This window comes from Lampris incognitus, chromosome 4 (assembly GCF_029633865.1).
Source record: "Lampris incognitus isolate fLamInc1 chromosome 4, fLamInc1.hap2, whole genome shotgun sequence".
NCBI lineage: Eukaryota > Metazoa > Chordata > Actinopteri > Lampriformes > Lampridae > Lampris > Lampris incognitus.
This window is the reverse complement of record NC_079214.1, coordinates 27198357-27331723: the sequence shown is the minus strand read 5'-3', so window position 1 is coordinate 27331723 and position 133367 is coordinate 27198357. Positions and strand designations below refer to the sequence as shown.

The following is a 133367-nucleotide window of genomic DNA, read 5'->3' as shown; positions in this document are numbered from 1 at the left end:
TCCAAATTAGAAGAAGTAATTACGGTCCTCTCAATGGGGAAGGGACAACCAGTTAACACGTTAGTTGGAGACCCTTCATTAACTAGTCATCTTGCAGACCCCAATAACCCTCGGATAACTAGCTCCCTAAAGAATGAAATAATTAAAAAGAACCAACTGAAGGGCAGGACTGAAATGTTAAAATGGTTTGCCTATGACACGAACTTCATGCCCAGTAAATATGACACAAGGTTAGACATTGGACTGGAAATGGTCTTACTGGGTATTGCGCACTCTTAAATCAAGGTATGGTTTTGAGCTTTCAGGACCTTAAGGAAAACTTTAATCTGCAGAATCAGGATCACTTTAGGAATTTACAAAGTAGAGATTTTGTTGGCAAGGAATTTCCAAAAGCAACACCACAATGGGAAAATAAATCCTGGATATCTTTCAAAATGCCTATAAAGATGCTATTCACCAAAAACTAATGTCTAAATTAAATCTGCTCTTCACAATTTAAAAAGAGACCATACTCAGAATATTAAACAAGATGGGGAGCAGAGGGTAATTTTGCAATAACACTGGAAGAATGGGATAGGATCTGCAGACACCAATCGTTAATGACAAGCATTCTTGTGTACTCCAGTGCAAAAGACTAACTACTCTAATCAGACTGCCTGCTGGAGGTCCTGTGGAAGCACAGTGGCAAACCACTTTCACATTTTCTGGAATTGTCCCTCTGCGGCTCCTTTTGGAGAAGTATTCACGGTGTCCTGGAGAGTCTTTAAGATGAAAATCCATTTTAATTTTAAAATCATGTGATCTAGAAGAGTTTCCCTGCGCAAAGTGAGATACTTGTTGAGGGTGCCGTTAGTGGCATGCAAAAAGACTTTGACCAGAAAATAGCTTAAGATATACGTAACTGGATCAATATAGTCTACAATAAATCTTCGGCAGTCCATCGAAAATGATGATTACTGTGATGCAGTTTAAGCTTGGCAAGCATGCCTGTGGGCCATCAGGCCCACATTTGAGCGACAATATTGTCCACATTTGTCAAAGACAAATGTTGTTTGAGTTGGTCTGTTATAAGCTGTCCTCACAAGTGCTTTTCCCATCAAGCTCGCCTCACATCACGCCTTGCACAGTAGTTAAGACAGCCGGTGTCGTGCCCCCACCGAACAGTATCTCTGGACCTCAGAACCCATTCCTAAATGATACACCGTAGTGCAACGGGCTCAGTAGATAAAGAGGTTGCCCCGCAGTGACAGCTTACTTGTCAAGTGATGCCATCCATTGACCAACAGAGTGGTTCTTCTGCATGCCATCTGATGTTTGTGCCATTGGTCCGATAGGGCTCATGATCCTATTGGGCTCTTCTGCCGCAAATGCCATCGACCGCCCTGCTGCCAGCACCTTCTTGGATTCAAATTTGGAGTTACCTTCCCCTAGCCTTTGCCTAAAGAGGCAAATCTACAAGCCAGTAGAAACAATAATTTATAGTATATACACAATGGAGAGAATTACCTTTAAACTAAGTCGAATTGATGTCGTTGATGAAAATTGGTCAAAATGGCTTACCCATGTATCAACTACAAGGACTGATTTTATATAGCTGTAATATATTATGTTCAGGGCATAGCTTCCAGTTTAAAATAAGTTTTTTCTCTTCCAACGGCAGAATCATTATGGGTTGATATGAATATATACGTACATGGATATGCATGTGTGTGTGTGTTGTGTGCGTGCGTGCGCACGCGCGCGTATACACGCACAACTTCGTTAAACGAAACACTGAAAAAAAATTTTTTCTTTTAATGTAGACACCTCCCCCTTCCTCACTGGACATTGTGCACGTGATGTTCATGATGAGGCAGTTAATATGTTATGTTCTTTCCCGTGTAGCTTTATTGACAGCTGATGATTGTTTATGGCATGAAACAGGCTTGTACTGTCCATTAAAGAACTTACTTGAATCACTGGATAACTTTGTTAAAAAAAAGCACTCAACGGTAGGAAAAGTGCTCAACAAATAAGGAGCAAAATAATCCAGTGATTCAAGTAAATTCTTTGAGACAATTACATATCTGTCTCATAAAGTGTTTACTTGAATCACTGGATTTTATAAATATATATTTAAATATTTTTTAAAAAGAAAACAGTAGGGAAAGTGTTCAACAAATAAGGAGCAAAATAATCCAGTGAGTCAAGAAAATACTTAATGAGACAGTACAAGCCTGTTTCATGCCATAAGCAATCATCAGTTGATGAATGCTGATGATTGCTTATGCCATATGATTGCTGATGATTGCTTATGCTTGTATTGTCTCATAAAGACATTGCCATAAGCAATCATCAGCTGATGATTGCTTATGGCAATGTCTGGCATGAAACAGGCTTGTACTGTCTCATAAATAATTTACTTGACTCACTGGATATATATATATATATATATATGTGTGTGTGTGTGTGTGTGTGTGTGTGTATGTATGTATGTATGTATGTATATAGCATTTTTTTCAGGAAACCATCAATGGTGTTGGTAAGAGTGCTCAACAAATGAGGAGGGGAATATTAAGATTATTAAGATAATCTTAATATACTATATATCTTAAGATCTTGATATATATGTTGTCGAGCGGTGGAAAGAACACTGAGGAGCTCCTGAACCCGACTAACACGTCCTCAGTGGAGGAGATAGAGTCTCAGGGGAAGCCCCATCCATATCCCTGGCAGAGGTCTCTGAGGTAGTTAAAAAGCTCCTCAGTGGCAAGGCGCAGGGTGTGGATGAGATTCACCCTGAGATGCTGAAGGCTGTGGACATTCTTGGGCTGTCTTGGTTGACACGCCTCTTCAGCGTTGCATGGAGGTCGGGGACAGTACCTGTGGATTGGCAGACTGGGGTGGTGGTTCCCATATTCAAAAAGGGGGACCGGAGGGTGTGGTCCAATTATTGGGGCATCATATTGCTCAGCCTCACTGGGAAAGTCTACTCTAGGGTGCTCGAAAGGAGGCTTCGACCGATTGTTGAACCTTCGATTCAGGACGAACAGTGCAGATTTCGTCCTGGCCGTGGAACAGCGAACCAACTCTTTACCCTTGTGGAAGTGCTGAGGGGGGCATGGGATTTTGACCAGCCAGTCTACGTGTGTTTTGTGGACTTGGAGAAGGCTTACGACTGTGTAACCCGGGGCAGTTCTGCGGGAGTATGGGGTACCAGGGCAGTTGCTACAAGCCATCTAGTCCTTGTATAACCAAAGTGAGAGCTGTGTCAGCATTCTCGGCACAAAGTCAAACACGTTTTCGGTGGGTGTTGGACTCAGCCAAGGTTGTCCCTTGTCTCCGATTCTGTTTGTGATATTCATGGACAGGATCTCAAGGTGCAGCCAAGGTGAGGAGTGTGTCCGTTTTGGGAACCTCAGAAGTGCATCTCTGCTCTTCGCAGATGATGTGGCTTTTACTGGCTTCATCAGAACGTGACCTCCGGTGTGCACTGGGGCGGTTTGCACCTGAGTGTGAAATGACCAGGATGAGAGTCAGCACCTCCAAGTCTGAGGCCATGGTTCTCTACCGGAAAATGGTGAATTACTTCCACCGGGTTGGGGATGAGTTGTTACCTCAAGTGAAGGAGTTCAAGTATCTCGGGGTCTTGTTCACGAGTGAGGGTAGGATGGAGCAGGAGATTGACAGGCAGATTGGTGCAGCATCAGCTGTAATGCAGACGTTGTACTGGACTGTTGTGGCAAAGAAGGAGCTGAGCCGGAAGGCAAAGCTCTTAATTTACCAGTCAGTCTTCGTTCCAACCCTCACCTATGGTCATGAGCTTTGGGTAGTGACCGAAAGGGTGAGATCGCGGATACAAGCGGCTGAAATAAGTTTCTTCCGTATGGTGTCTTGGCTCAGCCTTAGAGATAGGGTGAGGAGCTCGGACATCCGGAGGGAGCTCGTAGTAGAGCCACTGCTCCTTCGCATCGAAAGGAGCCAGTTGAGATGGTTCGGGCATCTGATTAGGATGCCTCCTGGGTGCCTTCCTTTGGAGTTTTACCGGGCACGGCCAACTAGGAAGAGACCCTGGGATAGACCCAGAACTTGCTGGAGGGACTACATGTCCAATCTGGCCTGGGAACGCCTTAGAATCCCCCAGGAGGAGCTGGAGGGCGTTGCTGAGGAGAGGGACGTTCTGAAGTGCCCTACTTAGCTTGCTGCCACTGCGACCCAACCCCGGAAAAGCGGCTGAAGATGAGATGAGACGAGATCTTTATGTGTGTGTGTGTGTGTGTGTGTGTGTGTGTGTGTGTGTGTGTGTGTATGTATGTATTTATATGTATGTATGTGTGTGTATATATATATATATATATATATATATATATACACGTGTGTGTGTGTGTATGTATGTGTGTGTGTGTGTGTGTGTGTGTGTGTATATATATATATATATATATATATATATATAATGTACATTTTGTTTATTTAAGAGATGGATCCTCCCCTATTGTGTATTGTCATTTTAACCCTTTTTTTCCCTCCTTAAAGTGTGTGTTTTGTGTCCGGTTGGCATATGTGTATCAGTTTTGGTTATCTGTGTTCTTTAAAAGAAAGCCTAATAAAAAAAGAGGAAAAAAATAAAAGTTCTATAATGACACTTACCCAGAATCAAAAATGGCTGATTTTCAGCCCAAACTGGCCTTAATGGTTATGTTAGCTCTAACAAGGATGGGGCCTGCATGGCCACAGTTTGTTGGCCTTTGCTCATGGCTGACTAAATGCTATTTCAGTCTGCAGGAAATCGTTTTTATTAGTGATTTAAATTCGCTCTGTGTCTCAGTCTCCCTCTTCCTAAGGTGACTGTATCTTCATTTGATGACATTAACATGAGCTATCCAGCCATGTATATGCAGCAGTAGAGAGATAAAGGAGATTGACCACACAATTTCACTAACTATGCAGTAAGACAAGCCGAATCCTTGTCAACCAGCTGAAATATGTTTGAGCAGCAAAACACTTATGAATTGAATAGTTCACATTCACAGGTTTTGGGTGAATATCCAGCCTTACCATTTAATCTGTGATGAAATGGTGCAGCAGCATACAGCGCTCCTATTGGAGACACCTGTCATCATTTAGTAAGTGGGCTTTTTGCTCACTTTTGCAGTTATTTTTCTTGGTTGTTGGAGCAGCATCTAAACCTGGTCTACCGCCACTGAAAGAGAAAATTTGCGATTTTTCACTTGGCTGCACAGAGCTTAAGAGCTACTTGGCTATAATGCAGGCCTTACAGTGTCCCTAAAATGGTGAATAACGGTGTGTCTCTAATGCCGCTTATCATTTGCACTACACTACAATAACATCTTTAGGTCGAGATAATTGTTAAAATCCCCACCAGTGAACAACTCGTGTCAGAAATATTCAAGCATGGCATTTGGCAGCATGTCTGTATATATAGCAGTGGAATTCATAAAGCTTACTGTGAGAAAATATCATTGGCTACTGGACATTGACATATAGGACTTACTGGACAAGGATGGGCCCAATTTTTGAGAGATAACAAAAGGGATTACTTCTTTTAGAAGAGCGTAAGCATTTCAGCAGTCCTTTGCATCAGGTTTATAGTGTTTACAGTCCTCACCATGTATGCTACAAAATGAGATCTGACTGTTAGCAGTGCATTTATAGAGCAAACACAGCCTTCCCGGGGCTCACATGCCACAGGAAGAGACGAGAGTGAATCACCACCTTCTAGAAATGCTCACACTGCTGTGCTCGACCAATTAGAAAAAAAAATGACCATGAGTTATTAGGCATTCACACTGGGATGATGACCCCAGTTCTGGCCAGCCATGAGCTAATGGAGCAAAGCTGCTCCCAGCGACTTCAAAGAGCAGACCAATTATTACTTATCCTGAAGTACTTGGAGCTCACAGTGGTTTTGAAACTATAGTGCAGTTGTCTGGAAACTGTAGAAGGAGCCCTTTTTTTTAAATTACTAATAATAGGTGTGAGTGAGGAGGGAAAAGGAAACACCTCTAGGATGGGCATGTCATCATTAAAGGCATAATCACAGGATGTTCATTCAGAACCTGTTATACAGGTTGATTTTTTTTTTAATTAACACTTTTGTTTTCTTTATCTGCTTTTGTGTTACCTCTGCCTTTTTATCTGGAGCAATGTCTGTTGTAGAATTATGTCATTGAACTGGCAGCTGAATAGGAATGTCTTTCCCAGGAGCTGGAGAACTTGAGGAAGCAGGCAGAGATCATCCCTCAGCTCATGGCCGAGTGTGAGACCATCACTGAAAAACTAAAGGTAAGGTCCAGAGCAGCCCAAAACCCCACAAATATTTCCTAGCAACCCCCCACCGGTTGACCCGTCAGCCTTGACGTCTGACAGAGTACAATGAATCACAGAGAGCTGCATTGCCCTAAAACACATACAAGTATGAATCTGCTGTTGTGTTGACATAGCATGTGTGCTCTGAAGCGTAAGCAATGCCCTCTGATGGAGGTAGAGAATGAGAGTTGCATTCCTCATTATGCCCAAGGGCTGGTAAGGCGACATTCCTGTTGCAAGTCTCTGTCATGCACACATACACTTGTTCAGGTCAGCACACCTATTAATGAAGGTAAACTCTGGTTCTATCAATAAAAAATAGGTGGTAAGTCACGTTTATATTATTCACTTAACGGTTGCATCCTGACATCATAAGTATCCTCCTGCACTTTAGGGTGCAGAAAAATTGCTACTGTATCTCTTTCACAGCTTATTAGGTCTCTGGCGGGTCTTTTCTTGTGTGATTTGACCAAACCGTTTGGCTGATTGTAAAATCACTCTATTATGGTTGAGAGCTTTGCTTAGAGCTCTTAATCAGGCTTTAAGACCCAGGCTTGCAACGTTTCACATCTCAAATCAATGAGCACGCCAATGTGCTCGTGAGGCGACGTCGGGTGGGAAATTCCGTTGTTGACCAAAACCCTGGAATGATATGGAGTCGTGCTCACCACCTCCCATCTACTTGGCGAGAGGGAGCACCTGTTTTTCAAGGCCTGTTTCTTTGTCATCCGACCTTTTGTGAAACCTGAAGTGCCAGGTTTGGAGCATGACAGCATGCCCAGTCGGTATCGACTCTGATGTGAGCTGTATTGATAGTGATGCCGGTCCCCACCCCTGCCCTGGACTGACTCTCGGCAGGATTTCATCATCCAAGCTGTCATGCATACGGTGCCGTTTATGCTGGGCAGGGAGGAGGGAAGGAAAAAAAGAACAAAAAACAATGGCATACCTAACGCTGTGATGTCTTACTAAGTCTAGTTGCCAGGTTTATTTTTCCATCAACCAACTGTATGAAGGACAATAGCAACAAAAAACTGGCTGAAGCAGAAACCTATTCAACAAACAGGCTATCCAAACTGAGAGGAGAGAGAAAGCCAACAACGGCATTCCTCAAATACCTCTCTATCCACAAGGCTCCAAAGCAAATTGACTCAGCATCCATAGCGGTGGAAGATGATAGATAAAATACAACCACTGGAAATTACTCCCCTGCCGTGGCTAATCACTGACCTGAGCCAATTTGATTTAACTTCCCGAATATTCCTGTTTTTTATGCTATTTAAAAAAAATCTACTTATTTCTACATCCGTGTAGTCCTGGCTTCTCTATAAAAAGACACCCTACATGGAGATCAGGTTTCAGGTGTCAGCTGGAGGATACAGTTATGCAGGCACAGTACCCCCTCAAAGCTCCCAATTTTAAACCCCTCCCCTCAGCGATATCTTTGGCATTAATATGTCACTACTGTTGCCTGCCAGTCTGGAGGATATATTTTAGTCCTTTTAACACAGCCACACAGTATAAAATCTTAACACGGACTACATATAATTTTGATTATATCTAAAAACCATGGTCAATTCTCCTGATGTCCATAACACATGTATACTCAAAGTAAAGAGCCAAATGCACTGGGTATATTAACTCCATCTGTAGTGAACTGCACTGCAAAGTTGTTATTCTTGAACTTATTCTCGATTGAGGGAATTGCTGTGTTGCTATGCTCTCACCCTGTAGTGTGTTTGAATTAAAACTGGAAATTCATAGCTGTTCGGCTCCTTATGAGATATACAATATAGAATGATATATTCAGTTTATCATTTTTCAATTTACAATTGGCTGTCATTTGGGGAGGCTCCTTCCTTGGCTGTGATGTGTATATAGCAGTGCACCCAAGGCACCCATGTTAGCTCTGCTTAGACAAGGACATGCAGCATGACACGACTTCCCCTGACATAACTTCTAACCTAGGTGATAACTTTGATTTCCTTGTATGTCCATCATTTGACTCGCTTGTTGCACTGAAACATTGTCTTGGATCTTCTCCTCTTCATATCTCTATCCGCAGGCTGCAGAGACAAAGAACAAGGACTTGGAGGGAAGGATAGAGATTCTTCAGACTGACATAGAGGAAAATCAGCAAAAGCAGGGCAACATGAAGGGAGAGCTGAAGAAGTTCATGGATATTCTGGACGGAAAGATAGACGAGCTGCACGAGTTCAGGCAGGGGCTATCCAAGCTAGGTGTGGACAACTGAGACGGTGACAAACTGAGAGCTGAAAGGGTCAGAAGTCAGATATGAAAGATTTTGTTTTCCCACTGTATGTCTTCAGGGTAGTGCCAAGTGGCACCCACTTCCCCAGGTGGTGTTCACTCAAACAATCACAAACCATCACGTTGGGAAGAGGGGAAGAGACAGACACTTATTTAAGTCCAGAATGCTCCACCAAATGGCTCAGTTCTTTATGAACCATATCCAGAATCAATATTTTAGGTTTTTTTTTTTTAATTTTTGGTTTGGTTTGGTCTGTTTCTGTTGGGGGGGGGGGGGCATCAAAGCTGGTGGTGGGCTTTTAGTTTCTATCTGTCTTTTACTGAAGGCTGCAGAAGTTCTCTGGATGTCTGGGCTTACAGTGGGAAGTAAAGGGGGCTTCCAAGGGCTAATCGTGAGGAACGCACTAAGAAAATGCTGTTTAGCACCACTAAAGTAATAACTGGTGTTAACTCCTTCTGGCCACCTCAGAGATTTAGCGATGATAAAAAATCTTTTTAAAAGACTGTCCTTGCTTTTGCCTCATGTATATCTCAGGTGTGTTTGAAGACAGTTTGTACTCTTTAGATAATATGCACATGTCAAGTGGCCGTGACACAAAAGTGCCTCCAGGTGGGCCTTCTCCCATCTGGTGAGGAAAACTGGCCAAGCGATGGCCATCACCAGGATAACTACTTCGATATTTTTGTGAAAATCCTGATGACATAAAGTTTTTGTTTTGTTTGTTTTTTGGGGGCGGGGGATGGGGGGGGGCTTACTTCTAAACCTAGATGAAAAAGTACTGGCAAGATGTGCCCATCCTAAAGGATGTGGATGCTTTGTGATGATGGAAAAGGAGAACACAAAGGGGGGGGGGGATGGGCATTTCAAAAACTACTCTTAAGGATGGACAGGGGCAGGGGGCAATTGAATGTTGGGCCATGTTTTCAACACACACTCCTTTAGAATTTAATTTGCATTATAGAAGAAAGGCACCTCTCTCTCGTCTGTAGACTTACAAAAAAAACCACTATAGTCCAAAACTGACATTGGGGGTAAACCGAGTTGCCATGAGTGCAGTGTTCAAAAGGATTTTGCATGTGTGATGGTGTTTATGTCCATTTGTAGAACAAAGAATTATGTCTTCAGACTTGTTATTGCTGTTTGTGCTTCCCACAAACTCTTTTTTTATGGTAGTGGTTTTAGTTTGGTGAGGGGACTTGGTGCTGCTAGTTGGATGAAAAAAAGTTTAGGTGTACGTCACCAAAGATCGATCAAAAAAACCTTTCGAGTTTCATCATTTTCGTTCCTTTATGAAATGTATTTATTTTGGTGCCTATTTGCAACTGGCATTTCTAGAACCTACCCTGTACATTAACAATACCTTAACTTAAAGTTTGTCTCTATAAATATAGTGTACAGTATACGTATACATACCAAATTTTTGGCCCCAGAGCTTTTATAATGTAAGGTTTTGATTGCAGGATAATGTCAAAGTTCTTTATGTTTTGAAAAATGGGAAGTCTGTTTATAGAATACAACAATATGCTGTGTTAAAACATGACGTTAAAATCAAAGGCACATGTTGGAGTGGAATATATGTGGGGAAATACTATCATGTTATAAATGTATATTTTCCATCACTGTTTGGATCTTGTTATCACTAAGGGACTTGTGCTTATTGCCCCCTCTCTTTTTAACCCAACTATTCATAAGTCATCTGAACCTGGATAATACAACATATGATTCTTCCTGTCAAATATATGCCTCCTATCCACTTTTGTGACTCATGTTCAATATTGTACGATAGAACTGACGATTGTTAAAATATAATTTAATTACAGTGCGGAGTCAGTGTCCTCTTTTCGGTACAAATCCCTTTATGAAATGCAACTAGAGTATGACGTGGTGGTTATTATGCACCAGTAGGCTGCATTTCAGCAGCCGTTGTGTAGAGACGATAAAGGAAGCACCTCTATCGATTGCAGGTCGGCATAGAGGAGGGTGGGCAGAAAGTCAGCACACTGTGTAGACTTATGAAGGTAATGCATAGCATTGTGAAGTTCCACATTGCCCGAGCCATGCTTTTCAAAGTTCCTAGGTAAGAAGCTGTTAGAAGGAATGAACCTTGAGCTATGCAACCAGAGATGTATCCTAATGAAGTTTTACTGAAGATGTTGCTCCACCTCACTTCTCCCTCTCTTCACGGTGATGCTGATTTACATGGCACTAAATGCAGCCCTAATTGCAACAGAAGTGCAAAGCATAATTAAAAACGCTGGGATGATGTGGTGCTGTGTATCAATTTCTGTCAGATCAGGACGGATGAAGGGAGGAGGGAAATGATGGTTCTTTGAGGAGTGGAGAACCTGAACTCGAAATTCCCACATCATACCGAGGGGGAAAAACTGCAGCGGTGGATCAGAGGACATGTTGCCTTGGCAACTTAATCCCTCTCGCTCATTTTGTTGTAAATGGTCATGTGAATGATTGACTATGGAATGCATGTGTCCAATCCCGCCTCATAACCACTGATTTAATTGCATCGAAGAGTCAGTTATCCCTCTAAACCAATCAGTCATGGATCTCTGTCCCAGGGAACCTTTTTATTATTGTCTTGACCACAGTCAGATGATTTGGTTGGGTTTTGTGTGGGGATATATTGAACTTTAAAGGAAAAAGAGAATTATTTACCAGTTGAAGGACAAGTCTATCAGTTTGAAATCATCAGTTGATTACCACACTCATGAACACGATTTTTTTTTAAAGCCAACACGGCAACATTTCCTCTACCCATTTTTCTTGCCATCCCTACAACTCTCAGCAAGGCTCATCGTGTGATGAGTGGGCGAGATGGTAAAACATCATGAGAGTATTCTGCACTGTATGTGTGTGAGAGAGAGAAAAGGAGAAGATGGCATTGTGGGGCCACTACTGCTTAGACTTACTGTTGCCATAGTAACAGTGGGTGACAGACTTTCAAGTTAACATGGAATCACAATTGGTGGGGGTTTGCCCAATACCTGTCATGTGTTCTTCATATCACACATGACCCCTCTTTAATTTAAATGCACATGGATCTTAGCATTATGTGCATGCACACACACGATAGATAAAAGCGAGGGGGTACGTGGAAAACAGAATGCTTCTGAAGCACAGTCGTTATTACCCTGCTAGTGGCAGCTCCCTAAGTACATAAAGCTGAATAAACCCAGTCAACTGGCTGGGGACGTCTGGGCGCTCATAGCAGGAACGATAATTCAGGGCAAGGACAACTAGAATGGTTATTGCGATATGACTCATCATGTGGGGTATGTCTCTGTCACAGCACAGTCACTGGGGCTCACCGGCAGATTGCCGAGGCACGTCTTTAATTGGTGCAGCTGATCTGAATAACTATCTTCCATTACGACCCAGTTAGAAGTACCCTGTAAAAACACTGGAATACCCTTTTGCATGTGAGCACGTTAAAGTTAATGAAAAGAAACTGCAAGCCTAATAATCTGTTTGGAAATCTTTTAATAATGCACAGTATAGCATCCAATGTCCTAATCCTCAAGGCATTTGAACACGACTGTTTTTCTTATAACTCCAATGGAAAACGAAGAAAAAGGAAAAAAAAGGGATCAGTGCTTCATTGCTCTCTTAGCTGTTATAGCATCATCTCTTTGAGAGGTAAGAAAAAAAAATCAAGTGCTGCGACTCTGGTTCAAAGGTCAAAAGCATTACGTTGGGCCCTGACCATCAAGAATCTCTTATCAACTTGCTCATCAAAGATTTTGCTCGGGATATGTGAGTAAGCAGAGCATGTTAAACTGGAATGCAAATATATTTATGCATCACCCATGTGTCGTGTTTAATGAAAAACTGTTGGTTACAAAAGGCAAAACAGTTCAACATTCAAGCTCCATTTGTTATGGCATCATGGAGGAAGACATAAGATCATGTAATGAATGTCTTAGCTAAGCTTATACCTCATATTTTAAAATATTAGGCAAACGTTTAAAAAGTTCTCATTTCAAGAGACAAGACGGGGACACTACATGTGGCAGTCTCCAACATTAATAATGGCATTAAAATGTAGATTGCAATTAACTGTACTGCACTACAAGACTTCATGATCAATTGTTCAGTTTTTTAAGACAATAAACTGTAAAAGCTATGCAACCTATGATTTTCTGCAGCTCTCACAAAGTATCTAAGCAACAAAAAAAAGTGCTTTACAGACTATTGTCTAAACTCATAGATGTCAGCTGCTGAGTGCAGTCAGCAAAGAGATAAATGTGTATTCAAGGACAGTGGAGTTCCAGTTGTTTCAAACGGTTTCCCAGTCTTCTTTGCCTCACAGGGTGTTCTGTTCTACTTCCCCCGTTTGTGTGAGTTTTTTTTCCTCCTTTGTCAGTGTCAGTGTCACAAAAGGCTCACAGAGACATGGCTCCATCCATTGCATACTACTACTTGGCTGTTCTAGATCAGCTTGGGATTTCTGTAAACCAACAACCCTGAAAAAAGACAAACCTCTTGCTTAAACTCTAGCTCAACTATTTTGATTTAAAACACTTTTGGTGGTATATCTAACACCTCCGGGTTATGTTGACGTGGCAAATATGACCAGCAGATTTTAATCAGTGCAAAAGATGGAAACCAGGCAACATGTGTGTTGTTGCCCAGGAAAGTAAAGAAATGCAGAAAAAACGTGCGATTTTTCTACACTGCATTGTCATAAATGCATTTCCCATCTTATCTCAGGCACGGTGACTGTAATTGCTCCACACTTATGCACAGGGGAGGATAATTAAGTTCATTTTTTTAAAACAATCAAAGTCAGAATAACCGACTTCAGGGAATCTCTTCACTAGTGTTTTTGTGTGTGTGTGTGTGTATATATATGCATATTCTCAACTGTCCCATTCTGAAGACTGTGTCTGATCATCTCCGTCCTCGTCATCAGAGTTGGCTGACACCTTCTTCATCCTCTGCATGGCAGCTTTGATGCTGCGCTCCAGCTCGTTGTCACCGCTGTGCTGGGCTTCGGCACGCACAGGGATCACCTACAGCATCGAATGTTTCGTTTCAGTTTAATTTCAGACTTCATCATTCTGCAAGGGATGTGGGTTTCCACATAAGGCTTGCAGAGGGAACATAAAGTAAAAGCCAGCAAAAATCACAACAATGATTATGAAAATGCATAAAACACCATAAACCAACATCAGTAGAGAAGAACCTGCAATGAACATATATATATATATTTTTTTTTCCCTCCCATTTTCTCCTCAATTGTATCTGGCCAATTACCCCACTCTTCCGAGCTGTCCCGGTCGCTGCTCCACCCCCTCTGCCAATCTTGGGAGGGCTGCAGACTACCACATGCCTCCTCCGATACATGTGGAGTCACCAACTGCTTCTTTTCACCTGACAGTGAGGAGTTTCACCAGGGGGACGCAGTGCGTGGGAGGATCACGCTGCCCCCCCAGTTCCCCCTTCCCCCCAAACAGGCGCCCCAACTGACCAGAGGAGGCGCTAGTGCAGCAACCAGGACACATACCCACATCCGGCTGCCCACCCGCAGACACGGCCAATTGTGTCTGTAGGGATGCCTGACCAAGCCGGAGGTAACACGGTGATGCGATCCAGTGAGCCCCGTGTTGGTAGGCAACATAATAAACTGCTACGCTACCCGGACGCCCCCCTGAATATTTTACATATTTTGATGAATGTTTTTAAATAACTCTTTATTAATTTGGAATATCCAATTCCCTTCACACATAAGATCCCACCATTGCACAGCCTCTACAGTTTTTGCTGACCACTACTTTTCACCTGGCTACAGCAGGTTTCTCTGGGGGAATATAATATGTGTTGAGGCTCATATTATTTTGCAAATTAAGAGCGGTCTTTTTGGCGGCTCATGGTCGTTTTAGGTAGATCTTATCATAACTTTTTTTTATGGGCAATTGATCTAAAACTAATTTTAATGCAATCATATGCAATTTAGATGCATTCACGGAGCGACAGGTCTGTATCTTTTTTTTCGTTCTAGTGTTAACCACGTTGACCTGGGACTAAACTAAATTTTGCTACAACAACCTGAACATTTTTCTCATTTGTCTGTTTTTCATATATATAACTTTGGAGAAAAATAGCGTAAAATAACTGAAAATCACACCCTCATGTCTTGGAATCATGAAAATGAGTTGATTCATTCACGAGCCGGTGAGCCATCATTCAAACTATCACCAGCATAATCAGCCTGTATACACACTATCTCTCAACCAAAGAGTGCTGCAAGTATGTGCACAGCATATTTTTTATTCTCTACTATGTCTAACCTTCTTCAGGGTAACTCCCTGTCGGATCGCCAACATCAGGTTGTTCCTCAAGTCCCCTGCAGATGGCGCTCTCGCAGGGGAACGGGGGCTTGGAGCCTTCCGAAGCTGGATTTGCCCACGCTGCAATGAGGCCAGCACCTCGTCCATCGTTCCTAGGACAAAGAGGGGGCAGGCTGAAACATGTTAGAACAGTGGTTTTCAATCAGGTCCTCAGGTACCACTAGTACTGCTTATTTTTTATTCTGCCTGGTAGTTCATTACATTCAGATCAGGCATCTTTGGTTAAGAAAGATGGATTAAATTGGGAATAAAATAAGAAACCAGGTTAAAAGAAGTTGTCAGCAATTGTGCAGCTCATCAGTAGTTTATCTGAACTGCAGACTCCCTTAAACAGCAGTTTACAGAACCAATGTAAAAGCACCCCTCCCAAACACACACACACACACACACATACACATACAACAGATCTAAATTTTATATATACCTTAATTTTCACCACTGATCCATGCAGATAAATGGATCAGTCCATGCTATGTCCAAATAAGGATGGACATAGCATGGACACAGAATTCCCATGTGCAAGTATTTGCAAAGTTTATACTCTGAATAAGCATCGGTACAGAGATTCAAATGAGCTACATGATCTATAAATGTCATTCTCACAAACTACCTCTGTTTTCTGAAGGTTTGAGTAAATGAACTTGTCATGGATTGAACACCCTCCCTAAGGCTGAGTACGCATATACTGGGCAACAACAGAGTTAAGTGCCTTCCCTGGGTTGCCATTGACAGGGGAAGATGGGGATTAAGGACAGAATACCAAACAGGCACATGTGCACAAACACACGCACGCACACACATGTGTATTCTGTCCTGTACATGTGTGTGTGTGTGCACAGGGATGCTTTTTCTGTTGATTAAACTAACAACCCTCCCTGTGGTTGAAAGGAAAACTTTCACACATCCATTTCCTTCCAGTCTGAACTCTGAATTAAAGACTGGCCTCCAGGACTGAGCCAATGTATGTTCAGCCTTACTGGATCTGCTACCGTTGACATAGTTGATAATGGATCTGTAAATGCAGACTGCATTGCAAATGGGACAACACAACCAGTGACCAATATAAACATTTGGAAAAAAAGACAACCTGTGTGTCGAAGTGACCATCAGCACCATTTTGTTACAGAGATAGGCAAGGAGCTAATGGAGTCATATGTACCATTCTCACCTATGTTGTCTTTGAGGGTGTTCCTGGCAGGGAAAGGGGCAGTCTCCTTCTCACTGAGTGGCACTGGTGTGTCCTGGGAGGGAGGGGGGGCAGTCAAAGGTGAAGGAGGGGAAGTCAGAGGTGGTAATGGTGGGGGTGGGGGTGGGGGTGGGGGAGGCAGTGCTGTGGTTGCAAGAGGGTTTGCTGTTGATGATGATGGTGGTGGTGGTGGGGTGTAGATTTGGACAGGGATGTCTTTGGGTTTGGGGGACTGTTGTTTCTTGGGTGTTCTCCTTTTGGTGGGTGCAGAAAATCCACAGGTGGAAGGGGGATCAAGGCTGATAATGGAAAGTGGCTGAGAGGGGTCAGAACATGCCAGCTCCATTGGTGCAGATATCTTGGGCTGAGGAGTCTTCAGGACATACTGGCCCTGTCGCTTCTTGGTAAATTAAAGGGACGGAAGGAAGTGGCAGGCAAAAAAAAAAGAAAAAGAAAGAAGAGGAAACGAATTTAGGTATGACAGGGAAACAAAAAGAGAAGATTCCACCCTCACATTAGTCTAAAGCTTTTGGCTTTAAATAGGGCTCACCAGTCAGTGACATTTATTGTCTCATCAGTGACTGAGATGCTTTGGAGACAGTGCCCATAGGCACAAACATGCACATTCATGCATGGACACATAGCTAAGATGCTGCTGCATAAAGAAAATGATAAATAGGGAAAAAGCTAGACAGTATGGAGCAGGGACTTCTGGGACTTTATTAAAAGAAGAAAGACACTACAGAGGAAGAGAACAGAGTAAGAGAGCCTGACCTCTCTGAAGGATCGTAGTCGACTGAGGGTCTTCTCTCTCTCCTGGTCCACCCACTCCTTCCTCCTCTGCTCCTCTTCTTTCTTCATTTCTCGCCTCTGTAGACAAGCGAGGTAGACAGAAGAGGGAGAACACCAACAGTGAGAGAGACAATGATTTAATTTCATTTGCAACCTATGTCCTGTACGGACAATTCCGTAGGTGCATTCACCTTGTTGCCATGGTGACTCACCAGGTGGACTTGATGGTGCTGTTTGAAATGTATGGAGCTTTCCTCAGCTGTATGCTGCTTCTGCTCATGGGCCTCCATGCACTGATCCTACAGGCACATAAAGTGATACATTCTGCCTCTTGAGTTCCAATAAATCATGCATATACATTTTATATATATATATATTATAGTGTATATGTCTACATGTATCCATCCATCCATCCATCCATTATCGAAACTGCTTATCCTACTCTCAGGGTTGCGGGGATGCAGGAGCCTGTCCCAGCAATCATTGGGCACACATGACTGCTATGTATGTACACATCTGTACATGTACATACACATATGTATGTATATACTAAATTAATATGTAGGTGCAAGTTCACAGGTGCAACAGTATTGCCCACACACCCTTACCTTCTTGTTGCGGAGGTAAGCTCGCCTGGCACAGATGTTGCCTCTCTTGGTCTCTAGTGTCTGTAGGCGTCTTCTCAGCTGATTGACATCGGTAGAGCCTAGCTGCTGTATGCCTGTGTGGACCAGGCTCCTTAACTCCTCTGGATCCTCGCACACGTCATAATACACCACTTCCTCCTTCAATTCTAAAATCAGGAACGACTCTTGTCACTCTAAAGGGTAAGCTACATTTACATGTTACTGGCCATTCACTTCCTGGCATGTGCACCAAAATCAAAATCAACATCAACATCAGACCCTCCTCCGAGAAGCATGTATATAACACTAACAGTGCTGACTTACAGCACAGTGTTTATGGACAAACACATCTTCAGCCTAAATATGAATCAAAACCTACCTTGTTGCGTTGCTACATTTTAATTCATTGTTTTTAGTAGGAACTACTATGAGGGGCTGCATGGCCTAGTGATAACCTCCTTTCACCGCCCCCCCCACACACACACACACACACACAACTGCATGAAAGCAAACATCTCAAACCTCAGGAGCAGCAATTAGGGAGAATTCACACAAAATGTTTCCCAAAAGTAAACAAACTTTGTACGATATTACATTATTATTTAAAATTTGAGCAGAACATACTGAAAGCTTCTGCTAGTGGTACAGATTGTAGTGTTTGCTAAAACATATGTTTACACTCTCAGACAAGCTTAATATCTCCCCTTTTCTTTCCCTCTTCTTTTTGCACTCTGCTTTCTGTGCTTGGCTTCGTTTTGTACTCTGAACTTTTAGGCATAATGAACTGACATCTGGAGTCGGTTTGGTGGACCTATGAATGACAGTTTTTTTGGTTGGTACACAGTCATTAATTCCAATGGTATAACTTACCAGTTCGACATTGTGACTCACACACTGCTCAGGTAGGAGGTATGATAAATTCCTCTTCACCCTCACCCCATGAAACAGAATGACTAGTATCTACTCTTAGTCTCGCCACTGAGCCACAAGCCATTTTGTCTTTCATACATACATAATGTAACACCCTCTAGCCCATCAAAGCTATAGAGTACCTCTAATCTGCCTTCGCAGGGTGTCTATCTGGGCCACCAGCAGCTGCTCCTCGTTTTTCAGGATCTCGAATTTGGTGTCGTAGAGTTCCAACTGGGCCTCATAAAACTGCAGCTCTAGCTGGTCCACGGTCTTCTGCTGCTGGCCGCTACTAGATGCAGACCCAGACAGTGGTCCACAGTCCTTGCCAAGACCTTCCAACTATGCCACAACAAAGGAGAAAGGCTAAGGCCATTTCCTGGATGCTGAGGTTGTGCCAAATACAAAGCACACACACACTGAATATGAAACTGTTGCTGGACAGTGAAGTGGTGAGAAAACTTTAAAAAAACAAAAACAAAAAAAAAACAAATACAAAACAAAAAACAACAACAGACAAAACCGGCGGCCTTTTTAGCCTTTTCCAAACAGACATACACTCGTAAAACACATTCCCACTATGATAAGCACAGGCAGACATGCACACATGAGGGTGCCCCTGAGTTCTGCTGGTGCCAGTACTTCACGGATAGCATTTGCGTAGGTGTAGCTCACTGATCTCATTATACAGATTCACACACAGCTGTCTCTGTCAAGGTTCATGTGGATTTCACAGTGGTAACTGAAACCAACATTCTCAAACCTGATTTTTAAGGAGCTTAATCGGATGAATGATGTTGCTGCATGAGGTTGAAAGTGTTAAAATTGTTGCCCGGCAAACCTTGAAATGCACAACATGCTATCTATCCTAAACCACTACACTGCTTGAGATGCTTTTTCATAGACTGTGATGCATACAAAATGTCTAAGCAAATCAGAAAAGCAATACACTTTTTTCACAGACAAATATACAGTTTGTATCGTCACACACACACACAAACACACACACACACACACACACAAACACACACACACACACACACACACACACACACACACACACACACACACAGGTTGTGGGGATGTATCAGGGGATTTTCTGTTTTTCTAGTCAGACTTTATAAATAGATCAAAGGCCTGTGGCAGCCAGAGATTCAGATCAGTCTGGAATACCAAGCAAGATGTATACTAGAGCAAGTAGGCACTGCCACATCTCTCTGGTACAGACACTCAAACAGTGTTAGAGCATCACACAAGGTAAAAAAAAACTTGATCAACCACAACACTGCTGAGTGAAATTTGAAGAGATAGCTAAAGCCCTGTCAATACAGAAAGCGTTGGGTATGCCAACTTGGAATCTACTGACAAATTGCAAAATTAGAGATCCTACATGAAATGTCATGCTGTAGCTTTTGTTAATCAAAACATAGTAAGACACATACTCTTTCTCTGATGCTGTCTTTTTTGCGGTTGAGGCACATCTCTGTGGCTCTCATATGCTGCAGGGTTTCTTTGGCCAATAGGAAGCGCAGTTTCTCGAGTCTAGGAGTGGCTGATGCCCAAGCAGCAGGTCCAAAACGACACTTATCCTCTTCCATCTGCTTTAACATACCTGAACATGAACACAATAATTGATAACACTGAAGATTGTAAATGGCTACACAAGTACATGTAATTTTAAAATAGGGATGTAGCAAACTAATAGGTTTATGAACTGGCATACATGCAAAACTAATGATTTAAGTCAGGTATACACATCATGGTCCAACCTATATGTACCAGTGTGCTTCCTCAGTGCCTGCAATCATATGTACATACAGTCGCAAATGTAACAACCAAACCAATTAAAAGCACAGAGTACCAGCCAGGGCCTTTGAGGTCTGTACAAAATAGCTAACGGTGATGTCCTGAATTGAGGAGACTGCGTCCTCTGCTCGTCTCCTCCATTCTTCCGCCTCCTTCTCCAGAGTTGCAATTCTCTTAGGACCCAACTCCTCAAAATCCAATGACTTCTGCGGAGGACAACAGTAAACAGAATAGTTGGCTGCTTGGCACTCAGGGATTCAATATAATTTTTTTTCTTTACAATTACCTCGCACACACATATTTGACTTTTAGTCATTTAATTATTAAAATGCTTCTACTCTGTATGTGTGTGTGTGTGTGTGTATATATATATATATATACGAAAGTGTAATAAGAAAATGGATATTTATAGTCATTTCCATCTCTGATAGGGATTTCCCCATTACACCAGATGGACTCCTACGTGCTGTTCAAATACACCATGAAGTAGTTGGAATACCAACACCCCCCGTTAATGGCCAATCATGAATAACAAATTATAAAATTAACAACCTGGAACAGCATGGTTATATATTGTAATCAAAGGAATTACACATAGGGATTTTTTTTTGGCATTTTTCACCTTTATTTGATAGTGGTATTAGAGAGAGACAAAGGAGACAGGAAAGGCAGGGGAGAGAATGACATGCAGCAAAGGGCCCGGGCCAGATTCAAACCCACGCCACTGTAGTAAGGACTCAGCCTTATGTAGTACATGCTCTACCTGGTGAACCACCGGGGCACCCCATATAGGGATATTTCATATTGAATTGCAACAGAAAAATTAATGTGTTCATTGTTACACACATTTAATTATGTTAATATTAGTGTAGAGGCGCAATCAAAATTGCAGTATGCTTCTGTTGCCACATTAGTACTGCCTTTGATTACATGGGGATTTAGTGTAGATGATATTTTTGCATTCTGAAATTTACTGCCGGAGCTTTGGATAAAAAACACTGGCAATATGTGGCAGATACAAGAATATTACAAGTAATTTAATGCCGTGAATTGTGTGCTAACATTTCATATTTCTCTAAAAATCAGCGTATGACAGGCTTTCTTTGAGTTATGGATTTTAATAGCTCCATAGTTCACTATTAAACAAAAGTTTTCCAGAGTTTTGTGATTGAAACCTTCATTGTAAAACATATCTGGCATATTGAAGCCAACAGCTGTCATGTATGAATCTATATTTACCAGGATCTCCATCTTGTAGAGGCAGGCAAGCTCTCTCATGTCTCTGAATGGCTGGAGTAGGTACTGAAAGAAGGTGGTGGCGACTGTGACCAGCTCGTGGTAGGCCTGGTCCTCTTCCTGGTAGATGCTGAGGAGCAGAACCATTCTGTCAACCTCACTGTGGCGCTGCAGAAGCTGTGGGGAGGGAGTTGGGGTTAGGGATACAAAAACTAGATTATTCTTTGATCTGTAAGATCTTTGCCTTAGACCTAATCTTTTTGTTATACTTGTGATGCGCAGGGAAATGGCACCAAAAAAAAAAAGGAAAAAAAAAACAAGCTTTGCAGCAAGCTGCTATTGATAATTAGTATGCCAAACTCAGAGCTCTCCAACTATAGGCTATAGAACATCAAGATGCTGAAGCTTTGGAAAACCTCTGGTGTTTTTTGTCAATTCGGTTTTATTCTTTAATGTGTAAGGGATGTGATCACAGGATATTTCTAAATGTTTTCTCTTGTTTTGCAAGAAACTTCAATCAATCAATCAATCAATCAATCAATCAATCAAGTTGCATTTCATATAGCGCTTTTCTAGCTGCAACAGCCACTCAAAGCACTTTACATTTCTGATCAAATCTGAATTTCAGACACCTGTTACAAGCCGTTTTCTTACAATCACTTCCTATTTTGTATGCGTAAGGCCACCAAAATGTGATTTACAATGATTTACAACAAAACTTTCTGATGCTCTCTGATGAGTACACCAAATTATGTTTTTTTTAATCATGCATTTCTTTCTCTTTTTTTTCCCCCAACACGGTGTATATCAGTATACGGTTCACAGATACAGTATAGTAAACTAAAGAAATTAGTTGCACACCAACTGATGAGCCCACATCTTGATATAGAGATAATCATACAACTTCCAGGTTCCTGAAAATGACTTCATCCTTGACTTCCCGGAGTAAATAAACAAATTTAACCTGTCAATTCTTCAACTTTGTGTGTATCATTTCTGGGGAAATAATAAATAACTTATATAATGCAACAATAAGAATAATTTCTGGCAGAAATGTAGTGCTCGACATGTAGCAGAAAAAGGATCATTCTCACCCAGATTTCTGGGTTCCACAATCTCCCAGGACTTAAGGTAGGCATCCAACATAGACAATCATCAAAAAGGCCCAGCAGAGGATATACTTTCTCCACCAGCTCAGGAAATTCGACCTGCCTCAGGAACTGCTGATTCAGTTCTACTCTGCAATAACCCAGTCTGTCCTCTACACATCCACCACTGTCTGGTTTGGATCGGCCACCAAACAGGACAGGGACAGACTACAACGGACAGTTAGGTCTGCAGAGAAAATCAGTGGTGCTAACCTGCCCTCCATTCAGGACTTATACACCTCCAGAGTCAGGAAACAGGCAGGCAACATCACTGCAGACCCATCACACCCTGGTCACAACCTGTTCCAACTCCTCCCCTCTGGTAGGTGCTACAAAGCATCGTACACCAAAACAACCAGATATAAAAACAGTTTCTTTCTGCGGGCTGTCATTCAATTGAACACTTAACATTGTCAAATAAATCCAACCACGCTGCATATAATGTACATTGTACATATACTGGTACACTCTGTCATGTCCATCTACCTCAGGCATGTATGTAAGTAACCAGCTTCCAGCATCTCTGAACTATTATCTGCACCAATGCATTTCATTGCCTCTTATTTCGACTGTATATAGTCAATCCTTGTGCATATATCTGAAGATTGTTGTGTTGTTATTCTATGTTAAGTACAGAGAGCCACGCTGCTGGAGTCAAATGGCATGTGTGTGCAAACTTACATGGCCAATAAATCTGATTCTGATCATTATACATTTAAAGGACACATGTAGTAGTAGTAGTAGTAGTAGATACATTTAAGGATATAGCTATCAATATCTGAGATCCTAACTTAACTATACATGTGTTCTACCATTTAATCTACTTACCGAGTAGGTTTTCAGTGTTATTGCGCATGCGCGGTTTAGGGTCGGAGTAGAATTAGTTGTGAGTTCAACTAGGTTGGACATTTCGACAAGGTAGGACAAATCGTCTGAACACTGAATGTATGAATCGGGCATAGTTATGTCGATCCGTTAAAGTGAAACTAGGAGTCCTGTGTTCTAGTGAGTTTTCTCTTACTTGTTGAAATGTCAAAGCGCAAATTCATACTCCCAGCCAGCCCAAATCCAAACTCGCACATTTATAATCACACTTGGTAGGACCACTCGATGGGTTGGATGACATGATGGAACACCTATCTAAACTGGTGGTATTGACCGCAAATGTAAGCAAGCACTGTTCTAACATTGCATCCTACCCAAGTGGGCCTACCAAGCGTCATTGCGCATGCGCATATTCGGTAAAGTCTCCATGGTCATAATTTTCAACGGTCGTAAATTTTGGTTTAATTATTGTGATTAAAAATTTGCGCTAAATGACATGTCGGCAGAACAGGCACACAGTTATACTAAAGCGTCTCACTCTTCGCAGGTGGTCCTTTGCCCTCGACACCTCTTCCTGTAACGTCTTCTTCTTAAACTCCTGTAGATTTTCGAAGTATTCGTCGACATCTCGCTCGTCCTGTGAGAACAACAAGTCGAGCACTATCTTGCGCCCACAGACATCAATAGCCGTGCTGAAATATTTTTCAAGTCTTCGACAGGACATGTCAAAATCCCTTAAACCGTCGTCCAGACTCGATCTCCGACTCGGGAATATCAAGTCCCAAATATTCCCCTCTTCAAACTCGGATAAATCGGGAAAATAAGGTCCTAAGACATCGGCAACGCACGTTAGCTGTTGATGAATATTTCCCAGGTCGTTTACAGAGAACAGTCCAGCCCAGCTCGTCTCTTTGTCACCGACCACGACTTCGTCTTTACGTTTCTGCCGTTGCAGTGTTCTGTTGTGACAGGTGACAGCAAACTTGGACTCGATCACATTCCACTGCACTATAAATCCCAGCTTAAACGTCTCTTTTTCTTCAAACAGGTTACTTTTAATAGCGACCCAGCCCTCCAAGCTATCTAAACGCTCAAACTCGACGTTATTCATCTTAGACATGTTAAAGGTGCAAGGTTTGTGTCTTGATGTCGTTGCCTGTTTACAGCGTCCGCCATTTGTATGACGTCGGTCTGGAGCGGCGTCCAACTTTGACCTTTGAGTCACGTGGGGGAAAAACCCTTTGAGTCACGTGTTCAGGAAATTGCTCTTTTGTAATACTACAGCATTAAGTGATTCTTAGTATAACGGTGACGCCAATGTTACAGTAAAAAAAAAACAACCTCAATGTTATAATGTGTCTATTATAATGTATTTAATTCAATGCATTGCTTACATTACCCTCCAGAAAACATCCTTTTTGATATTTGAGCTGTCTTGGGTTTGTCTATTTTTGTCACAAGTGCTAGGTCCACATTAGGCCACACTGTTGGCTCGACGAACACTCGTAATCGACATTTGAAAGTCATTTAGAAGGGAATGGTTAAGTGATTCTACACCCAGGTAAATACCCATTATGTTCTCATAATTATTTTTTTTTGAATTTGTCTAAGTTAAGAAATATTTCTGCCAGCATGTTAAAACGTTCAAGCATCGACAACGTACTTGGAACAGATCTGTGATGCTGCTGCTACTGCTAACTTTATTCATTATGCATATCCCTGAATAGTCTTAAGGCTATCGTTAATCTGAATGACTGTGAGTAAGAGTAAAGTGATACACTGTTTTCAAAAGCTACCTATTGCAGCATTGTAGCAGTAATTGATTGTAAACATGGAATTTGTCCTCGCACAGTCTTTCAGGTTTCTACTTCCCTTTCCTGTCATGGACCTGTATGAGATCAGAGGAGGCAGCCTGGATGTGATCACAGAGGAAGCCCTCAGCAAAGATGAGACTGAGGAGGTTAGTGTGAGGGGGTCAATAGAGTGTTAACTACCATGTTAATATAAAACACTGTTTGACACATAATGGTATGGTTATAGAGGAATGCCCACAACAAACCATGTTTATTGATTGTGTGTGTGTGTGTGTGTGTGTGTGTGTGTATGACTTTCAACTGTTTTCAGAATGAGATTAGCATTACCCAGAATAAATTGCAAGAGAAGGTTGTGGAGATGGAGAATTTTGCGGGGCATCTGGAGGAAATCTTCCTCACTGTAGAGGTAAATATGTGCCATTTCTCCTCGGGGCCTCAGTTCAATAACTACCCAAACCAGTTCTACGCATTTCTTCCTCTGATGTGTCATCCTCTCCTGGACCCCTTGTGTCTGTGCTGACAATTTAAATAGCAAACAAAATCAGTCTCTCTTCACTGCAGTATTTTAACATGCTACTGTGTGTGCAGGAGAACTTTGGACGTCAGGAGCAGCACTTAGAACAGCACTACAATGACGTGCTACAGACATTGTCTCAGCGGTATGATGAGAGGGCAGCTGAGCTGGAGGAGGAGAAGAAGGGCAAGTTGGAAGCCCTGTACAACCAGCTGCTGGGATGTGGCCGGACACTGGATGCCTCCAAGGAGCTAATTGAGACTGCTCAAGAGATCTACCGCAGCCAGGACAAGAGACTTTTTCTAAGGGTCTGTTGCCTCTTGTTCTTGTGCAGTGTTGGTTGATGCTCTCCAGTTCTCCACGCCAAGTCGAGAGTCATAATACATTTCAGATGCTAGAATGTCTGATGCCAATTTTTGTAATGTAAAACACTGATAATTTTTGCAATGTGAAATATTGAAAAGTATTTATATATTGATTTACTATGTTATTGAACTGCTCTGCTCTAAACTTTGTTGGCAGGCAGTTATGCCCACAGTTAAGAGGTAATACATTATGATGTTGTTCAGAGTGATTAATAAAGCATGTCTGTCACTGGACTAACGCACTCAATCTAATGATACTGGTATTTTAAAAGGCTAAAGATAATGTGTTGGTGACTTACACAAGTTGGTTATACTGTCTTCCACTGCACGTGTTTCTAAAGGAATGTTGTGCGTAGTTTGAAAATTATATTGCACAAATGTAAATGGATAAACTTATCCATCTAATACGGAAGCTATTGAATGGCATGACACCAGGTGATTTACCTTTATGTTAAATCCCCAGTATCTAATGCGTATTTTTATGTATCACCAGAATTGAGGAGTTTGCTAAAGAGAAGATTGACCTCACACTGTCAACATCCCTTGAGTTTAATACACCTCTTGCTGACTTATCAGATGTCAAAACCATGATGGACTCCATCAACATTGTTCCAGGTCTGATGGCTATGCTGCTTTTCTTCCTCAAACATTTAATATGCAATACACGCCAACAGACTGTTTATTTGCACCTATGATGGGTCAAGTTCATAGATAAAAAGCAGTTGATTGTTTTTATCACTTACAGTCCAAGGCAATTTGACTCTTAAATAAACAACCAATTGCTTCTTTAGTTTGAGGCACAAGAGAATAGAAGATTAAACATCTTGAGGGTATTGTGCACTCCATGTGTCCATAATTACAACGTAGCTGTCTGGGGCACAGTGGTTGCCTAGAGACGAGTAACTAGCAATTTACTGCCTTTGTGTGTTTAATTATGGAGTGATCTCCAATGTGTCAATAATTGAGTGGCGCTCTAAATTAAATAACTTGCATACATAACTTGTGGCAAGGTGGCCCAATGGTAAGCACTGTTGCATCACAGCAAGAAGGTCCTGGGTTCGAACCCCAGGCAGTCCCAGGTCCTTTCTGTGTGGAGTTTGCATGTTCTCCCAGTGTCTGCGTGGGTTTCCTCCAGGTGTTCCGGTTTCCTCCCACCATCAAAAAGATATGCACATTAGGGTGAATACTCTTGCCTGTGCTCCTGAGCAAGGCAATAGAAAGAAGAACTGGAGTTGGTGCCTGGGCACTGCAGCTGCCCACTGCTCCTATACAATAGGATGGGTTAAATGCAGAGAACAAATTCCCCACAAGGATTAATCAAGTACACCTCTCATCTCTCTCTCTCTATACATCACTTTTGCCATATGGCTTCTAGAGAAAAATCTTGCTGATAATTGGAGATGACTCATGATTACATATCTCATCTTGAATCACCAACAATTGTCTTGATACATTTGTGATTGTGTATGTGTTTTACATTCCATAGGTTTGATTTACCTCCCAAAAGGACGCATCTGTTATAAAAGAGAATGCATTTTGTAGATATGCATAAAGTAAATATATTACTTATGTGGATGAGAAACATTCACAATTGAAAAGCAGCTTTGCCAAATGAAACCAGCCTTGCTGCTATACTGATATTACAATGAAAGTAATTTTAGATCCCTGTAAGGAGATTCTGATTCTGATTTTCTGCTGATGTCACTCCAGCCCCATCTGCCCCAGTGATCAATCCCCAGATTCCCAATTCTGCCACACAGACATCTTTGCGTGTGTGCTGGAGCCTGTTTTCAGATGATACAGTGGAGTACTACGAACTCTACTACAGGCCCGTGCTGGAGGACACACCAGCAGACAGCATCTGTGGACCGGATGGTATGGAGCAAAAACATTTTAGTTTCACATTGTCTGCTGAGCTGACTCGTTGAGAGTGACTTAGCCTTTTAAATGCAATGTAAAAGTGCTGAAGATTCCTTTTACTGGTTTGTGTGTCCTGTGAAAGACAGCAAAAAACAAATCATATGTTAAATGGTTGCTGTTGACTTCGTCAGTGTCCAAGGTAAAGGCGAAGGAGACCCACTGCACCGTGACAGATCTGCTGCCCAACGCTCAGTATGAGCTCTGGGTGACAGCGACCAACACCACAGGCATCAGCCCAGCGAGTGAGAAGGCCCTATACATGACGGGTAATAAACGCTCCAGCTGTGCCATGACATGATTAGTCATTAAAGTTCGGACGGTTTTAGAAATTGCTCTATTGTCCTGGCGAGACTTCCACTTCAGACTTTGGAGTCATTCCAGACTCACAAGGTTGATGTGATCAGAATAAAACATAAAAACTGCATATTCTTTTTTCCCATAGTGCCCTCACCTCCCATAATAAAGCAGAGGGAGTGCACCAGCTGTCCGGAAGCTGCTCTGATTCGCTGGGAATCTGGAAATACCAATCCTGTCGACTCTTACACAGTGGAGCTCAGTGAGATGGATACAGGTGCTGGACAGAGCAGTATTACCGAGTGAGAACTGTCTTTACCACACACACACACACACACAAACACACACCTACCTCATCACTCATTGTCCGTATCATGCACCCTGTTTACATTTGGCATAAAAATCTGTTGAGTAAATCTGATATCAGATTTAGTCAAACTGCACTAAATTCTAAGTGTAACTATACCAAAGGCACACTGAAGGATTTAAATTCTTGTTCAATGTGTCTCTAGTCTATTTACACACATTTTTATGCTACATGCAAACAGGACTATGGTCCATGAGAAACTGACTCACACTATGCAAGTCTAGTGCCTTTTTTTTTTTCTTAATATGGCTGAATAACCCGTTTTTATGTTGAACAAGAAATATTGCCAGATAGAAGCCCTGATAGGAAATGGCCCATTTGAGCTGCAGAGCTTTGTGTAAGATGTAGTACATGATGTCTTTTCTTTTTACTATGCTGCACATGAATGAAGCTTTTTTTTGTTTCAGCAAATCCATAAACAAGACTCTTTTTGTAATTGCCTGGGACTTTTTAGGTCCCATGGTTTTAGACCTGCTGATTCAAGAGAATATGTCCTTGAAAATTTATTCTTAGCTTTGCCTCTTATGGCACTCAAGACTCAGCTGACATGCAAGTCCCACCATTTGGGGTGATTTTCATTTGATCACTGCAGAAACTAAAATTAAGGAAGACCGACGCTATTGGTATCCCCCCCCCCCCATCAAGCCTTCTAAAGTATGTGCAAAAAGGGTGCCGACAAATGGTCCTCCTTGGCTATCGGAGTTTTCATCTAGCATTTCAGATTTTATTGGATATTGATATTTGGAAGCTTTTCGCTGTTGTAAGAATAGTGCCAACACAAATGTTACCATACTTGTGCCAAATACATTGAAAAGGAACATTATATCCCATTGGTCAATCTCTGCAGGTCCATAGTAGCTGTGCCCACCTGTCAATGTCTGATCCAACTGCAGACAGGAAAACGCTATCTCATCTCTGTCAGAGCAGTCAACATCGGTGGGCCCAGCGACAGGAGTGAAGCCTTTGTAATCTCCACAACAGGTGAGGAGCAATGCAGGTCAGATAAGATGAAATTTAAATGATCCTCGTGGGGAAATTTGATCCTTGCAGTAGCAGATATGCAGCTAAGGGGTAAAAAAGGATATAAATAGAAAAATATCAAAGGGAATATCACAACACAACCCACCTAGCAATACTAGAAATATGTGAGGAAAAGGTTAAGAATATATATAAAGTATTAGCACAGATACAAGGCATGCAAAGCACAGCAGTAAAACCAGCCAACAGCATGAAATGTGTGAATAGGAAGGAATTTAAGTTATATGAATTAAGGAGTATATGTTGGATCCCAACAGCCACAATAAAACCAGTTGTCAATATCCTAGCATCAGAGCCTACCGAGTTAAAAAAAACCAAACTTATGAAATGCTAGACATCTACATGTATGTGTGTGGGGCGGGGGGGACAGGTACATTTTTCCATCTTCTGGAGGATACAGCCCATCCATGCCTGTCTATCTCTGAAGATGGCTTCACCATGTTTTATGGGGATGAGGAGCTGCCGCTAAGTGCTATGGCCTTTGATGACAACACCTTTGCCAGGTTGACTATTCCATTGTTACTAATCTGACAATACAAACTATTATATGAATAACTTTTATATGTATTAACCTTTGAATCAGAATCGCTTTTATTAAAAAAAGTCAGAAAGTTAACACATACAAGGAATCTGACTGGTGTGCTTACAACCCACTAAATGTAACAGCAAAGCTATAGAAAATGTATACATGAAAAAAGTGCAAGTTGACAAGTCAAACAAACTTTAAAACTGCAAGTAAAGAAATGAATACCACTGTGGGGAGCTTTTCAGGGTGCCATGTTGGCTCATATAATCGTGAAATTCACCCATGCACATGCGTGTGTAGATGTGTAGCTGTGCTGGGGGATTTGATACCAGTGCGAGGCAGACATTACTGGGAGGTGGAGGTGGACAATGACACCGAGTTCAGGATCGGAGTTGCATATGAGGACACCCAAAGGAACTCGTATCTTGGAGCAAACACCTCCTCATGGTGCATGAGACACATCCTCACTCCTTCCAGGTACCAGCACGCTAGATATTTGTAGCCTGTTGTAGAATGATCTGATCCTAGTACTGAAAAAATAATCCTGTTTATTGTACTGCCTGAAAAAGGGGAGAATTAATTTCACAGAAATAAACATACTGAGTAAATGCGGTCAATCCATTTCATTTCAGGGTGACTACTATAAAGAAAGTGGGCTAAGACTGTTTTCCATCATTAAACAGCTTCCTAAACAGAATCTGCTGTGCCTTTATGTGCAGATAATTAAGACAATTGGAAGTTGATTCTAATTCATGCAGAGAAGCCCATAGAATATCTATTACCTTATAGCTGTTGCTATAGTAACTATTCTTAGATCAAGGCAGCCGGCAGGACAATTAGACTATCGATTTTTGACAGCTCATTCAAGGCTTATCACACAAACTTTGAGAATGCTTTACATTCTGCATGTCAACATCATCCTATGTGGCTCAGCCTGCACAGAACCTGACAACACGCACTCCTTCGATCCTATTTCACAGGCATGATACCACTCGTTCCGCAACAATTCAGCCATTTACAACACAAATCGCTTTGAGAACATTATTCTGAAACGCATAAGAAGTGGTATTAATTCCAGCAGATGTTTTCGATCTACTCCTGTTTATTTTCACTGCTTGGAGGCTGGGAATTTACTGGACCTGTGAGGCATGTGGTGCGTGTGGCATCATGACTTTCCAACTCTCTCCTTAGGCACAAGTACGAGTTTCTGCATAACGGTTGGAGCCCTGACCTTAGAATCACAGTGAACCCAGTGCGGATTGGAGTGGCACTGGACTATGAGAGGGGGACGCTGTCCTTCTTCAATGTCAATCTACAACAACACCTTTACACCTTCCACTGTCACTTCCAAAATTATGTGCATCCCTGCTTTGCCTTGGACAACCCAGGAGCTCTCACTGTGCACAATGGCATAGAAACTCCAGAGTACATGCTTATCTGACAAGTAATGGTTGTATTCCAGAGTCCTCTACACATAATATGACCCATAGATGGTTTTAAGTGTAATTTAGAACTTTGTATGAAGACCATCACTGAAAAGACAGAAAACTAAAAAATTATTCCAGAAGAAACTGTGTCAAAGACCGTTTATTACAATACAAAAAAAAAAGTTGGTAAAAAATGCAAAAAAGACAAAACAAAACATGAAAATGTATGACAGAGGTCATGATTTTCAATTTTTTTTATTACAGTATTCCATGGGAACAGGCATACACCATTTTCCAAGATAAGAAAAAAGCTCCGCTGAATCTTACAATATGTATATGTATCTATCATCATCAGCAACTGGTGCAAAGCAAGTGATGGAAATCCAAAAGACTGGACTCATTTATGGACAAAATATATTTTGAGAATTGAAATAAAAAAGGGTCTTTAATGAAAATGTGTCAGTTACTTTAGAACTGCAGTCATGTCTGAAGGGGTTCTTGGTTTTGAGAGCTTTGTTGATGTACAAAGATCTAGAATCTGGACTGTGGGTGGCCAATGCAGTGGGAGAGATTTGAGGGAGATTTAGGAGGGGTGGTTATGAGTTAGCGGTCTTACTGCTGCGTGTCCTCTCCTCCTCTTCATCGGAGGAATCTCCTCCGTATGGCACTAGCCCTGACGCATCCTCAAGCACTTTACATTTCTTCTCACACACCTCTTGAACACCTGTGAGGGCACAATAAAATGGACACGGAGAAAAAGAGAAAGAATGGGGGAGATTTAGGAGAGGCAGGGGGACAGGGTGAGAGGAAAAAAAAGAACCAAACAAAAAAAGATAACCCATTGAGGAGCCCCAAAGTTAGCGGTGGTTTTGAGTTGGTTTGATCCACAGCCAGGGGAGGGGGGATATCAAATGAAACGGCAGCAGAGCACACATCCATAACAGGCAGGTCCATGGAAACATGTTGAGAGAGAAAACAAGGGAAAGACAAAGAACATATACAGGAAGAACATGTTAGTGGATTCTACCAGCTGAGGGAATCAAATAGGTCTCCACTATGCTCCCAATCCTCCACGGGGTGGGGGAGAAGCCATTTCACACAACTCCATAGATAAAATGTCTGACTACTTGGGTCGGACAAGGTCAAGTGTGATACATACCCACTGGTGCGGTGTTGCAAGGCATTTTGGCTGGAGGTTCCGGCAAGGCGTCTCTCGGCCGTTTGCGTGCAGCAGAAAGAGGGGCCACAATGGGAGGCGGCGGTGGAGGCATCAGCATACTAAAGAGAGCAAGGGGAGCATCAAATGACAGCTGCCACAACAAACATTCAGGGAGTTTGCCACTCAACGTAGAAGAAATCTTGAGAAGTACCTTTCTTGTCCTTTCTCCTCTGCAACGCTGAAGGTGGGAAGTGGCAACTCCTGAGTAGCAGGGGCTTCAGAGGAGCTGCTGGCAGACTAGAATGGGAAAATGAATTAAGGATTTCCAGAAAAAAAAAAACTAAACTTACCAATCATCATCTCCTCTTTTTTTTTTGGACCCCCCCCCCCCTGTTCTCCCCAATTGTATCCGGCCAATTACCCTACTCTTCCAAGCCATCCCAGTCGCTGCTCAACCCCCTCTGTCGAGGGCTGCAGACTACCATGTCTCCTCCGATACATGTAGAGTCACCAGCTGCTTCTTTTCACCTGACAGTGAAGAGTTTTGCCAGGGGGGCATAGCGCGTGAGAGGATCACGCTATTCCCCCCAGTTCCCCCTCCCCCCGAACAGGCGCCCCGACCGACCAGAGGAAGCGCGAGTGCAGCGACCAGGACACATATCCACATCTGGCTTCCCAACCACAGACACGGCCAATTGTATCTGTAGGACGCCTGACCAAGCCGGAGGTAACACGGCAATCAACTTATCAATCATCTTCTGGAGAGAAGGGTTGGGCCAAAGCATCAAGAAATGTGAATGTGTCTACAATGAGTATGTCACTTTCATTTCACCTGTTCTTTCTCAGCCGCCTCCTGGAAGTGGCGTTTTGGACTTCCTGACTCTGGGGGACTGCTTGAGGATCCTTCAGGTTCCGTTGTGTCACTGCTCCCAGGATCCTTGGGCACAAAAGAAACAAATGGATGTTATGGCAGGCTTTTAAATATAGAAGCTAACCACCGGCTTTTACAGATCTGCCATGTCCACAGAATTTACAAAGCTTGATAAGCCAATATGAGCTAGAATTTAATGTCAACAATCTGTTGTCTTGTCTTTAAGTATTTTAGTTTTTTGGTGTGGAATATACATACCTGGACCATATACGGATGCGGTTTCCTAGGACACACAGGATACTGAACCATTGCCTGAGAAGATTGAGGAGTTGTCGACAGGTTAGAATGACTTGGGGGACCATTTGCATTACTCCAATAACCACTGGCTCCTGGGTACGCTGAATAGCTGCCAGCATACCCATTTGCTGGGTAGTTATACCAGGATCCCTGGCTAGAGTAATTGCTATTAGGTGGAAATCCATGTGCTGCGTATGCTGAAATGAAAGTATAGAACATGGAGTTAATGGCACATATCGCATAGATCGTTAACAGGGTTTTTGAAAACTGACCTACTATTCCAACCTATTGTTGAGCCACTAAAGACATCAGGAGAGGATTAATTACCCCAAGAAGAATGCATTAAAATGGCTAGTAATTGATCATGGGTGAGCCTGATAGAATTTGTTTGTTTAGTTAGGAAAGTAAAGGAATGCTTACGTTGGGTGGAGCCGGTGGCTGTGTAGATGGACATCATGCGGCTGTGTTCAGCTCTCACCTAAGAACCAAAAGTCAACAGCAAATCTCAGTGAGGATATAAAGAAAACTACAGACTATATACAAAAACTACATTCCACAAAGTACAGGAATATGAAACGATTTTTGTTTAACTATTGAGTAACATTGTGGGTAGGTGCAGAGCGCTCAAAATCTATCTCTGGAGATCAGGTGGTTCACGCTACCATGCTTGCTCTTGGAGGTGGGTATCGGTGAGAACTACATGCTTCAATAGTTTCACCTTCTTATACCTCCTATTAGAATGTCAGTTCAGAATTATGTTAAATGTTGTGAAGAAGGTATTAACTTACAGTTTCCAGCAGACTTTCAGTGAGCTTCTTTGCTGCCTCCAAACCAGCTGCATTTGGGTGACTATAAGACGTAAGGGAATGTTGTTAAGCTAGATAAAATGTACTCAAAGAACAACAGAAAATGAGAGTGATTTTAAGATCATTGGTACAAGCTTATGTCAATCAATAGTGCAAGGTGAGTGTAGAGTATCATTTACATTACCTGATGTAGACATAAAGAGGCTCAAAGGACTCTCGTTTTGACGCTTGTTCAATGTAGCCAGATCCCTTTCCCCGGAGGAATACTCTCGCACCCGTCTCTGTCTGGATGTGACCCAGGTAAGACCCACCTGGACCCTCAACTTTCTCATTTACGTTGAATGAGGGCAACGCCTGGTCCAGACCAACAAAGATCTTTGTATGCACAAAACTCTGTAAAGTAGTGGAAAATATGACTTGTTTTAAGTTGTCATAAAGACATAAAAAACACTGTTGTGTCTAGTAAAACAAGTGTTGTAAGCAGATGCAGTAATCAAAGCCTTTTCTCTGTAGGCCATGGTCGTTCTTTCTGCTACTCAATCTGGGAGGTGGGTATCGGTGAAGGCCAAATGGTCTTAACTAGCCTCACCTCAGTTACCTCCATTAGAATTGGGAGATTGGAATCAGCTAAATAAGATTGATGTACTTGAAAATAGCATAGTGCATTCAAGCCTCGGGATAATAGATTTAGGGATGCACAATTAATTGTGTAGGACGATCTCTCTAGATTTTACTCTCCTTGGTTTAAAAAAACAAAATCACATGATGCAGTTATGTAAAGGTATTTATATAGACAGAGAGCGAGAGAGAGATTTGTTTTTGGAAAATAATCCACCCCCTCACTTCTGCCTAAGAGCCTCACAGACATGCAAACTGATTGACAGCAAGTGGGGACCAATGGAGACACCGGCTTGCAAAGAACTCTCCTGATTGGCTGATAAGGAGATGGTACATAGACAATTCTTTGTTTACAGCACCTAGGACGGCCACAGAAACCTTTTTTTTTCTCAGTGCATCTACTTACGTGATAGCTGTTGGAATGTATTAAGGGTCTGCCCAAATACTATAGTGTTCTAAATAAAAATCGCTGATAGCCACTTCATTTTCATTAGGAATACCTTAACTATTAAAACATGTCTTCCAACTTGCTTTATCCAAACAGGCAGTCATGTTTATATTCCTAAGCTTTTCACAATCTGCACTGTAATCTCTTGAACTCAGTGTGTAGTTTATTCATCTTCATGAGCAAACATACAGAAGACAGCTAAGCAGTCTGCTTGCTCATGTGCCACAGAGGAGAAGTAGCCAGGTTCTTAAACTCTGGATAAGAAATAGTCGAGTTAAGAGTCTGAATCAGTCAGTCAGACTGAATGAGTGTTATCTTTAATCAATGATTTAGATGAGTAATGGACAGACCCACTGTTAACAGAGGCAACTTTATTATCAAAATATGAAACTAGAAACCTTAAGAATAATAGCAAAAAAAAAAAAAACCCGATGGCATAAAAAATAACTGCACAAAGTAGAAAATAACTGCACAAAGGGCATCATTATTTATTTCATACATACGTGCACACATACTCAAGACATTCACTCCTCCTTTACCCAAAGCAGGGTTTGCATCTCACAGGGGTCAACCGCATCCACCTCACCCTCCTATAACCTTGGTTCATATCTTGCCCCAACACTGACCACTCACTCACATCCACCCATACATTTATGCAAATGGCCCTTACCCTAAATGGGGCGACCATTCCCCCTTTACATATGCACACACTTATTCCATGAGTATGCCGATCACTCAAATGCTGACTGACTGTTATAGCACCCAGTCCTCTCCCAAATACATAAACATCTATGAAGGAACATTGAAAAGTACATGTTCATCAAACCCCTACAAGCACAGTGAAATCACAGCCGCAATCTCAAGGTAAGGCTCAGTATGTCAAAATCTGTTCCCCACACAAAGGGGTGTAATAATGGTGATTACTAAACATGAACACAGTATTACCTTGAACAAATCAACATTATCAATTAACCTTAAAGTAAACACAATTTAAGAGGAACCTGTACATTCAAAAGACCACCAGTAAGGACAGATGCAAAACATAATTTTGTTACAACCAAGGGAATTGGTTTGTGGAGTAACTGCAGTGATGAGCTGAAAACATGTGGTAATTTATCTGAACTAAAAACATTCCTCAGAAACAAAATATTGAACGTTTATAAGATGGACCAGTGACCAGTTTTATTTTTATTTATTTTATTTTTTTTGTCCAAATGGGTTGATTTGTTTGAGTCGACTGAGATAGATATCACGGACACTGATGGCTTTAAATTGAGCATTCATTTTCTATCATCAATGCATGAATAGTATAAGGGGGTAGGCCTAGCAAAGTTCTCAATATCTTCTTGCCTCTTTTGAACATGATCATTGAGTTGCTTATTTGTCGCTAATGATTTGTTTGTTTGTTTTTATTGCTGATATGTTTTCCTTAACATGTTCAGTAAAGTTGATTGATTGATTAACATGACTATCAGCTTACCCCTGAATGTGGAGCTGCAGGACGATGTCCCTGGGTTGACACTGAATTAGTGTGGGGTGTCCGTGGCACCGATGGTGGAATGACGGCCCGTGGGGGTTGGGGGTAGATTGTGAGAGGGGGTATCACGGGCACCTGCTGTCCTGATGCTGCCGACGCCCTCAACAAATCCTCTGAGATAATCTCTTTTATCCTCATCACAGCCTCTGATTTTGCAGAATAAAAGCAGAGTGTTTGGACACTATCTTCATACTTAATCTATGAGCCAAAAACCAGCACAGTGGGTATGGTAAGAATTAAAAGAAAATTCTAATTTGTTAAGAACTTCCAGTGTCAATGAGCTTTAGACTGTTTCAACACTGCGGTTATGTGATTAATTTAGTCAAAATTTTTTACATGAAACACCAAGAAGAAGGAAAAAAAATACCCACTTTAGACCTGCCAAAGCCAAAGTATTGCAAGGAGTAATGAAAAAAATGCTATACTTATACAACTGTTCCATGCGAAAAAGTAAAAGCATTAGTATCGGCAACTTATATGGAATGAAATTAATAAACAAAAAGCTGGCTATATTACTTTTTATGGCATAACGATGTTTGGCGGTGGCATTTATTTTTTTCCAAACATTACATTGCGATGTGACTTCTTAGTTATTGAACTGTCCATTCAACAGCTTTCATCCAATTTTCTGTATTTTTTTTTTTTTTTACTGCTGTAATTTGCAAATGCAACAAACAAAACACGCAAATTCGCTGACATCAGACTTAAAAGCCTTTGTGGGCTCTGACTAGAACACAATAAAATACTGTTAAATTTTGTTGTACCAAATCCCAAGAATTACCAACCCTATACAAAAGCCTGATACAAAGTAAACAATCACTTACTATCCACCTGCTCCTGGTTTTTTCCCTGTACGTGCAAATACAAAGGCCTCTCTCTAAAATAAAAAAAAAACAGGTTAGGATATGACACGTACAACACAGGTCTTGTGCAGCCCCTTCAGAATGTTGTAGCTTATTCCATCATTACAAAAAAACTTAACTGATTCTTTGGCTTATTTACATATCTGCACTAGCTGCAAAATTATAAGTATTGAATAAAAGGGAAAATTTGTTGGGGCAATGGTGGAAGCTGCTTGATAAATTGATTTGATAATGACCACTGTAATTGCAATGATTTGTTAGAACATTTTTTTGCTACCATTGGTTGAGTTAAATGAAACTGGGCAAAATTTCAAGCATGTAAAAAAAAAATTCAGTGCAAGAATTACAAATGCCAGGATTTCCATTTCTAATATTTTCATAGTAATCGGATTACAACTGAGCAATACATACACTCCTTTTCCCTTCTCAGTTTCCAACATGTAGTGACCTTTTGTTGAGACAGCAGCTCCACTACATCGGCGAATCTGAAAGAGGCAAAACATAAAACGTGATTTTGAAATTGTGGTTTTCAAGAAGAAAATACAACCCCAAAACAAAATTCACCTTTAAGTGTTTTAATTTTTTTGCCATGTCACCTATTTTCATTCTAGCTTTAGTTCCACATCCATATTGCTGGAAAAGAATTCTTTTAAAAATGTTAAAATGCAATGTTCGGAGGAGAATAATTGTCAAGATGACCCATTTCGATTATGATAATAATGGTATAATTTCAGGGGATCTAAGATGATTCAACTGCTACCTCTTGCCCACAGGAAAATTTGTAATTTCTGATAATGTGCTATACAAATAAAATGGACTTTACTTGACTTGCTTTTGAATAACTTCTTGGTTTGAATGGTTTCTTTAAATAGCACCTGCAGTCATCTTGAATTCATTTCAAATGTCTGCCTTGCATCTAAGAAGTCAATAAGTGATTTCCCCCTGCAAAAATTGTCAATAAATATTTTTCTTCATTATTTCCACACAGTCTCAACTTCTCAGTGAAATGTTCAATCTGTCACTGTGGGTGTGCGCTAATTCAAACCAACCTCCCCCGCTTGCCTGTTTTTTTTGGGGGGGGGGTATTGACAGTTTCAGCTTTCATTTCACAGTCAGTGGAGTAAGACAGGAAATAGGGGACAGATGGCAATGCAGGTGACGATAAATCTGAACCTGAGAGGGAAAGACAACACAATAGCATTTCCCCAACAGCTTATAAGCTTAACTTTCATAGTAGTTTACTGAAACATGTAGGAACATTTTAAAGTCATATTTTTCTCTTCTGATGATTTCTGGGAGTTTAAGTAAATGCACGACCACCATCTGCATTTTTTCTGATCAAAAGAATCTAGTAAATTAAGGCAATTAGTTTGCTTGAACAAAAATATAGATACTTTTTTGTGAAAGCAACTTAATATGCGTTTTCTTCTCTAACAATAATCATGGCTTAACATAATGTCATTCATTTTAGCTCATTTTCTCAATAGGTGTTGAAGTTACTCCAAATATGGAGGGGCACAGTCACTCATGTGACAAGATTGAAAATGGTGCTGTACTATGGCGACTCCCTACGAGCTGCTCCCGCTTTGTTGTTTGTTTTCGTGTTGACTATAAATCTAAACCCAGTGTGCCTATCAACACCTCTCCCTCTGTTCCAGATGAGCTTAACAACTATTAAGCCCACTTTGAAGCTCACAACTTGGACCCAGCGACAGCATCACGGTGCCCACCCAATAAAGTCGATCTAGAGGTGACAGAGGCTGATGCGAGTAAAACTTTTAAAAAGGTCAAGGCTCGTAAAACTGCTGGCCCAGACGGCATCCCCTTCCCATGTCCTCAAGGCATGTTTCACTCAGCTATCAGTTTTTTACTGACATTTTTAACCTGCCCCTATCAGTGTGTGCTTCCACTGTGCTTTAAGAAAAAAAAAAACATTGAGCCTGTACCTAAGAAAACATCTGTCTCTTGCCGTAATGATCACTGACCTGTTGCTTTCACCACTATTATTATGACGTGCCTGGAAAGATTGGTTATATCATAAATAAAATGTAACATTCCTGCTACCCTTGACCCATTACAGTTTGCCTAATGTTTCAACAGATCTGTAGATAACACTAGCTCACTTCAGAATCATGTTTATTGGCTATGTAGGTTTGCACATACATGGAATTTGACTCCGGTTTCGTGGCTCTCTCAGGGTACTTAACATAGAATAACAACACGAAAACACAACACTCTTCAGACATATACACAAGGATTGACCTATACAGGTGAAATAAGAGGTAATAAAGTGCAATGGTGCAGAGAATATATCAGAGATGCTGAAATAGATGTTAGCAGGTTACTTACATACATGCCTGAGGTAGATGGACATGACAGAATGTACCAGTATATGTACAGTGTACAGTATATACAAAAAGGTTGGATTTATTTGACAGTGTTAAGCGTTAATTTGAATGACAGCCCGCAGAAAGAAACTGTTTTTAAATCTGGTTGTTTTGGGGTAGAGTGCTCACTTGATCTGCATACTGCTCTAGTACGGCTTGAAAAGAAAAATACCTATGTCACAATGTTGTTTATTGATTACAGTTCTGCTTTTAATACAATTGTACAATCCAAACTGGTGCTGAAACTCTGGGCGGCTCTATCTGTTATTTCCTGACAGGCAGGCCCCAGACTGAAAATAGGTAGAACATACTCATCTACATTAGTTCTTAGAACAGGCATGCCTCAGAGCTGCCGTCTCAGTCCCTTATTGTAGAGTCTGTTTACAGACAACTGTGTTGCCAAATATGTTCAACGACAGCATTTGCAGATGACACCACAGTGATTGGACTAATAAGTGACAGTGATGAGAGGGCCTATATAAGCGAAGTGAAAGATTTAATTATGTGGTGCCATGATAACAACCTCTCTCTAAATGTCAATAAAGACAAAAACCATTGTTGACTTTAGAAATATCAGAGACAATCACATTCTTATTTCCACCAATGGGTCATCTGTTGAAACTGTGGACAGTTTTAGATTTCTCAGTTTACACTTCACAGACACCCTCACATGGTCTCTCAACACCAATTGCACCCTGAAGAAGGCACAGTAGAGACTGTATTTTCTGGAGCAAAAGTTTTGGTATGAGTACCAAAACTTTTATGCTTTGACAGGCTGTATTACAGTGTAGTTAGGCAACATGACTGCAGACTGCTTCAAAGGACTGTGAAGACAGCTGCAAAAATCACTGGCATGGAACTACCACAACTTATAATAGCTACATCACTCGAGCAAAAGGAAAGCCCAAAACATCACTAAGGACACCAGCCACCCCACTCATGCTATTATCGCTCCTTCCATCTAAAAAACATTACCGGAGTAGCAAATCACACACATCCCATCTCAGTAATAGTTTCTTTCCACAGGCAGTCAGGTTGCTGAACAGCTGACGCACCCATATGCACCTAACATTGTTGTGTTATCGTGTGGTACTGTTTTTTGGGGATATTGTGTCCTTTGTTCTTGTGTCCTTTGTGTTAAAGCAGAGAGCACAATAATTTCATTGTATTCTGCACATGACAATAAAGTTGAATTTGAACTCATACAAAGTAAACAATTCTTAAACTACATTTCATTTACCTCCTGCTGTGTTTTGCCTTTCGTAAGCAGGTCCCTACAGTTTATTGGTACATCATTTATGTCCACCTCTGTAACCACCATCTCTTCTGTAGTTGTGGGATCTGGCACATTTGGAGTGGTCTAAATGACAGATATCAAACAACAGAAGAAAAAAAAACATAAGCATATTTAGTATCTACAAACAGGAAATTCAACTGTTACTCACTGTGGATTACTAAAAATTAGCCACCTTTGCAAGTAAAGGTGGGGGAGTCATCAGTTTCCCTTTCGCCATCAACATGGCATTGATTTTCGCAGCCATGGCCGCAGCCATTTCAACTCCTCCCTGAGGTGCTGGCTTTTCCCCTTCAGGTATCACGGACCCAGGAGATGAGTGAGGGGGCTGACCATAAGAAACACCAGTGTTGGAGCCTGTGGTTGTGGCTGATGCTGATGAGACACAATGAGCGACATTTCCATCGCTGCCCTGCTGCCGAACAGCTACAGTCTGTGTAGGTTGGGCGGGCTGATCCCATCGGCTACTTAAGCACCTGAGAAAAATCAGAATCAGTTTATTTGGCCAAGTATGTGAAGAACTACAAATACAGGGAATTTGACTCTGGTTCCTCCATTGCTCTCCATGTACTTATACAGAATAGACAGAGATAAGAAAAAGATAACAGGATAGACATTAGTATTTAACCATTATGAAGAGATATAGATGTATATCGAAAGTATATTATAAAAATGAGAGGGGGAAAAAGTTTTAAAAAGTTTAAACATAATGGCACATTAAATTTTTTGTAAATATATTAGCGTTAAAATACATTGGCGTTAAGTGTAGGCAACACAATTTTCAGACACACGACGATTCATTCAATTTTGAATTTATCACAACATAATTTCGTGTTAAAGCGAAATTTGCAAGGACTTAACTGACATTCTCGGATAGTTCACGTTAGCGCTAACCCAGGTATTTGTCGCCGTTGACGATAACTACTACCGAACCAACCGAAGCAATAAGTCACTTGTATGCGTGATCGTGATAAAAGTACGAAATGAGAGTTGACTTTTACAGCTATCCTCGTTGAATTTCCTTAATTGTCTAAGTTGCTGTCCCGAAGCGAGGCTATAGCAATAGCTGACGCTATCTTACCTTGTTAGTGTCAACAATGAGCAACTGCTTTGCTTAACTTAACATGTACTCACTATTACGAGTTACCAAGTTCGAAATTTAAAAGAATTAATTACATAACTGTGTGAAATAGGTGAGGACACATGGATTACCCTGATACACAAACAGCATCTTAAATGTAATAATGGCTTAGAAGTGCGCTAGCAATACGTCGCCAAGTAGCCACAGTTAGCAGGCCAACGCAACGACAACGTGCATGCTAACGCTAGTAGGGACAGTTACGACAAGGCTAGCGTTAGCTGACGGCTGCTAGCTGACTAGTTAATGATAGTGATGGTGTCGTTTGCTCGCTCGCTTAAGTTACTTAACACCAGTTAATCAAAACAAAACTAGAATAAATTGAAACTCACGGTGTTTGTCCAGTCATTCCTGAAGACATAGCACCACGCTCTCGAGTCTGCAATTGAAAAAAAAATTTTATCAAAAATTAGTTAACACTGTACATCGGCCATCTACACTTTCACCGCCGGCGATGTCTTTTGACGTCGTGTCGCAAAAGTCTGACCAAATTACGGCATCCAGTCGTAAAGCAGTTATGTAACTTGATTTGTGTTTCGCGGCTGTCGGCCGTGGTTAACTCATCCGCTGGGAAATGCGTTTGACTCGTCAATATACACTCTTAATTATGCCGTTTGTTTTCTCAGTGCGTGCTGTGTAGAATTGCGAGAAAAATATCAGTAAATGTGTAAATAGCCACCTACCACTAGAAAACCACGCTAGCTTGTATCTCCACAGACGGCAATGCTTTCAAGCTGATGATTTCTAATATTGTCCTCATGAAGTCGTGTTGATGTTTGAGCTGGCCAAGACGACCACTTTCTAGTTGCGCTTCTCCAAAAGTCATCCAGACCCAGAGAGATTCAAGTGGTTGTCGAGAATCAAAAAGAATCAGTGTTGTGATGTGGCGACTACATGTTCCAAAAATAGGGGATTTATTCAGTTTTAAGATATTTTTGATAAATTAAGCTGTGTAGAGTCAAACAAGGAATCTGGGGCGATGAAGAGTATATATTAAAAAAAACACGGGAAGCAATATTGTAAAGTTTTGAGTACAGCGTCTTTATGCATGCTCAATAATCCAGGTAAGAAAATCAAAGTTGAATCAGTTCATCTGGACACAACGTTTGAGAGAAACGTTTTATCGCTCATCTAACTGACCCCTTCAGTCTAAACTGACTGCAGGCCAGGACTCTGCAGTCTACACCCATCTACAGGCCAGTGGCCACTCTCAAGGATGAGGATGTGCACATCCTTGATAGGTGAGGAACGCTGGTTTGAACGGGGAGTCAGAGGCCATCTAATCTATGTGAAGAGGGAACGACCTGAACCAGGGAGGGGGGCCTAAGAGTACATATGTCGCCATTTTATAATGATGTGATTGCAAACATTCCCAAATCCTCTGAATGGCCACTGAAACTCTAGTTAATGGTCACGGCAATTGCATATGAAACCGATCGTTGGTTTCGGTCGTTATGGAACTGTATTTCTTTATAAGGGCGGGGGTACCTGCAGTCAGTTTACTTTAGACTGAAGAGGTCACTTAGATGAAACGTTTCTTTCAATAAACGTAGTGTCCAGATGAACTGATTCAACTTTCTTTGATTTCAAGTACAGCAATCCAAAATTCGAGAACAGATGTAGAGAGAAAATGAGTGACTTGGAGAAAAGAGAGGATCTTGACTTGGAAATAAGTTGCAAACTCATAATTGGCATTATTTTATTTTCCATTGAATATTTTCCAAATTTTATTTTTTCCGTGCCTTCAGACCAAGTGAATCAGAAGGAATAAACAAATCCCCTGATTGAGTGTACAATTCTGTCATAAGAGAGAAACAGCGACACCATGGTCAATATTAACCATCATTTGCTTAGTTGTTATGGCATTACTATATATACTGTTTAAATAGGAAATATTCTTTATAAGCAACATTCTTTAACATATTAGTATCCTGATCTGAAACCAACATTGTTTAGAAGTTGTTCCCTGGGTCTGTGCATAAGGATCTTGGACAAGTGGCCAAAACAGAATTATGTTCGCCAAAATCAAAGCAAGCTGGCCTCCAGGAGACTGGTTAAAGACAGTGATAGACAATTCTGTAATCCACATCCTTCCTAACCATTTAGTTCTCTGTATACATGCTTACAATGCCTCACAACCATCCATTTCACAGGTATTCAGATAGCTATAATGGTTGATCTCATTTGCTGTAAATCCAGTGTAAAATTCATTGTCTATAAAAATATTGAGATTTACTTGAACATAACTTTTTGAGTATGTTATAATAAAAACTCCAGATATCCGTTGCAGTTGCACAGTGGGATGTACTGTATAAATATTGTATAAAATAAGGCAGTCTTTTCAGTAGGATAAACCAGATACAAAAATTTCTGGGAGGAAAAAAATCTTTCAAGTCCAAAATGTTTTCACATATTTCTGCTGTTGTCAAATGTCAAGCGGTTTACAGCATCAAACCAAGAGTAAGGGATTGCTGCAACGATGAATTCATACATACACACACGCACGCACACACACACACACGCACGCACGCACGCACGCACGCACGCACGCACGCACACACACACACACACACACACACACACACGCACACACACACACCTGAAGATCAATAACGCAGCTTATTCTCCAAAGCAACATCCCATCCCTGGACAAATCACTGAGACATAGATATTTCTAATATTGTTTACAGTGCAATAAAAAGGTGTTCATTCAAACTGGTACTGTACTTTTGATAACAAAATAAAAATGTTCATAATGTCAATGCGTCATATGAATAATTGTGGACAAGACAGAGTTATAGTAATATTCTTCTTAATCAGCTTTGGCTTTTTTCTCTTTAAAGTGTATTTTGTTCTTATTCATCAACTAAATTACGTATGTATTTTTAGTATAGAAAATATGGAACATCTAAGACAAAATTAATATACCAAATCATTTGTAATTAGTTAGCTATGATCAAGATGTTGAGGTTTTTGCCTCTCACCAGTGGCCTAAATAAAATTCCACTCCCTGAACCTGCAAGAAATCCTCCCTACCAACATCTCTTATGACAGCTTCATGTCACCACACATATTCTTGCCAGGAATAGTGGATGAGTTTCTGAAGGACAGACAAAAAATAAAAATAAAAGCTGTGGCATGTTGTTTTACGGTGTAGCCTCCAGGGGCACAAGAGAGTAATCTCGTGTTGCCGTGAAAAGAGGGATGGAAGTACTTGGTGGTCGCGGGTGGTTGGACGTAGACTTGACACCTTCATCATCAGAGCACTCTTCCATCTCATCCTCAAGTTTCTCTAAATGGAATCCAGAACACTGCAATCCCCAGTCAGTGTTTATCGGTCCATCAATGAACAAGCAGTTTTTACTCAGATACAACAGTCACTCTGACAGAAAGGTTGAACCCATGTGATAACTAGGGGGACGGATGCTTTGCCAGGAGGTGTCTAAGGAACCTCTCTCAGTCATATCGCTTGACCAGCTACACCACTAATGCCTAACAGGCACTAACAGTTTGTAAGGATGCTGTATTTCCATTTAGCCATCCATCATTTTGTTGGGTATAGTTCCCATCTGACAGGGTTGTAAGCCAACACCAGATGTGCAGCTGTTAGTCTGTCAGGTAGTCGTGTGTCTTTATAGATGGACGTATGGACGCTCGGTGTGCTACAGAAGCAGGAGAGTGAAGGCTAGGATGCCCTGAATAGCTGCACTGGGCCGACAGGGAGAGAGACAACCCAGCAGGGAGAGGAGAGCAGGGACATTCTTCGCGAACAGAGTCCCAGGGCTGAAGGTACACGTGGCAGTGCCTACTCTGGAGGCGGTCGCAAGCTGTGCAGCTTCCTGTCATCTAGTCCTTTCCAGTACTTGAAGTTGTTGTCCAGATGCTGCATGAGGTTGGGTAGGTCTGCAAAAGCTGGAAACATGGAGCCATTAGGCTGGGTAACTAACATGGTATAATGCATTTTCAGTAAATGTAGCCTAAGTTGTGGATCCAGTCTTACCATCCCACGCATCAAACATGTCTGTGATGAAGTAGTCTATGAAGGAAATCTGGGACTTTGGAATGCTACAGGTGTTTCTGTCAAACACAGGCATGACCACAGGTAGACCCTGTCTCTTCTCCTCGTCCGTCTGTACCAGAGTCAACAACAGAAGGGTCCATCACACACACAATAAGCAAACAGATTACAATTCACAGTGCAGCTGCTGCTAACTACATCTGCCTCCTGCTTACTCCAGCCATGGCTTCACGAGTTCAAGTTACCTGTGCAAAGTACTCTTCAGAGATGCGTCCAGCCCATTCTATACAGAGCTCCTGAGGCCTGCATGGATTGGAGATATCTGCACACTTGATCAGCATTCGTTTGACAAGGATCCGGTTCTCAAGGGCTGTCAAGACACCTTTAACAGATTCCTCATCACTGTTTCCCTAAAAACACATGCAGACATTAGAAGTAGGAACAATACGGTTCTTTTGGATACTAATAGCATCACACCCCCATATTTCACCACAGTTCAGCAACCCTAAATTGAACTTACATAAATTCTGTATTCATAACAGTTGAAAATATAAACACATCATACTGGCAATTGATTTAAAAAAAATCTATATTTTCTTGATATTCAAGACAAAAGTAACACCTGTAGCAGGTAGAAGAGGGACTTATTCTAGGAACTTTCGGACCAAACAGTTTTTTGTTTTTTTTGGATTCCCCCCTCCCCACTTTGTCTCCCCAACTGCACCCGGCCAATTACCCAACAATTCCGAGCCATCCCGGTCGCTGCTCCACCCCCTCTGCTGATCCGGGGCTGCAGACTACCACATGCTTTCTACAATACATGTAGAGTTGCCAGCCACTTCTTTTCACTTGACAGTGAGGAGTTTTGCTAGGGGGACGTAGCGCGTGGGAGGATTACGCTATTCCCCGCAGTTCCCCCTCCCCCCTGAACAGGTGCCCTGACCGATCAGAGGAGGCGCTAGTGCAGTGACCAGGACACATACTCACATCCGGCTTCCCACCCGCAGACACGGCCAATTGTGTCTGTAGGGATGCCCGACTAAGCTGGAGGTAACATGGGGATTCAAAGTGGTGATCCTTGTGTTGGTAGGCAACGGAATAGACCACCACGCCACCTGGACGCCCCTGGACCAAATAGGTCTGGGGACTGTTTTGAAAGGAACTACCTGCTGGGGAGGTTCCCTGAGAACTACGAACCTTCAAGGGTTTTTTCTGTTTGCATTTGCACTGCCAAGAACACTGAAGTGACGTAAGCCGGCAGTTAGTAATCTGCGTCAAACGTGTAGGAATATAAACGTTTACCTCATTCTGCATGTGATACAACAAGATGGAGATATGTGTCGTGGGTTTCATGATAATAACAGAGTTGGAAAGGAGATGTACGAATTTAGACTATGTAGTTCAATATAGGCTATGTGGTTCTATATAGGCTCAATAAAGCCTGGAATTCACTGTTGGTCCATTTGTCCGTGTTTTGTTCCATTTTTAAAGGCTAACGTCAAGAGCTGTTTTGTACATGGATAACCTTTTACACAGGTTTTTAAAAATGCTGGTTGCTGGTGCTGCATTGGCTCATGTGTTTGACCAATCAATGTACACTTAACGTCTTGACCAATCACCGTACCTTTTCACTCAAGGTTCCTCTTGTGTACTCTGGGAGTGTACCTACCCTGAAGTAGGAGTTCAAAAAGTCCCTCAAAATGACACTCTAACAACTATGATCATTCCCAGTTCCTACAGTACAGACACAATAAAAACGGGGTTGGTCCTCTAACAGTTCTTAGCGCTATGAAAAAGTTCCTCCGGTCCGAAAGCGCCTAATGAGTACATTGGTGATGATTAGTAGGAGACTATAAACTCAACTCAGTTTTTACCAGCAAGCGATTAAAGGAAGACAGCACTCAAACACAACACGAGGTTCACTGGCACCCTCTGTCATGTCCATCTACCTCAGGTATGTATGCAAGTAACCTGCTAACACTTATTTCAGCATCTCTGATATATTCTCTGCACCACTGCACTTTATTGACTCTTATTTTGCCAGTATATAGTCAATCCTTGTGTATATAGCTGAAGATTGTTGTGTTGTTAGAAAGATGCTATATAAATAAAATTATTATTATTATTCTATGTTAAGTACACTGTGAGAGCCACAAAATCAGAGTCAAATTCCATGTGAGTGCAAAGTTACATGGCTAATAAAATCTGATTCTGATAACAAGCATGCCATACAATCACATGGGCGATGGTGAAATGCTTGACCAAATGTACTCAGTGCACATAGACTACATTGTTCTCTGTTAGCGCCGCTGAAGAGTAACACGTCAAATGACATCACATACTTGGTAAGTAAAAAAACACTAAGACTACAGGAGCGAGCGAGAGCGAGAGCGAGAGCGAGAGCGAGAGCGAGAGCGAGAGAGAGAGAGAGAGAGAGAGAGAGAGAGAGTGTATGCTGATGTATTAGAAGCATTACGGCTGTCGCAAAATGTCTTTATGCATGCTCAATAATCCAGGTAAGAAAATCAAAGAAAGTTGAATCAGTTCATCTGGACACAACGTTTGAGAGAAATGTTTCATCGTTCATCTAAGTGACCTCATCAGTCTCAACTGACTGCAGGTATCCCCGCCCTTATAAACAATACAGGGGCATAACGACTGAAAACAACAATTGGTTTCATATGCAAATTGCCGTGAGCATTAACTAGAGTTTCTATGGCTATGTGTACTATTCACAGAGGATTTGGTAATGGTTGCAATCATAGCATTGTAAAATGGCAACAGATGTACTCTTAGGCCCCCCAGGACCGACCTCCAAATGACCATCCGTGAACTGAGGGAGGTCATTCCCTCTTCACATAGATGGCCTCTTTGACTCCCCGTTCAGAAAAAAAAAGAGTTCCTCCCTATCAAGGATGTACACATCCTCATCCTTGAAAGAGCGGCCACTGGCCTGGATGGGTGTAGACTGCGGAATCCTAGCCTGACATGTTAGCTCTTTTGTCTTGTGCCATCCTCTTGGCCAAGGTCTGTTCGGTTTCCCAATGTACAAGTCACAGCAATCCTCATGGCACTTAACAGCGTACACAATACTGTTCTGTTTGTGCCGCGAGACCCGATCCTTGGGGTGGACCAATATCTGGCGCAGTGTGTTTTGGGTTTGAAAACAACTGAGATGTGGTGTTTGGAAAAAATGCGTCTCAACTGTTCTGACACTCTCACCACCAATGGAATCACCACTGGTTTACACTTAGGCAGCTGTTGTCTTCCCTTCGATAGGCTGGTGCACTGTTTGGGCAATTTCCTGGCTTTGACAAACGCTCAGTTAGGATAACCACACGTAATCAGGGCCTGTTTAACGGCCTGTTTTCTCAAGGAGCCAACCCCTACCTTTTTGGTAGGGTTTAACAATACAGTGGCATAACGTTTCGGTCGTTATGCCACTCTAGTGTTTATAAGGGTGGGGATACCTGCAGTCAGTTGAGACTGATGAGGTCACTTAGATGAGTGGTGAAACGTTTCTCTCAATAAATGTTGTGTCCAGATGAACTGATTCAACTTTCAGTGATTTCTTTACCTGATTATTGAGCATACATAAAGACATTTCTTTCGACGGTTTACTATTTATTGCTTGGACGTTGACTTGACTCAGACCTGAATTTAAATAGCCACATTAAGACAATTACAAAGTCAGCCTACTATCACCTGAAGACTACGTCAAGAATTAAAGGAGTTATGTCTCAACAGGATTTGGAAAAACTTGTCCATGCATTTATCTTCAGTCGACTACTGTAATGGTGTCTTTACAGATCTTTCTAAACAAATCGATCAAACAACTGCAGCTGAATCAGAACGCTGCTGCTTGAATCCTTACTAAGACGAAAAAAGTGGATCACATCACTCCAGTTCTGAGGCCGCTACACTGACTTCCTGTCTGTCAAAGAATTGATTTAAAAACTCTGCTCTTGGTTTATAAATCACATAATGGTTTAGGGCCAAAATACATTTCTGATCGACTGCTATGCTATGAACTATCCAGACTGTTCAGATGGTCTGGGACAGGTCTGCTTTCTGTCCCCAAAGTCAAAACTAAACATGGAGAGGCAGCTTTCAGTGTTTATGTGCCACATATTTGGAACAAATTCCTGGAAAACTGCAGGTCTGCTGCAACTCTCAGTTCTTTTAAATCAAGGCTGAAGACCTTCCTGTTTGCCGCTGCTTTTTATTAAATAAAACTTGAAGCTGACCTACATGTCTTTGGACTATGGGAGGAAACCGGAGCACCCGGAGGAAACCCACGCAGACATGGGGAGAACATGCAAACTCCACACAGAGGATGACCTGGGAGGACCCCTAAGGTTGGACAACCCCGTGCTTCGAACCCAGGACCTCCTTGCTGTGAGGCAACTGCACTAACCACTGCACCACCGCACCACCATGCCACCTAAAGACATGTACGTCAGGTGAATTGGACTTACTAAATTATCCCTAGGTGTGAATGTGTCTGCCCTGTGATGGACTGGTGACCTGTCCAGGGTATTTCTCCACCTTCCGCCCAATGACTGCTGGGATAGGCTCCAGCATCCCGTGACCCTAATTAGGATAAGCGGCTTGGAAAATGGATGGATGGATGGAAACTTGAAGCTTTTGATTATCATCTTACACTGCACTGTAACTTTACTCTCTAGTTATTTGTTTTTAAATGTCTTTTTATTGCCATATGTTGCTTTTCTTAATGCCTTTCATGTTTTATGTAAAGCACTTTGAATTGCCTTGATGCTGAACTGTGCTATACATATAAATTTGCCATGTCTTGAACACGTTGTTCACATTACAGTGGTTCTGTGCTTTTGTGTATTTCGCTGTTGAAATCTCTTGCTAGGTGGTACAGATTTGGATGCTTGTTTTGGGGGTTTTTTAACTTGACTTTTTGTGTGGGTTGTTTGGGCTGGTGGGGATGTCATTGGTTGTTAAGTTCGGATTATTGATATGGGTTCCTTGTTGTTGAAAACGGATTTTAAATGTAAAAAAAAAAAAACAACAAAAAAATTATTCTATTTAGGAGGAGCAGGCAGTATACCCACTGAGCATTGCTAATTTTTTTGCAATACTAACCAAATGGGAGAGACAACACTATGGGCGCTATCTTACACCCGGCGCAAAGCACAGTGCAAGTGTCATTGCTAGTTTCCAACTGAGGCAGTTGTCATTTTCCTGCCCAGCACCCACGTTGTTTAAATAGCAAACGTACTTGCACCCATGGGTATGTTGGTCTTAATATGAGGTGTGGTCAGGCACATTGCTGGCACATTGCTGTCTTGAGGCATCGGAAAGCAATTGCGCCATTGACCAACAAAAAGCTGGTCTAAAGTCAATTGTGTAGTATTTTCCCACTATTTAAAGCGTGCATTATTCAGACAGTAAGATGCGCCTACATAGGTGGGTACACAACACACGTATACTCTGCTTGTTACACACAAAGGGACACGTAGCAGTGCACAAATATGCAAAGATCACAACTAAAAACATTACAATGTTAAAAATTATTATTCTGTACATCACAACATGTAGAAAAATGTCAAAATGGTTGTAATATTTATCAGAATTGGCTAATTGCTGTGATGAGGTATGAAATTAGCTAAATATTTGGCCAACTGTGGCAGCAGGTATTTAAAATGACCCATCAGTTGAGGGTGTTTGTCAAGACCCATCAAACGAAAGAGCCTATTGAAAACAGATCAGAGACGAATTGACTTTCGTGCAATGTCAATACAAGACAATGTAAGTTGAACAGGGAGTTTTGGTGGATTCCTGCTAGTCCCGTAGATGGTCTGCTTCCACACTCTGTTTCCTCAGCAGAAAACGGTTCCTTTCTCCAACTTGCTGAATCTACCATTTAGATAGCAATGTGCCATGGTGCAAGTGCACCTGGCTTTAGGAATGGGAGATGACACTGATAGGTTTAATGTATGTTACGCCCAAAACAAACATGATTGATTAAGAGACTGTGCAACCCCTTTGTGCTTTGCACCTTACTTTGTGCCCAAATTATGCGCTGTTTAACTAGCGAAAGTGGATTTGGACACACCCTAAATGCACTTGCACCATGCGCTTTACACCATACTCTATAGATCATTTAAATAGGGCCCTATGAGTCATAGAGTTGCTGAGACATAGACCAAGTTTTGGAGCTTATGTTTTTGTGACTAATTTGTAAAGATGGAGAAACAGATCCACTTTTTTTTTTTTTTTTTTTTTACAAGGACAGGTGATACATTTTCCCTCCAAAGCAAAAATTCACCATGACTCTTTCTGCCATTACATGGTAAGAATATGGTGTGGTGGTATAGATACAGGTAGAGTCAAAGAACTATAAGCATTAGCTAGAGCGATTCACATAATCATTGTTACAACATAAAAAAATGTAACCTTCAATACATAATGTGGAAATGTTTTTTTAAGAATAGTAAAATCCCTTTTCTCCCAACATAGTAAATAAATGATTTGAAGTTTGGTTCACTTTTTTTCCCTCTGAATTTCTAACATTCACACCTTAAGAAGGGCTGACATCTTTTAAATGGCTGTGCTGAGCATTCCACGCCAACATGAGAAAGATGGAACCAACCTGTAAAATTCTCTCCCTACAGAGATGTCTGTGCCCAGGCTATGACAGGCAACAAGTCCCCTAAGCTAGTGTTATCATGTTTTGAGGCAACATACTACTGTTGCATTTTAAAGGTTGGATTGAGTATGTTTGTGGGACATGGTCTGGCAGAAGGAGGTTCTTTGGGGGATGTTTTTATTATGATTGTACTGTATTTGCCTGTGAGCTCCTGTTAGTGACTTGACTGCTATGATGCAACATAGATTAGATGGATTTAGATTTAAACACGAATTTAATTTTTACTCCAGCTTACCCCATTCTCCTCCAGAGCAGCCAGTGGCTTATTGATGCTGTTGACAAATTTGTTGACGTGTTCAAAGTGTTTGGTCATCTCAGTTGCTAGCACCATGTCAATGATGGCCTGTCGTAGTGTACGATATTCATTCCTAGACAGAGAGAGAGAGACAGACAAAAATCAGGTTGTGAGGGAAGGGACAGGGAAGAGAAAGGAAAAGAGAAAAAGTGAACAGAACAGAGAGTGACTGACTATACAGTGTTGTAAATAGCATGGAGGCCCATGTAAATAGACCGCAGTGGGAATAGATGGATGCACTATTAATCTTGCCTCGTCTGACGCTATTACATGTGAGGCATTCTACTTTTTGCACTGGAATCATATTACCCCCCTGTCTCCCACACTCACTCACGACATCTCAGGTAATGACAGAATAATAACCGATCTTCCTAAACTTTCAGGAATAATGTCAATAATTAAGGTGATATAGCTGTCTTTTTTTTAAATTTTAAGTTACTGTAAAAAGTTAATAGAACAAATGCATCTATGGACTGTTAATTAAATAAAGGTGGCTTAGTACATCAAATATAGAACCAAAATTTATCTTATTACCATTGAAAGCTCATGGAGGGTATCAACTCAATTAAGGAAATGAAATCCGCTTCCGGTGTGGGAAGATGGTTGCGCAAATTCGCGTTTGCAGCGGCCTCACCTAGTGCCAGAAGATGGTGACGCGAATTCACATTTGCAGCAGCCTCACCCAGTACCGTCCATGCAGTGTCTTTGTCCACGTCAAAGTTTTGTCTTTGTTTGATGACTGGGAGAGCTGGCACTGGATTGGCTGGAAGAGCAGGGCAGCCTAAGCTAACTGCTAGCCCATGCAGACCGGCAGTTCCGATAACACGGAGGGCGGTCTGTCGGCAGCCTCACCTGGCGTTGACTGTGGTGTTTTTGATGTCGTCGTGAGGAGTGCGGGAGGTGTGTCGAGGGTGTCTGGCTAGGAGAGCTGGCACTGGATTGGCTGGAAGAGCTTGGTTTGCTTTGTCCGGTGGGCCCGGGGACCACGGTCCCTGCCTGGAGCTGCACCCGAAGAGGAAACGCTGAGGGCGGTCTGACAGGACGCGGACAGTCATCCTGGCTGACGTTCGTTCCATTGGACAGTGATTTTTTGTTTAGTTTGGATATATGTGTTAGTTTGGATATGTGTGTTCTTGTAGTTTTTGGATGTGTTTTTGTTTTTATGTTGTACTACTGTGGGCTGGGGGAAACGGCATTTCGGCATTTTGTTTCATTTCATGTATGCAAGTGCATGAAGTGAAATGGCAAAGTGTTCCTGATTCCTGATTCCTAAAGTAATCACTCACTAAGTATGCACATACATTGTAAGAACTGCAGGCCTTGTTCACAATGAATTCAAATCCAGTAGAAATCCCTTTTGAAAGGAACTTCCTACCTCTCCATGTTCTTGAAGATGTTGCACTTATCATCTCGTGTGGTGATTTGGAAAGCCAGTGCTGCGTGGTGGCTCTCTAACACGGCTGTGTCATTGTAGAGAATGGCCAGTTCGCTGCCTGCATTGCACAGAAAGCTGTTGGTGCGGCCTGGGTGGTCCACATCGTGGACAGTAGCAGCAATCAGGGCAGCCACCTCATCTATAGGGTCCAAACTTTGCTGTCAGGGGCAAATAAGTGTATAGAACAATGAACATTACCAAAAAGGTAGGATTTGGCTCTTTGAGAAAAATAGCAGTACAAATGATGTAACCGTAAAGATCATTTTAAAATACTGACTTCAGCATTGCAGCATCAGAGTTTCATTACCACTGTTACTGTTTGACTTGCTGTGAGTTATAATATTTTTGATTGCCATGCAGTTGTTATTTCCTTGACCTATGTCAAGAAGCTATAGATGAGAATTAGCCACTGGCATATTTATATTGATTAATATCAATAGTGGATAAAACATTCACATTCTTGCATGATTTTAACCACGCAAATTATTCACATTGTTGCATGATATCAACCATGCAAATTAATCTTTTAATTTTTCTATGTGACAGACCTCTTTTGACTTGTCTAAGACAGAACCTAAGGGATTTCTTTCTTCTTTTTTTTTTGTGCACAAGCCTTGGGTGATCCAACCTCAAAGTCCAGTGGCTAAGCCAATGAGAGATCAATTCCCTGAGGTCATAAATATACAATTTGATAATCAGCTTAGTGGATGGAAACACTTAAACAGTCACTGATCCATTGACACACTTGGGCTAAACCACTTCTTCAAGAGACATATTGCTCAGTCAGGATACCTGACACTCAAGACTTGAGTGAATGAAGTCATGCATGACGGGAGAAAGACCAAATTTTTAGACACATATATCGATCTATTTGTGCGCTGATAAGCATGGCAGATTCAGGTGGGCAAGGATTAGCATGCATCTTTTGGATACAAAACCATGACAACTGTTAATATTGCTTGCTAAAAAATTAGTCCCCAAAGCATAAACACCCATCTTCCTGTGCTGTGTTGACTTTGTTCAACATATTGACATTATAAAGCTGCGTTGTCTCATATCTATTCAGGAACCTCTATGTCTCTCATAGTTTCAGGTTTCCCCCCCCCAAGAATGACACATGTACAGAAAATGAACAGTACTTGGAAGAATTTTCCATTCTGTCAAGCATTGGCTGTTTAGTAATTGAATTAACAATAAACTATTACTGTGGTTTCTTGAATGAGTGGCTGCTACATGGAATGCTCCATGGGAAGACAAAATAAAACACCATATAAGGTAGTGAGCATTTTTTCCACTGAACTGTACCACCGACAGGGATGGGACAGAAACATTGGAGAATCAGGAAAACAGTAATATCCCATTGTAAATAAATGGATAAGTATTAAGTGGGACTGGTGACCAAAAACCTATAGCAAGTCATGACAGAGAGCTGTCACGACACTGTGACCATCCATTCATTGTTGTAGTCTGTCAAAAAAGCACAAAGTAAGCAACTCAAGACTGCTTGCACAAGCCACACAGGCACGCATGAACTATGGGCTAGTGACAGTGTTCTAAAAGCTGAGGCTCAATGAGTAAAGTCACAGTGTTTTTTTCAATGAGACATATTGTGGGCATTTTCCATCATTTTTACTGTCATTTTTACCAATGAGGGTCAATTTACCTTAACCCTGTCCTTGCAAAGGAAATATGCAGTTGCATGCAGGACGTCGGCTGCGTGAGACGAGTTGTGGTAGGAATTACTGGAGTGGTAGTTGGCTTCGATCACTTGTAGCCAGGAGCGCAGGGTGGTCTCAGAGCAGTTCAGGAACTCACAGACCCCAAAACGAGAGAAGATCTTCAGACCCAAGTAGGTCAAAGGCCTGTGAGAGAATTCAGCATGGTGGTTTACAGGGGTGCACTGGGAAGGAAATTCAGCCCTGGACTTATGGGGGGGGGGGGTGATATGTACAGTGTATACGACAGTCAGTTACATTTTTTTATGGGGGAGGGGGGTAATGTAATCACAGGTTCGAGTTCAAGTTTCACTTTATTATCATATACATATGAAAAGTACCATGTACCTTAAAATGCAATGAAATGCATGTGCCCTGGCTCTCTCACGTGTTAAAACTATATATAAGGAAATAATAAATGATAGCAAAAACAATAAATAAGGAATTAGAAATCCCACAAAATAATAAATCACTGATGTTATGTAAGGCGCCTACTGTTCATTATTCTGACCGCCTGGGGGTAAAAACTGTCTTTGAGGTGGCTGGTCCGAGCTCTGATGCTCTGTAAACGTTGTCCTGAGGGAAGGAGTGAGAACAGACCCTGTGCTGGGTGGCTGGTGTCCTCCATGATACGTAGGGGCTTCCTTCTGCAACGGGTGGCGTAAATGTCCTTAAGCTGTGGCAGTGCTATTCCTATGATTTTTTAAGTAATTTTTACTATCCTTCTGCATTGTTTGTGGCCCTGTTCAGTCAAGTTGCCAAATCACACCAGTATGCTTCCAGTAAGGATGCTCTCTATGGTAGTCTGATAGAAATTAGTCAGGATTTTGTGGACATCCTGAATTTTTTAAGACATCTCAGAAAATATAGTCTCTGTTGTGCCTTTGAATGATACAACTGGTGTTTAGAGAAGAAGGGACTCATGTATCAATCGTTACTATGGGCAAATTTGTTCATACACACCCATGGGATTTTTTAGCCCTGAAGTTTGTCTCATAGACCAGTGTAGACCCTGGGTAACCCCTGAATTTAGACACTGATTGGCTAACACTGATGTCTTTGCAGGCCTGGGTGATTGCTCGTTGCAAGAGGTAGACAATGGATGTTAGGAGGAAGGAATTACAAATAACCATCATGCTTTTCTGACTGTCAGATAATCTTGAGGGCTAAAAAATCCCATGGGTGTGTATGAACAAATTTGCCCATAGTCACGTTTGATACATGAGGCCCCAGGAGAGGGAGTCTGAGATCTGAATGCCTAAAAATCTGAAGCTCTTCGCAATTTCTTCAGGAACATCGTTAATGTAAACTGGTGTCTGAACCGTTTTGGACTTCCTAAAATCAACAATTATTTCCTTTGTTTTCTCAACATTTAGGGAGAGGTTGTTATCTTGACACCATATAGATAGGTCCCTCACCTCCCTACTATAGGCATCTTTATTGTTGTCATTTATCAGTTCAATTACTGTGGTGTCATCTGCAAATTTCTCTATGCTGTTATGATATTTGGCAACACAGTCATGTGTGAACAGACTGTAGAGTAAGGGACTAAGGCAACAACCCTGTGATGTTCCTGTATTGAGAACTATGGTAGATGAGTAGCTGATATCTGTTCTCACTGTCTGATGAGGTCTGCCTGTCAGAAAGTAATATAACCACATACAAATGGAATTAAATAGACCAAGGTCCCTAGCCTTAACACCAATTTAGAGGGTACAATGGTATTAAATTCAGAGCTTTAGTCAATAAACAACATTCTGACATAGATGTTTTTTCCTTCAAGGTGTTTTCACACAGTATGCAGAGCCAATGACAGAGCATCTTCCACAGAGCTATTTGACCGATAAGCAACTGTAGCAGATCAAGGTTGGCAGGAATGTTAAGATTTATGTACGTCTTAACTACATAAATGACATGGCATATGGCCCTGTGTGATGGCCTGGCGGCCTGTCCAGGGTGTCGCCCTGCGTGCCGCCCCATGACTGCTGGGATAGGCTCAAGCATCCCTGCGACCCTGAGAGCAGGATAAGCGGTTCGGATAATGGATGGAATAACTAATTTTTCAAAGCATTTCATTATTACTGAGGTCAAAGCAACGGGTCTATAGTCATTTAGACAGGATACAGGTGATTTTTTGGGCATAGGCACAAAAAGTGTTTTCATAAAGGATGTAGGAACCTCATGTAGTGACAATGACAGGCTAGAAATTACTATAAAAACATTTGATAGCTGACTAGAGCAGGTATTAAGGACATGAGATGGGATACAGTCTGGGCCGGCAGCTTTGCGTGCTTTGACAGATTGAAAAACCTTACTCACGTTCAGCCTACATCACTTGATGTGTTACCTCGTTGATTGAGTGCCCAACAAGGTTCTGTGTATTGTCTGGTGGTCCCGAGTTACACTCAAAGCAGCCATAGAACCTGTTCAGGTCATTCAGGAGTGAAGTGGTGGTGTTGGTAAAACCACCTGCCTTGGCTTTGTAGTCCATTATCACTTGCAGTCCCCACCACATGTGTCTGGAGTCCCCGCCATTGTAATGCTGTTCTAGTTTATCCCAATATTGTTTTTTAGCTGACCTAATGGCTTTCCTCAGCGTGTACCTGGCTTCCTTGTAGCGGTCCTTATCCCTGGCTTTAAAAGTGGCAGTCCATTCTTTTAGTCTCAGCTGAATGTCGCTATTAATCCAAGGTTTCTGATTTGGATAGAAGCATATGGAACGAGTGGGAAAACAGATGTCCACAAAGAATTTAACATAGTCAGTAACTGTATCGGCATATTTGTTCAGGTTCAGAGGGTTCCTCAAAACCGACCACCCTAAAGTTTGAGCTCATTTTCCTCTGATCAGCACTGTACTCTCCCTCAAGGTGAGTTTCTCGCTCTTAACTTTCGGCTTGTAAACAGGTAGCAAGAGAATGGATGAATGGTTCAATTTCCCAAAATTAGGCCGTGGAATAGATCTGTAGGCTCCCTTGATAGTGGAGTAGCAGTGATCCAAGATCTCGTCAACCCTGGTTCCACAGCTGACACGCTGGACATATTTAGGTAGCACCGATTTGAGGCTGCAGTGATTGAAGGATATAGGCCACTAGAGTTAGCACCCTAGTCCTTGCTGGTAATGATATAGTCTTTTACTGTTTGCAGGTGATTCAAAGGCTTTTGCAATGAAAAGTAGCACATGTCTATTCCAGGATATATTTCAGTAGGCACAGACTTATATTGTAACACGCCATCAGCATGGCTTAAATAGTAACAAGTAGCCTGTCAGTAGGGTCGTTTTGAAACCACAAATTACAGCAGCTTTAATTGAACATGTAGCCTAGCCTATAATTTAACTTCCATCTTACTGCTTCAGTTTGCTCCTCTTAAATACCATTGCTGGCCACTTGAGGATGCTGATGCCCAAACAGTATGTCAATTTTTTCCCACAGCGCACACAAAACTGCCACCATGTGTCGCAAATTGTGGTCACTCACTCACTCATGGATGACCTGAGAGAGATGTTTAGTAGGACACCCCTGCAACTGATGTATGGACACATGGAGGACAACAAATAACATTACAGAGTTGAAGACATGCCAAAGCGAGCTACCTATATAGTTAGCCTAGTTTTACTCATGACACATTTAGAATATGACTAATCTCTGTAACATAGTCGCTACTTTCTGGTCCCCCACCTTTCTCATTGCACACTGCCTTGCTCCACCTACACGCGCAGCACAGGTGTGCCGTGGGTCTGGATGGATTCATGCTTGTTTACATTTGGAAGCCTGTGCATCCAAAACCTGCTTCATTTTTTTCAATATTATTTTGAGCCCATCCTTTACTTTTTTAAATTTTCTTGTCCATCTCACTGCTGTGCGCTACCTTTGCATAGAATGTTAACGCTCATTAACTAACTTGGTTGTGATTGGCCAGTGAGCCCAGTTAATAATAATACTAATAATACATTTTATTTGTGGGCTCCTTTCAGAGCACGCAAGGACACCTTACAGTACACAGTAAAAAAAAAACAAAAAAAAAAACAAGCAGCACTGTATCGGACAGCATAAAATCAAAACAAAGCAGGGTAGACAATAAAAAGTTAATACAACAGATAAGTATAAAATCATCATCTGCACAAAACTCAATGACGCATGGATCAGACTGAATATGCCAGTTTGAAAAGGTGCGTTTTGAGATGGAATTTGAAGGTTGAAAGAGAGTCAATATTGCAAATTTCTTGTGGGAGAGAGTTCTATAGGCGGGGGGGCAGAATGACTGAAGGCTCTAGTCCCCATGGTAGTCAAGCGGGCCAATAGTGTAGTGAGTTGGAGAGCAGTTCCGGAGCATGCAATCATGTGCACCCCAAATGACAGGCACACAGGACCAGTAAAAACTTTTTGGATTTTTTTGACGGTCCACCAATGTGGTGGCCCACCACAATTTGTCCCGGTATGCCCGATGGCCAGTACACCACTGGTGGTTTAAAACAACCTCCCTTACTGTGTTCATGCTCTCCTTCTATAACCCTGAACCCGAGATACATTTTCTCTAGCGGCAGACTACCGTGTTGTCACCTCACCGTTTCATGGTAGCAGCCTCCAAGTTGAAGATGTCGAAGTCCCAAGAGTCTTCGCTCTCCATGGTCTGGGCGATGCGAGGCGGGATGTCGTTTAACGACAGAGGAGTGGTCAGATGGCTGGGGATATGATGGGGTTCTGTTTGAAAAAGAAATAGAGATGAAATAGAAAAGCACAGACAGAGAAATAGACATGCATTTAAAGAATGTAAAATGGGGTCAGGAGATCACGGTGAAAAAGAGTGAAAGCTCTTCAAATTTGAAAATTTAGAAGTTCCTGGATTACTATTTTCAGATGTTCCAACATAAAGGAAACCTTATTTTAGGTTTCAAATATCTCACAGAAAAAAATAATCTTCAGAATATCAAAAAGTAGCTAAGCGTTTCTTAATGGGCATGCTCATTATCATAACCAGTGTGCTTTTTATTTACTTACGTTTTGTTGAAAAGATGTACTCGTTCCCTGACAGTCTGCGTAAGCCATCCTGTGACAGAGGGGGAAAAAAGAGACAGGGACAGAGATAGTGAGCAAATTAGGAATTGAATGCATAGGTCATCATTTAGATTTGGAAGACATCACCAGCATCAGAATCACTGTTGCCATTAACTAGAGTCAGCCTGAAAAGAACTTGAACTGTGAAGCATCTATTTTAAAAATGTCCTCGTTATAAAATGTTGATGTTTGATTTGAAGTTATCGAGAAGAGAACCTTGCCAACACTCAGTATCTTATACAACTGTCCCTTGTTCTATGTAAGTAGGAGCACTTGTAGAAACCTCAACTTCGTGTTTAAAGCAAAGGACATGGGTGAGCGTTAAAATGCCATTGGGATTTTCAAGTTGGCACATCTCATCAAAAATATTTGGTCACATGACAGTCACAAAACCTTATTGATGAGTATGAGCCGATATTGCAAAAGATCACCTCTACTTTGAAAGAATTTCCAACGCAATAGTAGTGCAGAACTGGGCGTTAGGTTCCTCGATGTATGTGTTACAGAGTGAAGTGTTTACTTCAAGAGTAAGAGAGGAAGAGGAGAGTAGCTCATCTTTGACCCAGAGCATTGTCTTATGTTGGTGCTGCCTCTGTATTTGCAGGCTATTTTAAGATATTTTTCCCAGAAAGATGATAGCTCCTCTCTTTGACGTTCAACAAATCTATTGAGAACACACCCTGTCAAAGAGTTTATCTGCCTCGGCGGAGTCAGCTAGAAATGTACTGCAAAGAGAATAATCAATCAGGCAACTTGTAAGGTTCTACTAAAAAGATTATCTAGACTGGGCAAAACAAAACGCACCCACTCATACTCTCATAGCTCTTGGGGTATCAACAACCATTATCCTACATGGACACAAAAAATGTCCCTGAGAACTTCTACATATAACCTCTTTAGGTACATCTCTCCATCTCTGTGTCTCTTGAGTGCATATCTATAAGTAATGTCATGCTTATTCATCTGATCCAAAGCACAGGATGTTTCCAGGCATGTGGAGCTGAGAGGAAGAGGTTCATGTGAGTGTGTTAGTTGGTGTGTGTGTGTGTGTGTGTGGGGTGGGGGGGTGGGGGACAGAGATACAGAAGGGGGGAGGGCTTTCCTCTCCAGCCTACAGGAGCACAAAGGACAATCTAACACTTCCTCTGGGGTTGTTGCCAAGACTGCCAACTTGGCACTCTTTCTACTTCTCTACTTCAGTGTGGCTGTTAAACTCTCTTTCTCTCTTTCGCAGTCTCTTTCTGTCTCTCTCTCCACGGAAGTGCACAAACATGAATGCACACACACAAGAAACAGGTGCACACACAAACATTCCTGACCTTTTGCTGCTTTCATGAAACACGTGACACATCACATGACATTGTGGGCTTTTGATACCCAACTACATACGGTGTATACCAAATGGAAAATAATGTGGACATGAACGCTTTCTCAACAGAATCTTATGCAAACTTTTTAGCCTGTCTGGATTGTATTCAAATAGATTGGTTATTCAAGCAGATTTCCAGCAATAAGGGCGGACATATATGTTTTTAGATTGGTCTAAGGTCCCTGGTGCCATGTGGTGCTTCCCCTTACAGTCATTAGCCCCCCCACAAGGTCATTTGTGTGGGGATCCTCATCCTTGGTGCCCAGCTGTGGGGAGTAGAGCTCAGTGGTCCTTAGGATCTCCAGCACCCGATCCAAAGCCTCCGCCACAGGCATGGGACTGCTTTCCTGAGCTGCATTGATGATGTTTATCACCTGGATGGAGAAAGGCATAGTAGAATATAGGGAGAAGATCTACTACTAGAGGCTCATATCATTTATTCTTATTACATTCCCAAAACAAGAGGTTAAAACATTGGATTATTGGGGTAGACATCTATGTATTGATAAGGCATACAGATGTTACAAATGTTAGCATATTGTGCAATTGCACATGCAAGAGCAAACTCACTTACTTGCAAATATATGTGCATTCACAAACAAACAAGCAAAGACACACACACACACACACACACACACACACACACACACACACACACACACACACACACACACACACACAAGCAGATCCATCAATAGCTTTATTCCAAGGAGGAAGATGCCTACAGGGACTGACAGCATAGTCAAATGATACAGCAGAGGAACTGCAGTGTGTCATATGACCCATCCCTGGGGACTTCCTCCATTTCCAACCAGCTAGACAGTAGTCTATATAATTCACTGAAAAAAGCAAGGCATTCTCATCCCACATGTTTTTCTGCCTTGTACATGATATATGACTTTTTATCAGTCAATCTGTTGTCGGCATGGTATGCATGGCCTCTAGATGTAAGATTTGAATGGTACAAGAAATGCTCATGGCCGCTTTGGTAGCTTTATGATTCGAACGCTCAGTCATGTGATGGTGATGGGAGCATCAGTGCAAACTGATAATCATATGATGGAGACTGTTAGGAAGGAGAAGATGCACCTTGGTGATGGGAGCTTCGATGGTCATGGAGTGGATTCGGGCCATGGAGGAGTGCCTTCGCTGGGAGCTCCCTGGCAGGAAGAAAAAAATTTCATCAATTCATATAAGTTTGACCTCTCTCTTTATCAATAAATTTTAGATGGAAATTCAACTATACAATTAGCATTTGTTTTTCCATTGGTTGGTGTACATGTGTCCAATCAACTCTTGATGAACTTGAAATTAGTAAGTTTTAGAGAGACCACCAGTTTCCATAATTTTTCTCTGTTCTCTCTCTCACCATCACTCCCTCGGGACGTTGTGGATCTGACATCAAGAGAGCCTTTCCTCCGGTCCTTGTGCTTACTGGATTGGATATCTGGGGGGAAAAGGGCAGATTACCACACATAAACACAGATACACAGTGATACCAGTCCAAAGGGAAGAGGGATCTGATGTTGACCCAATTATTTTGGAATGAATTTAAAATGGGCTAACAATATGTAGCATTTAAGTTTTGGTTAAGGGTGCTGTCATCTCTACACTAACCGAATACCAATCACCTTAAATTTACAGCAAAACTAAAATAAGGAGGTGAAGCTGCAAGCAACTGCAATGGTTTTTATGTCCACATGGGTTTTCCAATCATTGTGTCAATATCTTGGACATTGCAGAATTTTGGAATATACTTTTTGCTGTCCAAAAAAAAAAAAAAGTTCTATCAGGCGACAGTACTTAAAAATGTCAATTCTTTTTACCTAATCTCAAAATTTATAATTCTTCCGTAATTAAGATTATAAGATTAGAAAAGCTTTTTTTTGTATTATCTCAGAAAAGATTGAGATTGCACAAAAACTTTCAACAATAGCAGGGACTATGAAATTGGACATATATTACCTGTCTGGGACTCTGCCTGCACACGTTCACTGGATTTATCACTCTGTATGGACAGAGGAAGAGAAACAACTTGGCACATTTGGGTCATAAAACTTTACTCTGTTGTGAAACACAAAAATGAACACACTTCTTACCTTATTATTATCATTTGAAGGCCTGTTGATAGACACATAGTGTCTGATTTTTCTGTGTATGACAAGAGTTAATTAGTATCAGAGGGAGGAAAAATAGAAGTACAATGATTATACACATTCACTAAATTACTGCACGGTGATTTATAATGAAGGATGGTTCAAACTTAGCTACTGAATGAACAAAGCCAAAACATTCAGTCGCTCACCCTCCCTGTCCAATCACAGGTGTGATTTTCACATTTTGTTGAATGCTGTCTCCATTCTTCTTTTTGGCATAATAGATCCCCTGCCACTCCTGAAACACACCAAGCCAGACAAATTCAAGACAGAGGCAGTGAGACTGATGAGCAAAAAAAAAAAAAAAAAAAAAAACACACAGGATGAGAGTATACCCAGAAATAACTCTCAGAAAAACATTCAGAAAAAAAATTGTTGGGAAGATTTATTTGACAAAAAATACTAAAATCGAGGAAGCATATAAAAACAATCATTGGTCAAACAAGTGCAGAAAATCTGGATGTGGGAGTGGAATAAGGGGTTTTTCCGGGGTGGTGCCTGTGAAGGGGAATTAGGGTGTATCAGAGAGCAATAAGTTGATTTAATGGGTAGGTAAAAACCCTCCTGGTGTCCAGTGACTCTGTTTCATGTCCACCCCATCCATGGACTGCTGTGGCAACTTTAAAGGCTTCTCCTGCTGTTAGTCTGTCTGGGACTGACCTTCGCTCTCCATGCAGTAACATCACAGCACAGCCAGTTCCAACTGAACTCATGCACATAAAACAGAGCTGCAGGGTGGCACACGGTGCAGTTCATGCACTGCAATTGTATGTACGTACACTACCGTTCAAAAGTTTGGGATCACATTGAAATGTCCATATTTTTGAAGGAAAAGCACTGTACTGTTCAATGAAGATAACTTTAAACTAGTCTTAACTTTAAAGAAATACACTCTATACATTGCTAATGTGGTAAATGACTATTCTAGCTGCAAATGTCTGGTTTTTGGTGCAATATCTACATAGGTGTATAGAGGCCCATTTCAAGCAACTATCACTCCAGTGTTCTAATGGTACAATGTGTTTGCTCATTGGCTCAGAAGGCTAATTGATGATTAGAAAACCCTTGTGCAATCATGTTCACACATCTAAAAACAGTTTAGCTCGTTACAGAAGCTACAAAACTGACCTTCCTTTGAGCAGATTGAGTTTCTGGAGCATCACATTTGTGGGGTCAATTAAACGCTCAAAATGGCCAGAAAAAGAGAACTTTCATCTGAAACTCGACAGTCTATTCTTGTTCTTAGAAATGAAGGCTATTCCATGCGAGAAATTGCTAAGAAATTGAAGATTTCCTACACCGGTGTGTACTACTCCCTTCAGAGGACAGCACAAACAGGCTCTAACCAGAGTAGAAAAAGAAGTGGGAGGCCGCGTTGCACAACTGAGCAAGAAGATAAGTACATTAGAGTCTCTAGTTTGAGAAACAGACGCCTCACAGGTCCCCAACTGGCATCTTAATTAAATAGTACCCGCAAAACACCAGTGTCAACATCTACAGTGAAGAGGCGGCTGCGGGATTCTGGGCTTCAGGGCAGAGTGGCAAAGAAAAAGCCATATCTGAGACTGACCAATAAAAGAAAAAGATTAAGATGGGCAAAAGAACACAGACATTGGACAGAGGAAGACTGGAAAAAAGTGTTGTGGACGGATGAATCCAAGTTTGAGGTGTTTGGATCACAAAGAAGAACGTTTGTGAGACGCAGAACAAATGAAAAGATGCTGGAAGAATGCCTGACGCCATCTGTTAAGCATGGTGGAGGTAATGTGATGGTCTGGGGTTGCTTTGGTGCTGGTAAGGTGGGAGATTTGTACAGGGTAAAAGGGATTCTGAATAAGGAAGGCTATCACTCCATTTTGCAACGCCATGCCATACCCAGTGGACAGCGCTTGATTGGAGCCAATTTCATCCTACAACAGGACAATGACCCTAAACACACCTCCAAATTGTGCAAGAACTATTTAGAGCAGAAGCAGGCAGCTGGTATTCTATCGGTAATGGAGTGGCCAGCGCAGTCACCAGATCTGAACCCCATTGAGCTGTTGTGGGAGCAGCTTGACCGTATGGTACGCAAGAAGTGCCCATCCAACCAATCCAACTTGTGGGAGCTGCTTCTGGAAGCGTGGGGTGCAATTTCTCCAGATTACCTCAACAAATTAACAGCTAGAATGCCAAAGGTCTGCAATGCTGTAATTGCAGCAAATGGAGGATTCTTTGACGAAAGCAAAGTTTGATGTAAAAAAAATCTTATTTCAAATACAAATCATTATTTCTAACCTTGTCAATGTCTTGACTCTATTTTCTATTCATTTCACAACATATGGTGGTGAATAAGTGTGACTTTTCATGGAAAACACAAAATTGTTTGGGTGATCCCAAACTTTTGAACGGTAGTGTATGCACACACACACACACACACACACACACACACACACACACACACACACACACACACACACACACACACACACACACACACACACACACACACACACAATGGCTGGAGCACACATTTACTTGATGTCACTCTGTCCTTTACCTTAAGGACAGTAGCAGGCAACAGGGGATATCACTAGGATGCACAATGATTACACAATACACCATATGGCAAAACTAAAAAGAACACACAGTGGTTAGCACTGTTGCCTCACAGCAAGAAGGTCCTGGGTTTGAACCCCAGGCTGTCCCAGGTCCTTTCTGTGTGGAGTTTGCACGTTCTCCCCATGTCGGTATGGGTTTCCCCTGGGTGCTCCGGTTTCCTCCCATCATCAAAAAGACATGCATGTTAGGGTTAATACTGTGCCTCTGACCAAGGCAATAGGAAAAAGAACTGGAGTTGGTCCCTGGGTGTTGCACCACAGCTGCCCACTTCTCCTATATGATAGGATGAGTTAAATGCAAAAAACAAATTTCCTTGTAACCGAACAACTGTACAATGAAAAAATAAAGTGGCTTTAGCCCCTCTCCGGCATTCCACAGTTCCAGGTTCTCAGCTCTTGTCTTGTTAAGATGTACTTTATTAATCCCCAAGGGGAAGTTCATCCTCTGCATTTAACCCATTCCAACACACACTGTAACTAGGACCACTAGGGGACCAACTCCAGTTCTTCTTGCCATCCCTCGGTCAGGGGCACAGACAGGAGTATTAACCTATGCATGTCTTTTGTTCCAGTTGTCATGGTTCCTCAACAGCTGATGCGGACCTTGTTGCTCTGGGTGATGTCCGAGCCAATATGACTCTATCTGTGTTTCTCTCACTCATGTCTGGGGTAGTTGGCTTGATAGCATTAGGAGTCTAAGCCACGGACGCCTACTGGATACTGGTCCCCACGGCAGGAAAGCCAGCATTCTTACCTACTCAGCTATCCAGCTGCTCAGTTGGCTTTGTATAGAATTAGGAGTCTAAGCCATGGACTCTTACTGGAGACTCGTCCCAACTGGGGTTTGAACCCAAGTTTCCGGTGGGACCCTCATACTCCCAGGCCTCTGGCAGAGGACCCGAGCTTGAGGAAGACATACACCACCCGAAAAAGGGTGATTTTTATATACTATATATATATGTGTGTGTGTGTGTGTGTGTGTGTGTGTGTGTGTGTGTGTGTGTGTGTGTGTGTGTGTGTGTGTGTGTGTGTGTGTGTGTATGTGTGTGTGTTCTTTTTAGATGTTTTAAGTGGGCCAACAGTTTCTATAGACGTGTAATTGAACCACAGTGTAAGTGTACAGTAGCTATAGTTAACCATTTCTGTAAAGACCAAATCACACAACCAAAGTTCTGTAAATGCATATTACCTTTCCTTTGCGTATGCAGGAGTTTATCGTTTCAAGGAGATCAGGCTTATTCTTTTCACTTTTAGGCACTTCTATCATTTCCTTCCCTATTAGCTCGCCTTGTTGGTAGCCCATGATGGCCTCATAAGCAGGGTTCACGTACTGCAGGAGGAGAGGAGAGACAGAGAGAAATAATTTTCCACCTTTGATGACAATATGGGTTTTTTTAAGAGTAGCACACTAGGCAGAGATAAGTACGGTTTAATGCAGTGGTTGATGCTGAAGTTAGCTGTGATAATGACCTCTGATGTTACATGAGCGTAGCCAGCCAATACAATGCATTTTCAGAGAAGCTTGCACATTTGTCACTTCATGAAACTCATAAAAAGCTTTTTTTATGTGAAAACAGAAAGTGATAACACAGTCTAAAGGGCTTCATAGTCTGGTGAATAAAAGGAACCATTCAGAGAGGGCGAGAACACAACTATCATCCCTGAGATCAGGAATCACAAGACATCAGCAGGCTAGGGTGACCAGATTTTCAAAATCCCAAACCGGGACCCTAAAAAGTGTACTGCATGTTCATGCACGCGCACACGCATATGCAAGCGCTCACAAGCTTGTCTGTCTCACTGGACATGATACATTGAAGGATTTTCATCCCCTCCCACCAAAAAAAGACAGGCTAGTGTAGCCGGGACTTGGGACACCCAGCTTGAAACCGGGACAATCCTGGACAAACTGGGGCATCTGGTCACCCTAGAGCAGGCGCTAAAACAGGACAGAGTGGGAGAGAGTGGGGTAGTGGGGAGGGTTGTGAAAATGCAAAGTGTATCAAAGACCCACCTGAATGACTTGATCGTCAGAAGTGATCTCTATGGCCTCTTGGCTTTGTTCTAGAGCTGTGAAAATAGCATTTCCAGCCCTTGGGCAGGTAGAAAGAGGGGATCAACAATCTCATATCTCACTAAACTCACATTCTCAAATGTATAACAAATGCATTCATTACAAACACTTAATAAAGACAACAGATGAACTACCCAACATGTTGACCCACAGGTCAGAGTGCATATAAAATAGATACCCATTTACTTCCCAGAGATATAGATAAAGGCTAATGACATTGGCAGGAACGATTACATTTATCTGTATCTGGATGAGACAGTCAAACCTCTTTGTGATGCTTTGACCTTAGTGCAGATGGCCTAGATTGGGCATCCTACAACTTCTGCACAACTTAATGCACAGGACAATAGTGAGGTCTGTGCTCTCTATGAAATATCCATTTACTACTCACCTTAGTTTGAACTGTGCCCGCACCTCTCCATGCTCTAGCTGTAGCAGCTCATTGTAGCAGGCCATCATATTGGCATTCTCCACATATCTCTGAGGGTCAGAGGGCAACACAAAGCAGCATGCTTCAAAAAAAGATAGTCAGTATCCAATGCTTCGAATTAATCATATAAAAGAAGTACGTTATGGATGCTGATAATACCAATGCCTTCAGGTAATTCACGCATTCACACTACTTAGTGGGTGTTCATCCTCAGCAAACAAAAACTACTCTCTGGATTCTTGCTTTTGGAAATAAGATTGAATGCTGACACCAATAAAAAAAATAAATAAAATAAAATAAATGCTAACAAAGGTGTACACATAGATACATACACACACAAACACATTTTTACTCACCCTATTAAAGCCAGCATTGATCAGAGGCATCACCGAGGCTTCCTCTCTGTCTGGCCTTCAAAACGAGAACATACGTTAGCACGTATGCACGTACGTTAGCTTTTGTACGACAAAGGCCTGTTGAGAGAATGTCAGAGGGCTGCACCATATGACAGGCTCCCAGCCGCTACACTTTTGCTGAGTAAGGTATTTTGATACTGACCATAATTCTAATCATTAGCTAACTAGCAAGACACAGTGACAAAGAGAGCAAGAAGAGGGAGAAACAGAGAGAAAGGGTCAGCAAGTTGTACGTACCTTTTCACAACGGCAACTATCACAGTGTTTTCTGAGGAGTTGACCGCTCTAATTGACCTGAATGTAAACAGAGGGAGCCATTTAGCCAGCAAGCAGGCTGATGGAAAAGCCCATGGCATCAAATCAATGTAGTTTTCAGTTTTTCATGCTCCGATTCTCCAAGGCAGGGAGAGCCCAGTGGTGCAGGTCTGTGAGCATAGCCTAGGCCTCTGAAAGAATGTAGTATACAGGGCCGCTCATCCGCCTGTGGTTTTCCCTAGCCAGTGGTCATAAAGGCCCTTTAGTTCTCTATTGGGGGCTGTGTGTGTACACCAAACGTATGGACTGGCCAAAATGAATAGGGGTAACATACATGCCGGGCAGGGTAAATGAATGTTTGTAAACGTGTTTTTGGTTTGGACGCATGCTAAAGATAGAGAGCTATGTGGGCAAGCACTGCTCATTTCTCAGGGCCATAACTTCACGAGGCAGCATGTGACTAAAGCTGAGGCCAGAATGAACCAGCCCCCATCTGCCCCACCATCCTCCCACCTACAGCAAGGCAAGGAAACCCACACAAGTTTAAGTGGTGGCCTATTGAGTTTTTAGATTTGGTTTTGATTTTGACACTAGCCTTAACTGGCTAGTGCCAGATGTAGTCAAAATCATTCAGTCTGTATCTTCTGTATTTTTCCTGCAATTATAATGTACTTCATAGTTTTGTTGTGAAGGTAATTAGCCTACCGGCATAGTGCTTCAGCATCAAAGTGTTTGGAATGTCTGTGGTCAATGATGATGAGGTCGTGATGCTTCTCAAGGAAGCATTCAAGAGCCGATTCGGGTGTCCGTGCCACGCTGCACCTGAAGTTGGCCTTCTCACATGCCCAGCAGAAGCTATTACTCTGACTGTCCTCTTTGGCAAATACTAAAAGTACCTGTAAAAAATAAAGAGTAGATTAGTCATAGCAATGTTTGTGCTTCTTTCTCCTTCTCGACCTCATGTGATAAAGAGCTGTGTCAAAGACAAAAAAAGAGGCTGGGAATATCAATGGCTGAGCAAACATAGAGGCAAGTCATACACTGGAGTAGCTGGTGTGAAACCTTTTAATCAGTGATCCATATCTGACCAAACCACAAAGGATCTGCACCCCCCCCCCCCAGAGCTATAGCGTCATTTAAGATAAAGATAGTGCAGAAAATGGTTAAGGGCAAAGAGATTATTGCTCAAGTTTATCTGTTCATTTAGAAATGTGAATTGTGGCGTCCGGGTAGCATAGCGGTCTATTCCGCTACCAACAATGGGGATTGCCTGTTCGAATCTCTGCATTACCTCCGACTTGGTCGGGCATCCCTACAGACACAATTGGTCGTGTCTGCAGGTGGGAAGCCGGATGCGGGTATGTGTCCTGGTCGCTGCATTAGCGGCTCCTTTGGGGGGGAGGGGGAACTGGTGGGAATAGCGTGATCCTCTCACGTGCTACGTCGCCCTGGCGAAACGCCTCACTGTCAGATGAAAAGAAGTGGCTGGCGACTCCACATGTATCGGAGGAGGCACATAGTAGTCTGCAGCCCTCCCTCAATTGGCAGAGGGGTGGAGCAGTGACCGGGACGGCTCGGAGAGTGGAGTGATTGGCCGGATACAATTCGGGAGAAGGGGGGGGGTGACTTGTCCAGAGATCACCTGTTCAAATCCCTGTGTTACCTCTGGCTTGGTCGGGCGTCCCTACAGACACAAGTGGCTGTGTCTGCGGGGGGAAGCTGATGTGGGTATGTGTCTTGGTCGCGGCACTAGCGCCTCCTCTGGTCGGTCAGGGCACCTGTTCAGGGGGGAGGGGAACTGGGGGGATAGCGCGATCCTCCCACGCGCTACGTTGGCCTGGCGAAACTCATCACTGTCAGGTGAAAAGAAGCAGCTGGCAGCTCCACATGTATTGGAGGAAGCATGTGGTAGTCTGCAGCCCTCCCCAGCTCAGCAGAGGGGGTGGAGCAGCAACTCGGACAGCTCAGAAGAGTGGGATAACTGGACGGATGCAATTGGGGAGAAAAAGGGGGGAAATTTAAAAAAAAAAATTCTCAGGCGCATCCATGTGCTCTAACACTGACAGCCTAATCAGCCCATTGTGTTGGCTTGACTGTGACTTCGGGTCTCCAGAAGACAGGCCTTGATCAATCAGACCAGCTCTTACCTGATTGTACCAGTAGTTCTGTTGTCCACTGACATGATCTATGACACTATTGCTTGAGCTGGCCTTGACTAGCTGGTCTCCTCCCACTGGGCTGGCAAGGCTGTGGCAGAGGGTTTATGCTGCTACCATAAGACCTGCCTTTGAAAGCATACTCTTCCAGCCAGCATACTTTCATATAACCCCTTACTTGCGTAAATCCAGGACCAGAGATTTAGGGCCCGCCTCCAAGTGCGAAGCCACACTAAGAGCAGATTCATGAGTCACTCTCTCAAACAGACGTCACTTCCAACTGTTGGCAGGGAAGAGAATGAATGTAAAGAAGGGAAAGTTTGTTCTCTAGTCTTAAGGTTTGCATCACACCTGTAAAATTAAATTAGAGTACAAAGACATGACTCTGTTCAGAAACATTAGCCTCTTGCGCACAATGATCAGGGGATAGAGGATTTGTTGTAGGACAATGACTCTTTTGATTTATTCAAATTATTGGTTTGGCTTTATTTTTAAGGTCTGACTCCATTAAAAGCTGACACCAGCCCTATGTAAGAACCCTTAGAGCTTAGATGCGTTTTGCTAATAGATGCCATACTCCACTCATGAACATTTTCATTACAAGCAGCAATAAGTGTCCATGTCGTAAATCCATCATCATCGAGTCCTTCAGCTATGTTTGCTACACACAGAGAATTAGAACAGAATTCCACATTGGGATGTTGGTAGCAAAGTCAACATTCTGGCAGAGGAACACAGGCCAAAATCGGGTCTTTTCAGGTGCCGTTATCAGGGCTGGACTAGGACAGTATGTTTCACACAGTTCTAACACACCCTGTCTCTATGGACCAAAAAAAAAAAAAAATAAGCAAAGAATCTCATAGTACAGCCATGCTGCTGATAGGGAAACATGTTTGATTTAAGGATGTAATTTATTTGTTTGAAATGGGGACAAAAACACAAAAGAAAACAAAAATTTGAGAGTTAGAAAGAAAAAAACAAAAAGAGTGAGAGGAGAGAAAAAGATAAAGCATGAAAGGCAACTGGTTTCTCAGGGGGTAGCTAGGATTTTGGCAAAGCTCTACTGGTCTGTCTAGAAAACATCATTGTTGAAAACAGAGGGCCTAGCCAGATCCTGTGAGCCAAGAGAAAAGAGGAGGAGAGAAGAGAGGAGGAGGGCATGACAGAATCAGCTGTGAGTGACAAAAACAGGAAGGGGATATCTGTCTGCCTCGTTTTCCTACTGTGGTCACATTGGAGTGCATCAGGCATTGGATGATAATGAAACGGATCTGTGCCTTCATAGTATGTACACGTGCAAACAGATGACCACTAATCCATTTGACTCATCATTCTTTTCTTGCAGTCTAGTCAAATAAGATATATGGCAGGGTAATAATGTCTTGTAGGCACCTTATAATTCCAATTTCAGCAGTTTGTTGCATCGGCCTTCAGAGCAAACTTGAAGACACAAGGGCATTTGGTGCCCACAAAAACGAATTATAGTCGTCCCATTTCAAAACGACTTATTGTTGACTTTCATGAGACTTAAGTTGACTTTTGGAGGACACCACGTTTTTCATCAAACAGTAGTGACACATGCCAAAGGGACAAGCACAGCAGAACACTGCATAATGCCTGGACATCAGAGAATGCCCTACTTGCAGTGGCGACGGCAGTCCAAAGCCCCTCTGTGCAGCTCTCCTGAACATGCATTGTTCATTATAGTATGTTCACGGTCATCAATGTTTTGCCTTGTAGTCTTGACAACCCGAGGGAACACCCACACAACGTTTTTATTTCCTATATCTTCCCTGAATCTTTGAACGGGTGCTTGTTTTCTTCTGAGGTGTGAAATCTTTTTCAAATTGAGGAATATTTCCAAGTGTAAACATACTTTGGTATATTTCTGAAGTAGTCATGCACTAGAAAGATTATGCTGACTTTGAATTGGGAGAGTATAATCCATTCAGTATCTATGAGCTAGCTATCTACTGGTTTTCTACCAAGCCAACATTTGGCAGTGTTTACTATACCTGAAGATGGTCTTTAAATAACTTCATTGGTCCGAATTGCACCTCCGTTAATGTGGTCTGAAAAGTAACAGGACGAATGCAAGTGTTAAAACCAATTTCATTTCATAAACAAATTCTGGACAAAATTAGGATCACTTGAATAGTCTCCATTATCTTAAATTGCTCTACTCAAAGAAAATGCAAAATATGTACTGGATGAATCTAGCAGTATTAAGGTATTTCAAAGTCAAAAGTACACAGATAATATTTACATATTTTAATAATTAACATTATATAAAATATATTATGATATTATATATAAAAGTTAACATTCATAAACCAATTAACTAAGTGGCAAAAAAAACAAACAAACAAACATTATAATTGATTGCAAATAAGTCTATTTAAACTCATGCTTTCCCTTCAGAAGAGTTGTCTTTTCTGTCTGCAAATAATTTAGCTTCCTTCCTGCTAAATGGAACCCGGCGCAGGGGTTAGTAACCATAGCAACCAAGCCCCTCGCGAACCGCCATCCCTCTAGAATTCCTCCTCTCCGTAAACAATCTACACACGTGAGTAGGAACACACAGGGAGGAATTTCAGAGCACGTCAGGCAGCAGCAAATCGCTTCTCACTGACATGTAAGCCTTTCGAAATGAACACAAACAACAAAAGAAAAAAAAAGCTGATTAGTTCTCAGTAGTGGCCTAATTGACGTCATTGCGACACAGGGGCCTTTTTTTTTTGCTGCATTGCCCACAGTTTATGACATTGGGATAACAGTTGATGGGGCTGTGTGATAATTTGATCCTCCGCAAACTCGGGGTGGACCCAGTCACCTGAATAGCTTGTGTGCAGCAGAACTGGTATGGAAGTGTAGTTATGTAGTCCATGTATGTACCAGCGTGGCTATGGAGAGGAATCAAGACATGGAAATGGAGCCAGCTCATGGAAATCCAAGGGGATTGACAGGAAGACACTCAGTGATGCTGCAGTGCTGCTGCTGTCACACTTGATTTTAATTACTTCAGCTGTGTTTGTCAGAACAAATCAACTCAGCCATCGAGTCTATTCACTTTGATTTGAGATTTAACCATATTATTCATTTTGCAGTGAAACTGAAACAAAACACTTTTCCCCCTTTAGACTATGGCAAAGCAAATCCGTGTGAATTTCCCGACTGGCTCGTACACATGCCCATGTGCACATTCACTGAAATGCACACAGGAACACTTGCATATACATGGTGAGTTCTATGTGACAGAAATTGCTAGCGAAGTAGTTCAGGTCAGAGCCTTGACGTACAGAGTTTGGCCACAGGGCCTTTCGCAAGCTGAGGCCTAAGTGGAGCAGAACGCAGTGCTCTGTCTCAGTCCACAGAGACATCCCTCTCTAATTGACACTGACACAACCAATGCAACAGCAGCTGAGGTTGTGTAACTGGAAAAGCCAGCCTGCCACACACACACAGAGCCAAGCCAGTCTGCCAGTCTCCTCGGGCAGCATATTCCTCTTGTACAGTATACACACACACACACACACACACACACACACACACACACACACACACACACACACACACACACACAAAATGAATCACTCACCCCAGCATTTGCATCCCGCAAACATCATGCTGGCACTAAACCAGGGGCAAACAAAGTAGGGAAGTGAGTGAGTATGCAGGCCAGCCGGGCGCTATGGACACGTGTGTGCCTATGTAATTCATGTCCTTCCCTCCTGTTAGACTGTGCTGTGTTGTACCAGTCACAGTCTAGCCAGTGCTCACTCTCTCTCTCTCTCTCTCTCTCTCTCTCTCTCTCTCTCTCTCTCTCTCTCTCTCTCTCTCTCTGTCTCTCACACACACACACACACACACACACACACACACACACACACACACATACATACTCATTCACACACAAGCAGACACACTGCAAAAGGCTTGTGAGCTGTTAATCATAGTTGACAGATTTGTTGAGTTGCAGATACAGTTCTGTTCCATGCAAATGGAACAAAACCTGGAACATAAATGGAAGTCTGTGAGATCAATACACTGCATTCTAGTCTTAGTACTTTATATACACTCATGAACATGTCAGTTAGACAAAAAATGCCACACTGCAACACAAATGCTTGGAATATAAAACAAGCAACAAACTCAATAGCTCTGACACGCACTAAACCTCAGAATCCCATGCTGTCCATTGACACATTCCAGCATGACTGCTCCCAATCATCACGTGGCATATGACAACAGACCTTTCCTCCTTTTTGGGATTTGATCACAACAGAATCAGTGTGGGTCTCCAGTCTTCCCAGACTGCAGTCAGGACAGGCTGCAGGCTGCTGCTCCCATTCTATGCACCTAATGTATTTACATAGCAGAGCTGCCTCTGACCCCATATCCTGCTCCCTGTGCATCCGGCCCTATGGATCTCCCTCTCTCTCCAGCCCACTAGCCAGTCTCTCTCACACTCATATACACACATGCTCACACAAACACACACGCTGCACCATACACACTGGGAGAGTGGCTTTCCACTAAAGTGAAAAACAGGAAATTGGATGACATTGTTCGCTACGCAGACGTCAGCAGTGAGAGATAGAAAGAGTAAACAGCTTCCTCCACCCCAGAGCTGGGACCAGGATGCAGGGAATCTTGGGATGTCTGCCCTACTCGTGCTTCTTAGGAAAACGTGCATGGCTGCCCTGCTGACTAACAATCCCCAAATTCCTCAGGTTGATGGAGCTTTCTTCAGCTGAAACACTCAAGCCCCCTCCCTCTCACTGTCTGTATCCCTCTCTCTCTGACCACTCCTGTCCTTCAATTCCCATGTGGTACTTCTAAGTTTTCCTCCTCACTGAATATTTCGCAGATGTGACTAAGTGAAAAATTTCACCAGAAGTAAATCTGACAAACGAGGATAAGTATGGAAAAATACCACGAGCAGTAACATATACAGTATAGTAAGTCTCCCTCTATATATGAAATTTAGTTGGTGTCGAGCCTACGTCTGATGTGTGCGCATGTTTGTGAGCATGAACGCGTGCCAGCATGTTCCAAAGTCTGTGTGCCGCCCAACAGTCAAGAAGTGTGCACCAAATAGAGATGAATCAATGTTCTTCATTAGGGCTGATTAGGGGGAGCAGTCCCAGTCACAGGTGTAGGACGCACAATATGTACCAGACAGATGCACGCACACACACAAGAATGTGAGCACACAGACACATTCACACGCGGACACACACGCACATGCACACACACACAATGCACGCATGCACACACGCACACACAACTAAATGGCATTGCGTGACACATCAACCCCACCACATGCTGAGCCACTCAGATAGTGGTGCTAGCCATGAATGCTGTGTATTCCCTCAAAGAGAATAATTCACATTGATGTGCGGACACTTAAAATTGCTGCCCTTAGAAGAGTGCTTAAGTAATCAATAACAGGGTTTCAAACCAGCAACCAGTTCCAACTCAGACAAATCAATCCACAGCCGGCACCAGTCATAGTGAGGTCTACTGAGCCAAGACGGAAACACGATCCCCCCCCAATTGTACTTGGCCAATTACCCCACTCTTCCGAGCCATCCAGGTCGCTGCTCCACCCCCTCTGCCGATCCGGGGAGGGCTGCAGACTACCACATGCCTCTTCCAATACATGTGGAGCCACCAGCAGCTTCTTTTCACCTTACAGTGAGGAGTTTCACCAGGGGGACGTAGCGTGTGGGAGGATCACGCTATTCCCCACAGTTCCCCCTCCCCCCCTGAACAGGCGCCCCGACTGACCAGAGGAGGCGCTAATGCAGCGACCAGGACACATACCCACATCCGGCTTCCCACCCGCAGACACAGCCAACTGTGTCTGTAGGGACGTCCGACCAAGCCGGAGGTAACACAGGGATTTGATCCGGCGATCCCCATGTTGGTAGAAAACGGAATAGACTGCTACGCTACGGAAACACACTTTTGAGCCTTCTAAAGTCCTAACATACAGGGAAGACTCAGCATCACACATTTGACTGACTGACTTCCACGGATTACAGTCGTAGACTAGTACAGTGGTTACAACTGCACTCAGAGGTGCATGTTTACAAACAAGCTGATTCCATTCGCAAAAAAATCAAACATCTGATACAATCAGGATGGCCCCGACTGGTCAAAGAATCAACTGGGAGGCGAATCTTGTCCTTTGTGACCTGCCCTATTTTTGCACAGATTGGTGCAAACTCTCCATGATCTTGAAAATCAGCCATCATAGACAAATTGGGGTTATAATCAGCCTTTAAATCATCTAGTGTGTTTCCAGTTAGGGAGCAAAAGTAAAGAGTCCCAGATTCACTGTCCCTACAACCTATATATATATATATATATATATATATATATATATATATAAGTGTCAAACATCTAGAAATGTAATGCATTATCAAAGAAATGTGTGGCAAAATTTGGAAAATGAAACATTTGCATTATAAACAACATTAAAAAATTGGGGTGTTTTCATTTTTATAATGAATTCATCATAATCATGGAGAATAATCATAATCTACTAAACTCATTGTTTTAGGTTAGAACATGCTGTGTGAACCAGATTGAAGTTGTTAACATTTCAACACAGACACACAAATTTACACTTTGTGTGTGTGTTGAAACACTAAAGTGTGGACACGCGTGCGTGCGCACACACGTGCATGCACACACACACGCATGCATGCGCACATGTGGATGCTCTGATCAAATTTCATGGTTTTGCAAAATAAATCTGGTTTAACTGTATTTTGCCTCAGCATTTCATTTTCATCTGTATTTTTGCTGTTTGCTGTAAAGAACTTAATAGCAAGTTTTGTTGCTAAAAGCACTGCAGAAATAATCATGGCTTGATGTAATACCAGTCGTGACACAAAAAACAAAGGTGTTGACGTCAATATTACACTAAAATAAAGGATTTGGACTAAATTTAGAAGGTACACTAATACCGTCATGCCCATATTTCGAGCTTTCCCTTTTGCTTTTTAATACACTGACACCATTCTGCTACAGAGGAGCAAAAAGACTCATTCATGTGAAAGAACTACCCCCACTCCTATTGAAAAAGGACACTTGTCCAGTGCTTTAATGTTATTACTGAAGTTCATCCATTTATAAAAATAACAGCAGCTGTATGTGTATATGTGTGCGTGTACTCTGGACCTGTCCACATGCCTTGTCCATGGTGACCAACCCTGCAGTCAGCCGAGCAGAAGACTTTAGGTGAGTCACTGACATGGCTGAAGAAAACTAGGCCATTGTAGATCTGTAGGTCCCACAACATTCATTCTCTCTCTCTCTCTCTCTCTCGGAAAGATCCAACCCTTTCCTACTGTAAACTGGGTGATCCACATTGCCTATACACTAGGAGGATAAAAAAGGATAAATAGGTTTGTTTTATATCTGGCAAAACTCAGAAAAAAGCAACAACAATCGTCAGTATTAATTTTAATTATCCTTATAATGACCCTGGGCATCTAGCTAACCCACATTCAAAGGAGGGAGGCATGGTTTATGGATAAGCTAAAGAGTAATTTTCCTTTTTTCACAATATTTCCATATTTTGGCCTAAATATAATTTCTTATCAATGGATGCATTCCAACCCATATTTACAAAAACAGTGTTTAGTGTGGTGCCCTGTCCCCGTACATTAAGGGCTGCAAAAATACACACCGACCATTTTCTCTCCTGCCTCACCAGAGAGAAAAGAAACTCAAGCATACTCGGATGCACACTCACAAATATAGGCCTAGACACTCAAAGAGGGATGACACCAAGGAACTCAAGGGAGCCTGAGCTCATTCTTGCCCTGAAATTCAGTCCCAAATGACCTTGAATGACGTCCATGTTTTAAAAATACAGAGTTAGCACAAACTGACCAGGTTACCTTATCCTTGGTGACTTGTCCCCATTCCACACTAGCATACTGAAACTTGTGCAGCATCACCTAGGGGTTGACAGAACCTGCAAAAAGCCATTCCAGTAAAAGCCCCATGTATCTTTTACAAGTGAACATGGAGAAGTGGACAAGGATGAGATTTGATGACGGCAATATGCACAAACCAAAACACATGAACCTGCAGTACACAACCAGACAATCTAAGCGTATCATAGCACAACAAACGCTTCCATCATTTAGCCCACTTCGTTGGTCCCACACACACATGTATGTTTGAAAGAAAGAAAGGGGGTAATGTGTATTCACTTCTTAGTGTACTGTATGAGTGCGTTTGCGTGTACGTTTGACGTCAGAATACAAGCAGTGTTCCCATCCCCACCAACACTGCCAAGATGTGCCTGCATACCCTGTGCCTGTTGTCTGTAATGGGACAACTATGTATGTGATCTGTGAATCAGTGTCCCAAGGGAAAGCCGTCATGCTGCATTTTGTGCACACAGACAACATAAGGGTTGGAGGCTAAAAGATCTTGTTCTCTTGCCCTCTCTCCCACATAAATTTATAGGTAGGCAGTAGGCAGGTAGGGATTATTATCAGATAAGAAGAATAACAATAGCATACGCTTGCATTTTGAGTGAGCTTTTTTTAAGGACAGCTACAGGGGTGGAGGGGTTGGCAATTGGCATCTGATTTAGGCAATCAGATGATAGCACAACAGTTAATTGGCACAAAACTTTAGGCCAGAAATACTGTCATGGTAAATGTCACAACTTACTGTGTTGTGAGAGGACCCAGTAGATAAGAGAAATGTGTACATTTTCTGAGCTAGCGGCAATGGCTAAGCAGCAATGATAGAAAGCTTGAGCACAGCCTTGAGCACTGAGGGTTTGTTGCTAAATCCACTATATAATTTCTAAGTGAAGTAGGAATTCGTGGACGGAACTCGAAACAAGCAGTTAAGGCTGCTGTGAAAGCTACCGAGTTGCTGTGGTTGAGGAAGAGGCAATGCCTGCTTCAATCTAGTGGTCAGCTGTTCCTTTGGCCTTTAGCACAGCCTTGCTGCAGTAAGTATCGGTTGGAAATCAGATTTGATGCAATCTTGATTTTTGATCCACTGAGCCTGCTGTTTTAAGAAAGCAATCACCCTCTCCTATCTCTATTGCTGGCGAATTGGTAGGCTGCAATGTCGCATCGGGTGTTAACTGCAGGCCCATGCACAGGTACAAGGTAGTGTGGAGTATATTCTGTGCAGGCATTAGGTAACAGGCATAGCTTTGTTGAATCTGCTGAGAGTGGCTTTTGAGGGGTCGGCTCCAGGACGCTGGAATGCACTGTTGAACCTTCTTGAAGTGTCTTGTTAACCCCAATAATATCAAACCAAACACAGACTCAATCCTCTAGAAACAGGTTTAGCACATTAAGCAGTGCTATGACAGCACTGCTTGACATTCCCTATGGTATCCACTTACAGGTTAGTACATTGGGTCAGGACATGGATTTATATTTTAGGTTTTTGTCCGAATTGGTCTTCAGTGTGAATGCTCATCACAAGGAGTGTGTAAAAAGGAGAAAAAAATGTATATATATATATATATATATATATATATATATACATGTGTGTGTATATATATACATATATACACACACACACACACACACACACAGGAAAATGAGAGGGATATGAACAAAACATGTTTTCCAGTATATGAAACAACCCACTATATCCTTGGTATATCTGTAGATAATGTTCGTCTACATTTGCACTATATTTCCACATTATTCTTTAAATCTGATTCTACAGATTGGATTTTTGGGGGCAAATTTACCACAGACACTTAAAATGGAAGGAAGGCAGACATAATGGTCATAAGCTCAGCCTCTGGAGAGCAAAACCACCCTGCTTGCTCACACTGCTGTACGTCTATACTGACCTAAAAATGGCTGTTATTTGTCTTCTGTGGCTCCATTTAAATCTGTATTTGCATTACTTTTCCCTGTTCTCCCTCTACACCTGTTACCATTTGTATGCACATAGCAGCTTGATGACATCCAGATTCTGTCGAAGTCTGACCACTATCATATCTGAAAATTTGAACCTTCAATAGGAATTTGGAGGAAAAAAAATAAATATATATATATATATATATTTTTTTTTTGTCATGCACTGCATCCTGGTGTGACTGGACAATAAAAGTAGCAACACAAAAGAGTAACCACAGCCTAGGAGTAAGTCGCTCTGTTTGAGATATGAAAGAGTGCACAAATATGCACACAAATGTGTCTAAAGCTGCGAGGTGTGCAAGACTACAACACCATGAATGCCAGTATGTGCACAGTTAGTTAATGGAAAAACGGATATCTTGTGCTTTCACAAACATGTAAATTAATTAGATGAATGAATCGCAAGTAAACAGATCCATGAGGAGTGGAGGACTTTCTCCAACTGCTCACCTTCAAGGTATTTCTGTCCTTATCCAGATTACCCTTAAAATCTCCCTCTAATACCTGGACAATCCTAAGCCATCCAGGGCCCTGGGGTAGCCCTGCACTAAAACCCCTTTCTCTTTCCCTTTGCCCACAGCAGCCTCCCCATTTGTGCTATGGTTAGGCAGATGTCTACTTTTCCCTCCATACAGCCCCAACAACAACCTGACTTCCTCTCCGATTCTCTGACTTCCTCTTCATCTCATACACACACAGGAATATCTAAAATCAGTTGGTCATGTGACTTATTTTTCTTTTAAAGCATCCCACTTGAATACCAGCACTTAAACTCATTAACTTTGCCAATCCCCATCTGTGCTGACCTCTTCTATGTCACTTTTATAGTGAGCAGGTTTTTTGTTCTTAATCAGACATGAGTAGTCAACATCCATCCTACTCTCAGTGCTCTTTCTAGGTAAGGTCAGAGGCCATTAAGGCAAGGAGACATGCTAAGGGAGTTGGGTAAGTCTAATTGGGACACTGCCTGCTCCAGTGACACTACAGCATAATCTTACCGGGAAGCCTTCCATTCCATTTGGCCCCTCATGCTCTTCAGACCTGCCAAAGACATCATGACAAGCAAGATGGATTGTAGACAAAAAGCTACACATTAAGACAGTTTGGCCCTTAATAAGCAACCAATAGTCAACATTTACATAGAATGTGTCGCTTGTTCCAAGTCTTGTTGAGTAAGCTTAATAAAGGAACGGAATTAGCCATATGATGATTCTGATTGCGCAACCCAAGCTCCGTCCACAGCAGTGGTCCAACTTTCCTCAAACAGCCCAGATCTTTTTGAAAATATCAGGAGTGGGCTCCTGGTGCTTCAGCTTGCTGTGAGACATAGGCTTGGATAATCACTGGACTTCCCCTCCTCTTCACCTGCTAAAAGTGGAGCGCTGATGTCACCGTTGCATGAGGGATCAGTGAATGACACTAGCTGAGCTAGGTTAGTGCTTGGCGCGTGAAAACACACACACTAACACACACACACACACGCACACGCACATGCACGTACGCACACATGCTAAAGCTAAAAGTTTAGCTAACGCTAAAGGTTAGCTATGAGCTTCTCTTTGAGGTTATTAACCAGTGTTCTGCTTGGGTCAAAATGACCTGTTCTGAATAACAACTATTAACCATAAAATTTTATTAATAATCATTAATCATTGAGATGAAGATAAGTTATACTTGGTATTCTTAAATTAATTTTACAATTGTATTGCTATAATATTCAAAAGGTGGCCTGGTTCAATGTGACTGGTGAACAGTACGAGGGTTAATGCAATGCAGGGCAGCTTAGGCAGTACTAAAGTAAATAATCATTTTAAAATTGAAAATTATGACATGTCTACATTTTGACTGTTTGGATATGTTTAAGACACGGATGATCCGCTGTGGCGACCCCTAACGCGAGTAGCCGAAAGTAGTAGAGGATATGCTTAAGACATACATTTGAATGCAACACAATTTCGTTTTTGTTTTAAATGTCTTTTGAGTGAGTATCAGAGTAACAGAGAAACAATGCTGAAGTTCAAATTACTTTATATAAAACAAAAATCGCATGTCTGTAGTGTAACGATACACGTACTCTATTATTATGAAATTCAGCCAGTATTATTGTTTCATAAGGCTAGCAAAAATGGTATCCCAAAAGAGAGTCAAAAGGCATGCCCTGCTAACAGAGGTCATGAAACTTGTGTCATACTGTTTGTGTCCATTCAACACAGGTACTGCAGGCTTGTTGTGGCCTTCAGCACACCAATGAGCCTCACAACTGTTTACCACAACCAACTGGATGCAGGTGTATTCACCTAAATCCAGCGGGCCCCAGTTTAGCTTAGTTTTTCTTTAGGGAAGACAAGAAATAACACCAAGTCAAGGCATTGGGAGTATTTTTAACACTAAAATTCTTACTTAAAGTTAGTTACAAATGAATTTTTATAATGAGCAGTGAATTGCCCGTTGGCTGTATAATTCACTGTTAATTCAACTAATTCTGTGCAGCTAACTTAGCCTTAGCATCTGTGTCCAGCCCCAGTATTAAGCCTTTCAGTATACTGTACTGTACATTCTCCAGTACACCCTGGCTGCATGGACAATAGTGTGATGGAGCGTGAAAACGGCCAAAGTACTTCAGTAACCAGAGGCTGTTGTAAAGGGTTAACATAGTGTGTCACGCGTCATTACAGCAGCTCTCAGTCACAACATGAGGCTCTCTCACAGGGGACAATAAAATGTGCCCATGGAATTTTTGGCAATGTGAAATTATGTAAGAAGTGGATGAGTCTGTAATGAACTCCTCATTTGGTTGAACTATGGCGGTGTGGTGTTTTCATGGCGTAAGGAAACCACTTTTAAAGAATTTAGGGATACAAGTGGATGCAGGGACTGTGATTGTGGTTGCAAATCACCCCAATATTCAGCAAATAACATGACAAGTCTTACAGTCCAAGACTTATAGGCAAGCCTCTGACAAAGTCTGATTTCCACCAGCAGTCACACAAATCAGAATCAACTCCATAGCCACTAGGGCATTTCTTTCTATAATGACGCACAACACTCTGTGCCTTGCCCAATCAAAGAAAGAAAAGAGAAAAAAAACATTCAAGGTGAGCAGCACACACTCAAATGCAAGCCCATTGAGTGAGGAGTGAAGCAGCCTTTGAGGAACTTAAGGCCACCAACAGACCTGGGCCAGCTCGCATTCACATTCCTGAAAGCTTCTGAAACAGAACAGAGTGGAAGGCTACAAAATGAATACTAGCAGTACAATTTCCACAATCTTGTGAAGATATCACATGCTGACCATATGATACGAAATTGTTAACCTTGAGGGGGAATACATAAAGACTTGAATGTAGCCTTATTTGTGAAGACTATTTCAAAAACAATAGAAGTGTCTGTTCCAAAAGTACATTCACCTTAGCCAAGAGATAAAACTGACATAGCAATGTCCACACCCTATTGGAGGTGACAAAAATGTTTACTACGCTATTCTAATATGATTTGGGCACTGGATAGCCACTTACATTTCTATATTTTCAACATCAATATTTCACTTAGATAAATGGGTGCAAACAACCAATTAATTAAATCAATTCAAATATTTTTTTATTTCACTTAAGAAGTAACATAGCACCATAGAATTTCATACCAATTTGGAAATAAGATTACTCTCAGTTACATATTTGTCCATCTCCATTTCGATTCAATCAAACTCCTTCCAAAAGAGTGTCAAAAAAGGGTGCCACTAGATAATGGCCACTAACGGCAGCTGTGATGTCAAGGATCAGCAGTAGTCAAATAAATTTAGGCCAAGGTTTTTTTGCTTTGCCCAAAATCACAATTACACTCTCACAGCACTTAACATCCACATGGTACAAAGCAGGTACATAAAATAAATGACAATGGACAACACCCTCTATCCTTACACCCTCAATTCAGATGAAGAAAACCTCCAGAAAAAAAACATTCACATGAAAAGAAAAAAAATGCGAAAAACCTCAGGAAGAGCATCAGAGGAGGGATTTCTCTTCTGGGGATTAGACATGCAATGACTCCACCTAACAATAAGGAAACAATGCAAAAAGGAAAAAAAAGTGGACACTGGGGCAACATTGTATGCAGAACCATGTGAAACATCTGCCCCAAATATTGCTACAGAGTAGCATCTTCCCATGCAACATCACCAGAGTGCCATAGAACCATGCAACAAAGTATAGAGCTCTCATACACACAGCAGGCAGACACAGACATAACACTGATGGAGACAGAGAGACATGATAGAAAGTGAGAATGTGCATATCTGGAGTTGTTTCAAATGGTGAGGAAGCAGTAATAAACAAAAGTCAAAACAAAATGCAAACAAGAGTCCATAAAAGTCAGGACCCACGTCAATGGAAATAGAGGATGCAGCGTAGAAAAAACCTCACCCCCCACCCCACTGCTGCACAACCTCTAGTCCTGAAAAGAGAGGATAAGAGAGAACTGAGGCACATGACAGGCAGACTCATACGCCCACAGCAATCATGCAGACAAACAGATAGTTGGTTAGAAGGGTGCAAAAGATTTTAGGTAGGGTGTGGTGGGGGATTCACATCAGTAGGTTTAGTGCTAACTAGAAGGACTAAACTAACCATGCACTGAGACAGAGACCTAGTAACATACGTAGGTCATTTAACATATGCAAATAATCTTCTACAGCGGGGGAGGCCATGCTTTCTACTATAAAGGGTGGATATGCTGATTTTTCTACAGAATTCTTTTTAAAATAATGATAATAATTAGGATTTCAGTTTAGATTTGGAGGAAACTACAGAATCAACATCTGATGTCAGCAGGAATACTATCCACAAAAAAAGGGTAGTGGTAGCACAATGCTCTCCAAAGTGCTGAGTTTTTTGGCTTCAGGAACCGAGAGGAGGGTTGGGACATTGCATAAGGTTTTATCAGGTCTGATAGATAAGAAAGAGTGACTCCATGTAATTATTTATACATTAGCACTGGAACTTTAAAGTTGACTCTAGCTAGCATGTACGAGAAGCTAATGAAGGGAGGTTAAAATGGGTGTAATACAGTCAAACTTTTTGGTTTTAGTCAAGATACTTGCAGTGGCATTCTGTACCATCTGGAGGTTCTTGATGCAAGTGCATGGCCAGCTGGAGAAAATGACATTGCAATAATATAATCTAGTTGAAACAAACACATTAGTTAAGTTGGTGTTAAGACCTAGTTTGTGATTCACAGTTAGGCTGTGGAGGACTCAACTCTTTGACCCTAAATTCTTAAAATTAATTATAAAACCTATGCCTCACAAGCAAAGATAATAAATAATAATAATAATAATAATAATACATTTTTTTTAATTGGTTCTAAGTTTTTGATATCACAATGACAAGGTTTATGTAGATCAAGCGACTTTCTTTAATCATCAAGTGTGAGCTTGGGCATTTACGTGGCCCATTATAACTATTCTAAATTAAATGTCCCTCTAAGTAACCCTGGGACACTGCATTCAATCTGTTTAATTACATGTTTGTCACTACTAAAGAGTATGAACAAGGCTAAACCGCGAATGCACACTGATTATTGGAAAAGCTTGCTGCAGAAATCCTAGAAGAGAATCTCTAGCACTCTAAGTGAATCCCAAAGTATTGAACCTAAAGTCTCAACTTGCTTCATCTGAATGTGGCACTCAGTTTATAGACCAGTAGAGATATTGTGAAGAGAAAACTGACATGGCTAAAAAGCCCTCTTACTGCCTCCGGATAGAGAGGGAGGGAGGGAAGCACAGTTCCATGCACCAGGTAATGCTAAATGAAACACTGAAAGTTTAGCTAAAGCAATATTTGGACATGGGATTCAAGTGGTTTTATTAGAGGTCTCTGAATTCCAACGATTGCAAAAACAAGTTGTGTTTCTGCATAGGTTTACAACACATTTGTGGAAATGACCAGTAGTCCTTTTAAGGGGAATTACCTGTGTTCCCCTTCTGAATAGGAAAAGAGGATTGTGGGAGTTGAGTAACAATTTAAAGTGTGAGAATTCAGAGGAAACCTAAACTTTCATGATAACAAGAATTTACCTTATATTATAAACTAGAAACTACCAAAATCCCAGATGATATCTAGTCTCATATCACAATACTTATATTATAATCGACATATTGGCCAGCTCTAGCTTGATAGCTCATAGTGATAGCTCACAGTTAAAAAGGAAAATAGGGCAAGTCACTATTAGTGACCAAGTGACTTATTAGAAATGTTTAGTATCACAAAGGAAACCTCTCTTCAATAGTAAGGAAAAAATGTGCAAACATTTTTCCACTGTAGACATGTTGTACCAGATGGACAGAGATAAGAACTACAGTCTACACCACCAGCTATTGGGACAAAAGCAATTGCAAGAACACTGAATTCAATTGAGAGTTACTAAAGGGTTATAGTTAGCATTTCTGTCAGTGTATGGAATGAGATTGCTCCCATTGTCCACTCATTCATATAGGAGATGGTGGTGATAAGATTAGTTGTTAATGATGATAAATGCATTAACTTTGCACAGTGAGTGGGTAATGACAAAGAAAAAAATGATAGAACAAGAACAACAACGGGGAGTATGAAAACAGAGAAAAGTGTGATAATGATAGCGAGAGAGAGAGAGAAGAGAAGAGAAGAGAAGAGAAGAGAAGAGAAGAGAAGAGAAGAGAAGAGAAGAGAAGAGAAGAGAAGAGAAGAGAAAAGCGAACCAATATCAGTGGACCTTCTCTCAGCCTGTAGAAAAAGCACAGTGGATTAATTCATCACCATGCTAAGACTTTGCCTTCCTCTGGAATAAATTACCCAATGGCTCTCAACTTAGACTAAACACACACAATCTCTACTCCACTGGCAAGAGAGGGCTCAAAGAAGCACACACCAGAAAGAGAGGAACTGAAAACTGACAACAGACGAGAAGTTTCTCATGTCCCAGGTCCTCAGTCCACACTCTTAATGGTTAAGGACAGGTAGCATTTTCCTGATTCAGATCCTTAATAGCGGCTCAGAAACTTATCTTTTAGTCGTTTGTTTTAGATTCCTTTTTTTGTTTTGTTTTGTTTGCATGCTAGTAAACAAGTAGTTCAGTCAGTGTTTCCAGATCAGGAGTTAGGCTTAGGAAACTGACTGTCTGCCTTCTCTCTTCTGGAGATGGTAAGGTTTAATGGGCAAATTCTGAGATGTGAGAGAGTGATTCCATCATGCATATTAATACATACTGAGGCTGGACAGGAGACAGAGCGAGTTACATGGTGTCACGCTCCTGATGCTGAGGTTAGGACCATTATAGCCTTTTCATCTTCAAAGTGAGTTAGGTGGCTGTAGTAAAACTGATTCTGGATTTGCCATACAGAAGCAAGCTACTTGGCTTTCCTGAGTGAGACAGACTGTGAAAGACCAGATAAATGACGCTGTGTTTGGCTGTAATCTTGTCTGTTCGTCTGGCCCTACTAGCACAGTGAAAAAAATTTTACTCCTAGACTAACACAACTATCACAAGACCTTGTACTTGAGCCTTATCATATCAAGAGCAGTCCAGATGGTAATGTACCCTTGACAGGAGCACAAATCATGATCCAAATTCCTTTACTCCTAGTCAAATATATTCTCTATCCCCATTTCTGTAATTCACACTATTTTTTCACAACAGTATTTTTTTTCAATGCACAAGCAAACAGAAAAAATCTTTAAAATCCAGATTATTCAGTTGTGTAAAATTAATGAGTGCTTTGTAATAGCTTATGCCAGTTGTGTACAGATGCAGATGTTTGCTGTCCTGTGTGTTTGCTTTAAGATATAAATTCATGCTGATGCAAGCACACGTGTACACAACACACACACACACACACACACACACACACACACACACACACACAACTAGAAAATCCATTACAAAAAATAAGTAATGAACATGGGCCTACTTAGCTTCCCAGAGACACTTTTTGGGATGTGGCACAACTTAACTGTTGTCTTCATTGCAGAGAAACGTCAAACAAAATCTCTAACATCTTAAGAGCATTCTATCCTTAAATGCCTAGCAGAAGAAGCACACGGCATGTTGCCTATACCCCTACAAAATGGTACTGTATCTTTCTGATAAAGCCTCAGCAGTGGACACTCATGCAGTCAAGGAAAATCAATAGTGATCACTTATGAGCAGTGGAGACCCTGAGGAGGCTAGGTACTCAAGAGAGATACAACAAACAATAGTCACACTGAAAACAGTGCTCAAACAAACCACAGCAACTGGTGCTGCCATACACTGGAGTTTTGATGGGTAAAATTGAAAAAGAAAAAAATATTCTAAAATTAAATTGTGATGCAGGATGTGGAGTACAGTACAATATAGTAGATGGCCGCCCATTAGGAAAGACTACAGAGAATGTTGATAATGACCCCTTATAGAGCAAGGTTTAACCGTCTACAGCTGAACGAGATTTGTATGCCATTAGTCTAACTCAATCAGAGGACTAATTCAATCAGAAGCACAGTGGGCGTATTGACACGGGGGCATCTGTCACACTGACTTCTCACTGAATCCTGTAGTGACATTTCGCCACAGAATTCAGGATGACAGAGGTCCTCAAATAGCCTTAGGTCTGTCAAACAAATGCACACACACTCATGAAAGCATCCACCAACACACTTGCTGGCTACATTCATAACACCACACATTTGGACACCACACAATATGGACACAAGCACCTCTTACATGTTACACCTGCTGTCATATGGATGATTTTAAGAAAGACGTAGAATGCTGCAATAATGAGTCATTTCCATTTTATCTTGTCAAAAAAATTCTGCAGTTTTTATCAAGTCATTGTATGTTATCAGCGTATTGTATTTTTAATCATTAATAAGTAATATGGTTGAATCATATTGCTTTATAGAACTTTCCATCTTTTTGACAGTAATATGCTGATGAAATGTACATCATTTTGACCCATTTTTAATTAACATTAAATTAACATTAAACATTAAACTATGGCATTCAATTTTCTTAATATGAATCTATTACCAAATCCAGATAGGCATACTTAAATGTTTCAATAAGTGATGCTTCACTAACCTAACTAGTATTTATTTTCATTTAGACCTGAACAGCAAATTCTGGCTTCAACCAGGCTTATAAGGGCACCCTGTAAAAACAAGAAAGGCCTAACTGGTAAAAGGCCAGGGCCTTGGCTGTGCCAGTTTTAGTGTGCACTCTTGAAATTAACCATATTTAATAACATTTGTTATAGTGTAGCCATTTATTTGATTATGGCTTTAGTCCACAACTCCAGCAGTGGGACAATATATATCAATCAAGTAACCCACTACGGAAAAACGTATCCGAGAGAGCGCTAACATTTTACCCTCTTCGTTTGAGAAAATGACGAGAAACAGTGACGCGCATTGATAGTGTACATCCTCACTGTTTCCACGCTGATCTCACCTGTGAGAACAATATCTAGGGGTTGGTGTACAGGCTGATGACCCTGCGACCTGTGACTGTGCATTACAGACTAGCTTTTCTGCATTTAAGGACAGGAGTCAAATAAATAGCATGTAAAGTTGTTATCAATGTTGCAATTCGTGATTTGGATGGGTGGGACCTATTTTAAATTTACTTCGATCAGTCATGACAAGCTTCTCAGGGACCATTTTCATTTAAGAAGCACACCGTAGTCTTCTTACTGTCTAAGACCAACACACACACACACACACACACTCTCTCTCTCTCTCTCTCTCTCTCTCTCTCTCTCTCTCTATCTGATCTTTCACTCATGACAACACTTTCTCTCAAATCTGCATGAAGACAGGGAAGGAAGGTAGGCAGGTTGGTAGGTATGTTGGTAGATGGGTAGGTAGGTCTGTGGGTAGGCAGGTAAGCAGAGAGGTATGAGGATAGGTAGGTAATTCTGTGGGTAGATAGATTAGTAGAGAGGTAGCTATGTAAGTAGGTAGGTGGGTGAAAGGGTGTGTGGATTGGGGGCAGGTCCCTCACCTTGCAACTCACAGGTTTTATCGGTACTCCCGAGGCAGGATTTCCTTGATGCTGAGTGGTATTTGTCTGCTGGGGTGAGTGGGAATCCTCAGACTCTTTTCCACTGTGGTAGACCACCCTATCAGAGATATGAATACTTGAAGCACAGCCCATGCTTCAACACACTTCAGCCGTTGTCTTTTTGCGCAAGTGCTTTTACTGATATGCTAACTGACTGTCATTCGCTCTCTCCTTCAGTTTCGAGGCCCACTTCAACTGAGATGTTTCGCTTTAGGAGGAAAGCCAACACAAAACGGTTTTCTCCAACTCCCCCTCACAACAAAGCATGAATAATATAGCTATCTATCTTTCTTTCTTTCCCCCCACCCCCTGATCAGGAAGCTGATTTCCTCTCTCGCTCTGTTTTTCACATGAAGTTAATTTGAAGATTGTTTTTTTGTATGTATATTTTCTAAAAAAAAATAATAACAATAATCAAAAGCACAGTCTTATTATCCTCGAAAACATGAATTCCGTTGCTCTTCAAATCGGCCGTTGGAAACACATGGGCGATTTTTATCCCTCACTCCGGCTCCTCTTCTCGCCTTCGTACCACATCATCATCCTCATTTTCAACTTTACTGTTATCAAAGTAAGCTAGGCCTTAACCGTCAGTCCTCCTTCAGCTCAGACAGCAGTTTTATCCATTTTGATCACGGTTTATATGATGTCGTCCTCCCCACCCCCAAAACCATCCAAATTATTATTATGATGATGATTTTTTAACCATGGGGTGTCCTTTGTTCCTTTTTTTAACAGTCTGGTTACTCACTTCAATTCAAGACATCGGCCACAAACCGGTTCTCACGACAGTTTGCTCCCGTCCTGCGCCGTTCATCATCAACAGGCTAAAATATTCAGACTGCAGAGTATTCTTGTCAGCCGCTGCGATGTTAACACTCCCCCATGCAGCATAATGCAATGTAGTTCGACCAAACACTCCATTTATCAGTCCAAATTTCAGCGGCGATGAATCGTAAAAATCTCGGAATTGCTTAACGAAATCTTCATTCAGACATCCGCCGCTCGACTCAAGATGATCTGCCGGAGAGGAAGACACAAACCCAGCGTAGGTACAGTTGGCTTTATAGCGTGCCAGGCCCACGGCTTTCTCTCATTTTGAGAGCGAAAAAAAAAAGAAAAGCAAAAAGGAGATGTAGAGGTTGTCAGATTGTCATATGTGGAGGTACCACCTCTGGAGAATGCAGCGGCTTGGAGAAAACAAAAAAAAAAACAGGACCGCTCCGCGCCCACAAGTTTCGGGTTATGTACAAGGAAAGTCAAACGGTGATATTCAGTAAGCGTTAAGGCAGAAATGAGCTACATAATGACAATTTGTGTTTGTCTTTTCCCTGCCTTTCTAGCGTTTGCCCTTCCAATTCTTCAGCACTGCTTGACAGCAGCACATCCAATAAAAGCACCCGCAAGGATTGACCTACAGCCTTTACTGACGTTAATGCAAATGAGCTCCGCTCAGCTAATCAGCGTCGTGCTCGGAGCTGCTGGGTGGTCCCGGCTTTCCGTGGGAACTTTGAACGGAGAGCTCGTCTCTGACGTTGCTCTCTGTGTGAATGTCATCTTGCAAACCCGGGGAAATAAATAGAGCATTCGTGTGGATCCGTCAGAACATGATCCACCAGGCAATTTTGCAATGAAATTGGTTAAACTGCATGAATTTGTTTCAATTCTTTATGTGACGGCTTGTTGTACAGGTTCAGCAGGTTCAGGGCCAGGCTAAGCCTTTTTTTTAGGGTGACCCCCTCCAACATGTACACACACACACACACACACACACACACACACACACACACACACACACACACTGCCAGCACTCAATAGTGGGAAGACTCAGTAAACTGGGTATAAAGGACCTCACTCCTCTGTATGAAATATTTTTGTGAAATATGTTTTGTCTTGCACCAGTATAATTTGCCTGGATGTGCTCACACTTGGTCCCTCCCCTGAAGATTCAATAAATTTCCTATATAGGGAACAGAAGAAGAGCGTGGAGGAAGGAGACTTGTGGCGGCGGCGAAGACCCCAGATTTACATTGCTGTCTGCCCCCCATGGGGACTACCCCCTCCAAAAGTAGACTGCCCATCAACTTTCACAGCAAGACGAGCAGCAGCCAATGAGAGAGTTGAGTCCACATCACATGCATTGGCATGCTTCTGAAATAATCTCCTTTATGGCTCGCAAGTAGCTAAAAACATCTTTGCCATTGGTGGTCTTATACTGCCACACTCTCTGTATCTTTACCTACAAAACAATAAATTAATTGATAGCAATACAAGTAAATAAGTGTCCTATGAGGTATAGGTATTCCCAAAATCCACAGATAGGATATTATATAATGGCAATAATAATAATAATAATAATAATGGAGTTTTTTGTATAGCACTTATCAAAACAGAATTAAGGTGCCAGAAAGAGCATCACATAAAACAAATGGGAAAATAACAAACATAAAATTAACAGATAGAATAAAACGCATGATAAAAACAGCTTGGCATGCACAAAATATATAAGCCATGAGGAATAAAACAATTGGGTAACAAAACACAATTAAGAAAAACTTACAATTATTGAAAGAACTTTCTCAAATAGGACACTTTAAACACCGATTTCATAAAAGATACTTACTTAGGGAATCTGAGCTCCTCAGGCAGGTCGTCCCAGAGTCGAGGACTCTAACAGCAAAGACACGGTCACCTTTAGTCTTATTAACAATTAGTAGCTGTTATTTTTTTGTGGTGACATAACAATCTGGAGAATGCTCCCATTTCGCCACATGTGACCGAGGACTAGCAAACAGCATCAGCCAATCCACTGCTCCAGGATGTGGATTGTTAAATTAGCTTGCATGAATGTTCACTCTGGGCTGTCCCCTTCCAGGAGACACTCACCTGCAGGTGCTGGCTGTATGAACTGGGCTGGCCCCGGGTAGGTTTATGATATCCCACTGGACTAGGACCGGGCCTTAACAGCTGAAACGTGAAAAAATCATCAAATTTGCCATAGTCTGTTACAGAATGAACACCTGGAAACTTAGAAAGAATTTCATCATACCATACAGGAAATAGAGACGTTCAACCACAAGAGGCTGTTTCTGTTGTCAGATAAACTAGCTTGCTTTGTGACCAAGACTGCAACAGTACTGAGTCATGCCATAGCTTTGGCTGATTTTAATCCCGCAAACCTTTCAAGCCAAGAACTTTTTGAAGCACTTTCCGATTAACATGTGTATTCTTTATTATTTGTCACTAACAGAATTACATCTGTTTCACTGCATGGCCTTTGGAGAAAATGTTTAAGGCCAGAAATGTAATGGTAAATCTTTCAATAAAATAGCTGATTCCATTTTTAGGGGACATTCTCCTGAAAATCCTCAGATATCAAGATATCAGATAGTTTAGGTTTTCGTGTGTGGCAGATGTCAGAAATGTGTTTTCGAACCATTCTAATTTCCGTTTTGCAACAATGTTTACTCAAATTACCATTGTACACAAGCCTCGAAATAGAAAGTAAAATGCATGTCAATTGCTGTTTTTGTAACACATCGAAAGACAATAGATGGGCTTCACTGTGAGGGAAAACAGAGCTTCACTCCAATAAAAGACAACAAAACCAGGAGTAAACAACTGGATTTGGCTAGAGATGCTACACTCTAAAATGTTACTTTGGCCTTTACTGAAAAATGATTATAGCAGAAATTAAAATTTTTGATTGGCAATCTGAATAGAGGCACCACTAGAAGTGAAACTATAAATATATATATATATATATATATATATATATATATATACACTACCGTTCAAAAGTTTGGGATCACATTGAAATGTCCATATTTTTGAAGGAAAAGCACTGTACTGTTCAATGAAGATAACTTTAAACTAGTCTTAACTTTAAAGAAATACACTCTATACATTGCTAATGTGGTAAATGACTATTCTGGCTGCAAATGTCTGGTTTTTGGTGCAATATCTACATAGGTGTATAGAGGCCCATTTCAAGCAACTATCACTCCAGTGTTCTAATGGTACAATGTGTTTGCTCATTGGCTCAGAAGGCTAATTGATGATTAGAAAACCCTTGTGCAATCATGTTCACACATCTGAAAACAGTTTAGCTCGTTACAGAAGCTACAAAACTGACCTTCCTTTGAACAGATTGAGTTTCTGGAGCATCACATTTGTGGGGTCAATTAAACGCTCAAAATGGCCAGAAAAAGAGAACTTTCATCTGAAACTCGACAGTCTATTCTTGTTCTTAGAAATGAAGGCTATTCCATGCGAGAAATTGCTAAGAAATTGAAGATTTCCTACACCGGTGTGTACTACTCCCTTCAGAGGACAGCACAAACAGGCTCTAACCAGAGTAGAAAAAGAAGTGGGAGGCCGCGTTGCACAACTGAGCAAGAAGATAAGTACATTAGAGTCTCTAGTTTGAGAAACAGATGCCTCACAGGTCCCCAACTGGCATCTTCATTAAATAGTACCCGCAAAACACCAGTGTCAACATCTACAGTGAAGAGGCGGCTGCGGGATTCTGGGCTTCAGGGCAGAGTGGCAAAGAAAAAGCCATATCTGAGACTGACCAATAAAAGAAAAAGATTAAGATGGGCAAAAGAACACAGACATTGGACAGAGGAAGACTGGAAAAAAGTGTTGTGGACGGATGAATCCAAGTTTGAGGTGTTTGGATCACAAAGAAGAACGTTTGTGAGACGCAGAACAAATGAAAAGATGCTGGAAGAATGCCTGACACCATCTGTTAAGCATGGTGGAGGTAATGTGATGGTCTGGGGTTGCTTTGGTGCTGGTAAGGTGGGAGATTTGTACAGGGTAAAAGGGATTCTGAATAAGGAAGGCTATCACTCCATTTTGCAACGCCATGCCATACCCAGTGGACAGCGCTTGATTGGAGCCAATTTCATCCTACAACAGGACAATGACCCTAAACACACCTCCAAATTGTGCAAGAACTATTTAGAGCAGAAGCAGGCAGCTGGTATTCTATCGGTAATGGAGTGGCCAGCGCAGTCACCAGATCTGAACCCCATTGAGCTGTTGTGGGAGCAGCTTGACCGTATGGTACGCAAGAAGTGCCCATCCAACCAATCCAACTTGTGGGAGCTGCTTCTGGAAGCGTGGGGTGCAATTTCTCCAGATTACCTCAACAAATTAACAGCTAGAATGCCAAAGGTCTGCAATGCTGTAATTGCTGCAAATGGAGGATTCTTTGACGAAAGCAAAGTTTGATGTAAAAAAATCTTATTTCAAATACAAATCATTATTTCTAACCTTGTCAATGTCTTGACTCTATTTTCTATTCATTTCACAACATATGGTGGTGAATAAGTGTGACTTTTCATGGAAAACACAAAATTGTTTGGGTGATCCCAAACTTTTGAACGGTAGTGTATATATATATATATATATATATATATATATATATATATGTGTGTGTGTGTGTGTGTGTGTGTGTGTGTATATATATATATATATATATATATATATTTTAATGCCCATTCTTCTTCAAGCGGAAGAAGAATAGTAAAAAAGGAACCTCCCAGCAGGTACAACAATTCAAGGAAAGAAAGCTTAACTTCAAGCATTCCTCGCTCATTACCACACTTCATACACCTGGACGGCATCAGCATTACATGATGGCAGAGGAAATGCTTGAGCTTGAAGATGCAATGAAGCAAAGCCAAGCATTGGAAACAAGATCCTTCACCTCCATTTCAACAAATGGGTCAAGAAGCTCATCAGCTAGCATAACCACTGCCAAAGCTTGAGCCAAACTGGAGGCCACTCGAGCCAGGGCTGAATTCCTCAAGAAGGAATCTGAAGTTATGATTGAAAAGGCTCACTTAAAAGTGACAGAGGCTCGTATGGAAGCAACTCTAGCAGCTGTAAAGCATGGAAGTGAGGTAGCTGCAGCCATTGCTGACACAAAAGTGCTGGGGGCAGCAGTAGAAGGTGAGTATGGAGAAAAGAACTCAGATGTAAGAGGGGTCTCTGAATGCATTTGCGACTACATCCTGTTTCAGTCCGAGCTAGGTTTAACAACTCCTTTAGGGGTTGAACCATATCAACTAATCAACCACCTCTAGAGCCCATCATCCGTGTATTCAGACCTGAAAAACCATTGAAGCAGCATCCCTCTACAGCTCGAAATGTTAGAGCTCTTTGTGAAACGCTTGATAATGATACAACAAGCAGCCTCAGAGGCCAATGCCAGTGATTCATCACACCTCTCCAGCACCGCCATTCACAACTTCACCTATTAAAACTATACCACAGCCACCGCTCAACAAAGACACCAACATAAGTGATGTTGCTAGGTACTTAGCACGCTGTGAGCTCGTTAACTCAGGACTCACAAAGTTGGATGATCGTCCCGAGAACTATTGGGTGTGGAAGTCATCTTTCACAAATGCCATAGAAGGACTACACCTATCAGCTAGTAAGCAGCTAGACCTTCTGTCAAAATGGTTGGGGAGAACAGTCCGCGCATCATGTGAGGAGGATTCGACCCATGCTTGTAGGTAATTCTATTACGGGCCTAAGAAAGGCTTGGGAGCACCTGGAAGACTGCTATGGCTCCCTGGAGGTTATTGAAAAGTCTCTCTTTGACAGAATTGACAACTTTCCAAAGATCAGTAATAAAGATGCTGTAAAACTTAGGGAGCTTGGAGATCTCCTACAGGAGGTGGGGTCTGCTAAATATAAAGGTTACTTACCTTGACTTACATATCTTGACACCGCCCATGGTGTAGCACCCATTGTAGACAAGTTACCTTATAGTCTTCAAGAGACGTGGATGGCTCAAGGTTCCCAGTACAAAGCTATACATCATGTTGCCTGTCCTCCATTCTCCTTCTTCTGTGACTTCATCTGCAGAGAGGCACGGACACGCAATGATCCAAGCTTTGCTCTTTCATCAGGAAACCAAAGTTTGTTGAAACTGGAGAAGCCAGCAAAGAGGCAAGGGAAAAGCTCAGTCTACACCCATAAGGCAGATGTCTTGCCAGATACTGTGAGAAAGACAATCAGTGGATGATGTTGACAAGAAATGCTCACTTCATAAGAAGCCCCATCCCCTCAAACGCTGCAGTGGGTTCAGGAGCAAGCCTCTAGAGGAGTGTAAGACTTTCTTAAAAGAAAATGGTATATGCTTCAGATGCTGTGCTACAACCACTCATCTGGCCAGGAACTGCAAGGCAACCATCAAATGTGAGGAATGTGACAGTGATGCTCACATTGCAGCCCTTCATCCAGGACCATCCCCTTTAACCTCAACCAGGCATGGCGGGGAGGGAGAAGCTGAATCACCTCAACCTGCAATCACTTCTAAGTGTACTCAAGTCTGTGGAGATGGTAGAAGTATAAGGTCCTGTTCCAAGATCTGCCTAGCTAAGGTCTACCCAGAGGGCCACCCAGAGAAGGCAATCAAGCTCTATGTAATCCTAGATGACCAGAGTAACAGATCGCTTGCCTGAACTGAGTTCTTCGACCTGTTGCATGTCAAGAGAGCAAACTCAGCATACACCCTACGCACCTGTGCAGGTATGTCAGAGACCACAGTAAGAAGGGCCACAGCTTTCATTGTGGAGTCCTTAGATGGAGCGACAAAGGTGAAACTGCCAACTCAGATTGAATGCAACAATATGCCAGGTGACAGGGCTGAAATACCAACTCCTAAGGCAGCTATTGGCATGCTTACCTAAAGCCCATTGCTCATTGCATTCCAACACTGGATCCGGAAGCCCAGATTCTTCTTCTCCTGGGTCATGACATCCTCCAGGTCCACAAAGTGTGGGAGCAACGGAATGGACCCAACAACACCCCCTTCACACAGAGACTTGACCTGGGTTGGGTCATGGTAGGAGATGTCTGCCTAGGATCAGTGCACAAGCCTGCAGCTGTAAATACTTACCACACGCATGTTCTTGACAATGGACGTCCTTCCTTTATTCGTCCATGTCCCAACCGATTCTGTGTCAAGGAGAATTTCAGCATCAAGCCACCATCAGAAGCTTCTCCAGCATGCAACACCCTTATCTTTGACGACTGTGCCATAGGAAGTACCATCTTTGAAAGGTCAGAGAATGATGACAAAGTAGGTCTATCGATGACAGGCTCTTTTTTGGAAATCATGGATAGAGAGATGTTCATGGATGACAGCAACAGTTGGGTGGCACCGCTACCATTCAGAACACCATGCCAGTGGCTCCCCAACAATAGAGACCAGGCATTAATATGCCTTACTGCTCTTCTACGCATGCTGGAAAAGAAGCCTGAGATGAAGACTCACTTCGTCACCTTCATGCAGAACATCTTTGACCATGAACATGCTGAGGTAGCCTCTCCCCTGCAAGAAGGCCAAGAGTGTTGGTACTTACCTATCTTTGGAGTGTACCACCCACAGCAGCAAGATCAAATCAGAGTTGTCTTCAACTCAAGTGCGCAGAAGCAAAGCATCTCTCAGTGATGTGATTCTTTCTGATCCAGACTTAAACAACAGTCTACTTGGAGTTCTGCTGTGTTTCAGATGAGAACCAGTTGCTGTGACTGCAGACATCGAGCAGATGTTCCAATGTTTCATTGTAAGAGAGGACAGCAGAGATTTCCTTCTTTTTCTCTGGTTCAAGGAGAATGACACCAGCAAAGAGAACATCGAATACCGCATGAGGGTGCATGTGTTCGGAAACAGTCCGTCTCCTGCTGTGGCCATTTATGGTCTCCAATGCACAGTTGCCCATGGTGAAGAGGAGTATGGTTCAGATGCCAAACGCTTTGTTGAGAGAAAGTTTTATATTGATGATGGACTTCTGTCAATGCCCACAGCTGCTGAAGCTATCGAACTGTTAGCATGGACACAGAAGATGCTCGCCACCTCAAATCTGAGACTTCACAAGTTTGCCTATAACAGCAAGGAAGTAATGGAAGCATTCTCCACCGAAGATCACGCGAAAGGACTCAAAGACCTTGACTTGGATGTTGATCATATTCCTATCCAACGCAGCCTTGGACTTTGCTGGGATCTGAAGAAGGACATATTTACCTTCCATGTAGCTGACACCGAGAAGCCTTTTACACAAAGAGGGATACTCACTACTGTCAATATTCTCTTCGACCCACTCGGGTTTGTCGCATCCATCACCATCCAGGGAAAGTTCCTGCTACAGGAATTATCAAGTGAGGGTCTTGACTGGGATTCCCCCTTCCTGAAGATAAGTAAGAAGAATGGAACACCTGGAGGAAATCACTGCATGATCTCAAGCAGCTAGAGATTCCCAGACCATATGCTGCCGCCACCCTCTCTACAGCTCTAAAAAAGGAACTTCACATTTTCTCAGATGCTTCTGTCAAAGCGATTGTGGCAGTAGCATATCTCCATGTCACACTGGAGCATGTCACACTGGATTTGTCCTTGGTAAGGCGAAGCTAGCTCCACAAGCTGCTCATACCATTCCCAGACTGGAACTGGGAGCTGCTTGTTCTAGCTGCAGAGATAGCAGAGATGGTCACAAGTGAACTGGACTTCATCCCAGATGCCGTGGAGTTCTACACGGAAAGCAGAGTCGTCCTGGGAAACATCTATAACCAGACAAGACATTTCTACATATACGTCAGTAACAGAGTGCAGTGTAACAGGAAGGTCTCAAGCCCAGCACAATGGCATTATGTCTCTACAAGGCATAACCCTACATATCACACCACTCTCTCCATGCCAGCAGCTCTGCTGAGCACTACCAGCTGGTAAACAGGACCCACTTCCCTGTCACAAACTGAAAAAGAACCATCTCTGCAAGAGGAAAGGTTCGACCTCATTGACCCAGACATAGATGCCGAAGTTCCTTCTCTCGCCACTACACTATCTTCAGAGAGCTCCTATCTAGGATCCCAACGCTTCGAGTGATTTTTTTCATGGAGATCACTAGTGAGATCCACAGCTTCTCTCATACACATCGTCCAGACTTATAAGGTGACAGATGGTCAGGAGAGAACCTGCAAATCATGGCACCACTGCACAAGGCCTCGCACAGTGGAGGAACTGTTGCAAGCAGAAGCAGCCATAATCAAGAGTGTGCAGAGAAAGGCTTACATTGAAGAGTTTGCCTGCATTGCCAGTGGAAAAGAAATTCCAAGGAACAGTGCTCTGAAATAACTGAACCCTCACCTGGACGATGGAGGCCTTCTCAGGATAAGAGGCTGGCTTAAGCATGCTGCTATGGACTTCAAAGAGAAATTCCCTATGATTGTTCCAGGCTGCAGCCATGCTGCAAAACTGCTTGTGGAACACTACCATGATCCAGTCAAGCATCAGGGTTGTGTGTTCACTGAAGCCGCTGTTTGCACTGCAGGGTATTGGATTGTTGGTGTTAGGAAGTGTATAGACAGCATCCTTCACAAGTGTGTGATATGCAACAAGTTTTGTGGGAAATTAACTGAGCAGAAAATGGAGGATGTACTCATCGATCACCTGAGCACTGAACCACCGTTCACATATATTGTGCTGGACATGTTTGGCCCTTGGACAGTCGTCACAAGATGTATGCGAGGGGGGCAGGCACAATGCAAGAGATGGGCCATTCTCGTCACCTGTATGAGCACTCGTACCATACACATCGAGCTGATTGACTGCATGGATTCATCCACCTTTATAAATGCCCTAAGAAGATTTTTTTGCTCTGCGAGGACCTGCCAAGTAGATTCGCTCAGATTGCGGGACCAACTTCAAAGGGGCCTGTAAAGAGTAGAAAATCCTGCTGACTGATCCCCATGAACCCAGAATGAGGAAGTACCTTAGTGAAGAGGGCTGTTCATGGGTCTACAATCCGCCTCATGCATCTCACATGGGAGCAGCCTGGGAGTGCATGATAGGTGTCTCCAGATGCATACTAGATTCCATGTTGCAGCAGACCAATCCCTCTCACTTGACACATGATGTGCTGTCTACCCTGGTGGCGGAAGTCACAGGAATAATCAATTCAAGACCTCTTACTCCAATCTCAACGGACCCAGACTCACCTTTCTTGTTGACACCAGCCATGCTCCTCACTCAAAAGGTCTGCACTCTCCTTCCCCCTCCAGGCCACTACAAGGAATCTGACCTCCACAGACGACAACGGAGGCAGATGCAGCATCTTGCCAACACCTTCGGGGGCAGATGGAAGCGTGAATACCTGGCAATGCTTCAGAGCCGAAGCAAATGGCAAGAGGAATGACAAAACCTGAAGGAGGGTGATGTGGTCCTTCTTAAAGAGGCTCAAGTCAAGCGCAATGAATGGCCCATGGCTCTTGTGACCAAGGCATTTGCTTGCAGCGATGGAAGAGTCAGAAAGGTCAAGCTCAGGGTTGTGAGACATGGAACTATCAAGATGTTCCTCGGACCTGTTTCAGAAACGGTTCTTCTTATGTCAACCAAGGACTGATTTTGCAGTTTTTCCTGTGGACATTCCCTATAATCTCAGTTGGTTACATAGTGGCATCTAATAAATACCAGGCGGGGAGTGTCATGGCACACATTCTGTGGCCTTCAAATTCATATTCTTTAGCACCCCTTGTAGTAGTTTGTTGTAAAAAAAACCGGTGATAAATGTTAAGTGTTTTCTCAGTGGTCAGTTCAGATCATGTGATTCGTAGGTTAGAGGTCAACCAGGAAAAGACGGCAGTTTGCAAGAATTTCTCCATGCGTTAGACAGTAAGTTCCACCCCGATTTTCTTTAAGTTTGTGCCGTGGACAGCCTTTGCTTGTAAGTTTGTTACCTTTTCCGTGTTTTGTGCAAATGTGTATATTAATAATTTGGAATTCAAACGTTTGGATTAACAATACTATTTGTGATAATTTCATTGGCTAAGGTTAAAATGGTAAGCTTCTTGTCGTAGCATGTGCATTTAGGCTATTTGTAAGCATTGAGAATTCATTTGTACTGTACTTTGAGAACAGTTTGTAACCAAAATGTTGTAACTTTGCATTTATTTAAGTTTTACCACAAAAAAAAGGAAGAGAAACGAGGACTCAGTAAAACACCTTAACTTCACTCCCGTGTTCAACTTTTCTCTGAATCCCGTTTGTTAGCTATCTGTCAGTTTTTGCGTAGATGAAACACACATCAGGGACAGAATAGTTTCAAACATCAAGTTAACAATAAAGCCGTAGAGCTTACAGCATCAAAGTTAATTGAATCATTAGATATTATTGTTGTAAGTAAATTTTCATGCAACTTTCTCAAAAAAGTATCATTCATAGTACCAACGATCACCCATATACCTCTATGTAAGTTGAAATGGTATCTTCTGGATATATCCCTCAGAGGACTTGGTGTTGTTGTCACTATTACCATTTCAATCAGTCAAGATTAATACATGGAATAAACGTGCCTTGGTTGACACTTGTCAGAGGACATATTCATACTCTATCAATATAAGAGTAAAATATACCAACATTGTTTTGTGAAGAGTAGCCCAAACAGTACAATTAGATCAGAATCACAACAGTAATCTTGAAAAATGTGTGACTGAGGCCAAACATGAAACACATCATGTTCACTGATTTCATAATATTATTTACACTGACATTTGAAATTGATAATATCTTCTGTTTTCGCTACTGTGCAAAACAACTAACCAATCACCCTATACTCATCTACTCCCAGTCAATGTTTGTGCAGATGCCATCTCAAAAAACAGGTAGATAAGGATGTCCAAAGAGACATGGATTTTATTTAATACAAAAATGAATTAATAAAGACAATGTCACCGTATTATTTCCATTGTGAGATATACTGTAGGTATGTTATACAACACAGACTGTGCATCATCTCCCCGATCCCCCCCCCTCCACCCCAAACATTCCAATGCTGGTCTTTTAACTCTAAAGGGCCTTTTCTGTTAACCAGGTTATTTTAAATCACATTATCTTAAACAGATGAGATGTGATCCATACCGTTCCAGTGGTATAGATCACATCTCAGAGAAGTAACTGAGTCTTAGTTGTAACTTAAATGTCCTGATGGAAAAGATAACAAGTACTGGTGAACTATTCACTTGACCCCTCATACTTAGTTGGTTGGTTGGTGGAGCACAAAACAGCCACTAGAGAGTCTGGTTCCCATTTGTGAATGAGCCAGGTCCAGCATGTGAGAACCTCAGCAGAAGTAAAGAAAAAAAGAAAAAAAGATTACAGGCATGTCCTACTAATTTACACAATTTATATACATAGATGGGGACAACCTATGTATATAAAGTGCGTAAATTAGTAGGACACTCCTTGTAATCTTTTGAACCCAGTCACTGAGGATGCACAAGCCAGTGCATTCTTAGTGCCAGTCCCAAAGCCTGAATAAATGGGAGGGTTGCGTCAGGAAGGGCATCCAGTGTAAAATCTTTGCCAAATCAAATATGTGGATCATAAAACAGATTTCCATACCGTATTGGTCAAGGCCCGGGTTACCAACAACTGCCACCGGTACTTTTGACCAGCAAGGTGCCGGTGGAAACTATGCTACTGTTGGGTGAAGGAGAGCGGGAAGGCATGTTCAGAGACAGCAGGAGAGGAGGAAGGATAAGAGTGTGGAGGTGAGAGTCGGAACTTTGAATGTTAGCACTATGACTGGTAAAAGGAGAGAGCTCACTGATATGATGGAGAGAAGAAAGATAGGTATACTGTGTGTGCAAGAGATCAGGTGGAAGGAGAGTAAGGTCAGGAGCATCGGAGGAGGGTCCAAACTCTTCTACCATGGTGCGAATGGGAGGAGAAATCGGGTAGGGGTAATTCTGAAGGAAGAGTATGTCAAGAGTGTGCTGGAGGTGAAGAGAGTGTCGGATAGAGTGATGAGTATGAAGCTTGAAATCAAAGATGTGTTGATGAATGCTATCATCGCATATGCCCCGGAAATTGGGTGTGAAATGGAAGAGAAAGAAGAATTCTGGAGTGAGATGGATGAAGTGGTGGAGAGTGTACTCAAGGAGGGGGAAATAGTGATTGGAGCGGACTTCAATCGGCATGTTGGTGAAGGGAACAGAGGTGATGATGAGGTGATAGGTATGGTGTTAAGGGAGGAATGTGGAAGGACAGATGGTGGTGGATTTTGCGAAAAGGATAGAAATGGCTGACGAATACATATTTCAAGAAGAACACAGGGTGACGTATAAGAGTGGAGTAAAGTGCACACAGTTGGACTATATATTCTGTAGGAGGTGCAACCTGAAAGGGATTGGAGACTGCAAGGAGATGACGAGAGAATTTAGCTAGGCAGCATCGGATGGTAGTCTGTAGGATGACTTTGGAGACCAAGAAAAGGAAGAGAGTGAAGGCAGAGCCAAGGATCAAATGGTGGAAGTTGAAGAAGGGAGAATGTTGTGTGGAGTTCAGGGAGGAGTTAAAACAGGCACTGGGTGGTAGTGAAGAGTTGCCGTATGGCTGAGCAGGCACTGCAGAAATAATGAGGGAAACAGCTAAGGAGGTACTTGGCGTGTCATCTGGGCAGAGGAAGGACGACAAGGAGACTTGGTGGTGGAATGAGGAAGTACATCAAAGTATACAGAGGAAGAGGTTGGCAAAGAAGAAGTGGGATGGTCAGAGAGATGAAGAAAGTAAACAGGAGTACAAGGAAATGCAGTGTAAAGCAAAGAGAGAGGTGGCAAAGGCATGGTGAGTTGTATGAGAGATTAGACACTAAGGAAGGAGAAAATGACTTGGCTAGACAGAGGGACCGAGCTGGGAAGGATGTGCAGCAGCTAAGGGCGATCAAGGATAGAGAGGGATATATGCCGACAAGTGAGGAGAGTGTGTTGAGGAGGTGGAAGGGGTAATTTGAGGGGCTGATGAATGAAGAAAGAGACAGAGAGAGAAGGTTGGATGATGTGGAGATAGAGAATCAGAAAGTGTGGTGGATTAACAAGGAGAAAGTGAGGGCAGCTATGAAGAGGACGAAGAGTGGAAAAGCAGTTGGTCCAGATGGCATAACTGTGGCGGCATGGAGGTGTTTAGGAGAGATGGCAGTGGGGTTTTTTAACACAATCTTGGAAAGTGAGAATCGGATGCCTGAGGAGTGGAGAAGAAGCATACTGGTACCGATTTTCAAGAATAATCAGGAATCAGGAACAATTTATTGTCATTTCTTTCATGTACTTGCATACACAAAAGAAACAAAATTCTGTTTCCCCCAGCCCACAGCAGTGTGATACAAAAGACAAAAACACACATCCCAAATTTCCCCAAAACAACACCACCAAAAACATACAAAAACAAAGAGAACTATATACATGATATATACAAGAACAGAGAGAATAAGGGCGATGTGTAGAGCTGTAGCAACTACAGAGGTATAAAGTTGATTTGCCACAGCATGAAGATATGGGAAAGAGTAATAGAAGCTAGGTTAAGAGGAGAGGTGACGATTAGCGAGCAGCAGTATGGTTTCATGCCATGAAAGAGCACCACAGATGTGATGTTTGCTCTGAGAATGTTGATGGAGAAGTATAGAGAAGGCCAGATGGAGTTACATTGTGTCTTTGTAGATTTAGAGAAAGCAAAAGACAGGGTGCCGAGAGAGGAGGTGTGGTATTGTATGAGGAAGTCGGGAGTTGCAGAGAAGCATGTAGGGGTGGTGAAGGATAAGTATGAGGGAAGTGTGACAATGGTGAGGTGTGCGGTTGGAAAGACAGATGGGTTCAAGGTGAGGATGGGATTACATCAAGGATCGGCTCTGAGCCCTTTCTTGTTTGCAGTGGTGATGGACAGGTTGACGCAAGAGATCAGGCAGGAGTCTCCGTGGACTATGATGTTCACAGAGGACATTGTGATCTGAAGCGAGAGTAGAGTGCAGGTTGAGGAGAGCCTGGAGAGGTGGAGATATGCACTGGAGAGAAGAGGAATGAAAGTCAGTCAGAGCAAGACAGAATACATACTATGTGTGAATGAGAGGGAGGACAGTGGAATGGTGAGGATGCAAGGAATAGAGGTGATGAAGGCATATGAGTTTAAATATTTAGGGTCAACTGTTCAAAGTAATGGAGAGTGCGGAAGAGAGGTGAAGAAGAGAGTGCAGGCATGGTGGAGTGGGTGGGGAAGAGTGTCAAGAGTGATTTGCAACAGAAGGGTACCAGCAAGAGTTAAAGGGAAGGTTTACAAGATGATTGTGACACCAGCTATGTTATATGGTTTGGAGACTGGTACTGACAAAAAGACAGGAGGCGTAGCTGGAGGTGGCAGAGTTGAGGATGCTAAGATTTTCATTGGGAGTGATGAAGAAGGACAGGATTAGGAATGAGTATATTGGAGGGACAGCTCAGGTTGGACGGTTTGGCGACAAAGCCAGAGAGGCAGGATTGAGATGGTCTGGACATGTGCGGAGGAGTGATACCGGGTATATCGGGAGAAGAATGCTGAAGATGGAGCTGCCAGGGAAGAGGAAAAGAGGAAGGCCAAAGAGGAGGTTTATGGATGTGGTAACATGCAGGTGGCTGGCGTGACAGAGGAAGATGCAGAGGACAGGAAGAGATGGAAACAGATGATCTGCTGTGGCGACCCCTAACAGGAGCAGCCGAAAAATATTAGTGGTAGATATACATAGAAGGGGACAACTTGTTATCCATCCATCCATTATCCAAACCGCTTATCCTGCTCTCAGGGTCGTGGGAATGCTGGAGCCTATTCCAGCAGTCATTGGGTGGCAGGTGGGGAGACACCCTGGACAGGTCACCAGGCCATCACAGGGCCCACACACACACACACACACACACACACACACACACACACACACACACACACACACACACACACACACACATTCATACCTAGGGACAATTTAGTACAGCTGATTCACCTGACTTACATGTCTTTAGATTGTGGGAGGAAACCAGAGCCCCTGGAGGAAATCCATGCAGACATGGGGAGAACGTGCAAACTCCACACAGAGGATGACCCGGGATGACCCACCAAGGTCTGACTACCCCGGGCTCAAACCCAGGACCTTCTTGCTGTGAGGCGACCGCGCTAACCACTGTGCCACCTTGCCTCCAACTTGCTATCCTTGACCTTTAAATAATGCATCCTGTTGTCGATCTTAAACTGAACCTGAAACTGCATCTGGTGGTATCTTGCATTATAATAACAATTTTATTTATGGTGCACTTTTCAATTAGTAAGCACAAAGTGCTTTCCAGGGTGAAGAAATTCAAAACATAGGCAACATTAGAAAGTAATTGCAAGAGGTAAATAATGAAACTTATGCATAAACATACACAATTTAAAACATAAGCAACAATTATGGACAATTGCAAGCAATAAATAATGAAACATGCATATACACATACCTACGTACACATACACACAATTTACACATACATACTATATACATACACACACACACACACACACACACACACACGCATGCATACAAGATAATTGATAGGACAACTATCACTGCAACCTCTCCATATACATGCATTATCAATAAATTTGTTTGTGCTAAGCTGTGTTTCCTTCATTGTGCCTTCTGGGTTCTTCTAAGGTTTCCTTAAAGGATTTGATGCAGTAGCAGTGGAATCTAGTTTGATACTGATGATGAAAATGCATCCAAAAATAAATGCTTGACCTGCACTTGTCTCAAAAGAATTGCATGCGTTAGATCCCACAGTTACGTCTGTACAGTTAAAAATAAATTGCAAAAATTTCACTGGAACTTCCCAATTGGTCAAGTTCTCATTCTATCTGGGTTGTTCACGTGGCTTTTAATACACCTTTACATTTTTAGTGATGTCGGTGAGGACTATCCAGTACAACATAATGCTCTCAGACAGACAAAGAAAGACCCTTAATAAACATATATGTTTCTCTAGACATGTCAGAGGGAAGGGTCATGTGCAGTGCAGTTTAAGATTTATATCACCCTAATTGTCATAAAGACATCCCTCAGGTCATAATCTCGCTGCTCAAGTTCACCCGTACACCGGTTCTGGAGACTATCCAAACAGCCATGTGGTTATTATTCACTTGTGTTTAGATGCTATTGAAAACGGCAGCAAAGAAGCCACTGCCAAATAGACATAGATGTAACTCAAATACTGACTAACTCAATTAAAAAAAGGAGGCACCTAAGAAGAAGAAAAGGAAGTGAAACTGAGAAGAAAGAAGAAACTTGAGAAGAGTTTTACTTGAGAAGAAAGAAGAAACAGGATGCAAAAAAAAAAAGAAAAAAAGACTATGCTCATTTATATGCTCACAGTGTTGCCACGGAAGACCTGCTGGTGCACTTTTGCAGTGGAGGCCAGAGATCCACCACTGGGGTAAGTTTCATTGGGGCATTAAATACAGATGCAGGGCCTGTTGCAGTAGAAAGTAAAAAAGGCATCCACCTTAAGGTTCCTGTGGAGAATGGTTTTGATGATTACAAAGGAGTAATTATGCAATGGACATGAGAAGATCCACAATTCATTCATTCATTATCCAAGCAGCTTATCCTTATGTAGGGTCGCGGGGATGCTGGAGCCTATCCCAGCAGTCACTGGGTGGCAGGAGACATCCCTGGACAGGCCGCCAGACCATCACAGGGCCCACACACACACACACACATATTCACACCTAGGGACAATTTAGTACGGCCAATTCACCTGACCTACATGTGTTTGGATTGTGGGCGGAAACCAGAGCCCCCGGAGGAAACCCACTCAAACATGGGGAGAAGATGCAAACTCCACACAGAGGACAACTCGGGACAACCCCCAAGGTTGGACTACCCTGGGGCTCGAACCCAGGACCTTTTTGCTGTGAGGCGACCGCGCTAACAACTGTGCCACCTTGCCGCCCAATATATTCTAATAATAATACACAATATTTCCTAAAATTCTTTCATGAAATCAATCACACCTAAGAAAAGCCTCTTCTCTTCAAACCCCCTTTCTTTGTTACAGATGTTACCCTTAGTGACAAATTATCTTAGGGTTTTTTTGTTCTTCCCTAGTGTTTTTTATTGTTAGTTTCCGTCTGTAGTTTAACGTATTTCATTTTATTTTATGTAGTTTAAACATTTGTTTAATATTTCTATTACTTGAAATGTCCGTCAATGCTGCCACATTATGGTTTCACCTTAAGTTTATTTTATTTGATATTTTATGTATATTAGACACAGTACTTAAAATGCTCCTTCAAGAATAATGTCATTTCAGACAAATACAATTGGAAAGATTATGCCCATGCATACAGTTTATTGGAAATATCATGATTATAAACATCAAAGTGCCATTTTGCTAAGTGACTAATTTTACCTAATTTCATTCATTCTGTCTAACTGTGCCAGCTTAATCGAAATCAGGGGGTCAGGGGCCTAACCCAGCAAGCACCAGCAGCAGAGCAAAGGGTATATATACTTATAACAGGCTACCAGTCCATCACAGGGCCCGCACATGCAACTACATATACCTATAAGCAATTTAATGTCTACTATCTACCGACTGTGACATGCACGTCTTGGACGGAGGGAGGACTCCAAAGTACTTGGAGGTATCCCATAGAAATAAGTGGAGAATTTGCAAACTCCACGCAGAAATCCAGGACCGTCTCAGTGTGAGGCAATGCTAAATACTGAACCTTAAGTGTTTTTCACCCTATCGTCCTAGAGAGTGAGGCATTCCTTCAAAGCAGCTCTGTAAAATATGAAAGGGAAAAGTGACATGCATGTATTTATGCATGCGTACATGCTTCTTAGCACACAGTGGAGTGTCCTGAGTGTCAGGTCGCTGAATGACCAGGTTAGCTTTGCATGTTGAAGTCTATTAGATAGCACCTAACAAAGGCATAAAAAGATAACTAAGTCATCACACTGACACCCGTCGGGCAGAATTTGGTTTGGGCAGAATGTCATCTGGCAGCTCTTCAACTTCAGGTTTATCCTGCTCATATGTTATAAACCTCTACTACTACAGATGTTATTGCTGTATGCTATTTTTTGTGATCTTAAGAGCATAACCTTCCTCTCCACAGGTCATGATAATCTAATTTCTCTGTCTAGTACCCACCTATACATTATGTGTTTTCTTATCATGGTTTTTTTTTCCTTTAGGATTCCCCCCCCCCTTTTTCTCCCCAGTTGTACTTGGCCAATTACCCCACTCTTCTGAGCTGTCCCGGTTGCTGCTCCAGCCCCTCTGCTGATCCGGGGTGGACTGCAGATTACCACATGCCGCCTCCGATACACGTGGAGTCACCAGCCGCTTCTTTTCACCTGACAGTAAGGAGTTTCGCCAGGGGGACGTAGTGCGTGGGAGAATCATGCTATTCCCCCCAGTTCCCCCTCCCCCCTGAACAGGCACCCTGACCGACGACAGGAGGCACTAGCGCAGTGACCTGGACACATACCCACACCTGACTTCCCACCCGCAGACACGGCCAATTGTGTCTGTAGGGATGCCCGACCAAGCCGGAGGTAACACAGGGATTGGAACTGGCGATCCCTACGTTGGTAGGCAACAGAATATACCGCCATGCCACCTGGACACCTTTCTTAACATGTTTTTCTTGAATGTTTTAATTTTGTTCTATGTGAAAGAGAATGTGAATCTCAAGTCGACCTCCTGGATAAAGGTTAAAAAAAATATATATAGTGCTTAAGAAATTAATGGTTATAATGGTTAAAAAAATACTGTGTTGCTTTTGGGGAACATGTCCACTATTTGAATCTCGTTTCCTGAACCTTTAGTTCTTTTTTACCTTGCTAAAATGAGAAAGTACTACTTACTGTATACATATCAAATCAAACCCTGGTTTAATGGGTTATAGTTCAGGCATTAAAGCAAGTTAACCTTGTGAAATTGAGAGTGGCCCAGAAATTTCATCTCCAATGTACCAGATTTTCAGGAATTATAGCCAATGCCACAAAATAAACATAACATTAAGTTTTATCATTGTACAGATGGGATACAGAGGACACACAAACTCCAGCTTTACTTGAATATTTTGTGCTTTTAATCTGAGGGCCTTCATAGAATCTGCTCAGGATGTTGCATGGAAAGTGGATGGCAAAGATTGGTTATCATTAACATGATCGTATGGTCATCTCTCATCAGAGATGTTCTATTGAATTGGGCCCAGGTAAGTCTCAGATCCCCACACCCACCCCACCCCTCTATATCCACTTTCTACACTGATCGGATCCTCACCCAGCAAACCCAACACTTACAATTACCTATACTACTACATGTACACTACACTCAGTCCCTAACCCGATAATTTACAAGTTTACCATCAATCTCAACAGCAATAAACCAACAGCTGATACTGTTGGTTTGAACAGCCCACAAAAACCCTTAAGAAACTACACCAAATGGCTTTGAACAGCCAGCTCAACAGTTCAGAAACTGCCTTTTTGCAGAAACTGCATGATTTTGAAAAAGATTTATTTTTACCTTACTCTGTATTTCATATTCAATGTCTTTTTATGCCTTATGTAAAGTACTTTGAAATGGCTTGCGTGAAATGTGGTATACAAATACACTTGCCTTGCAATGTATTGGGGAAATATTTTTCTCACTTACGTTATTCCTTATAAAGTGTTAGCATACACTGGTGGACCTGGGGGGGGGGGGGTGCTTCCCCTGGTGCCCCCATCTTCGAAAAAATGCCAAAAAGGTGCCCTTGTGGATGCCCCTATTGTAGATAACTCATGATAAGCGCCCTCTGAGGTGGCCCAATGTGCAAGACAGTGTCATATAGTGCCCTTTTGGGGGCCTTTCCAATAGACAAAATGTGATAAAGTGCCCTCTAGGGTGCCCTTCCAGTGGACAAAATATGATACAGTGCCCTCTAGTAGGCCTTTCCACAGGACAAAATGTGATTAAGTGCCCTCGAGGGTGCCCTTTCAATGGACAAAACGTGATAAAGTGCCCTCTAGTGTGCCCTTCCAGTGGACAAAATGTGATAAAATGCCTTCTAGGGTGCCCTTCCAGTGGACAAAATATAATATAGTGCCCTCTAGTAAGCCTTTCCACAGGACAAAATGTGATAAAGTGCCCTCTAGGGGGCCCTTCTAGTTGACAAAATGTGATAAAGTGCCCTCTAGGGTGCTCTTCCAGTGGACAAAAAATATGATATAGTGCCCTCTAGTAGGCCTTTCCACAGGATAAAATGTGATAAAGTGCCCTCTAGGGTGCCCTTCTAGTGGACAAAATGTGACAAAATGCCCTCTAGGGTGCCCTTCCAGTGGAGAAAACATGATTAAGTACCCTCTACGGTGCCCTTCCAGTGGACAAAACATGGTATAGTGCATTAATGGGTACCCTTCCAGTGGAGAAAATGAAATACAGTGCCACATAAGCTGCCTTACAGGTTAACTAGTTAATAGTTCCCCGTGTTGGACCTTTCGGGTTTTGTTTGTGCCATTTGTTTTGTGCTGTGGTAGTGCAGTATAGATAGGGTGTTATGTGCACCATGCTTGTTGATATAATTTGTTCTTGTTTCTATTTCTTATTTATCTTTTTATTTCTATTTGTTTCTGTTTTTCTTGTTTCTATTTTCTTGTTATCTTGTATCTCGTTATTTTTTAGTTTTTTTCTTATTAGAGCGTGAGTGTGTAACAGAACCCAATTTCCCCTCGGAGATGAATAAAGTATTCTGATTTTATTACAGAGGTGCAGTAGTTATATTCACATAATAAAACAAATTTTAATTTTAAACAGGGTTTGTAACTGTTTCACCATAAATGCATCACGACTTTCTGTGGGCTGTAGCCCCACCCCATACAGCTGGTACTTTTTATTTTTTTCGCCCCTGCCCCTCGAACAGCCTGAGTCCGCCACTGTAACCATAACGTGCAGTTATGTGCAAATGCAAACAACTTTCCATTATTTCATCACAGCAAAACTAGACACTATATGGTGATGAAAACAAGCCTTTTCTTACAAAAGTGATATTAGATTTACCTCGACACATTTTTGACATCAGTGATTAAATTTATTTTAATCTTTCTCATGTGCATGACTGTGACTATATGGTTCAATTTACACAGTAAAAGTGTATGAGATATCTACATAGGTGTGTTTTATGGAGACCTAGCCAAGATTTTCTAATCACCATTCAAGAATTATGTGAGTCTTGGGATGGTCTTATACTTTTCAATGGACTCATGTCTGCCACTGAAGAGAACCCATCAGGAACGTCACAAATTTCCCTCAAGTCACCAACAGATTTTTATGGCAGAGAACAGTTTCAGATTTTACATCTTGATAAGACACTATTTACAACATTTTCCTTAGCAAAAAGTCCTTTAAGTAAAAAATTCTTCTTAATCCCTGTAAAGATTCAATTCTGCCCCTTTACATTAAAAGATATATTATCAAAAACAGAATACATACTGCAAAACATTACAGTCTAAATCAGTGGTTCTCAACCTTTTTGGGGTCCTGGACCCCCTGCGTATTTTTGATCTACCCTGAGGACCCCTCCACCTGATCTTGGGGGAGGGGGGTTGCAATTTGATAGAAACAGTAGAAACTGCATTTTAAATTGCATTATAGCATTTATTCACTCTTTGGGGCAAAAATAATAGCTTTTAGTTGTAACTTAGATATAGTTAACAAAACAGAATTCTTATGCAGTAACTTTCAGATATATGTAACAAAACAGAATATGTATTCAGTACCTTTCAGATATATGTAACAACAGAATTTTTATGCAGTAACTTTTAACAATGCAAACGGGAGCGAGATCTCTTATTAAAATACAATAAATTACACTTGTGAAACAGATGTAATTAGAGAAAAAAGTCATGTTACCCTTTATAGTTTAGGTAGATAAAGGTCTCAGTCACATTTGAGTAAAATAATCCTATTTCTATAAATGTCATAGGATCTTTTTTTTAAAGATATTTTATTTTCAAGGACCCCTTGCAATTACACCACGGACAACTAGGGGTCCGCGGACCCCCGGTTGAGAAACACTGGTCTAAATGACATATAAAAAATGTAAAGCATATGACAGGGTGTGGAGAGAGGAGGTGTGGCATTGTATGAGGAAGTCGGGAGTTGCAGAGAGGTATGTAGGAATGGTGCAGGATATGTATGAGGGACGTGTGACAATGGTGAGGTGTGCGGTTGGAATGACAGATGGGTTCAAGGTGGAGGTGGGATTACATCAAGGATCGGCTCTGAGCCCTTTCTTGTTTGCAATGGTGATGGACAGGTTGACACACCGGATCAGGCAGGAGTCTCCGTGGACTATAATGTTTGCAGATGACATTGTGATCTGTAGCGAGAGTAGGGTGCAGGTTGAGGAGAGCCTGGAGAGGTGGAGGTATGTACTGGAAAGAAGAGGAATGAAAGTCAGTAGGAGCAAGACGGAATACCTATGCGTGAATGAGAGGGAGGACAGTGGAATGGTCAGGACGCAAGGAGTGGAGGTGACAAAGGCATTTGAGTTTAAATACTTGGGGTCAACTGTCCAATGTAACGGGGAGTGCAGAAGAGAGGTGAAGAAGATAGTGCAGGTAGGATGAAGTGGGTGGAGAAGAGTGTTGAGAGTGATTTGTGACAGAAGGATACCAGCAAGAGTTAAAGGGAAGGTTTACAAGATGGTTGTGAGACCAGCTATGTTATATGGTTTGGAGACAGTGGCACTGATGAAAAGACAGAAGGCGGGGCTGGAGGTGGTAGAGTTGAAGATGCTAAGATTTTCATTGGGAGTGACGAAGAAGGACAGGATTAGGAACAATTATATTAGAGGGACAGCTCAGATTGGACGGTTTGGAGACAAAGCAAGAGAGACAAGATTGAGATGGTTTTGGACATGTGTGGAGGAGAGATGCTGGGTATATTGGGAGAAGGATGCTGAATATGGAGCTGCCAGGGAAGAGGAAAAGAGGAAGGACAAAGAGGAGGTTTGGATGTGATGAGGGAGGACATGCAGGTGGCTGGTGTGACAGAGGAAGATGCAGAGGACAGGAATAAATGGAAACGGATGATCCGCTGTAGCGACCCCTAACGGGAGCAGTCGAAAGTAGTAGTAGTAGTAGTAGACGTCATATAAAAACGTAATATACGTATATATACGTATATATATATATATATACGTATATACATAGCCGACAGAATGAAAACTTGACTGGTCCCATATTTACTGTGATTAAGCTGTTTTATTATTCTCCACATCAGTGGCCATGTGTCTTGGGTCTTCCAGACACAATATCTGAAAATGATAACTATGTTTTCTTCTCACGGTAACCAAACGGCCATATCGTGTATTGTCTGCACATATTGTGCACACCATAGAGATAAACCCATTTTAAATCTATGGTGTACACTGTCTCTATTCAGCATGTGGCCCCTGGCCATTATTATCAAGGACAAAAAGGTCATTCAGTTCACACTACAACTTTTTCCCTCTGAATCGACGTCACTTCCAGGAAGTTCAGGCTGATTGAGCAATGCTTTGTTTCAGTATCTGTGATAAGGGGATCAGGAGTAGCTATCTTGTTTGATTTGATTCTTTCCAAATAAAAATTCCTATGGACGCTTCAAGGTCTGGCATCTGTTAACACATTTTATTGTTGGTTTTTGGTTCCAGCAGTCTTGACTAGGGAAAACAACACACCACATCATGGAGTTTGCAACAGGTGGTAGATAAGGAGGAATGTTAACAATGGTAGGTTACTTCTGTGCTATAGAAATAGCCAAGAACTTTTATGCAACTTTTGGTATACCATATAGTATTAATGGAAAGTTCTGAAAACATGGGCCTTTTTTATTGCTATTCATCCCATTCAAGAATTTTGGTCATTCTCTTGTACAAAAATGTCTTTTGGATGAGGTAAGATTAGGTTAAAAAAAAAGAAAAGTCATGTGACTACTTGATTGATATCACAATAACTGGATAAAAATGAACAGCATGAAATGTAAAAAAAAATAGGCTATTTCCCCCCTTTTTCTCCCCAATTGTATCCGGTCAATTACCCCACTCTTCCAAGCTGTCCCGGTCGCTGCTCCACCCCCTCTGCTGATCCGGGGAGGGCTGCAAACTACCACATGCCTCCTCCAATACATGTAGTTGCCAGCCGCTTCTTTTCACCTGACGGTGAGGAGTTTCACCAGGCAGACGTAGCGTGCGGGAGGATCACGCTATCCCCCCCGAGTTCCCCCTCCCCCTGAACAGGCGTCCCGACCGACCAGAGGAGACGCTATAGTGCAGCGACCAGGACACATACCCACATCCAGCTTCCCGCCTGCAGACACGGCCAATTGTGTCTGTAGGGACGCCTGACCAAGCCGGAGGTAACACAGGGATTCGAACCGGCGATCCCCATGTTGGTAGACAATGGAATAGACTGCCACGCCACTCGGATGCTCGATATTAGACTATTTAGAATATTAATTGCTCTGTAAGATTAAGTGGAACTGAAGGGCAGTCTGTGACCAGGTAAGATTCAAAGCAAGTTAACTGAACTCAAAACACAAAAGAGATATTTTTGATTTCTGCTCTTTGAATAAAGCAGCACCCTAGAAATCTGATCAGAGGAAGCTTCAGGACTAAGTTTTGAAAAGAGACCACCAAGATCTACATATGCTTCACGATCATCTGTGTCCTTTTCCAACACACCTGCCAACCAGTGTACAAAGACCTATTGGATTAAAGGAGCATTCACTATTGATCAAATAGTGTTAGCCAAGCGTGCCCACGCAGATCAACATCGCTATCCAGAGGCATCTGGGAGAAGAACCATTTGAGTCCATTTTGGTCTTTGGAGCTAACTGTTCTTACCTAATTCTACCGATGAACACAGTGTGTTTGGGACCTTCAGGAGGTCCCGCCATAAAGATGAGGCTGGGCTGATGATGTTACAATAACGTACTGAATTTCCAAAAAGGCAAGTCCTCCCCTCCCCATTCTTGCCTTCATGTCTTTCTCCAAACACAGGGCTGCCCAGAAATGGTGACTGTCAGACAAATGGACTCTCTCCCACATTGAGTTTAGAAGCTAGATGCCAAATCAAAGTGGGATCTGAAAATGACTGTGTTAGGGTCGAGTTTTAATTTTCTCTTACTGAGAGAGAGACCAGATCCAACACAAGTGAAACATGGATGTGATCAACTTGTGAGGCTGTTGAATTGTGGCATTATGGGTCAAAACATTTCCAAGGTTGTGTGAAAGGATGTCCAGTCTGGCAGCCGTGAGCTTTAAAACAGTCAGTTGTAGGTCAGTCACAACGAGGAGGGACGAACAACCTGCCAGAGGAGCCCAGGCTTGCAAAACCATTATCATCTCTCAAATCACTGCTTGAAACTCAGCTGTTTTAAAAATAGATTTTCATCAGTTGATTCTTTGCTCTTCTAATACTGCTCTCTTGTTTTTCTTTCTTTCAGGTTGTTTGTACTGTACATCCTGTACTGTTCCAACATGTTTCTTCTGTTTTAATTTTGTATTTGGGAGGCACTTTGTAACCTTGCTTTAGATAAGTCCTATAGAAATAAAGTTTTTCTTCTTCTTGCTCTTATCATATTCAATGAGAAAGTGTACATTGATGAGAAGTCAATAAATAACTGGAATAAAAAAAACCCAACAACAACAACAAACAGATAATATACATGAAAATCATTATTGATCATTTTAGATCAAATCCCCCCCTCCCCACATACATGCACCTCGGCCATTTTTTAAACTCATGTGCAAAGTCATCCCAAGTGTGGATGGAAATATTTTGACATCTAAATATCATTTAAATAGAGAATGGACCTTTGGACCACTGGTCTTGGCCAATCATAATTCAAATATCAACTGTTACAATTGTTTTAATCCTTAAGGTGGCAATACTGATTGATAAACAATTGTGGGGTTAGATGTTACAATACCCAGGACTCCCACGCTTCTTAGCAGACAGCTTATATCAAACACTACAGGACCGACTGGCACTGTGGAAGTACATGTTAACCCTAAGCTAACATTTATTATTGTTAACTCATTAGGCCGGTACGTCAGAAATACAGTCACCGTCCAGATTCAGACAATTACTGTATTAATCAGATATGTCTCAAAGTGTTGTGTATTTTCTTCACCAGTAGATGACACCAGAATACAGGAGTGTTTGCTATGAGACACAGCTCTTTTATACTTTTTTGTATATGACGCCATGACATCACTTCGTTGGCAATACCTGGTTTATAGCATGACAATAACGTACATCACGTAAACTGTGCAGATTTGTTAAAGGTTCATACCTTTGTAAATATGTTCTGTTGTTGAAGCTCATAACTTCTGACGACTTGACATTTATATTTAATTTGGCTCAAAAATATTTTTTTAAAGAAGACCGATGAGAGGTAGACACAGAAATAAATGTAGCTCCTCCTGTATTTGTATTGTTTTGTACTGGTCACCTTACAGGGCAACTCATGATGCAGTATTCTTACCTCTGACACGTCAGTCCTGTTAATGTTTGACATACATATAGGTGTCAAATATTTTGGCACAGTGTGTGCAAACTATGATATCGTTTGTCAGACATCTGAATGGATAACGGTTTCCTAACTCATTGGGCTTACATTGTATGTGGCTTTTGAAATACGCTTTAAATATTAATTCTGTATCCCCTGTACAATCAATCAATCAATCGATTGCAAAATGTCAGTAAAACAGACAGTTTAAGAGACGTTATGTAAACCTAACAAAAGTTATCTTAAAAGTTAAAATCTAACAAAATGCCAGCAGCCATACCAACGTGTACCCTGGCTCCGCCAAATGTCGGAAGCTAAGCTTGGTGTGGGCTTGGCTCGGATGGGAGACCTCCCGGGAAAAACTGAGTTGCTGCCGGAAGTTGTATTGGTGAGCCAGTAGGGGGCAGTCTTCCCTTTGGTCCTAATAAATACTACAAATATCAAATCCCAATGCCCCAGTGCAGTGACGGGGACACTATGCTGTAGGAGGGGCGATCCTTCGGATGAGACGTTAAACCGAGGTCCTGACTCACTGTGGTCATTAAAGACCTCATGGCACTTATCGCAAAGAGTAGGGGGTTCCCCGATGTCCTGGCAAAATTCCCATCCTGGTTCGCGCCATTTGGCCAATGAGTCCTCCCTCTCCACCTCAAGCTGATGTGAGATGAGCGTTCTGGCGCAAAATGGCTGCCGCGCATCACTCAGGTGGGTGCTGTTTCAGTAGGCTATCTTATAAAGAATGACACACACACGAGTTGCTCAGTGCAGCCAAGTATATTCAAAGTGATGTAACATGTTCCTGAGCGCGGGTCATGTGTATCTAAGGTAAACTAGTGGATAGCCGATGGCATCGATCTATCTAGACCCGTAACATCCTCCTTTTCCAAGTATAAACACATACACATGAAGTTAGTGCAAAATAAAATTACTTTCATATACGAACAACCAATAACAGTGCAACAGCAGTAAATCTCTTCATATCCCATACCAGTGTAATAACCACAGTAGCGTATGATAACATTTCTCCTCTTTTCCCCCTCTCTCCCACATAGCAACCATCAACATTATTCAGATTACATAGTGAGTTTCAGTGGAGGTTTAGACAGCCGTCCAACCCTTGTGTAAGTGTATCCATCCGAACGCGGAGCGCCAACAGGAGTAGATGGCGCCTTGGGCATGGACCTGATGGGGCTCGGCTCGAACACAGCCTGAGGGGTCTCAATGACAGTTTCTGTAGCTGGATCCCCGTCCGGTGTGTGTGCCGCAGCGGGTTCAACAGGATCGTGCGCGGCTCGTGCAGCTGGCTCAGCCACTCTGAGATCGATCCTGTTACGACGGTACAGGGAGCCATCAATGTCCACAAGATAAGACCTCGGCGCAACCCTGCGGAGACAAGTTCCGACTCTCCAGCGGCCAGTGTTATCACCTGGCAGGGGCTTCATCCGTACGATGGGCTGACCTTCCTGCATGAGACAACAACCGAGACCGCTCTGGCTGGCGTTGCTCTGGATTGCGATTGGCTTAGTTACATCATAGTAGCGCAGGACGGGCATGGCTGTCGCCAGCGCCTTAAGCTCATGAACCGCCGCCTCGTGCTTAGGCAGCCAGTGCCAGGGTGTGCCCTTGTCCAACAGGCGTCGCAACGGCTCGCAGACAGTAGATAGATGAGGCATGAACTTGGCTAAATAGTTAGCGAAGCCAATGAGACGCTGCACGCCCTTGGCATCTGTTGGGTTCGGCATGTCAATAATGGCTCTCACCTTCTCTGGATCGGGCTTCAGTCCAGCAGATGAGAGAATGTGGCCATGAAACTGCACCTCAGCCACCTTGAACTGCAACTTCTTCAGGCCGAGGCGAAGCTTGACCTCGCGGCAGCGTTCCATCAACGCCGCAAGCTTGACGTCGTGGTCGTCCCCAGCCTCCTTGTCTGTGTCCCCGCAGCCGACGACCAGGATATCGTCTGCAATGGGCTCAACGCCCTTCAGACCGGCGAGGAGCTCGTGCTGCTTGCGCTGATATACCTCGGGCGCCACCGATACTCCAAATGGTAGCTTGAGCCACCGCTTCCTCCCCCAGGGGGTCCAGAACGTGGTCATGAGGCTACTCTCATAGTCCAGTTTGCATTGCAGGAATGCATCCCGAGCGTCCACTAACGTGAAGACTCTGGCCTTGGGCAATTTATACAAAATGTACTCCAAGGTAGGCATGATGTAGTGAGAGTGCTTTAGGGCTTTGTTCAATGGTTTAGGGTCAATGCATATTCTCAGCTTCTCCGGTTTTTTAACAATCACCATGTTGCTGATCCAATCTGTAGGATCTGTGACAGGCGCAAGGTGGCCGTCAGCCTCGTACTTGTCCAGCTGGGCTTTGACTGCTGCTTTCATTGCGATTGGGACATTGCGAGGGGCACTCTGTACTGCAGCAACACTAGGATCAAGGTCAAAATGGACCTCCCCAGGCACGGATTCCACAGGGGAGTTGAACACGTCACTGTATCTGTTGATAAGCTGTTCTTTAGTTAGGGCTCCTGGTTGTGTGTGTTCCATTTTGAGCACATCCTCTGGAATTGTGAAATGCATGAGCCCTAAGCGTTCACAGGTGGAGCCTGACAGAAGAGGATGTTGGCTGGTCCTCACTATTTCGAATGAGAGCTTGTGTGTTTGGCCTCTCACAGTACAGTCAGTCTCAAAGGTGCCCATAGAGCTCAGTGTTTCCCCCGAATACAGCTTCAGTCTGGTGTCACTCGGGCGGAGAGGTGTGTTTGGGGCCAGCCTTTTCTTGTCTTGAAAGCCCATTACATTGCAGGTGGCTCCAGAGTCCAGCTGACATTGTTGTGGCTTGTCGTGGAGTTTCAGAGTCACAAACCACTTCTTTCCTTTGGTGTGCACTGCGCCGATTGACTCAAACATGTACAGATCATCTGCATCATTACTATGCTCTGGGGGTTCTTCTGTGTATTCCACACAGTTTACCTTGCCCTCAGCATGCCCCTTTTTGCTCTTTAAGCACACTTTAGAAAAGTGATTAAGTGTCCCACATGACCTACATTGTTTCCCGAAGGCCGGGCAATGCTCTCTGCCCCTTGAATGCGAGCTGCCACAATATTTGCAATTGCCTGCATCTCCTGCTGTTCTGGGTGGATTGCTCTGTTTCCATTGGTTTTGTCTGGGTTGCCTAGCAACGGCATGCACTGCCTCCGGCTGCGGTGTTGTTGCAAACTCCATTGCTCTCATACGGATGTCAGTTTGCTCTGCTGCGCGACACATGTCAATAGCTGTGACCATGTTCAAATCCTTCTCTCTCAACAGTCTGCGCCTAACGGCCTCGCTTGCAACTCCCAGGACTATCTTATCACGGATCATTTCATCTTTAGACTGTCCATACTCACAGGTTGCTGCCCTCTCTCTCAGTCTCGTCACAAAGGTATCAAACGATTCTCCTTCCTCCTGCTTGCAACTCCCGAAAATGTACCTCTCGTATATTGTGCTTTTTGCTGGCTTGAAGTATTTCCCCAACTCTCTCAGTATGGCGTCAGGATCCCCTTGATCATCTTCTGAGAGGTTCAGATTGTGGCGGTAAATATGCCTGCATTCACTTCCCATCACACTTCTTAGAGTAGCCGCTTGTATTTTCTTGTCCTTGCCAAGTATGCCCGTGACGAGGACGTAGTCTTCATATTCGGCCCGAAAAATGTCCCAATTGACACTCCAATCGCCTGTGAAGCTCATCGGGGACGGTGGTGGAATATTCACGTTAGCTGCCATTGTATGTGATGCTATCGGCGCCGGTAATGCTAGCGTTAGCTCCTCTGTGACAACGTCTTCAGCAGAAGTACTTTGCTCTGAATCGGAATCCTCCGACATGTGACCTACTCAGGCCTACAAACTTAAACATGCGAGCTAGTAAAATAAGAAATAAGTTCTCCGACTTCTGGCACCATGTTTCAGTAGGCTATCTTATAAAGAATGACACACACACGAGTTGCTCAGTGCAGCCAAGTATATTCAAAGTGATGTAACATGTTCCTGAGCGCGGGTCATGTGTATCTAAGGTAAACTAGTGGATAGCCGATGGCATCGATCTATCTAGACCCGTAACAGGTGCTACACATTGGTGGTGGTTGAGGTGCGTTTCCCCCCTTCTCTGTGAAACACCTTCGGTGTCTAGAAAAATGCTATATAAATGTGATGATTATTAAAAGTTGTGATAACAATTATAAGATAAGACCACAACCTTCACCCACATCCCCAGTCATTTAGCTGTCTGTCATATGAAAAGGTCAACAGATAGCACCTATTTACACTGATGAGCCAAAACATTACAATCACTGTCGAACTGAATAACGTTGATCATCTCCAAACAAGGGGCCCTCCTGTCGGCCTGTCCAGGGTGTCTCCCCGCCTGGCGCCCAATGACTGCTGGGATAGGCTTCAGCATCCCCTCGACCCTGAGAGCAGGATAAGCAGTTTGGATAATGGATGGATGGATCTCCAAACAAGCGCACATGTCAAGGTCTGAGCAGACTAGATCTTCTTCTTTCGGCTTGTCCCCTGTTTCTCAGGGATCGCCACAGCAGATTTTGCAGCTTCCTTCGGGACCATGTGAGGGCACAGCACCAATGGCAGCTGTGGTTAACCCAAGCCTCGACCGATCTGGTGGTGGTGTGGCGATACACAATTGAGGGTAGATTCACCAGGGGCTGCTGCTCCTTTAAGATTAGGAGTGCTGACGTAGGCATTGCTTAGAGTTTCCGGGGTGGAGCCATGTTTGTAGCAGCCTAGCGGTTAGCTGGTTGCCACGAGAGATTGTGCTATATAGGTGTCGTTTTGTGTGGCGAGTAAACGGAATTGACTCGACTCGATCTCTCCGTCTCCTCATTCCTGCACTCCCACAATGGAGTTTCGACCGATCCGGTATGATCTGTCAACCTGTATAATGATTTGGCAAACATTTACGTCGGATGCCCTTCCTGACACAACCACTAACCCGTGGACGGGGGCACAGGTAAGTGGTGATTACCTACCGTAAATAAACTTTAGGGAGTTATATTATTTGTGATAAAGAGTTCCTTTTTTATGCGCATGCGTATATTTGTATACGATAGCATCTTATTTCTTAAAATGCGCTTTTATTGTGAAGTTCGATTATACTGCCTGATGATCATGCGCAGTTGTTGTGTGAAGCCGGAACGAGGAGAATCAAAGCAAACAGGAAATGGATAAACGCGGGAAAAGGTTTGTAAAAAGAGTGTATTTAATATTGTTTAGCATCTGGCTGGTAGGGGCACAAGGTTAGTGGATTTGTGTTTGATTTTTGCTGTTTTGAGCGAAGTGTATGTTTCGTATTTTGAACTATGATATCGATAAATTGTTATCTGTATTCAACTTTTGTAATACTTTGTGGTTTCACTGTAGTCACTCTTACAGTGGTCTTACAGGAAATTGACAGGAGACGATATCACGTCCGACTACTCTTTATTGCAGCGTCCATCTTGTATCCAGGTCATACAGCAAGCATCCCCATATAACCCTGATGTATGCAAATGAGGCGTCATGTCTGCCGATTATACTATATCCTAAGCTACGTCTAGCTACAGGATATTACATCCCCCTTCTTTTGTAATGAAAGAACATAACATTAGTGACTGTTTAGTAATTCTGTGCCAGTATTTTATCACTTAAAGTATATGAAAACAACTAATGCAGATCTAATCATAAAAATACTTTCACCTTTCAAAGTTTCACTTGAATAATATGCTAAACAGTACATTGCCCCTTTTCTCCTAGGTAAGTAACAGGTAAGTAATTGGAATGTTGAACAAACACATTTCAACTGCATTTCACTTTTTCACATTTGCAATTCAATTAACACTGTAACAGGATTTTTTTCTTTTATAGGGCAGCGATCCGCCTACACCCTTTACAATTACAAGTCCAGCACTTTTCTTGGCTTGACTGTGCACCCAGACCTGGTAGTATTCTGGCCCCAGTATATAAGTTAGAGTGCTTTTGGCGCCACCTAGTGGTGATATAGGTATTTAAACCTCTGGCTTTAGTAGAGCCGCCATTTTGGCCAGAGACCAGACGGGAGATCGAGTATTACTTCCACTTCCATCCTTTTGATTTCGCCCTTGATTTGGTACAATCTGAGAGTATATCGACAATTAGATATTCCTGTGTTGATATCATTGATTATTTTTGATAAATACTTTTGTTGTATGTGTTTACTCACCTCATAGTTTATGCTAGCAAAGCGCATGTTAGTATGCTAGCTGCTGTTAGCCTGGCCATAGCTAACTGTATTTTGCAGTCATAACCATTGTTAAATACTTACCTTAGTACCTTGGTGATTTGTTTTATGTACATTTTATCACATAATGTAGTCAAACAGTGTATATTTATGTCAGTGTATAATATAGTTCGATCATTTGTGTTATTTCATTGTCATACTGTACATTTATTCATTCATTTGTGTTTCTTTATTCTTGTATCTGTTACAGTTTCATAAAATGGACTTCTACTAAAGATACCTGAACCTTGACTCTTGTCTCGGGTGTTTTATTGGAAGTGTGTTTAGCTCGCTTTCTAAGCTGTGTACTGCGTATACACATGGCCAGGGCAGAAGAGGTCGTGACACAAGGTGTTTGCTCATCAATGGCAGAGTCCTCAGTGCCAGTGGTGTCTGCAGGTAAGTTCTGGGTCGTTTGAATGTCCAGCCCGTCACACACTTCAGCTGTGTGTTTTGGTTCGCATTCTTTGGTCTGCAGGAGGCAACGGCGGTTGCGACGGTAAGTTTGGCCCTCAGCAGTGCGGATGTGGTAAGACCTGTCCGTATATGCAGGTTGAAGGATGGTTGCAGGTTTCCACTGTCCATTTTCCAGTTGGTGGCGTACAGTGTCTCCAGCCTGCAATGCTGACAGTGGCCTGGCATTTTGGTTGTAGTACTGCTGGAGTTGCTGCTGTTCTCGCCTCTTTCACTGACTTTTGGCAGACGACCTGGGGTTGCAGGTGTATCGCTGTGGTGGGGAGAATGAATCTCAGCTTTCGGCTCATAAGCAGCTGTGCTGGTGACTTGAAGCCATCTACTGGAGTGTTCCGGTACTCCAGCAGACTGAGGTAGGGATCCATCTTTTCGGCCTGTGCCTTGTCCAGCATCACTTTGGCAGTCTGGACTGTTTTTTTCTGCAAGCCCGTTGCTTTGCGGGTAGTGGGAGCTTGTTGTTGTGTGTTTAAAGTTCTTGAATTCCTGTGAGCTATAATGCGTTATCCGAGATTACCTTTTCAGGAACGCCATTCTGGGAGAACATGGCTTTCAGCTTTCAGATCACCCCTGAGGAGGTGGTAGAATACAGCCTCTCAAGCTCGAAGTACCTGTTGTAGTAATCAACAGCTACTACATAGTCCTCTTCCTTCCAGGAAAACAGATCAGTGGCAGTGACTTGCCACGGCCCCTCTGGAATTTCGTGTGACATCATTGGCTCTTTTGGGTTTGATTTTCTAAAATTTTTTCTGATTTTTTTCCCTTTTTCTCTCAATTTAGTGGCCAATCACTCCCTATTTTAATTCAAACACCCACCCTCGTACTGCATGCGTTCGCCAACTGCATCTCTCTGGCTGGCAGTCTCAAAGGTCTCATCACTTCCGTGACAAGGCGAATCCAGGCCGAACCACTGCTTTTTCCAACACACTGAGACGCGTTCATGTGATGAACACAAGCTGACTCCGCTCCCCTCCCGAAGACAGCGTTGCCAATTATTGCTGCTTCATCGAATCCGGCCAGTCGGATCTGACGAGACCAAAGCGCGAACCCCAGTCCCCAGTGGGCAACTGCATTGACACAAAGCCGATGGGTTTGATTTTCAATGTTCAAAGCTGATGATGCACTTCTCCACCATGGCCTCGATTTCTTTTCCCATTCCTGGCCAGAACAGGATGTCTCTGGCTCTCTGCTTACTTTTCTGCATGCCCAGGTTTGGAATGTGTATGCATGTAAGCATGTTTGCTCTTAGAGAGAGTGGGACAATGATTTTCTAACCTTTGAATAGGATTTCATCCATTTCGGATACTTTGTCCCTGTGGTTCCAGTATTCAGCTATGGTGGGCGGGCATCTTTTCTCACCTCATCTCACCTCAGGCCATCCTGACAGTATCGTCTGCTTCAACACAGTGAGCTGAGCATCCTGTTTAGTCGCTGCTCTGATGTCAGCAATCTTTCTGTCACTCACTGGCAGGTTGCTGATGACTGTGTGAACCTGAGTATCCATGCTCTCGCTCAGTGTGGTCACTGTAGGCTATTGACTTCCTGGAGAGTGTGTCTGTGACAGGAATACCTTTACCTGGATGATGGCGAAGTCATATTTCTGCAGCTGTAGGATCATTCGTTGCAAGCGTGGAGGAGCTACTGCAAGGGGCTTTCTCAGTATCAACTCCCAACAGCTTGTGATCTGATTCTACGATGACCTTGTGCCCATAGATGTATTGGTGAAAACGTTTACACCCAAAGAGAACAGAAAATAGTTATTTCTCTAGTTGAGCATAGTTTTCTTCTGTGGCTGTGAGTGATTTGGAAGTGTATGCGATGGGCTTACCTTCCTGTAGGAGCACTGCCCCTAGGCCACTCTTAGACGTGTTGACTTGGAGCCTCAGCTCCCTGTTGGGGTCACAGCAGGTGAGCATGGGTCCTGGCTCCCGTGTGATGAGGTCCTTCATCTGCTGGAAAGTGGAGTTGTGCGTTTCATCCCATACAAACTCACTGCTTTGCTTCAGGAGCTGGCGGAGGGGTGTGTTTACTTCGGACAGCCTGGGGGCGAATCGAGCCAGGTAGTTCACCATCCCCAGAATGGTCTCTAGCTCAGTCTTGTTCCATGGTGGCTCCATCTTCTTCACGGCGTTTACCTTTATGGCGTCCGGTTTGATGCTGTCATGTGTGAGCCTGTGTCAAAAGTAACAAACCTCTGTGATGCAGAGCTTGCTCTTTTCTGGGTTGAGACGCATTCCCATCTCTCTGGTCCTCTGCAGCATGGCTCGCAGGTTGGCATCATGCTCCTCCTTGGTCCGGCCATAGTCATCGATAATTGCAGCGACGCTACTCAGCCCTTTGTAGGTTTCATCTACTTTTCTCTGGAACGCATCCTGTGCCGAAATGATGCCAAAAGGCAGGTGGCGGAACCTGTATCGGCCAACCACATTACTGAATTTCATTAACATGGAGGATTCGTGTGTTAGCTTAATTGCCCAGTAGCCTGACCTTGCATCCATGATGCTGAAGAACTGCGCTCCTGCCAGTTTTGGAGTGATGTCATCCAGCATGGGAAGTGGGTAGTGTGGTCTTTTGGTGGCTTTATTCGGATCGCGGGGATCTAGGCATATCCTCAGTTTGCCTGTGCGGGGCTTCTCTACCACCACCAATGCATTCACCCAGTCTGTAGGCTCGGTCACCTTGGCGATGATTCCGGCCTTTTCCATGTCATCCAGCTCGTCTCTCAGACGGCTGCGGAAAGTGAATGGGATTCTCCGTGGTGGGTATATGACTGGTGTGGCTGTGGGGTCCAGGTGTATGCTGCATTCACCTGGAAACTGTCCGATCCCCTGAAAAACATCTGCAAATTCCTCCGGCTTTCAGCTTGTGCAGCATTAACAGACAGGACCAGCTTGATTAGATCCACTTCAAGGCAGGCTTTCAGTCCTAAGACAGGTGGAGTTTGGGTGCTGACTATGTAAAATTCAAGTGTCATGGCAGTGCCTTTGTACTTGCAGCTCAGATTACAGGTGCCTTTGACAGTAATCGGTTCACCACCATAGCCTGTGAGACGGCAGGCTGTGGGCTTTAGTAACACACTTCCAAAGTTTGTGAAAATGGTTAGCTGGAATAATGTTGACATGAGCACCTGTATCTAACTTGAATTTAACTCTGTGCTTTTCTTGACCGATTTCAACCTCAGCAATGGCCTGCTCCGTGTCTGTGCCTTTCCACTCTTTTGTAACTGTGTCAATTTACAGTTCATCCAGTTCCTTTATATCACTGCCCCTTACTGTATGCACGGGCCTGGGCCTGCGTGGCTGCTGGGACCTACATACCTTGGCGAAGTGATTGAATTTTTTTGCACTTGTTGCACTGCCATCCTTTTGCTGGGCATTCCTGTTGTTCACTATGCTCCTGTCCACAATTTCCACACGTTTTGTAACGTTTGGCACTGTCTCCACTGCTTTTGAAGGTTTTTCCGTGACCGTTGTATTTCGGAGTGTGTCTGTGTGTCTTGCCGCGGCTCACGTTATGGACTGCATGGCTAGTTGATGGCGCGCGATTGTTCACCATAACTTTCATCTGCTCTTGTGCTAGCTCGTGTGAACATGCGATGTCCAACGTTTTTGCTAAGTCTAGTGTAGCTTCATGGCTAAGCAGTTTCTCTCAGACTTTAGGTGAGTTTGTTGCGAAAACAATACGGCCCCTAACCATTTCGTCTGTGTTAGCATAGCCTCAGTCTTTGCCTAGCAGTTTCAAGTCTGTCATGAATTGTTCAAATGATTCGCTAGTACCTTGCATTCTCTCTTAAAATGTATATCTAGCAAAGATTGGGTTAGCTTTCGGGATAACATACTCCTCCAATTTACCATAGTACGTTTGCAGTACCTTTGCCTGGTCCGCTGTCAGTGTCCACGTATTGAAAATATCCCGTCCTTTGTCTCTGACCCACAGAAGGAGGTAGCTGCACTTATCGTCCTCGCTCTTTGCCTTCAACGGTCTAGTGAACACGAGCTGCACATGTTGCTTGAACCTTCTCCACGACTCCGGTAAAGTGGTCGAGTCCCAATCCAATCTCGGTGTTGGAACACCCGAGGAATCCATTTCGAATGGTAGACGATGAGTCTGCTGTTCTGATACCATGTAATACTTTGTGGTTTTGCTATAGTCACTCTTACAGTGGTCTTATAGGAAATTGACAGGAGACGATATCATGTCCGACTACTCTTTATTGCAGCGTCCATCTTGTGTCCAGGTCATACAGCAACACACACACACACACACACACACACACACACACACACACACACACACACACACACACACACACACACACGCCTTCACCTGAAACGAGTAAAACACAAGTTAATTCAAAGATAGTATAAATCTATGATTCACTATCTC

At 42.5% G+C, this 133367-nt stretch overlaps 5 protein-coding genes across 6 annotated transcripts in view; 2 read left to right on the top strand and 3 right to left on the bottom strand.

Moving 5' to 3' along the window:
- The window catches only part of homer2 (homer scaffold protein 2), a 42948-nt gene extending 34186 nt beyond the window's left edge, over positions 1–8762 (top strand). Inside the window, exons 8-9 of the mRNA XM_056278946.1 lie at positions 6202–6282; positions 8372–8762. Coding sequence (XP_056134921.1) covers positions 6202–6282; positions 8372–8560 — 270 coding nt within the window. The 3' untranslated portion in view covers positions 8561–8762. The remainder of the gene's footprint in view (positions 1–6201; positions 6283–8371) is intronic.
- A 3301-nt stretch (positions 8763–12063) lies between these two features.
- LOC130111464 (WASP homolog-associated protein with actin, membranes and microtubules) lies at positions 12064–24639 on the bottom strand. 2 transcript variants are annotated; one of them, XM_056278665.1, is made up of 11 exons: positions 24010–24639; positions 21502–21675; positions 20318–20468; positions 19899–20068; positions 18600–18798; positions 17530–17714; positions 17134–17220; positions 16904–16999; positions 16112–16529; positions 14884–15035; positions 12064–13605 (listed from the first exon to the last, which is right to left on the bottom strand). In XM_056278665.1, exons 1-11 carry the CDS (start codon positions 24589–24591, stop codon positions 13453–13455), a joined length of 2367 nt encoding a protein of 788 aa, XP_056134640.1. In that variant the 5' UTR covers positions 24592–24639; the 3' UTR covers positions 12064–13452. The 2 variants fall into 2 exon arrangements, with proteins under 2 accessions (XP_056134640.1, XP_056134641.1); XM_056278666.1 differs by having other exon boundaries at positions 16112–16526.
- Positions 24640–24772: 133 nt separating this feature from the next.
- Positions 24773–31772, top strand: LOC130111380 (fibronectin type III and SPRY domain-containing protein 2). Its single transcript, XM_056278553.1, has 13 exons — positions 24773–25032; positions 25324–25431; positions 25596–25691; positions 25874–26107; positions 26322–26344; positions 26658–26779; positions 27875–28039; positions 28216–28350; positions 28527–28680; positions 29593–29726; positions 30154–30286; positions 30610–30786; positions 31501–31772. The coding sequence occupies exons 2-13, from the start codon at positions 25354–25356 to the stop codon at positions 31748–31750; spliced, it is 1701 nt and encodes a 566-aa protein (XP_056134528.1). The 5' UTR covers positions 24773–25032; positions 25324–25353; the 3' UTR covers positions 31751–31772.
- A 22-nt stretch (positions 31773–31794) lies between these two features.
- LOC130111379 (KH homology domain-containing protein 4-like) lies at positions 31795–43618 on the bottom strand. Its single transcript, XM_056278552.1, has 14 exons — positions 43487–43618; positions 42192–42492; positions 41963–42082; positions 38747–38820; positions 38297–38349; positions 37416–37618; positions 35054–35262; positions 34852–34912; positions 34484–34541; positions 34025–34260; positions 33728–33832; positions 33107–33192; positions 32896–33014; positions 31795–32460 (listed from the first exon to the last, which is right to left on the bottom strand). The coding sequence occupies exons 1-14, from the start codon at positions 43513–43515 to the stop codon at positions 32333–32335; spliced, it is 1782 nt and encodes a 593-aa protein (XP_056134527.1). The 5' UTR covers positions 43516–43618; the 3' UTR covers positions 31795–32332.
- A 1231-nt stretch (positions 43619–44849) lies between these two features.
- pde8a (phosphodiesterase 8A) lies at positions 44850–95137 on the bottom strand. Its single transcript, XM_056278106.1, has 22 exons — positions 93753–95137; positions 75825–75881; positions 72359–72549; positions 71636–71692; positions 71339–71393; positions 70944–71032; positions 70493–70571; positions 69668–69808; positions 66028–66116; positions 65822–65873; positions 65688–65730; positions 65092–65169; positions 64812–64882; positions 63932–64096; positions 62297–62345; positions 61864–61999; positions 57248–57446; positions 55525–55742; positions 54090–54222; positions 47418–47582; positions 47155–47284; positions 44850–47066 (listed from the first exon to the last, which is right to left on the bottom strand). Exons 1-22 carry the CDS (start codon positions 93903–93905, stop codon positions 46960–46962), a joined length of 2457 nt encoding a protein of 818 aa, XP_056134081.1. The 5' UTR covers positions 93906–95137; the 3' UTR covers positions 44850–46959.
- Between the last annotated feature and the right edge of the window lie 38230 nt (positions 95138–133367).

Excerpts from the sequence above, each read along its gene's own strand:
- LOC130111464 (XM_056278665.1), bottom strand. The coding sequence starts at position 24,591 with ATGTCTAAGATGAATAACGTCGAGTTTGAGCGTTTAGATAGCTTGGAG. Across the intron at positions 18,799-19,898 it reads AAGACAGCATCAGAGAAAGA|TTGGAAGGTCTTGGCAAGGA; the intron begins GTATGTGTCTTA and ends GTTGTGGCATAG. Across the intron at positions 13,606-14,883 it reads AGGGAGTTACCCTGAAGAAG|GTGATCCCTGTGCGTGCCGA; the intron begins GTTAGACATAGT and ends TCGATGCTGTAG.
- LOC130111380 (XM_056278553.1), top strand. The coding sequence starts at position 25,354 with ATGGACCTGTATGAGATCAGAGGAGGCAGCCTGGATGTGATCACAGAG. Across the intron at positions 26,108-26,321 it reads ACAAGAGACTTTTTCTAAGG|GCAGTTATGCCCACAGTTAA; the intron begins GTCTGTTGCCTC and ends CTTTGTTGGCAG. Across the intron at positions 28,040-28,215 it reads CAGCATCTGTGGACCGGATG|TGTCCAAGGTAAAGGCGAAG; the intron begins GTATGGAGCAAA and ends TGACTTCGTCAG.
- LOC130111379 (XM_056278552.1), bottom strand. The coding sequence starts at position 43,515 with ATGTCTTCAGGAATGACTGGACAAACACC. Across the intron at positions 34,913-35,053 it reads CCTCTTTATGTCTACATCAG|TCACCCAAATGCAGCTGGTT; the intron begins GTAATGTAAATG and ends TACGTCTTATAG. Across the intron at positions 32,461-32,895 it reads TTGCAACACCGCACCAGTGG|GTGTTCAAGAGGTGTGTGAG; the intron begins GTATGTATCACA and ends GTGCCCTCACAG.
- pde8a (XM_056278106.1), bottom strand. The coding sequence starts at position 93,905 with ATGGGCTGTGCTTCAAGTATTCATATCTCTGATAGGGTGGTCTACCAC. Across the intron at positions 66,117-69,667 it reads CCTGCATACGCAAAGGAAAG|GAGTGGCAGGGGATCTATTA; the intron begins GTAATATGCATT and ends GGTGTGTTTCAG. Across the intron at positions 65,874-66,027 it reads CCTGTGATTGGACAGGGAGG|AAAAATCAGACACTATGTGT; the intron begins GTGAGCGACTGA and ends TGTCATACACAG.